This window comes from Maylandia zebra, linkage group LG19, assembly GCF_041146795.1.
Source record: "Maylandia zebra isolate NMK-2024a linkage group LG19, Mzebra_GT3a, whole genome shotgun sequence".
NCBI classification, from domain to species: domain Eukaryota; kingdom Metazoa; phylum Chordata; class Actinopteri; order Cichliformes; family Cichlidae; genus Maylandia; species Maylandia zebra.
In genome coordinates this window covers 20,288,317-20,419,570 of record NC_135185.1, presented here as the reverse complement: position 1 = coordinate 20,419,570, position 131,254 = coordinate 20,288,317, and the positions used below count along the sequence as shown (strand labels likewise).

General features: G+C 40.1%; 8 protein-coding genes and 2 long non-coding RNA genes across 18 annotated transcripts; 5 read left to right on the top strand and 5 right to left on the bottom strand.

Moving 5' to 3' along the window:
• The first annotated feature begins 9,783 nt into the window (after positions 1-9,783).
• nceh1a (neutral cholesterol ester hydrolase 1a) lies at positions 9,784-15,615 on the top strand. The gene is made up of 5 exons (XM_004540164.6): positions 9,784-10,026; positions 11,248-11,503; positions 11,691-11,760; positions 11,888-12,059; positions 13,567-15,615. The coding sequence occupies exons 1-5, from the start codon at positions 9,886-9,888 to the stop codon at positions 14,185-14,187; spliced, it is 1,260 nt and encodes a 419-aa protein (XP_004540221.3). The 5' UTR covers positions 9,784-9,885; the 3' UTR covers positions 14,188-15,615.
• Positions 15,616-19,415: 3,800 nt separating this feature from the next.
• LOC101478620 (TNF superfamily member 10) lies at positions 19,416-24,759 on the top strand. Of its 3 annotated transcripts, none has more exons than XM_004540163.3 (6): positions 19,416-19,723; positions 20,674-20,784; positions 21,085-21,121; positions 21,225-21,296; positions 22,406-22,647; positions 23,186-24,759. In XM_004540163.3, the coding sequence occupies exons 1-6, from the start codon at positions 19,610-19,612 to the stop codon at positions 23,393-23,395; spliced, it is 786 nt and encodes a 261-aa protein (XP_004540220.1). In that variant the 5' UTR covers positions 19,416-19,609; the 3' UTR covers positions 23,396-24,759. The 3 variants fall into 3 exon arrangements, with proteins under 3 accessions (XP_004540220.1, XP_004540219.1, XP_004540218.1); XM_004540162.3 differs by having other exon boundaries at positions 20,674-20,805; XM_004540161.3 differs by having other exon boundaries at positions 19,418-19,723; positions 20,674-20,805; positions 21,082-21,121.
• Positions 24,760-24,791: 32 nt separating this feature from the next.
• On the bottom strand, positions 24,792-29,867 carry msl2a (MSL complex subunit 2a). Its single transcript, XM_004540160.3, has 3 exons — positions 29,726-29,867; positions 27,108-28,513; positions 24,792-26,739 (listed from the first exon to the last, which is right to left on the bottom strand). Exons 1-3 carry the CDS (start codon positions 29,865-29,867, stop codon positions 26,437-26,439), a joined length of 1,851 nt encoding a protein of 616 aa, XP_004540217.1. The 3' UTR covers positions 24,792-26,436.
• Positions 29,868-33,539: 3,672 nt separating this feature from the next.
• On the top strand, positions 33,540-39,321 carry pccb (propionyl-CoA carboxylase subunit beta). Its single transcript, XM_004540159.4, has 15 exons — positions 33,540-33,821; positions 34,366-34,485; positions 34,578-34,646; positions 34,739-34,795; positions 34,924-35,037; positions 35,251-35,361; positions 35,545-35,653; positions 36,857-36,977; positions 37,056-37,137; positions 37,234-37,357; positions 37,444-37,551; positions 37,760-37,860; positions 38,180-38,278; positions 38,364-38,463; positions 38,574-39,321. The coding sequence occupies exons 1-15, from the start codon at positions 33,576-33,578 to the stop codon at positions 38,693-38,695; spliced, it is 1,683 nt and encodes a 560-aa protein (XP_004540216.2). The 5' UTR covers positions 33,540-33,575; the 3' UTR covers positions 38,696-39,321.
• A 1,023-nt stretch (positions 39,322-40,344) lies between these two features.
• stag1a (STAG1 cohesin complex component a) lies at positions 40,345-80,059 on the bottom strand. 2 transcript variants are annotated; one of them, XM_076877356.1, is made up of 33 exons: positions 79,878-80,059; positions 72,828-72,924; positions 53,704-53,898; positions 53,102-53,222; positions 52,740-52,895; positions 52,490-52,586; positions 52,327-52,403; positions 51,880-52,084; positions 51,384-51,535; positions 51,192-51,265; positions 50,977-51,100; positions 50,701-50,799; positions 50,458-50,537; positions 49,942-50,049; positions 49,736-49,850; positions 49,488-49,605; positions 49,148-49,251; positions 47,926-48,018; positions 47,289-47,582; positions 47,121-47,191; positions 46,676-46,844; positions 46,128-46,220; positions 45,784-45,958; positions 45,516-45,655; positions 45,070-45,171; positions 44,811-44,959; positions 44,214-44,342; positions 43,813-44,015; positions 43,520-43,688; positions 43,286-43,402; positions 43,031-43,145; positions 42,850-42,930; positions 40,345-41,864 (listed from the first exon to the last, which is right to left on the bottom strand). In XM_076877356.1, exons 3-33 carry the CDS (start codon positions 53,730-53,732, stop codon positions 41,841-41,843), a joined length of 3,783 nt encoding a protein of 1,260 aa, XP_076733471.1. In that variant the 5' UTR covers positions 53,733-53,898; positions 72,828-72,924; positions 79,878-80,059; the 3' UTR covers positions 40,345-41,840. The 2 variants fall into 2 exon arrangements, with proteins under 2 accessions (XP_076733471.1, XP_004540214.1); XM_004540157.5 differs by lacking the exon at positions 72,828-72,924.
• An 8,308-nt stretch (positions 80,060-88,367) lies between these two features.
• slc35g2a (solute carrier family 35 member G2a) lies at positions 88,368-93,456 on the top strand. Its single transcript, XM_004540156.3, has 2 exons — positions 88,368-88,654; positions 91,869-93,456. The coding sequence occupies exon 2, from the start codon at positions 91,891-91,893 to the stop codon at positions 93,250-93,252; it is 1,362 nt and encodes a 453-aa protein (XP_004540213.1). The 5' UTR covers positions 88,368-88,654; positions 91,869-91,890; the 3' UTR covers positions 93,253-93,456.
• Positions 93,457-94,925: 1,469 nt separating this feature from the next.
• Positions 94,926-98,989, bottom strand: LOC101476847 (uncharacterized). Its single transcript, XM_004540155.5, has 3 exons — positions 98,627-98,989; positions 97,169-97,348; positions 94,926-96,231 (listed from the first exon to the last, which is right to left on the bottom strand). Exons 2-3 carry the CDS (start codon positions 97,308-97,310, stop codon positions 95,627-95,629), a joined length of 747 nt encoding a protein of 248 aa, XP_004540212.3. The 5' UTR covers positions 97,311-97,348; positions 98,627-98,989; the 3' UTR covers positions 94,926-95,626.
• Positions 98,990-102,902: 3,913 nt separating this feature from the next.
• On the bottom strand, positions 102,903-109,314 carry LOC101475988 (endophilin-B1). Of its 3 annotated transcripts, none has more exons than XM_004540151.4 (11): positions 109,141-109,314; positions 108,540-108,930; positions 108,231-108,372; positions 107,111-107,239; positions 106,732-106,865; positions 106,491-106,583; positions 106,294-106,377; positions 106,164-106,187; positions 105,738-105,827; positions 105,499-105,599; positions 102,903-104,544 (listed from the first exon to the last, which is right to left on the bottom strand). In XM_004540151.4, exons 2-11 carry the CDS (start codon positions 108,594-108,596, stop codon positions 103,974-103,976), a joined length of 1,425 nt encoding a protein of 474 aa, XP_004540208.3. In that variant the 5' UTR covers positions 108,597-108,930; positions 109,141-109,314; the 3' UTR covers positions 102,903-103,973. The 3 variants fall into 3 exon arrangements, with proteins under 3 accessions (XP_004540208.3, XP_076733468.1, XP_004540210.3); XM_076877353.1 differs by having other exon boundaries at positions 108,540-108,850; XM_004540153.5 differs by lacking the exon at positions 109,141-109,314 and having other exon boundaries at positions 104,053-104,265; positions 104,355-104,544; positions 108,540-109,122.
• A 6,657-nt stretch (positions 109,315-115,971) lies between these two features.
• Positions 115,972-117,147, bottom strand: LOC143413919 (uncharacterized). 2 transcript variants are annotated; one of them, XR_013094482.1, is made up of 4 exons: positions 116,932-117,147; positions 116,723-116,834; positions 116,319-116,407; positions 115,972-116,206 (listed from the first exon to the last, which is right to left on the bottom strand). It is a non-coding gene; the product is annotated as an uncharacterized LOC143413919 (long non-coding RNA). The 2 variants fall into 2 exon arrangements; XR_013094481.1 differs by having other exon boundaries at positions 116,723-117,147.
• Positions 117,148-119,189: 2,042 nt separating this feature from the next.
• On the top strand, positions 119,190-123,126 carry LOC106675395 (uncharacterized). Of its 3 annotated transcripts, none has more exons than XR_013094602.1 (5): positions 119,190-119,688; positions 120,229-120,294; positions 120,645-120,800; positions 121,253-121,345; positions 121,644-123,126. It is a non-coding gene; the product is annotated as an uncharacterized LOC106675395 (long non-coding RNA). The 3 variants fall into 3 exon arrangements; XR_003022620.2 differs by having other exon boundaries at positions 119,191-119,532; XR_003022621.2 differs by lacking the exon at positions 120,229-120,294 and having other exon boundaries at positions 119,192-119,532.
• Positions 123,127-131,254: the final 8,128 nt, after the last annotated feature.

The following is a 131,254-nucleotide window of genomic DNA, read 5'->3' as shown; positions in this document are numbered from 1 at the left end:
TCCTTTTACAAATAGGAGTCTAAAAGGTTGGTACTCAGAGAGGGAGGCTTCACAGTGAATCCACAAAGAATTATAATCATATACTAGATTTAAAGATCCCTTTCTCTTTGTTATTCCTCACAAGTGCAGGGAAGGTAGTTTTTCCATTTTACAATATATCAGCATTATTTGTGTGTATGAGCTCTAATGTGGAGCTTTTAGGGCCCCTTTTCATGAATAATTTGGGGATAGTGTTGTTCAGCCTGAGTCTAAATGTATAAGAATGTTTTTTCTGTGGGCCTCTTTTAATAATACATTTCATTTTGAATAATTCATAAGTGATAAAACTGAAATATAGTGTTTACATAAGGCAGCAGGTATTAACCACACAATTAATTTGGTGAAGTGCAAGATTAATATGCTCAAAATCTGTGTTTCTATGGAGACCAGGTAGTCGGCTTCAATGACGAACTGCAGATTATGACTCAATTCGAGTTTATAAATGCAGACAAGAAGATTTTTTTTGTTAGTCAGATGGCTGGCAGTAACACCCATGCAGAAAATTTAAGCGGAGAACTCTCCCCACAGCCCTTCCACACTTCTTGTTTTTTTGATAACAAGTGACCCTTCCCCCAGCTCCACATATAAAAACCTCTGTTATTAGAGCCACATGGTCAAAGCAGCTGATGGGACTTCAGTGTCCTCCATTGCTGTTAAAAGAGCTGATGAGGGTGCAGACGCTAGTTGATAGTGGAAACCACAATTTTAGCAGATGACTCAAAGGGGCAAAAAATAGCAGTAATAGGATGTATTCTGTGGTTTTGCTGCTGAAGGTGTGAAGTTATGCCATTGAGACCTGCTGATGGACAAACTGGTTTAAAGGAGCTCATCTTTTTGCATACACACACAAAAACACACGCTCACACCTAAGATCTCCCAACAAGTCCTACTGGAATGTGTCTCCTGTAACAATATCAGCTATCACAAGGTTTGCATCACATGACAAGTGGAGCCACTTTGTGTGTCCATGTGTGTGTACAGCTATATATTTCCAAGTCTTTGTGTGTGTGACAGCACCTTGTTTGGCCAACAGGATACAAATAAGTACTCTCACTCAATTAGTGAAGGAGCCAGTCCAGAATTACAGCCAGAGAGACAACAGTAAGTCCCTTAAACATGTCACGAAACTTAGGCAGTAAGTCGCTGATAAAAGAATAGAGCAGAATGTAGCTTTAGCGGCAGTCTATGTTTTTTTTTTTAATGCTTTTTATTTTGTTTACTGTGTTTGGAAATCTGGGTTAACACATCTTTCATGCTCGGTGAGCAACAAAAAATAATGTGAAATATAAAAATCTCAATTCACCCAAATTACAAATAAGAAAAAGAGTAGGAAACAGCTTTTTAGCAGTATATGCAGTGCTACACAAAAGCTTCTATTTATTGAGAAATAGGTACGGCAGGTTTGTTTTTTTTTACACATGTCAAAAATGGAGGTGCAGGATAAAAGGAAAAAAACTGAATTTGTACAAATCTAATGGGGTTGAATGTTATTATTTGGTATGTCCACAATTAACTCTTACTCAGCTTTCTTGTCATTTCTTTAAGAAATCTTCAGGAAAAGTTCTCCAGGCTTCTGGAATTACATTCAAAGCTCTTCTTTGGATGTTGGCTGCCTTTTGTTCTGTTCTCTGTCAAGATGATCTCATACTGTTTCAGTAATGTGGAGGCCAGTCAGTGACTGATGGTGTTCCATTATGTGTTCTTCTAGCCAGGTATGCTTTTACTGCATTGGCAGTGTGTTTGAATTAGGCTGCTGACAATCAGATTCTTTCTAGAAGATATTTCATGGTGGATCGAAAGCTGATGATACTTGTTTTTGTTCATAATTTCATCAATTTCGACAAGATCTCCAACACCACTGGCTAGAATGCAGCCCCAAATCAGGACAGAGCCTCCACCATGTTTTACAGATGTTGAACATGTTGGGCTGGATGTGGCCCAGAGTATTGGCATCCCTGCTGTAGAGACTCACTTTAATAAAAAAAAAAAAATTCCAAATTGGATTCATCACTCCATAAGACGTCATGCTACTGATTTTCAGTCCATTTCTTGTGTAATTTCTATAGTTTGCATGTGCAGACTATTCTCTGTTTTCCATTTTTTGAAAATTTATTGCAGCTATATTCCTGTTTTGCACTGAAGGAGCCAATGGATTTGTGATAAATGAAATCATACCCATACCGTATTCCCCTGTGACTGAATGATCTGAAATGTTTGCAACGAATGAATGTGTTGCAGTTGCACTAAAAGTGTCTGAGGCATATGTGTTGCTTCAGTGATTTATAAAACTACTTTGTAAAAAAGATATTTTCTCAGGATTTGTGCATCTGTTTCATGTAGTTTGGATGCATTTACTTCAGCACCACTCCTTACCACTAAAACGAGAAAAAAGCCTTCTGTTGGCTTTTCTCAGAAATAGATAATAATAATGGATTGCATTTTTATATAACGCTTTTCGGGACCCTCAAAGCGCTTTACAATTCATTCACTCTCACATTCACACACTGGTGGAGGCAAGCTACAGTTGTAGCCACAGCTGCCCTGGGGGAGACTGACAGAAGCGAGGCTGCCATATCGCGCCATCGGCCCCTCTGGCCATCACCAGTAGGCGGCAAGGACACAACGGCTGAGACTCCGAGCCGGGGCTCGAACCGGCAACCTTCCGGTTACAAGACAAACTGCCAACTCTTTGAGCCGCGACTGCCCTTAGATGGATATAATTTATTTAATCTTATCATGTTTTCAACAATGGATCCAAAAGGGTTTCGGGTAAAGGGCATCAAAATGTTGCATTCCATCACTCACACATGAAGGAATCTGTTTTGTATGAGTGCATGTAACTTGACCATTTAGGCCTTTACCCACTTTGAAGTCTTGTGTTCTCCATGAAATTCACTCAACTCATTCTCAGTTAGCCTTCGCCTTGAAGATAGAATAACACCTTGACTAAGAAAAGAAAAAGAAATAAGTGTCATCCTTGTGAGAGCTGCAACACACATCTAAAAAAGAGTCAGGAGGGAGAGGTGTAGAGGGATAAAAAGTAGAGGCAATGAGGGTGTTGACACATCCTGACAAAATGGAACAGGGAGTGTCACTCAGCACCTCATACACCAGCATAGATAAACTACAAATACGTGCTGCACATGAGAACTTTGCCTTAAGGACAAGACACCTGGATCTGAGCTTCTGCTGAAAGCAACAGATGCCAGAAATACAGCGTCACATATAAAGCCAGGGACAGTGGGGTCACCCCAGCACATACATGCTACGTTCAGCTATTAATCATTATTACCAAGGAGAGTTTGAAAAAAAAAAAGATATTGCAGATATTTTACTCTGTGAGCCTACCTGTCTCCATATTACTTCTGGCCGTGTGTGTGTCTGTGTGTGTGTGTATGTGTGTCTGTGTGTGCTTATTATCAGCAAGCTTGCCAAACTCTCGGTCTCAGTTTGGGTCTTGTCTCCACGGGGAAACATTAGTAAAAAGGGAAGAGTTTTATTAGAGCGTTACAAGATACCAGTTGTCTAAACTGGCTCCCAGCTCTCGACCCAGACACCCCCTTCCTGTCTTTTAAGGCAGGCTCCTCAGCTTGTGTGCAGACATTCTGCAGCTTCTCAACATGTCAGGGTCTTTAGCTGCAGCTCCTGTTTCCAAATGTTCTCATCCTCGTATGTTAATTAGCTAATAGATTCCCCACAAGCCGCAACCGCAGACCTATGTGCCGATAAAAAGGCAATCGCTCACATATTTAATACCCGCATGCTGAAGGTGACCCCGGCCATATGTCTGGTTATCTGCAGGTTTATCTATGTATCTCCTCTGGTTGCTGCCTGCTGCATCACTCGCACCCTCTCACCACAACAACAGCTGCCTCTTGTCAACATCGCTCGGCAGCAGCTGAGAACGAGGGGAGGAGTGCAAAACCGCATTTAACAGCCTTGGTTCTGGCTAAGGGGAACGCAAGGCAGGGAGTGGGTGTGGGGGTTTCTTTAACAGAACATCAGGATCCCATTTAGACCAGAGACAGGCTCGTGGGAGTCTGATGGGGCGTTGGCTGGATATGGCAGGGAGGAAGTGGGAGGTCATGTGTGTGCTCATGTTGATCTGCATGTTCTAATGGCTGTTTAATCATAGATGCTATGTTAATCCCTGCTGCCTTGTTGCTCTGCTGTATTGTCTCTAATGTGGTTGCTTATATTCACCGCTGTTTCCATCAAAGAGCCATGCTGAGGTTTTTTGTTTGGTTGCACAGCTGCATTTCTCCTCTACATAACAGTACAGGGCTGTCCACGTGCAGGTCTAGGTTAAAGGTCAGGGCTGAGCCATGCAGTTGCCCACATCAGTGTGACACTTGACCCTTGACTCATCTCTGCCCAGGACAGCTGCCAGCCTGATGCTTTTTCCAAACTGTGGGAAGCATAAATCGAGGAAACTGATGTGCTGTCTCCTGCTGACTGCAGTGGAAGGACTATACCATCTGCCTTCTTCGGTGCAAGATCCCCAGGAGACCAGGGGAAAACTTGAGTCTGACAGGAACAAGAAATGAGCTGGCTATTAATGGGTGGAAAGACTTGCTTGAAAATGAAAGGAGGGGGTCTGAGAAAAAAAAATGATGAGTAATTATAAACTAGAGTGAGTATCTAATCTCTTCTCCTCCAATTTAATAAATCAACAAATGCCTACCTGGCAGGGATCAGATGAACAATCATTTACAGTTTACTAAGATTTTAATTAAATCCTTAGTTCATAATTTTTGTGTGGCCATTTAATGCAGTACATTAAACTATGACTAAGACATAAGTGAAGTAAGAAATTAGTAAGGGAAAATTTTATTTTCATACAAAAATTACTTATGTTTGTTAACTTGTTAATGTGTTTTAAATACCTTTATATATGTGTTTGGATCTTGTTTAGGTATAAAAGCATATGAAGAAAAAAGTTTTCACAGTTTGTAGAAAAACTTACTATTTTCATAGCAATTCACAAAGTAAGTAGCACCCAAATACTGCTTATCAAATGCATTTATTTCAGGGATCAACAGCAAGTGTGTGAACATATCTATTAAAGCAGACGTATTTGCAGTTTACTGGTCTGGAGCATTCAGGTCGTGTGGTAGAGCAGGCCGTCTATGAAGGTAGGCAGTAGTTCTTGAGCAACATATTAAACCCTGACTTATCTCTGATGTATCTGTTGTGTGTTCATGTTAGATAAAAGTACTTAGGTATAGGTAAAAATACTATATAAATTTGTGTTTGATTGGAAGAATGACTAAAAAGTTTGAGTAGAGAGGTTCTGTATAAGTGACAGTCTACTACAATGCCACAGTCTTCCCAGCAAATTCATCCTAAGGTTGTAAGAGCTACTTCTCCGACTCTCCAGGGCTCAGTTAGCAAGTTCATGGCAATACAATTAGAAAAAGACTAAATACATATGGCTTGTTTGGAAGAGTTGCCAGAAGAAATCCTCTTCTCTCTAAGCAGATACCAGTCGCACAGTTTAGGTTTGCAAAGTTGCATTTGAGCAAACCACAAGACTTCTGAAAGAATATCCTTTGGACAGATATGACCAAGTGTTTGACAAGATGTTCTGCCATAAAGCATAGCACCATGAGTGGCAGAAACCAAACAGCATGTCAGCACAAACACCTCATACCAACTGTCAGGCACGGTGGTGGAGGGGTGATGATTTATTTTTCAGTCAAAGGACCTGTGCAGCTTGCAGTCCTTGAGTTGACCATGAACTTCTCTGAATACCAAAATATTCTAGAGTCAAATGTGAGTCCTTTTATCTGACGGTTAAAGCTTAGTCCATGTTGGGTCATGCAACATAACGGTGATCCCAAGCACACCAGCAAATCTACAAAGGAACGGCCTAAAATGATTCAAGTTGTTGCAATGGACTCTGCCAGTGAAAACTTCAACCTAACAGCAATGCTGTAGTAGGACCTTAAAACAAATAAATAAATGCCAGCAAACCTCAATGAACTGAAGCAACGCTGTAAAAGAAAAAAAAAGAGTGGTCAAAATTCCTCCACTAATATAGTACAATACAAAAAACTTCAAGTTATACACTCTCTAAAGGTGGTTCTGATATCTATCTATCTGCAGCAGGGATTGCAGCTGTTCCACATATACTCTTAAGCTACAACAATAATACCCAAGTAGCAGAACATGTCAAGAACCACGCTACTGCTTCATGTAGCTGAAAACCCAGATAAACCCAATTTCAAGACATGTGCCGATAAGAGCAGAAGCACAGCAACAGATGAATAATTATAATAAGAGATTGAAATGATTCCAGCGTTTCATCACCAGCAGAGCAAAATAGTCAGTTATTCAGCCAATTAAGAACACTGTGTACTTGAACGCCTAATGTCAACGACAGCATGCCGCCCAACAAAAACACGAGCCTGCTGCTTCTGTTGCCATTCTTTCTGATATGACGCCTTGCTTTGGGGAAGACATAATAACAACAGATTGTTGTTTGTCATTTCAGAAATAGTCTGTGTTGCAACTGAAGCATCGCGACCACCAACTGGCCCCATGACATTCCTAAATACCATACAATGACATTGCATGTAAGTGTGTTTGCCCAGTCACACACTTCATTGTTTCCTTATGTGAGATGATTGAAATTAAAAAGTATGGAAAGTTTTTTTTTAATGACAAATTAAAATGGGTTACTGTCTAAATATTTTTGAAGTTGTTCAACATCATTTCCTTTAAACTGCTTATAAACCTTTCCACTCGTGGCAGGTTACCCTGTTTGGAAATCCTCAGTTCTTATCGATCCATCCAAATTTCAGCTTTCATAGCAGATGATCTGACTTATCTTAGCAGAAAGAGCACAGGTGTCAACAATGACAGTTTCTCAGATACATGGAATTCAGTCTTCATTCACTGTAATGTTTGTTTGTCTCAAGAGAAACTGAAATACACTCCACCCAAGTTCAATGTGAAAAGAGCTATATTCAGAGAAATTCTGGTGTATTCCCTTGCTATAAATGAACGATACAACACGACACGACACGACACGACACGATACGATACGATACGATACGATACGATACGATACGATACTTTATTGCCCGCTTGGGAAAATTTGTCATGAACTCAAGTGCTTTCACAGAAGCTGTTTATTTAGATTTTTTACCTGGATCCTGATGTTTTACTCATTACTGCAATGCACACATGCACACTCACACAGAAACAGTTTTCAAATCCTACATATGTGTGTCCACTCACTTGTGTCATCCGGGTCCCTTCAGCATCACTGCTGAACTGTTTCTCTTTCTGGCATATCAAAGGGACAACATTCCTGATTTCAAACACACAGCCACATCCTGTAAATTGCAGGAGTGCTTAAGCCTCTTTTGAATCATGAAAGAAAACAAAAGTAGTGAAGTTAAAAATATCCTGTTCAAGATAATGCATGCATCTGTGCTTCAGACAGACTGAAAATCACTGCCTGCTCACTTTCTTAATATGAGTTTCAAGTACCTGTAGCAGATTGCTTTAAAAACATCTCTGTTTTAAAACACAACTTGTTAAACAAAGCAATTCAATTTTAACTCCTACACTTTAAGTATATTAGATCCAGCGCTCAAGTACCATAATTTCTACACATATCTAAAGGCAATGTCAGACCCAGGCTGAGCAATGAGGCAGCATTGCCTGAAATGGAAAACCTCAATTTCTGCCTCGTGCATTTAGTCTTGTTATATGACCATAAGTGTAATTCCAGTCAGTGACATGAGAGAGGGGCCCTCTCTCTGCCCTCCATACCACAGACTGGTGGGAGACGCCAAGCCAACACACAGGAGGGAGGAAGGGGGCAGTAAAAGGGAATTTTAATGTACACGCTTTATACCACACACGTTTGTGTGCACGCACACACACACACACACACACATACACACACAAAAGTGCATATGTCACACATACAATTTAAGCTTTCTGCTGACACTCTCATTCAGAGGGATTTTTGAAAAGTAAGCAAGCGTGGCATCTGTGTCTGGCTTAAGTGTTCTTTTGAGTGTGAAACACTGACACCGCAGGATTTAGGATGTCAAGATGACTGCAAAAAAAGTGCATCACAAGTAACAGTAGAAGCATTTACACTTAACTAGGTGCAAAGGTATCAAATTACCATGATGTGCAAAAAAAAAATATATGCAACTGATTTTGCTGTACAATCTGCTTTCTGCTGCTCATCCATATCTTTGGCGTGATGGTTCAACGAAATCTGCATTAAAAGCATCACATTTTGTGCTCTGGCTATACCTTCCGTTAGGCAGGCTTGTAAAGCACAGATGAAGCGGTTTGCATAAGGTAGTGATTTCATTATGCACCAGTTGCTCAAATTATCATTTGGAACAAAAACATGTGTACAATGTGAGAAAGAGGTCATAATTAGCACTGTAGAATGAAAATATAGTGAGGCAATAAAACCACAACCTGTCGTTTTCTCACTTTGCTCTGACAGCGTGTTAATTAATGAGCTTTGGAGGAACAAGCAGGCTGATCTGCTGTGTCCCTGTTTACTAATCAGCTTTCCTGTATCACCTCCTGCAGCCACCTTGCCAACCCCACACTGGTCCTCCAAGAGACTAAGCTGACACGGTCAGGTGGTCTTGCTACTATGTTTTGGAAAATCAGCTCAGCGCAGAGGTTAGATCCTCATCATCATGATGTTTGTTTACATTCTCACACCGGGCCACCAGGGACAGACAGTGGCCATTTAAAATTAAACCATGGGAAGAGACAGAGTTATATAGCACAGAAAGAGAAAGTGAGACAGGAGAAGACGCTTTCCCCAATCTGCAATGAAGTCTGCGGCACTGTTGACTGTACTGGGCCTTTCTGGCAATCTGATGCAGATTTAGCTGCACCCTAGGTATTCTAAGATTCATACCAACTTAAACATAATTGCACCACTAATACCTTCCAGTGAGACTTTGGTCTAACACTGATGTCTGCAGATAAAAAGGCATCAATAATCAGCGAGAAAGGAGCTCCTAGTTTGAACAGGAACATGACTCCACCCCAAACTGCAAATCCTCCCTTTCCAAATCCAAAAGGAATTTAAAAAAAAAATTACATCTCAAGGATTAACACTGAGTTTCCTGAAGAAAAGCATTTAGTTCTTTTTGCTATTTTCTCTTTTCGGTTTCCGTCTAGTTGGTTTGATTAGGCCTAAAATACAGAAGCAATTCATATAATACCATTCTGTTTGTCATCCTTTAAAATGTGATTCCAAAATCTGCCCACACTAATCTAATGTCTAATGGACTGCAGCTCCATTGTGCCTCTCGGTGGTTACAAACACGTAATACAACTTACACACGCATACAGCTGTTCAAAACAAACCCTCCCACTTCCCAGATGCCCATTCGCTGCTGTTTTCACCCAGCTTTCAAAATAAAAGCCCTAATCCAGTCATGCAAATCGCGCAATAAAAATACTGTGATGCCTTATTTTTACTAGGGTATTTTTACCTCAATGTATTTGTTTTGTTTTGTTGTTGTTGTTTTTTTAGTTTATTTGTTTTATTTTTCATACGACCTGCCTGCATATGACCAGATGAACCACGGCTATTTCATGTTTTCCAATTTCAAAGTTATGTGACTAAAATAGATTTATTCAAAACGTTTTATTTTTAAAAGAAACGTCACTTTCAAAATGTAGGTTTATTTTGAAGATTTCCAGCGGAAGTGCTTAATTGCCCACGTATTCTGGTGCCAAGCGCCAGTGACAAATTAAGAATCAGACAGCTTGAAGCGGCGGGGTCTGTCTCAGTCTTCCGCCCAGTCAGTAACTGAAGAAACATCATCCCACAGCTGCGAGATGAGGCTGCTGTCACTCCTGCTTACTGTGTCATTAACGCTGGCACTTGCTTATTATATTTACATCCCGCTCCCTGATGCCATTCAGCAGCCGTGGAAGTTGATGATACTGGATGCCTATTTAAGGACAGCATTTCATGTGGTAAGAGAGTAGATATTTTCACTAGGAAGAAAAGCTGGTGCACGTAAGGCATCAAAAAGAGACGAATGAGAAGGATCGCATTAGACAGAATCTTGACTTTTCTATGTGCAAAGTTTTAATTAAATGTGTTATTACAGGTTGGCTGCATGCACTGTGTCTTTGAAAAGCTTGCATTATTAAAAACATGCTCTGAACAAAACATAGTCAAACACAGACTTGGACTTTGAACCTTGTGTTTATTTAGAGGGGGGAAAAAGGTACCATCTTTCTTTGCTAGAATATGACGTTTGGTGTTGATATTCAGTGTAACAGTGCAAAATGATATGCTGTTGAAATAAATACGGATGTCATGGATTCAAGGTATCTATAGTCCAGTTTTTAGTTTTACTGGATGACCAGATATCCAGAGGACTTTTCATGCTTGTGTCATGAAATCTGATTTCACAGCAGGGTTGAAATGAACCAAGTCTGTGAAAGAGCTCATTTAGTAATCCCACTGTGTGATTTCAAAAGTTATTGAGACTTTTATTTTGGGGCTGTGAGAGGATCATGAACTTTGCACCCTCACCTGTGTTCTACATTTTGAAAATGGCAGACAATAGATGGCTAGATTATTAGCACGCTGGCCGAGACTAATCCTCAGAGCGAGAGTTTACTAAAAATCTGGATTTATTGTGGGTTTTTTTGTGTTATTTTAAGATTTAAAACAGTCATTATTATCTAGTTTGAGGACACTGTTTAAGAAAACATCACTAATATTAATTTTGCATTGCTTCATTGTTTCTACAGCAGACGTTATGCACAAGAACGTGCTCAAGTGTGACTGATATTGTTAAATAGTTTTAAAACCCACTAGTGAACAGTGTGCTGATGCATAACAGAAACTGACTTTATCCTTCATTAGAGTGAAAATGTGATATCTGCACATGTGACAGTGCAACAGTGTCTTCAGCACTGCTGTTGTGACACTCTAAGTGAGGGAAAGGGCAGACATATCAGTAATGCATAGTGTAGGAGGAGAAAGGTGACTGTGAGAAATTGTGTCTCAAAATCCTGCCAAGAGATGACTACATTTTTGCCTTTTGCCAAATTCCCTATGACTTTCTGTTGTTTCCACTAATTTCCTTTCAATCTATGTATTCAATTCTTAATGTGTGTCCTGAAACAAACAAGTACCAATCAAGGGGTTTGAGCTGGAGTTTGGTTTACTCTTGTCTTCAGGCCTCTTTGAAGCAATGGCTGGGATTTGACCATCACACTAGATCTTTCAGGCAGTTCACATTTGGCTTTGAAGGGATATTAAAGGAATTTCTGAGTACTGAGTCCAGTGCAGGGGCCGTTCCAGGTGTGAAGGTCAGTGACATCTCTTTCGCTGGCATCCCAGTGCGAGTTTACGAGCCCCCGGCTGGAGGGGAGGGTCATCTGAGGAGAGGGTTGATGTATTTCCACGGAGGTGGCTGGGCCCTCGGCACCACCAGTGAGTCTCTAACTGCTTTCTCTAGTTAGAAATAAAAATAATATGCCAACTTTAAACAGAATCATAGACTTTGAGACATTACTTGTGATAATTATAGCTGTCTTTGCTTTTTAGGTGCAAAGTTTCTTAAGTGTCAATAACACAATAGGCATATATCTAACCGTCTCTCACTCTTTCAATTCCTCAGAGAAGGGGCCATATGATATTATCAACCGAATGGTGTCAGATGAGCTGAATACTGTTGTGGTCTCTGTTGAGTAAGTGTGTTTCCTCTTGCAAAACTGTAGTCTCCATTCACAACATCAGTGGAGTGTCCCTTTAATTATATACTCCAAAGCTTTCTAAACCTCTAGTAAATTACATCTGAACCCTCTGTGTGTGTAGGTATCGTCTGTATCCAGATGTGCACTTTCCAGTGCCATATTTAGACTGTATTGCTGCTGCCAAACACTTCTTGTCTCCAGAGGTTCTTGCCAAGTATTCTATTGACCCAGATCGTGTGGCTGTGGCAGGTGACAGCGCTGGAGGAAACCTTGCTGCTGCAGTTGCTCAGGAGGTAAAGGCAGAGGCTATTTTCTGCATGCATGCGACAATTCGTATATCAAGCTCAAATGCCAAATGTTTTAATTCATAAAATGCCTTCCACGACTGCTAGTATAATGCTCTGGATCATGACATATATCCTGATTTCTTTGTTTTTCCATATTTGTCATTCTTAGATGTTTTAAGTGATCAGACAGTTTTTAATACTAGACAAAAATAACCCAAGGTAATACAAAATGCAGTTTATGAATCATGATTTTAATTTATTAAGGGAAAAAGTTGCTGTGGAGGAATTTTGTCTCACTCTTCTTTGCAGCATTGTTTTTGAATGGTTTTCAAACATGAACAGCTTGGTTAAGTTCATGCCAAAGCATCTCAATTGGATTTAAGTCGACCAGGCTGATGCAAAACCCTAATTTTTTGAGCCATTCAGAGGTGAACTTGCTGGTGTGTTCAAGATCATTGTCATGCTGTAAATCTAAGTGAACTTGAGCTTCAGTACACAAACTGATCCTGGCAGAGAACAGAATTCATGGTTCCATCAGTTATGGCAGTCATCCAGGTCCTGAAGCAGCAAAGCAGCCCTTTTGCTCAGTGTTATTGTTGAATCATGAACTCTGACCTTAACTGAGACAAGTGAGGCTCGCAGGGCATTGGATGTTGTTCTGGTTATTTTGTGACCTCCTGAATGAGTTGTCGATACACTATTCGAGTAATTTTGGTAAGCTGTCCACTCCTTTTAAGGCTCACCATTAATATAATAATGGATCTCACAATGGTTTGCTGGAACACCAAAGAATTAGAAATGGCTTCAAAACCCTTCACCTCAGACAGGTTCTGTTAAAGTAATTTCGTCTGATTCAACAGGTCTGGCAGCCGAGTGTGGCTGGTGAAATTGAACTCAGCTTTCTATAAAAAGTTATCCATGATATTTAATTAATTATTTAACAAGGGAGGAGCATTGGTTTTTCACACAGAACTAGTTGAAAACAGGATGTGTGCACATGCTATTTCACAGCACTGTAAATTAGTTGCATTGCAAAGCTATCTTTACAAAGCTGTTATTTCCACACCATGTCTTGTCTTTCTCCCCTCACTGCAACCGGTCGCAGCAGATGGCCGCCCCTCTCTGAGTCTGGTTCAGCTGGAGATTCCTTTCTGTTAAAAGGGAGTTTTTCCTTCCCACTGTCGCCAAAGTGCTTGGTCATAGGGGGTCATATGATTGTTGTTTTTTTTCCTGTATGTATTATTGTAGGGTCTACCTTACAATATAAAGTGCCTTGAGGCGAATAAATAAACAAAATGAATTGAATTGAACTACCTGGCTCTAATATGCAACATGACAAAAAAAAGTCCAACACCACATTGTTGTTGGTTGTAATTTAGAGTTGAAAGAAAGAAGAAAAACACACGTTCATCTTGCTGTAAGGAAAAGGAGAGAACCAACCATTTGACATCACCACACAGTCTGCATTGCAATGTACACAGCCATTACTCATATTGTGTGTTTGTTTTTTCAGATTTCTGTAGATGACAGCATGAGTGTGAAATTCAGTGTCCAGGCTTTGATCTATCCAGTGCTCCAGGCTTTGGATTTCAATACACCCTCCTATTTGCAGAACCAATATATCCCCGTCCTTTACCGGACCAGCATGATCCAGTTCTGGCTGCAGTATCTGAACATTGACCTCTCTCTTATGCCCGAGTTTTTAGTGAACAACCACAGCGCTTTGCAACACTCTTCACTCACCCCAGAGCTGAGGTCAAGACTTGACTGGAATGTGCTACTTACTCAGAAGTACAAGAAGAACTACAAGCCTGTTATTGTGGAAAAGGGATCTGAGGGGTTTCTGAAGAGGGTGCCAGGCCTGCTTGATGTGCGAGCGGTACCACTGCTGGCTGGGCCAGAAGTGTTGGCAAAATGCCCTCGTGCATATATTCTAACATGTGAGCATGACGTGTTGAGGGATGATGGGCTGATGTATGTTCGCCGCTTACAGGATGCAGGGGTCGCTGTTACCAGCGACCACTATGAGGATGGCTTCCATGGATGTTTCAGTTTAACATCCTGGCCACTTGAATTTGACGTTGGGAAGAAGGCACTCAGGGGTTACCTCAGCTGGCTGCAGAACAACCTGTAGAAGTGTGTATGTGTGTTTTTGCAAGTGAGTAATGGTTGGAAGCCCTTGTCTTTGTGAATCACAGGCTTGGCTGAAGGCCTAGTAAATGTACTCTTTGTTTAAAAATCTGACATCTAAGCTCAGGGCCCTTGTGTACCTGCACACGCTCAATACATGTGAAGGTTTTGTGATACTTAGAACCAGTCTAATCTGCAGGCAACATCAGCATAGCTAACACTGTGACCAACTAATAAAGATACTTTATAAAGTCATTAAAGTGCTTTGACAGCCAATAGCTTTGCTTAAATGGATTCATTCATCGCCTGTTTCCAATACGAAGAATCGTGCATGTGCTGTTTTGTAGCGACACAAAAAACACATGAGTAATAAATGTCACAAGATCTTTTTAATTTATACTCCACTATTAAAACAAAAGCATCACAAGTTAGGCCCCAAAGTCGAAAACAATCATTTGAATTGTGGTGTTTTTTTCCCCTCTCACTAAAAACAGCTGAGGTCAGGTCAGCAGTTTCAGCAGTGCTCAGTATTTTACCCTGTTGGCTGGTATACAGTAGATCTGCCGCTTTTATTCATATTGCAGTTGCTCAATGACTATCAAAGTGACTGCCATGAATTTTTTAAACTGTCATGCACCCCAAAGGATAAAAATTAGTCTGGCAATTTTATGGGGTTTACTTTTTGGGTTTTGAATGAACTGTCTCCTTAAATATTAATATTTAAGGTATTTTGTATAGACGGTCATGTTCCCTCACAATACTTTATAATAACAATGCTATATTTAGATTTTGTATCATCACCATAACCAAATAAATTTGTAGAATCCTACATGTTTGGGGTCAGATACCTGCAAAGCTAACAAAATTCTAGCCTCAGTTGTATTTTATACCAAATTTGAAATCTGAGCATTTCACTGTATTCATCTGAAGAATGAATCTGATCTGATCGTGCATATTAGCCTGCTTGCATAGTATTAAGTTCAAAGCAAAGCTGTATCTAAGTAGCAAGGTATTCAGTAGGTATTCACTGCCTTTCTTGAGTTCAGCTTGCACCATAAGAACACAATGTCTAACATGTTCTGGCTCTTGACAATTGCTAACAAAATGCACATTTCCTTTTAGTCTGATGACTGTTTATTTTTACACTCATCTTCCTGTATTTTTACAGTAATTCATTGGTTTTATATAAATGACTGAAAGGTATTTTGTTTGCCTGTCAGAAGCAGTTAACCGAAAGCAGCTGCATGTATGCCAGGTGCAGGGATAGCATCACGATCCTGACCAGATTGTTGTATATAAGATGCATTTGCAGGCTTCGAGTTCCAATTTTCTCCTTCTTTTAAACCTTTTTTCTTTTTTAAATTAAAGCTCACAGCTACAGCATACATCATCAGCCTGTGATGTGCAATAAATACAGTATGATTTTGGTGCATTTTCCTTCCGTGTGTCTCATTATTCACATTTGTTGTTTTTCTGGATGACTTAATGTTCAGCTTGAGTTACATAAGTTCTGATCATTGGACTGAACTGCACTGATTATTGCAGAAAACCAAAACAAATATATATATATAATTAAAAAAAACTTCTCTGTTGAACATGGGGCATTATCAGGTTGACTAAATGTACTCATTGTGTTTCCTTTTGCCAAAACTATAAGCTGGAAATCACAAATATTATGTGAATGGTCAACCAGTCTACATACTCATATAATATTCTGTACTTTAAGAGATAGCCTCGCCCTGCCACAGACTGGCGATCTGTCCAGGGTGTACCCTGCTTCTGGGATAGACTAAGGTTCGTGGATGTCCTTTTTCCCCCTGCCTGGCAGCTGCATCTTCAGCATTCTTTGCCCCATTTATCCACTATCCCTCCTCTACATATCTCCAGACCATCTCAGCCTTGCCTCTCTTACTTTGTCTCCAGACTGAACCTCAGATGTTCCTCTGACATACTAACCTCTAATCCTGTCCCTCCAGCGAAATCTTAAAATCTCTCTGCCTCTTGCTCCATCTCTTGTCTGGATCCACGTGTCTGATTTGGGAAAGATTTTATACTAGACGCCGCTCGTGACATAGCCTCTTCATTTATCCAGACGTGCGATTAATACAAGGAGTAAGACGGCCTATGCATGCATCTTAATTAGTTTCAAGAGAACTGAGTGAATATTTTGGGTGGCCACACAAATAATTTGTTACAGCCCTAATAATCAGTGTGATCCTGCCCCCTGCTGGACTACAAGACTATCTTTCTCTTCTGTAGTAGCACCCATTTAACATGATGTTACTCATTTGTTTTGTCTGATGACAATTTTTTTTAAAAGGAAAATGGCATTGCTGAATAAATTTTGACCATAAACTGCAAAAACATTAATTGAATAAAATCATCTGGATTTGAACTTCAAATACCTCAAATGGAACCTACTAGTTAATACTGAGGGAAAAAACATCTGTCTCTCTGTGAGGAATACATGGTGTTATAAAACTGTGACAGTTATGAGAAAAATGGGGCAAAGCTCTGAAGCAAAGCTTAGACTTATAGATTTAAAGGACACTCCATCTACTCCCTTCTGCACTCTACTTGTCTTGTCCCTCCCCTGAGGCTTCTCCTCCCTGCGTTCCTCTCAGTGAAGTCATGGAATCTCCCTAAATTCCCATCTGAGGACTACAGCTGCTCAGAAAACAAAGTGTCGAACAATGCATCGAGACACCAGTGATTTAGCTGGCTTCCGTAGAAAGGTGTTTCCCCTCACAAGAACCTACTGCATCTAAATATAAGAACAAAGACACAGAGCTGATACACAGATTAACATGCAATTCACTATCACTATGACTATAAATGAGTGTAAGGGTTACGATCAAATATCTTTTAAATTTGGTTACTAAGAAAGGATATATGATAAATGCTATATGCTTTTCCATTATAGTAAATCTCTTAAATTAGCAAAACAGTAAATACAAGTAAAGTCCCTGATTTAACCTTTACCGTTGGGTAGTATATAATAAAATATACCAGTAATTAATTACATCCAAATGAGCAAATTAATTAATTATACAGCAACAAATGTCATATAAAGAACTGACTAAAAATACAATAGTTGAAGTGTAACTTATATAAATTAGGTTAGTAAGTACAAGTATATATAAATATACATCTTCCACATGATCATTAATTGTTGAGCTTTTCCGAAGTAGAAAATTAACTGACAAACATTTACATGATCAGATAAAGCAAGTTCCTTGTTCATATGCCTTGAATATTAATATAAGCATAAATATAGCATATAATACATATATAAATACACCAAATAAGCAATTAAATATACTCATTAATGAGATATAGCAGCCAAATGTCACAGTATTTCAGCTATTGTCAGTCGATTGCACAGTGATTAGTTGTTATTACTGTTTGGTTTGTGCAAACTCTACTGCTTAGTTGTCCCCACCAACAACACTAAAAGACCAGGAAGACAGCTTAAGTGGATTATTGCTGAATTCTTTCGTTGGTTAAGAAAAACTCCTTACCACAGTCTAACCAAGTCAGGATCACGCTGGAGCAAGTAGATGTATCATTGTCCAAGTCTACACTCAAGAGTTACCTTCATGAATAGAAATACAAAGAGATCACAAGAAGGTGAAACTACTGATTACACTCATTGAAGAAAACGGGCATATTTCCCACAATGTCTGACTATTCCTTTAGGCATCGAATTGCTAGAGGATTAAAGCTAGCCAAGACCTGCATGAGAAAATAGCTGACACAGGTCAAAGGTCACCAAATGTCTCAAGGTAAGGAGAAGAAATAACAATAAGACAAATGGAAAAAGGCTGATAAAAATGCATGTTTAAATGCATGTTTGCTGTTGAAGTTTTGACAGGTATGTCTCTCAGGGTGTCGTCTGGCTTGCCTGAGGCCAAATAGTCTTCAGGTATCACTCACCGTTTCCATTCATTCTCTCTGACAAGCCTGGGAATCACATTAGTCTTTACTCTGCCTTCCGCATTTTTGATATTTTAATCTCTGCTGCGATCCTCATTTAAACTTCTGAGTATATTTGAATGTACTTTGGTGCTGCCTGCTTTAGTGAACCTGCTGGGAAATATTCAGTGATGTGCAAACGTGTGAAGATTAAAGTTACATGCGTGCGGCTTTGAATGGGCTTTGCATGCTTTCCCTCAGCGTTTGATTGTTGGGAGGGTCACTCACATCCTGGAGCTGTGAACTCCTTCAGCCCCACTTTCACTTCCTGACACTGACAATAGAGCAAGGGTTAGAGGTGATGGAATGAAAGCACGGGAACTACTCAAGGTTAAATTCTCCCGATTAAATCACTCCCCTGTGACAAATACTATGTGGGTACGCAGAAGCCCTAAAAATGGCAGGTCATTCAGCACTAATCAAATAGAAGTCTCTCAGATCACCACACAATAGCAGGAAGGAGATTACTTTCAGATGCTGATGATCTGCTACCTGCGCAGTACTTCTATCCAAAACTATCTCACAGTGTTAGCCTATTGCTGCTTTGATTTGCTTTGCACAGTCTCTTACTTGCGACACATGTGACATACAGCACATGTTTTAACAATAACCGCTTTATTTCCTTCATCAAGCAACACGCAAGCAAGGCCAAGAGGATAACTGCAAACCAAGGTTCCTTAACTGACTTCACCTGCAGCTGTTTAACAGTTAGACACCAAGATAACTTATTTCTATCATAAAAGAGAGACAAAACAAAATTGCTTCATGGCTACATAAACCACAATACATGTTACGGCTGACTGTTTCCAGGGCCTTCATGTTGTCCTCGATTATCCCCACATTTGGGGAATTAAGTTGTAAAAATGCACTGATTAGTTGCTTCTTGGACACAGTGACAGATTTATTGAGTTGTGAAATATGGGTGAAGTTGAGGACACTGGGATTAAATGTCGTAAAGCTATTCTGAGTCATGCAAAGAAAGAATTTTTAGGCTCTATTTTGAACTAATTCAAGATTGCATATAGTTTTATATGGTTTAAGCATATACATACTTTTCTGTCTGTGATTGTGACCTTCTTTATTATATCATAATATAACAGTACGTGACTTTATTAGTAGCAAAAAAAAAAAATGTTTGAAGTGGGACAAAAAGGAGATTTTATTGAAAAAAGGAAGCAAGTTTTGACATTTCCGACACTGACTGAAGGCATCCTAAAGTTGCATGTGCAGCAGCTCCCTGCCCCTTTCTATCTAATAACAGTGACATCTTGAGGCTGTTGTAATGCTCCATACCTCCCTTCTGCTCCACCTACAGACGCCTGCACACTTTTCCTCCCTCCCTCTCTCTTTCTGTCCTACACAGAAGAAATGCAACAGAGCTTGATCTGCCTCACTCAAGCGCTTTCTTGATCCTTAACTTTTTTTCTTGGTGAATTCAGTCGTTGTGTGATATGGCCATGTCCATTTCTGTCCAGAGTCTGGGGCTCATCTTACTCGCAGCAGTCCTCCTCCAGACCATCGCGGTCGCCGTCAGTTTTATGTACTTCAACAAAGTCCTGAACACGGTAAGAAATGCGTTTGGTTTGCGTGGAACGCATGAGAGTGAGTGAGAGGCGTCAAACATGGTGTCCTGACATGCTTCATGGGAACAAGCTAAGCTTACTAAGAACACAGATCTTCATTGAGGCATGCGGCTCATACCTGTGGAACAAGATAAGTATGATCGAGGACAGAGGAACTGCATATTAAAACATGAACTCCAAATGACCTGTGGACCGCAGATATAGTCAGAAAAACATTAAAATTGCTTTACCACTTTGATTTAATTGCCTCATAAATAAACAAGGAATAGAAATAAATGCGCTGGGAATATCTATTTTTAAAGAGAAATTTAGAAAGGTTATTTAGGTTACTCCTAAAAGTCCCGTAATAATCCCTACGGGAATTTCTGCACCCAGCGCCGGACAATGAGAGCGAAGAAAGTTGGGGCGAGATAACATTAAACAATTGGAGGAAATGGGTTGTGACACCCTAAAGCAACGCATTTCAGAGACGGGTAGACATTGTGACGAGCTGAAAACGCCTCTAAAATATCATAATCACGGGAATCACACACACGTCTCCGCTCAGACACACCTGTGGCGCAAGGGCAGCCTGCTGACATTATGTTTTTAGTTGTAATGATGTTTCCAGCAAATTGTCAAGCACGCACATACACACGCAGTATGTCTTATGGTGATTACAGCAGACTTAAAGCTGTTAATTTTTTAAAAAGCCTTCTAAGCACTGTTGTTCACCTCATGGAGCTGCGTCCAAAACAGGTATTTTGAAGCCAATGTGCGCAGTCCATGTATATCAATGATGGTTATGCCACAGACACTTACACCGGGAGAACATGTAACCTAATACCCAGTGCCTCAACTTTTATATTTACAGATCAGTTGGTAGGTAAGAAGAATTTGCACATGTGTCTGATTAGTTTCACCCTGTTCTACTTGTTGTTTTACTCTCATAGATGCAGGAGAGTTTTTCCAGGAGCAGCATGTCCTGTCTTGTAAACCCGAATCTGAACTTCCTGGACGCGGCAGAAAAGAAGAGCGACCCCTGCTGGCAGGTCACGCAACAGGTCCACTACTACTTAAAGAAGGTTTTTATTGATCTTTGTTCAGCTGAAATTTGATAGAGTTGGTTACTTCTAATTTGACTGTTTTGATTGTTCACTTTTGGAAGTCCTTAAAAAGGACATCTGCCATCGCAGCTGGGTTAAAGCAGACTGTGTACTGAGGGGTTCACGGTGGTGACTTCCTTGCTGATTCTGATTGCGTTAGTTTAGTGATTCTGTATGTTTGTATTTTACATAACTGGTAATCTCTTTCACTTCCTCCTCTCTTATTATTCCTCTGTTTTGTTTTGTTTTTGTCAGAAGATTGCTGAAAGATTCCAGATACCTACTCCAGAGAGAAGTAAGAACCATACCATTCAATGTCAATCACACTGTCACGCATGGCTTCTTACACTGAAAATGTCCCGTGTGTATGTGTGTGTATTCTGTTTCATTTTTCACAGGGGTCTCTCTTCCCAAAGTTGGTGCACATGTGACTGGTGTTGTCTCATCAGCAGAGCCTCCAAATTCAGAGAGTGAGGATCATTTTATCAGTTACATTTGATTCTGAAATGCATAACAAACACCTGAAACACATAACACGTGTGCACACTGCTTTACCTTTTCAAGGCCATAGGTTAAGAATTTTGCTTCCAGGCTTCCGAGGCTCCTTTCAGATTTTGTTACCTCCTCACACCTACATGTCTGTCAGGGCTTGTACAACCGCTCTCTCATACCCTGGAGTTTCCTATGGTGTTTTTGAGATGAGTCATTAGTCTTTGTCTGAGAAATGAAAAAGAAAAAAAGCTCATATATTGCCCACGTAGATACTTTCCAAGCATTGTATGCAATGGACTATAGATCCAGTGTACACAGACCCGCTGAGAGGAATAGCATGTAAAAGGAAAGCTTTGAAGCATGCGAAAGGAATTCACTTTAAAGGTACTATGTGTAGAATCACATTTGTACCTTCATTGTGACTCTTCAAAAAAGCAACTTTAAAAATGGCGAGCTCATCTTCTTTTTTCAACCACAGTGGAGGGATCTGCATGTTTTTGATTTGGCGTGGACTTTTACGCCGGATGCAGCCCACCCAGGGACTTTTGCATGTTAGGTCAGCAAGGTGCATTAAAACCGGTGCGGTCTTTATGTTAATAACTGTGCTGAACAACATCTCCGCAGTAAATAAGTGGGGAGGACGGGGAAACAGGCTAGGAGCATGCATTACTTTGTCTTATTTTTTTCCATGCTACCACTAGAGGGAGCCACTCAAATGTGGTGCAGGTGTCTGACTGATGCACGACTTATTTGACAGTCTAATTTATTGAATAGTGGTTTAGTAGTTCTAGATTAGGCACCATGTTAGAGGAAAAATAATTGTTCCACAGTATGCAGCACCAATACATGGCTGAACATTATTTTAATCTATTAGAGAAGCAGTTGTGGATAGCTGCTGGTCTGTGGGCACATCTGTGAACATTACTTACCCACTGTACATGTCATGAACATTTGTTTATAATTTGGTTAGCAGTTACTGTTTTAACAGTGTTTAATAAAACTCAGTCTTGAAGCTTTAAGTGTTTTTGTATTTCAGTGCTTTTTCTATGCATATATACTATGTCTTACTTTCTGTATGTGCGTGTAGCTGTTCCAGGTTTACAGAGCAGCAAGGGGTACCTGGGAGAGCGCATCAGAGTGTGGGAAGGCCAGAGAGGCCTGTCCTTCTTGCAGAACATAGAGCTGAGAGGAGGAGAGCTGCTGGTACCCAGAGCAGGCCTCTATTACATCTACGCCCAGACCTACTTCAAACTCCCGTCCATGGGGGAGATGGACGGGGAAACAAGAGAGGAGCAAGGAGCTCAGCTTGTCCAGTATATCTACAAGAAGGTCAAAGCTTTTTTACTTATTAAAGGATAACTGGTGATGGTTAGCTATAGCTATAATTAGAAATTATACTATTAGTGTTTTAGCGAATAAATATGGTTTCATGATGTTCAAGTGAGAGATGGAATTAAAAAGGCAGCTAAACCTTTTAATCCAAGAAATCATTAACCATATTACTTAGTTTTCTTCCAATATCTATATCTCTGTCCCTCCGTTTAAGTAGTGTTGTGTCCTTTAAGGCTTCTTAAAAGTACACACTTCCTTTTTCTTTCAAATACATTAAAGAACATTTAAAGCTCACAGCCTTCAAGTGTTAAGTTACTTTATTTGCTCTTGTTTGAGATGCATATATCCTTACAGGATTTCCTTTGAGCTTGAGTTGGTTTAAATAACCTCAGTGTCAATCAGGATAAAATGAAACTAAGTCAGTATAGCCTGTAAATTTAAACCGAAAGGTAGAACGCTTACAAATCAGTGATATGTGCTGATATATAATGCCATGCTTTATTCATGTTTTCTTTCTTTTTGGTGTTGCCCACAGATGAGTTCCTACACGGCACCTATCTTACTGATGAAATCGATTAGGAGTGTCTGCTGGCCCCGGGGTCAGGAGCCTGGCCTCTTCTCTCTGCATCAGGCTGGCACTGCCTTTCTACAGCCTGCAGATCGCCTCTTCATTACTGTTAGCAATGCTAGTGTCATAGAGATGGACGGTCGGGCAAACTACTTTGGGGCCTTCCTCGTGAGCTAAAAATAAGCATCCAGGACTGAAATTTTAAAAAGGCATGAGCAGAGGTGAAGCAGAATGTTGCTTGATAACATAAGTGGCAGTCGGATGGAACAGGACTGGAAGAGAAGAAAAGACTGTAAGGATAGCAAAAGGACTTCTTCGGGACCGCGGGTCATGTATGACATTCCGGAAATAATGTCATCGAAATAAATCCATCAGTGGCCTTTTAATTGGTCGACCTAACGCAGGATATGAATTCCGTTTTCAAGCCTGAGAAACTTCATGGAAGCTTGATGTACGGCAGCAAACATGGATTATGTTTTGCATTCGGATAGATAGAGGTGCACTTGGAACCATTCAATAGATAGAGATTTAAATGTCACGCGTGAATGCCCTCTATTGAACCAATCCGTTTTGCCTGCAGGTGAAACAGTTCCCAGCTGAGTTATCAGTCACTGGAAAGGGCAGTGATGTTGGGCACATGAGAGGTCTTACATCAAAAATTCTGACAAGATTTTACATGTTGAATATTATGAATGAAACTTCCTACTCGTTTATGTCATCGCTGTGCAATCTAGCGAATCAATGTGGTATTAAAGAGATGAAGGGATTCTGAAGTTCTCAATGCCTTAACAAAAACACAGATGTATCTCAGAAAATGAGAACACCCTTTAGAATTAGTACACCCAACAATAATCATGGGAAAAACTGCTGACTTGACAGTCATGATCTGATAATCATTGATACTCTCTACAAAAGGGATAAGCCAGGATGTCATTCCTGTAAAAACTGGAGGTTCACAGAGTTTTGTAGTAAAGCCTATTGATAGAAAGTGTATTGTAAGGGAAAAAGTAGGGAAAACGGTGAAAAAACTTCAAGTGTTGGACTGAGGCTGGAATCGCATCAAGAGCCACTACATGCAGGTGTCTTCTGGAAAGATACTACAGCTTTCTCAATCCTAATATCAAATCACATCGGAATCAAAGGAACTTACCTGAGCTAAAAAGTTGCTCAGTGGTCCAAAGTTTTCAGCTAAAAGTAAAATTTGCATTTTATTTGAAAATTAAGATCCTAAAGTCTGGAAAAACTAAAAATCCAAGGTGCTCTAAGTCCACTCAAAACTTCAGCAGTGACAAAAATGAATCCCTTCATTCACTGATGCAGCAAGTTTTAGTAGCAACCCGCACTATTAAAATAAATTACCATTAAAAAGAATTTTCATGATATTCTAATATGTGAGATGTGTCAGATTATACTGTACTTTAAGTGTTTTCCAACACATTTTTACACTAAAGTGTAAAACACAAATCGTGATCCCCACATACTATATCACTACATGTATCCTGAAAACTACTGGATGGATTGCCAATAAATGTTAGTGAAGACGTTCATGGTTAATTAAATTTTAAGACAATACTGAAAAAGTAAAAAACTATCGTTTAATTCATGTTGTAGTACATGTTTCCATAATATGGCAGTGAATGTTTCAGCAATAATAGTCACTCCCCAAACAAGAGTTTTTACAGTTAAAAAAAAAAAAATCAATACCAAAAACTTAATCAGGGTTCAAGTAATGCCCAAAAGAAATACATTTTGAAACAAACACACACACACACACACACACACACACACACACACACACACAGGAAGATAGGTCATATTATAATCCGCCTTCTAATTTCTTGCCAATAAAGAACCACCAAGGTGTGTGGGTGGCCTGCAGTCTCTTTTTGGTCACTGGACTGGACTAACAAACATATTGTAGTTACAGCCGAGACAGTAAACACAAACGCGGACAACACAGCATGTTGAGTTATGGGAGGGCTTCATTGTGATTTAACCAAAAGGAAAGACAGTGGTACCAAATCTTAAACGCTTGGTATCAAAAATAGTCTCTGAGTTGGTCTCCGATCAGTCTGAACACTACAAGTGTGTGGGGGAAAAAATCCATGGACAGAGCATATTTTATCTTGTAAATGACGACCTATGGCTTCGGTTTATCTATACACACAGAGTCATGTACAATCCCATAACCAAAGCATAACAGTAACTGTTTTTGAAGACAGTCAGCTGAAGTCTAAAACGGCAATACTGTAAACAACTGTGTGTGCGTGCACTGGAGCTGGGAGCCTCCGTGTTGGTGCTCCTATTGCTATGCTAAGAACGGTTTTAGTTGTAATTTGGCCAATCAATCAGACTAAGTCCTCACAACCCAACAACCGCCTCCCCACTGACATTACAGTAAATCTCACCAGGCACATACACACAAACACTTACACACACTCACTCACACACACACTTACACTCACAAACTGTGGAACCAGCCAAGTGCTTTGACATTATCTTGCTGCCTGTACAATGCCTGCATCAGTCAAGTTCATTAAGACAAATTCGTTAACATCCGACAGTACTTGGATTGAGTGAATTAATGAGCTAGAAAAGGCATACAGTCTTGTGTGAGACATACGATCTACATATATAAGTCACAAGAGTCCTTCACAATTATGGTGTGAACACACAGAGGGTTAAAGATTAGTAAGGGCTGTCCTGACACAAATTATGTATTTCTAAAGCTTAAGGACTAATACTCAAACATGAAAAATGCTGTAACCTTGATATGATGATGATGTAGTTGTTGTTGCACCAAATGTGGGGGGTAGGGGGGATTCACAGATACTCGAATACTTGTGAGTGTACACACAAACAAAACCTGTGATAAGTTTCTATTGCCTCTTAGAGTATGTCTGGTCTATGAATGGAAAAAAAAAAAGCACCTGTGATGTACAGAACAGCCTAAGAACCGAGTTTAAGTGTTAACTAGAGACAGGCAACAATAAACACTGGCACACAGGCACAATACAGGAGGCTTTGGCACACCCATGCTAGTCGTACTACTCAGCATTTTCTGACACAGAAGGAAAGCAGATTACAGGACAGGACAGACCCATAGCTGCCTTAGATTTCCTTCCCCTCAATGGGGTAGGTACACGTTTTCTGACAGACAATGATGAGTTGTCACATTCTATCAGCACCATGCTGTCTATTTTTGGAGTCCCAGCCTCTCAGCCGATCAGCAACTCGAGGCTCTCCTCATAGTTGGGCTCTTGTGGGGGGCTGGAGGACAGGAAAGCTGTCGAAACGGGGGTCCCTGTTGCGGTGGCAACATTGAGGAGGGTGTTTGCGCGGATGCTGGTGGTTGCCGGGTTGCGGAGGGCGGCGGCTGCTGTGATGCTGGTGAGGTTGATACCAAGCGTAAGCCGCGTCTGTTCTAAGGCCTTCTCTGGCACTGCAAAGGCCTCGAGCTTTTTCTCACCATTGGCCATGTAGGAGTTCTGGCAACCTCGACAGATGCAGTCCAAGCATGCCTGCGAAAGATCAGAGAAAGCAGACAACAGCGTTACTCTAGCTACACAGGGCCAGTGTGGCACAAACGATGCAAAGCTCTCAGTTTCTGATACTGTCACAAAAGAATACAAAAACCTGCCTTTACTAAGTTTGAATATTTATATATATCATATATCATGAATATATCATCTAACAGCAGACTAATACATCATCTATTTTTTCCATTACTTGTTTTCTTTGGGTTAGAAACAAAAGTACTAAAACATCGTTGTCATATGTTTACACTAACACATAAAATAGCAGCATGAACAATCTACACAAACTCACATAATGACAGCATTAATCTTTAAGCGTATAATGTGCTCATTTAATAGATTAATGGTTTTACCTTGCGGTTTGAATAACAGGGACAACGCTGTCCCCTGCAGGTCAACACAGACGGATTCTGAGTGGCTCTTCCACATTTACAGCCCTTCTTCTCCACTGGCTTCTTATATGGAGGCCTCGCAGGTGCTGGAGGTACCAGGCAGCCTGCCATCAACCGCTGGTCTTTGCTTCTTTCCTTTGTCTTGGAAGCGCCACCAGTGCGAGCCTTGACATGTGGCTTCTTAGGGCTTGGCTCCGGATGTTTCCTGGCACCTTTATTGTGGTTCGGCGCAGGTCGACTGGGCTTAGGAGGTGCTCCGTTGGGAAGCGATGAGTATGTGTGTGCTGGTACTGTTAGGGAAGGCGTGGGTGGATGTGTGTGCAATGTGTGAGAGGGATTAGGAGTGTGTGAGTTTGAGGAAGAGCCCTGCAGGATAGAAGCAATCGGGAGAGGTTTCACTTTTTCCCTGTCACTCTCTGAATGAGATCGTTTGCGGTTAAGGCGGACTGGTGGGGGCTTGGAGGCTGAAGGAGGGTCAAAGGAAGATGTATGTGTGTGAGCACCATGGCCTGCCACTGTATTAGTCCTGCCTGTTTGAATCTGTGTGTAGTTGTGAGCTGCATCCAGCTGTATGTACATCTGAGTGTGTGCTCTGTCCATAGCTGTGTGTGTGTGAGTATGTGTCCTAACCGGCTGTGTATGAAGAGAGTCTCGACCAGGTTGAAGGGGATCCAATGTCTGTAACACCTCTTCCACACTGAGGAGCAACACCTCCCCCTCCTCCACTTCCCTGCTACTTGAATCCCCATCCCTGAGTGAGCACACAGTGCCTGGTGTTGGGGCTAAACGTCCAGTGGTCAGACTCAGTTCCAGTCCTCCACAACCGGTATTGGATACAGACAGGCCTGCCTGTGCCTGCTCCTCTACCAGCTCGCATACCTCCAGCTCAGGAGAAGAGGGATCTACATCCTCCAGCACGTCTCCATTGCATTCCTGTGGTCCGTTGAAACAGGGAGGATCAGAGGAAGAGCTCTGAGGTACAGCTGAGAGCTCTGCAGGAGCAGGTGGTGCCTCTGTGGGCGTAAGGGACTCAGGAGCTGAGGGATTCACATCTTCGTGCACTAGACTTGGGTCTTCCATCTCGTCTTTGTGCGACAATAGCACCTCTTCTAGCAAAGCCATTACCTCTGGAGACCCTCCTACATGGTTGCTGACACACAACAGCAACGGTGAATGAATTACATAGAAGCAGAGCTTCCTGTAACACTGCACCAGTAAAGAGAGCTGTTTGTTCTCCTGGAAGGAGGAGTGGTCCTTACAACGGCTGCATGATGGCCTTATCTGCATTTTCTGGCCTTTACAGCCCAAGCAGACATAATGCTGACACTCTGGATGTGTCTGAGAAATCGGATCCTGAAGCAGTTTACCTGAGAAAAAAATGAGAAAAAAAAATCCACCTGTTTAGTACCTTTGAACAAAGGCACAGTTACTATGGCACAGTATATAGCTGGCCATGAGACATTTATACTCAGCTCCACCTCACGTAATCATAGCTTTATAGAAACAGCTGTATTCTCAATTAGCTACAATAACCATTTCTTAATTATAATTCTTACAGATACATTTGTGATTTTTTAAAGCAACAACAGCTATAAACTAACAACTATAGCATAGTGGATTTTCACTTGGCAAGCAAAAGGTCCCCAGTTCAATTCCAGCTGGAAAGTCAAATCCCTTTGGGGTTGGGTCAGGAAAGGCACCGGCTTTGCCAAATTAAAAATGTGACAAGGGAGCAGCATAAGCATATATTATATCCTATAATGATATATCACTACCACAACATCACAGAGATGGAAAATATCCTGCTCTGTCTGATCAACAGTCAAGGACCCAAAAAAATGATCCAGTCAAAGTGAAATGAATCAGAGAAAGCTGCAATTCATAAAGGTGAAAAACCTGGAACAAGTGCTTAATTGATTAAGTTGGTATCAAAATATTTGATAAAAAGTTCAGTTAATGAACTTTTACCAATTTATCAACGACTTGTTCGGAATCTAGATATCAACTGAACTAGCCAGAACCATATCTGCACCAAGCAAATAAGAACCAAATGAGCTTAACAGAAATATTATTGATATTTACTGCTTACATAACCAAACATGTAATTCTGACTGAATATTTCACAGGAGAATTAAGCATAGCAAAACCACTGTCAAATAATAGGGAAAGGTCAAAAATGTTGTCGCGCATAGCTGTCAATATTGCCCGTCTCCTCAGTGCAAGCTGTGTCAGCTCATATATTCCACTAGCTAAGCGGGCTGGTAAATAAAGCATGAATAAGAAACACATGGCTCTGCAGCAGGCACAACAACGGAGCAGTCATCTGTCTTGTCAAGAGGACGGATGACTGGTGCTCCAGCCTCGGTTGCCAAGGAGACCACGGAGACAAGAGCGACAAATCGTGTCACAACTGCTGCGATCACACGCACACCCACGGACACTTCAGTCAATATTAATGGTAATTATTTTTTAATACAATTCAGCCAATGTATGGCTCAAAACTGAATACAGTGTCGCAAATAACATTAAAGCTGGACTGAAAGTGTGTTGTGTTGCTATAATATTCTCAAATCACTTACCACAGACAAGACATGCGAGGGACTTTCGGAAGAAGGGCAGTAGTTTGTACATCTCTGCGAAGGAATGAGGCTGCCGCGGGTCGCACTGCAGCACGGCCCGGCTGGCAGACACGTAGAGAGCGGTTGCATTAACCGGGTTCATGGCGATGTGCTCCGCAGCCTCAGGGAAACACGGTCCGAGGAAGGAAAAAAATCCAGCGGCTCGTCGCAACGTAAAGAGAGCCCAGCCTCAGGGTGATGGAGGGGATGCAAATTGTTCTAGCGACGCAACAATCAGTCACTCCAGTGTGTCAAAAGAGATGTTAATCATGAATCAGTAATATATACAATATGAAACAACGACCATGGTGAGGCGGTTATCGCTAAACGAGCACGTTAGCTAGCTTGGCAGGTGGCTACCTAAGGTTAGCATCACCGGTTCGCAGTCATCACATTTAACCAGCGAACTCTTTCATATCGCAGTTACAGTTCCTGTTAATTCGGACCTATTAGAGTTATAATTATACTCATCTCCAACAAAGTCTAAGGGCAAACGCTGACTCGAATGAGCAAATCACCCATAATTAAAAGGTTAGCATTACGTAGCTAACATTAGCTTACTGCATCAGCCGGACGTTTTGCACAAGAGATCATCGATGATAGCCATAGAGCCAATCTACTCTACAACCCAGTATCCTCGTCGATGTTTAACTGAACAACGGACTGGCGAGATCATGAATTCGCCGGGTCAGAAATCCGTTAACAGATTCCAGGCGCGCACTTGATGTAAACAAAGCTAACCAGCTAGCGTTAGCATGGCTAGTCGATTTAGCTAGCGAAGAGTCAACCGTATCACTAACCCCCCCTGGGTGGCTTTATACGTCGCACGTAGGAGCAAAATGCGACCGGCTAAGAAAAATTCTGCAATTTTGGTACGTTTTGCTGTAATGCTCGGAGAGAGGTGACCGAAACATAGCTAACTTGCCGTTTTGCAAATGCATCAATCATTCGATTTTCCACTTTTCCTCGCATAAACCCCTATCGACAGGCATGATCATCACGCGAGATTTCCACTAGTTACCGTGGTTACCGCAGCGCCTTTCCCGTGTCCTCCATCGCTTTATTTCCTCACTGTAACGATTATAATTGGTCATAAACTACGTAGCAACACGCTACTTAAAATGTATTTTTATTTTAATAAGAGGGTGGAAAAACTTCCTTAAGCACGGGGCTACTTTATGCATAACAATTTACATTTTTGGGAATTTTACCAGTTTTTTCATATATGTATAGAATACATTTTTAATTCGCAAATAAACGCTGATTCATAGGCATTATTATTTTATTACAAATTACATGTAAGAGGGTTAAAATTGGAGTAACCGGGTTCTCAAGTTAACATGACTGAAAGGATATATTATGTTTGTCATTACTGATACAGTTACTGGACTGTATCTTTGGACACTGGAGAAATATAATTATATAAATAAAAGAAGGAAACTAAAAAATATATATCTTCTTTTGGTAATACGGGTAACAGGGTTGCATTGGTTAGAGTGTCACACTCAGTCGAGTCAGAAAAGATATAGCTAAAAATACAAAATATGTCAAAGATGACTGACCTTTGGTACACCCGTGGTGTTAGCACAAGACTCATGTCAAATTACTTCTTCTTTGTCGTGCCATCTCACTGTTTTGTCTCCTCGTTTTACGGGAATGCGCATATACACAAGGTGCAGAGCATATGAAGATGTTAAAAAAAACGTATGTAACTGTTCGAAGAGACATGTATTAACAAAACAAAAACAGAAAAGGTGGATTTACAACTTATTTTAACTGTTATACTTGACATGCAATTTGGTGATCATGAAGTTGGGGGTAAGAGAAAAATGCCACTTTGTATTTAAATCGTATTTTGGAATCGCTTAAAAACTACGTTTAGGGCAGGTATAATTTTTATGTATTTTGTGAATTCATTATTTTCAAATTCGTGGTTGAGACATAAATAACCCTGCAATTGTAGAGTGACAGCGCTAAAGCTGGCAGGAAGGTCTGCTTTACAATATAAACTCCCTGTAACATGACATCCAAGATGGGCAGAGCTCCTGCCCACCAGCTGTTGCGAGGACTTTCTGTTTTCTGATTGGCTGCACGAGCTCGCCCCCCTTTCGCTATTGGTCAAAATTTCATCATTTGACTCCCCGCCCGCTGTTGTGCTAGAACTTGCAGAAAATAATGACCAACTACATTATTTTCCCAGGTTGAGCAAAGTGTATAAAACACGACAAAGAAAAATCAGCTCACAGCTGCAGTAGATGAAGTAAAAAATATGCACACAAATGGGGATTTAAACTGAAATAACTAAACCAAAAATCCTCAAGTCATCTGTTTTTCAAGGCAGCAGAAGATCACAAAAATTTCCCTATTTGGGGCATGGACAGCATTTGAGCAAGTATAGACATCTATGTGTCATATGATTTAATATAGTGGACTATATAAATAATCTGAGAACAAATGTCAAAATATAAAATATATACTTTATTCTGGGGTTTCAGGGATACACCTGGAAATAGGGGGGAAGCTTTTAAGAAGCCATTCTCTACTGCTCATCCAGGTCAGGATTGCAGCTGGGCTGGAGTCTATCCCAGCTGTTATCGGGCAAAGGATTTAAGGATTTATAGGGTTTTCATTGTATTTCCAGCACATGTATTCTCATGAGCTGAAATTAAAATTTGCAATCATGTCAGGTTTTCTTTTTATTATTTTAAATAGGAAATATTAAGTACAAATAAGACATAAAACAAACATGTGAAGAGGGTAGTGCAAAGACACAAGTGATTTATCACATCTGTTACCTCTGGCTGTAGCAGAGATTACAGAGCACCAGCAGAGTTTAAAAGTCTTACAGCCTCTGAGGAAAAGATCCTTCCTTAGTCTGGTGGTTCTGCTCTAGATCACAGCTTCCTGCCTGAAGGGGAGTCTTTCAAGAAAGAGGAGGCAATTTCCCTGCATCTGCTGGTGACGTCTGTGGTGGTGGTGGGGGCAGCTGCTACAAACAATAGTCTATGCAGCTTTCACCACCCTCAGCAGAGCCTTCCTCTCTACCACAGAGAAGCTCCCATGCCACACAATAATGCAGAAAAGCAGGACACTCTCTCCCACACATCTATAGCAAGAGGACATTTGTAAGTCTATTGCAGGGCTGATGCTTAGAGACAGGAAACCATTCACCTTCACATCCACAACTACACCAGCTGAGCTAGCATGCCTATTTTTGAACTGGAGTTGGAGGCTTGCAGAGTCACTCAGACATGCAAACTAAACACAAAGGCCCCTTTAAGAATCCTTTAAATTAAATGATGGAATTACTGAGTTATATTCCAGATGTTATTGTGACACATCTCAGGAGTATTTGAAGGCTTCGGCACATCTTAAGATAAAACCTCATTTGTTTGGGGTGATATAAAGGCAAAGAGCAAAAACTGTGCTATTTACAAGTATAGCTCAATGGTTTCAGTCTTTCCTGATTCTAGTGCATAGTTCAGAACTATATAGATTCTGCAGGCCTAGTGTTTTGATACTGACAGATGGCTCCTATGAATTTAGTGAAATACATAAGAACAGTGTAGCAGATCGTTTGTTAGTATGCACTATATCCCCTGACAGTTCTATTGAAGTAAACGGATATAACAAACAGCAAGTAAGATGTGAAAAAAAAACATGTTTAACTTAAAATTAAGCTCAGAAAGGGGTTTTCCTCCCTCTTTATTGATCGTCTCCCGAGCCACACTCCATTCCACTTGGTGGCGCCCCAACGCTGGCTTGTCAACAGACATTAAACACTAAAGAAGAAGAGCTTACACGAACAGCAATGATGGCGGCCATCAGTGTTGCTCGAAGCAGTTGCGGACTGATAAATGGTTTTAAGGTGTCCTTAAGGAGCGTGGCGCGAGTAAAATATGGCGCAGTATCGGTAACAGTACCGCAGACGAGTTTGCATCGGTCGTGCCGCTGGTACTCCGTCAGCCACCTGTCCGTTAAAGAGAGGATTGACCAGAAGCGAGAGGCGGCACTGCAGGGGGGAGGTCAGCAAAGGATAGAGGCACAACATAAAAGGGTAAAATCAGCTATCGCAGACCGAGGCTGTTATGTTTTATATATTAACACATATTTCTTTTAATTGTATAATATCATATGCTTCAAATGCATTGGCAGCCAGGAGGTTGGTGCTTTAAATGTCAGGCGCAGGGGCTTGTTTGTTTTGCTGGTCTCTCTCACACCTCTTAAACAAAAGTTTATTATTATCATTGTTATTATTTGTTTTAGCCCTGAAAGGGTTAATTTTATTTAAACAACAAACTTCACAATAACAAATGTTTTTAAGGTATATGTAATGATTTATTTTATGAGACTGGGATAAACCTCTGACAATTAAACAGCTCACAAACTGGTAAGGGATTAAATAATAAGACCTGACAAATTAGGGAAGTAAACTCCTATAAAGAGGCAGCTTTGCTTATGGTATGCAACACTTGAAACATTGATCTAAAGCAACCAGACATTTCAAAACCATAGCTTTTGCAGTGTGCCAGGCAAACTTTCTGATCGGTGACATATCTGATGCATGACTGTAATAAATTTACCATTGTGATGCGGTCCAGGGTAAGCTGACAGCCAGGGAGCGAGTGCAACTACTGCTTGACCCTGAATCCTTTGTAGAGACGGACATGTTTGTGGAACACCGTTGCGCCGACTTCGGCATGGAGCAGGACAGAAACAAGGTATCAGGTCGTGCACAAATACCTCTTGCAGCAGCGTGTTTCTTATTTTGCGACATTTTCAGTGAATTTTGATCATTTTTTTTCTCTCATAGTTCCCCGGTGACAGCGTTGTGACAGGCCGAGGTAGAATCAATGGCAGGCTCGTTTATGTTTTCAGTCAGGTACAGTGTTCATTCATTGTACAGAAAAACTATATGTGGCAACTCGATTTTATGTGACAATCTCTTTGTCTTGCACTCTGTGTTTTTTGCAGGACTTCACAGTTTTTGGCGGAAGTCTGTCTGGAGCTCACGCACAGAAGATATGTAAGGTATACAGATGTTTCACAGTAACATTAAACATCGTGTTTGTCAGCTGTGAGCAAGTTAGCATCTGTATGGGTGTGTTTGTCTTTGGTCATTTCCTCATTTGATGTGCCACTTTTAAATCTGTGGTCAGATCATGGACCAGGCCATGACGGTCGGGGCTCCGGTAATCGGGCTGAACGACTCTGGAGGAGCTCGGATCCAGGAAGGAGTGGAATCTCTAGCTGGATATGCAGATATATTCCTGGTATTTCATTTATATATTTTTGTGCAGACCTTTTCATGTAAATCAATTTTAAAATGTCAAGTTTTGCACCTGACGATTTTTTGAGCTCAGAAGCTTGAAGCCCTAAATTCTTTTCGGTTTAACATTCCACATAAATGGCGGGAGTCATGTCCGTAAACTCATCATCAACAGCTGGTGTCGTATTTCTGACACTGTACGTGTTCTTGTTTCCAGAGGAACGTGATGGCTTCAGGAGTCATCCCTCAGATCTCCCTCATCATGGGTCCGTGTGCAGGAGGAGCCGTGTACTCTCCTGCTCTCACAGATTTCACCTTCATGGTTAAGGTATGTAGCTGACACAGTAAAATCCACTGTAGGTAAAATATTAGTTTTATGCTATTTAAGCTGCAAGAAATATGAAAAAGTCCTGAAATATTTCCAAACTGGCACGCAAATGCTATTTTGTGTTTAGAGAAGAGATGCATTCAATTCCAATAAGCACAGAAACATTTGTGTTTGTGTGTTTAGGACACGTCATACCTGTTCATCACAGGGCCTGATGTTGTCAAGTCTGTCACCAATGAAGATGTGACTCAGGAGGAGCTTGGTGGAGCCAAAACTCATACCACCGTGTCCGGTCAGACTCTTTTTAGATGTGTGGATGTTGAAGAGTTTTGTAAACTAAGCTGTAGCAATCACTGGTGCTTTACCAGCACTGGCTTTAGGTTTGTCATATTTACCAGTGTGAGCCTGTCTTGAGCCACCCTTCATTTCCACCTTTGGGGCGATTGTGGCTCAAGAGTTGGGAGTTCGCCTTGTAATCGGAAGGTTGCCAGTTCGAGCCCCGGCTTGGACAGTCTCGGTCGTTGTGTCCTTGGGCAAGACACTTCACCCGTTGCCTACTGGCGGTGGTCAGAGGGCCCGGTGGCGCCAGTGTCCGGCAGCCTCGCCTCTGTCAGTGCGCCCCAGGGTGGCTGTGGCTACAATGTAGCTTGCCATCACCAGTGTGTGAATGTGTGTGTGAATTTTTTAAACACTTTGGCATGCATAAAATTCTATGTTTTGCACTAAGAAGTGATTTCCAAAAACTGAATAAGTGTAGAACAAAACAAGAAATAACAGGCCTAAAAACAATTTGCTGCAAATAAACTGTATGTGAAAGTCATTAAGAAATTGGAAAAAAGAGACCTGACACAGTTTACAGCCATCTGTAAAACACAGTGGAGGATCTTTCGTGGTTTGGGGATGAATTTCAGCCAGTGGTTTTGGAGATTTTGTCTGGATTGATGGAATTATGAACACAGAAAAAGAATGTAGTTCATGATCCATCGTACATGACCATCTGGAAAGCATCTGATTGGCATGAACTTCATTTTTTAGTACAACAGTGATCCCTGCCAACACACAATGGAAGCTGGACCTCAACCTTATTGAAGGAGTATGGGAGAATGTTGACAGAGAATTGAACAAAAAGCTGCCAACATCCAAAGAAGAGCTTTGAATGTCCTTCAGGAATTCTGAAGACTACTTAAAGAAACCTTACTTAAGTTCATGCTGTGTTGGAAAAATAAAGGTAGTCATACCAAATATTGACTTTCAGGCTTGTTAGAATTGTGCAAACCTGCTTTTGCTTTATGCAGTTTTCATTCTTGTTTGCATGTTTCTTTTGCCTATTTTCCCAGCACAATATACAGAAATGAGGGGTGGTTTAAGACTTTTTCACAGCATCTTTTTAAATCTGTTTAGCAAATGAAATCTAATCAAGCATTACTGCTCAAGTCAGGGTGTTTAACTCGTCTGAGAGAAACTCTCGTTAAAATGTCTTATTGCTTTTTCGTAGGTGTGGCTCACCGTGCTTTTGAGAATGATATTGAGGCTTTGCTCAACCTGCGAGAGTTTTTCAACTTCCTGCCACTTAGCAATCAGGATCCCGCACCTATCAGGGAGTCCCATGACTCTAGGTAGGCAGTAACCTTTGCCCTCATTGAACTAATCACAAATCCCATCCTTTTTTGTCTGATGTCTCATTTGTTTTTCAGCGACCGTCTGGTACCATCATTGGACAACATCGTCCCTTTAGAGTCAACTAAAGCCTACGACATGTTGGACATAATTCATGCAGTATGCGCACAAACATACACCTTCTAATATGTACCACAACATCTCATTTCCTTTTTGTGTGTGTTTAAAAAAAAAAAAGTTCTTTTTCTTAATCAGATAGTAGATGAGAGGGAATTCTTTGAGATCATGCCCAACTACGCCAAAAACATTGTGGTGGGATTTGCCCGTATGAATGGACGCACTGTGGGCATTGTGGGTAATCAGCCCAAAGTAGCTTCAGGTAAGAAAAATATGTGAATAACTAACAGTTAAAAAAAAAAAACCCTCAATCCATTCAATCCATTTTGTACTTGTCTTGTTTGTCAGGCTGTTTGGACATCAACTCCTCAGTGAAGGGAGCCCGATTTGTTCGCTTCTGTGATGCTTTCAACATTCCCATCATCACGTTTGTGGATGTGCCAGGCTTCCTGCCAGGTATTCTTGGATAATATCCTCATGCATGTACACACAGGCTGCAGTTATGTGCAGGGCATGTTTGCCATGCTGAAGTTCATGATTTAATCGGTTTAGTTTAACGACCAGTGATTCTCCGGTGAGTTGGATGAGACTGAACAGACCACCTGTAGAAAATCTGATAGTCTGAACCCCTATCCAATAGAACTGCTGTGTTTTCTCTCAACAGGCACAGCTCAGGAGTACGGAGGCATCATCCGACACGGAGCCAAACTGCTTTTTGCTTTTGCAGAGGCCACAGTCCCAAAAATAACCATCATTACCAGAAAGGTGTGTGAGGTTTCTATTGCACATCTGGCTCAGCTGTTTGTTGTATAATGCCCTGCCTACAAAAAGCACCTCCAAGTTCACTGCCACGTTGAACTGCGAGCAGTGATGATAACTCAACACCCCAGTGTTTTTTTTTTTTTTCAGAATAAAAGCCTCTGTAATAATTTCACTGGAATCTTTTGTCTGAATCGGCTACAAAAAAACAAACAGCTAACTTAGCATTTTATCAGTTTTGATTATTTTACATCTGCATTCATTTACTGTCTGAAATGCTGCTTGTTGCTGAATTAATCCTTTTATTTTGGTCTTTGCATCCCAGGCGTACGGAGGAGCCTATGATGTGATGAGCTCAAAACACTTGAGAGGAGACGTGAACTACGCCTGGCCTACAGCTGAGGTCGCCGTCATGGGTGCCAAGGTACACATTACCTCTAGGTTTTTTGTTTGTCCCTTTCTCTCTGCTTCCTTTATTTTTACAGTTTTAATTTCTTTTTTTTCCTCAGGGTGCCGTTCAGATTATCTTCAGAGGAAAGGAGAACCAGGCAGAAGCAGAGGCTGAATACGTGGAGAAGTTTGCTAACCCTTTCCCAGCTGCTGTCAGAGGTAAATCTGCTTTTTTTTTTTTTTTTTTTTGACTGTTCCTGCTCTTTATCTGCTGACAGTGTATGCGGCAACAAACCGAGTACATCTTTATCCGACTGTGCTTGTTTTAGGTTTTGTGGATGACATCATCGAGCCAGCGACAACTCGCAAAAAGATCTGCCAAGATCTAGAGGTGCTAGCCAGCAAGAAGCAGGTCAACCCCTGGAAGAAGCATGCCAACATTCCTCTGTGAAAATGTTCTCCACACTAACGCTATGGAAAGGCATTTGTATTGACTTTTACATTTCAAATGAAATTGGGGGTTTTTGCAGACAGCAGATCAGCAAACTCAGTTTTCACTGTTTTCTCTCACCCACCTTTAACGGTACCCCGTGATATTGGGAGCCTGTCTATTAGATTTAGTTTACCACTCCACTGAAAGCAGCAAGTGAAGATCACTCCTGATTTCTGTTAAGTATAATTGATTTTGTATTTGGAGCACTTGCAACAAAATCAGAATGTGTATCTTTACTACTTTATAGTTTATATTAAATCCCTAAAAACATCTGAAATAAATGACCCCGTAGTCACACACAGTGGTCATATTGGCAACTACTGTTGATATGGCTATCTAAGAGGCCAGAGATTTAGTGTTAGCAGCAAATGCAAACAAACTAAAGTTTGTTATCATGTGCAATGTTTTCAGAGTTGTTCATATACTATATATCAGTTTTTTTACAGTTGGTGCTTTCAAAAGGCACCTAAAGCATTTGATGTCCTCCATTTAGGTCAAGGAGACGTCCTTACCAACAGGAACTGTGCCTTTTCTCTGTGGCAGGCTCTGTACTGTCATCTGTAAAATAAATCATGGCCTCAATATTCTGCGTGTTTATTCATTTTCTTTGTTTTAAAAGTCATTATTGCCAGAGACGCTGGATCATATCTAGTGGAATCTCAGCCATTCTTTTAAGTGTGCATGATCAGATCCAGCTCCCACAACAGACACACAATGGGATGGAGCTGGTGTAGTCTCATAGTTTAAGGGTAAATGGTCATAGCTGAACCGGTCACAGTTTTCAACGACTTAAAGGGCATAAAGTCTGAGGGCCAGCCTGTGTACAAAATTGATGAACTACACTTAATCGATACATTTTGACTCTGTTTTTTATTTAATTTAGTTTCAGTTTCCATAGTCAACTTTGTGTCCATCAATACCTCATCAGGCAAACTATAACATTTTTACTAAACTATCAAATACTAAAATTAAGGATATGGGTTAGCTAAAATATTTTAAATCTAATTTTAGTTAACTATAATAACCTTGCTCTTGGTCACCGTTTTGGCTTTGGCCTCTATGTTCCAGTGAATCTTAGCGTTTCAGCTTGCCAAGGCATTATGGACAATTGTATCCTTCCAACTTTGTGTAGACAGTTTGAGGAGACACATTTTCTATTGTAGCATGACTGTAACCTACTAAACAAAGCAGGGTCCATAAAGGCATAGTTGGATGAGTCTGATGTGAAGGAACCGGACTGACCCATGCAGAGCTCTGACCTCAACCCCCATCAAACACCTTCAGCTTGAACTAGAATGGATACCGTCAGCCAGGACGTCTCGTCTAACATCCAGGTCCGACCTCGGAAATGCTCTTCTAGATGAATGGGCAAAAAAGTCATGCTCAGGTGGCTTAAGACTTGTCTATATATTGTACCTTCGGTTAATGTGTGCCTATTCAGAAGACCTATAAGATATAAAACTAGGACTCTGACAAAGGCCTAATATATTCAATAATCTAAAAAAAAGAAATCCATATTGTGGTTTTAAGGAAGGTTAACTGTTCATTCTTCACATTAAACACACAAGTGGAAAGCTGTATCTGACAACAACAGACACCAGCCCATGAATTGATTACAGATTTTATTTTATTAAAAAGAATTTAAGTTCACAGAAAAAAAACAAACAAACAGGCTTTTACAGTATTTTGGGGCAAATGATGTCAACTGCACTGCAGAAAAGATCCAATTGTCTTTGATTTTTACAGGACTGCAAACCAGCCAGTGAATAAAGGTTGTAAATATTGAACTGGGGTGGTGGCGGCATGGCTGAACACATTCAAAACACATTCAAACAAATCTGTCATACATAAAGATCCATCACTGCACTGGATATGAACAACAAGTTTTCCATCTTCTGAGTCTGTTAACACTGATTGCAGGTAGCAAAATGTTTTCACCTGTAAAATGAACAAACTGAAGAGTGAACTGCGAAACGATTGCAATCAGACCTACAGCGCTTGGAAGCTGGTATCATCGGTATCCGTTGGATATGACTTACAGGTGTGGAGGGGAGGGGCTAGAATATACTTTTTAGTATGTAGGCCACAATTTGGCAACAAACAAGGTACATATTCAAGAAAGAGCTGTACAAACATCAGACAAAAACAAAAACACACTTGATTTAAAACTTTAGTACTAAAGCTACAGAATTGAAAATATGTCTTTTTTTTTTTTAACTTTTTTAAAATTAGTTCAAAAAGCCGCTATTTAGGGGTTGGAGGGTTGTGTGTGCAGAAGATTTAAGGTGTGGATTCTCTCCGTGGTCGGTCAGATGTGCATCTTCACTGTTAAATAACACAACTCTCTCTTTGCTTTGACACCACATGCACACACGGCAGCTGCATCACGTCCTCCAGGTCGGTGTACAGCTGTCGACCTCTGTGTGCACATCCCACTGCCTAACCGAGGTCACCACCAACACTTCACACGCATATCACGCACCAGCACCAACACATACGACGACTCAGAGATGGCAGAGAGAGGAGACGGGGCAGTGGGTGGTATTAAGAGCAAAGATATAGAACATTTAGTTGGATTTAAGATGGGGTGAAGTGCAACACCAAAAGAGGGGGGTGGGGGCTGTACAGAGTGTTACGCTGCAGACTGGGAGCCGAAGCAAACAACTGTACATGTGTGTAACGGGGGGAGGCGAGGGGGGAGGGCTGTAAAAACTGCGAGTACTTGTCGGCCGGCTGCAGGATTATGCAGCCAGAGCGCCATCAGAGGTACTGCTAACAAATGCTAAACCAACAGGCTGAAGAGGAAGAGGAGGAAGAATACAAGCAGGACAAGGCTCTTGAATAGTTCAGACTACACTGTGGATCCTCCGATCCGCCTGACTGAAGAGGGCGGATCCTTGCCTCCAGGTGAGATCCTGCAGTTTCAGAAGATCCTCTTGAAAAGCATCCTTCCATCATGTCTTACAGAGAAAGAAAAGTACTTCAAAAATGATTTTTTTCTTCATCTTACGAGTCTTGATTGGCAGGTGATCTGGGCTAAACCTTCCTCTTCCGTTTACTCCTGATTAGCATCCTGATCTTAGGATCTTTTCCAGTTTCCAGATCAGAACATGGGCATGCTGAATCCCTGGAACAATGAAGAGGAGAAAGTCAGAAAACCTTCCCCCCCAAAAAAAGAAGAAGAAGAAAAAGTACATGCTCTATATAAAAAGTGCGGCAGTGTTTGCTCTTTTGCTACTGAAGTTCACTTTATATGCAGGGACTTTAAAATCTCACCTTTATGTCTGTACTGTGAAAAAGCCAAAATGCTTTCAGAATAACTTAATTAATTTTTAATCAGTGAAACTGATTTTGATGCTTAAAATTGTTGGTTTGCTTAGCCATTTCTAAGATCAAAAGTTCTTAATTACCACGAGAATTAACTAAAATACACTTTGATGCCAGAATTTTGGTAAAAATATTCCAAATGTTAACAGGTGTTATTGTTCCAATGGCAACTTTTCAGAAACTATCCATCCAACAATTGTGCTGATTGATGAAATGCATCTATTTGACCTCTACTCTGGCTTTGGATTTGACCTTCTTAGAAGCAGGAACTGAAATCCGCTGGTGCAAATTTACAGTACTTATTTTTTAAAAATACTAATATAATACTTTTCATCATTAAATAGTCTGTTTGTGGAACATCTATAAGTGAAACCTGCATGTCTATATGTCATAATATTGTGTGTGCATTGTTAGATTGAAAGCCCTTGTTTGAATTAATAAAACTACATAAAAAACTTTAAGTGCTCAGCTGAAGTAAAAAAAAACAAAAAACAAGTAACCATAAACAGATGACATAGAAGACATAAGCTTATAATCTGTGATTAATGCACATGAGTGTAACGTATGAAAAAATTATATATCTTGGAAATGTTAGCCAATCAGATATATTTTAAACAGAAGCTGAAATTTGTTAGAGAAAGGACTTCTTTAAATCAGTTTTTCTGTGCTTTTGAATGCTTAATTTCTCCTCTTATCCTTCATTACCTATAGTCTAACTTATTACTATTTTATTTTTATTTTGTTCAGTTTTCTTTTCGATATTTAGTTGGCAAATCATAACTTACCGACTCGTCTTCAATCATCGCTGCAGAGTCAAAGAAGTCCGGTCTTAATTCCGCTCTTTCACGTCTGTTCCTTGAAGGTGGCTGTAAAAGGTCAAATATTTTGTAAGAAGCCATGTCACAACCAGAACGAGAAAAACCCCCTGAAACCTCGTATCAACTAAATGAATAGTTTATAACTGACCAGGTCGATCACCATGGTGTCTTCAAACTCCTCGTTCATGTCCTCCAGCTGGCCCCGCGATGACATCATCACATCTTCAAAGATTGGCTCCGCGTCATCCTCCATCAGCCCACGCCTGAAAGGGAATGCCAGGTTACGATATTTTGGTTACTGTGACTTTTAGGGTGGATAAAGGTTTGGACAGAATTTGTGTTTCCACTTTTACCCAACATCTTCACAGTACGCTTACGGTTTATGAGCAAAATACACACTTACACAGTCTGCCGGACACCCTGATTGCTGCGAGACTTGATGTAGTTCATGCCTGTTCGGTCCTTCCTATTCACCTCTTCTATCTTCTGCTGGCCGAGCCATGACATCTGCATCTGAGGACTGAGGACAAACGAAGACACATGTCCATTAGTTCTGCTGCTGTCTTGTAACTTTAAAAAACTGGGCTAACGTTTCTATGTGCATGTGCACCTACGGACAACATGTGCATGAACCCACTTGTGTACGTAATCGTTCTCTGATCCTGGCTCTGAGTCTGGGTCAGGCATGTGCTCTGCTGGTCTGTTCTCTCTGAGGACTGTTGAGGTGAGCTGAGGAGTCTGAAGTGCCCCGGGTGTCTGCAGGGTGTCATTGCGCATCATCCACGAGCCCTCTACGCTACTCTCCTCTGAATATGAAGCAAACAGAGTAATTTCAGTTTCAGCAGCAGGAGTAAGTGTCTCATCTCCTTTAAGAGATCAAGTTCAGTTAGGCCACCCCAATAAAATGGGCAATCCTTCATCTCTGCTCACCCTCAATACGTTTCTTGTGGAGTGGCGGTCGACCCTTCTTGCTGCGGACTGAGCCGGTCTTGCTGCTTGAGCCTGACGTAACAGACATGTGGTCCTCGTCTCCTCCTGTCAGCAGGCTGTTTCTGTAGGAAATCAGCGGCAGCCACACGTCCTCCCGACGCTCTGACATCGACTCTGACATGAACTTCTCCAGGTACGAGTGGCTGTGGAGGCAGCAGCATTTTATAGCATTATCCTTTTTCTTTGACACAAATCCCGTTGGGGTTTTGTCAGGAAGGCCATCCAACATAAAAACTGTGCCGAATTAAACATGTGGAGCTACCAGCTGTGGTGGAGCAGGGGAACATAGGTATATAAAAGCTGGAGTATTAGCTGATGATAAATTGGATTGAAGTACTTACACTGTCTTTTTGTCCTGGCGGATTAATTTCGAGGAGAATTCACTCAGGACTTCCAGGAAGGCCAAGTTTATAGGAGGAAACTCTGGTCCTCGAGGATTCTGGTACTTAAATGCAAACTCTATTCCATCCCTGACACAATGGAAAGACAACAGAGAGGAGAAACAATGAGAGATGACAATAAAGAAAGCAACACAAAGTTACACGAGTACTACAACTTTACAAACAGTTGGTGTATATAACAAAGACTCTTTTAACCTCAATCTACCCTGATTAATTATTAACGGTGTATTTTTTGTACTAACTTAATTCATGTAACTTTAAAAGCAAATAAAAACTTGTGTCTGCTTTATGCTTCCTATGTGATTCTAAAACTGGTCGGTAAAAGTTTACTTAACGTTTTGCTCGCAGGCTTGAATAAGTTGTTAAAATTATTTAATTTCACATCCCGAACATGCAAGAATGAACCAAAATCCTGCATCAATTATTGGTATTTCAATGTAAAGACAAATTGGAATCACTCATACTCTTTTAATTTATGCTACAAGTATCAATCTACAGCTTCCGTTTACAGAGACACCACAGCGCTCGTGATCTCACTTGTGTAGCGTGGCGACAGCCTCTCTGGTCTTGATCTGATCCAGGCCAAAGGTGAGGGCAAAGCGCCGGGCGAGCTCCTTGATGCCGCTCACGTGAGAAGACGTTCGGTCCAGGTTGGGACCCTGATCCTGCAGCAGCTCATTGAACAGCTGCAACACACATATGAGTGCATAGGAGTTAGTGGGTATGCACAGGAGAGCACTTGTAACACAGAAGTACACAGAAGGAAGCTGTGTAAAAAGCACCATCACTGTCTCACCTGCTGCAGACTGAGGATGAGTGTCTTGGCACAGAGGATTTTGTCCGTCTGTCTGGTTTTACTGAGAGTCTCCTTGATGATGTCGCCATAGTCATTATAATACTGAGGCAGAGAAACGAAACTGTTAATTCGCCCAAGTTGTCTGAATTAATGCACTGAATCTCATATCACACTCAGATTTGCATCAAAGGTAAATTTAGGTGAATTAAAACCATTTTTTTTTCAATTCCACAGTAAATCAGCTCCATTGTTGTCTCAGAAGTAGCCACATTTATATCATAATGCTAACATTAACATAAGTGTCAGAGCGAAACAAAGATATTGTTACTAGTACTGAAATTGTTGTGATGGCTTTTTATCTCACCATATTTGTTTTTTTCCAAAGTTTTCTCTCTTTTAAACTATCAGCTGGTTATTATTTTTCAGCATGCATGCTACACACAAACCTTCATATAGTGTTTGAAGATGTCAGCAGCAGCAGGCATGTCTACAATGTCGTAGATGATGAGTTTACAGAAAGCTGCAAGCAGGTTTCTCCTCTTATGGAGAGCCTCGATCTTGTTGGCTTCATCCTCCTCATCTCCCTCTGCAGGCACAAAGACAGTAGTGGACAACAATGACAAAGCTCCCTACCTTCTCTCAACCTTAACAGTTAAAATCTTCTTGGATCTGAAACAGAAACCACAACATGATCCGATCTAACTTCTCTCTCACCCATGCTCTGACTCTCATCATCCTGGTCGATGAAGACGTGGTCTAAGACGAAGTTTAGCAGCTCGTTTTGCAGAGTGCTGTCTGGGTTAAACACCAGTGGCTGGAGGCCTTCTCTGCCACCAGAAATCAGCTGGTGACTGAAGATCATCAACAGGTCACAGAGAAGCATGAATGCCTAAACAAGAAACAGCAATATTGTCACAGCTTGACCAAAGAGTCAATATTTCAAAAAACAAAATAATGATATGTAGAGATAACAGAAAACATGCATCCTTTACATAAATCGAGAGACAACGTTGATTTCAAAGCTCTTCTGTTACTCGTGACACAATAGCATCTGTTACCTGCTCTTTAACCGGTGTGTTGACATTGGACAGGCACTGCTGACACACTGCCAGGAAAGACTTGACCACTCTCCTGAGAGCCACCAGGTCATCCTGCACACAGGGAACATCACACAGACATTGATAATCAGCCAAAATAATGAGTACTTTAGCAAGAGTCGCTAATGAACAGCTGTGACAGTCAGGCTAGCTGTCTTTGTCATCCTATCAGTATGAATGAAGGAATATTATGAATAATAATTCAGCAACACTTTTGATGTTTTCAACAATGTTCCAGATAAGTTATATCCTATAATGGGAGCTGAAGTCTTGGTAAGGTGTTTAAGTGTTAAATGAGACAGATTTGGGGTGAGTCCCAGACTGAGGACTGGGGCTGTCTGACAGTGAGATGGATTTCTACACTAAGCCACCCTGCTCTGCAGAAATACAGATAAGCTCTTGTCCCTCTGGGCCACTGATGCTTAGACATGGCAGCATTCACTCTGAGCCACTGACCAATGATAAAGCTAAACTCTGAGTGCGGTCTGTTAGTGAGGCCGGTTGAGCACCTTGCTGGGAACCCCCTCTGTGATCTTGACCAGCTGCCACAGGATGGAGTAGTGGGAGCACTGCAGGGCTTGGACAGCTATCTGCTCTGGCATGGAGCCCTGCTCGATGCCTGCTTTCAGCAGCCGGTAGCAATTCCCAAACAAGTCCCATCGTGTCAAATCATGGGCACTGAAGGAGAAAACGAGAAGAGCACACACTGAAATGATCACATTTATTTGGTGGAAAATTTCTTCCAAAACACTGAATGAATGAATGAATGAATGAATGAATGAATGAATAATAATTCTTACAATACAAAAATGCGAACTAAATGTCTCCCTACAGATTTACACAAACCTTATCTGGTATGCTAAGCTAATAATCTCAGATTCTGTAATGATTGTCAGCCAAAGTAACCAATGATAATAATCCATATTTTTATCTTGAAACAGCTGCAGATCATACTTGTGGAAGGCTGTGAGTCGCTTGAGTGTAGATAACACATTGTAGATATCGTCATCGTCTGCCTCCTCAGCCTGCAATAACCAACATCTGTTAGTATACAAGACTCAAATGGGCACAAATAGTGCCCGGTTTCTAATAGTCTACCCAGCCAGCTACTTTGCCCGATACCTCTTGCAGCAGCTCTTCGACCGAGTGTGCAAAACGATCGGTCATCTCGTCAATAAGCTGTGATCGGGCAATGTCCACACGGTTCATGATGGTGTACTCTTCAGAGCAGAGGATGCTATATGTCTTGCTGCAGGCCTCAAGCACATCGGCCTCTATGTGCTTCTCCACAACCAGACGGATCTGCTTTAATAAGGCGTCCAAGTGCTTCTCCATACGCCCAGCGCTGTACACGTCCAGGTCAAAGTACTGGGGGATTTGCAGCAGGTTGGCTACCTTCTCTGAGTCTGCCTGGTACTTTGGGCAAAGTAACGGAGAGATGAGAATTAAATAAAGATGACAAAAAAAAAAAAATAGTGTATGAGGGAAAAAAAAGTTACAAAACTAGCACAGAAGGATTAAAACGGGAAAGAAAGACCCATCAATCAGCATGCAACGCTTGGCTTCTGTTTCTCAGTGAAATAGTGAGTGACATTTTACACATATAGCCAGCAGACTTAAGAGATTGAGGGCGCAAAGTATTCAGCAGCAATTCTCACAAGCAGATCATTTATTTTGACAAACTGATCGGTCTTCTAGCCAGGTCATTTATCACTGGTCTCTCCCTTGATGGCCATGGGCAAGCTAAGAAAAGCCTTACCTTGGACAACAGCATGGGTAAAGCCATGATGAAGTGCTCTGTCAGTTTGTTCTTATCATCTATCTGGGTCTTCCTCTCCTTTGCTGTCAGCACCTGGACAAAAAAAAAAAAAAAAAAAAAAAATATATATATATATATATATATATATATATATATATATATATATATATATATATATATATATATATATATATATATATACACACACACAAACACACCCACACACATCAATGATTCTTTTGTTGGGACCAAAAACTGAATTATTTTCCCCTCTTCATATGACCAAAAAAGGTACTAATGAGTAGGAAAATTCTTACTATTTCTGTGTTTAACAACATAACATATTCACATAACGTCTTGCTAAAATTATTTGCTGTAGTTTTATGCACATAATTACATATTTTAAAAAAAAATCTGAAAAAGTGGAGAACAACAAAAGTTCAATACAACAGAATCAAAAGTACAGATGAGCACATTAACACAGACTCTGGTAAATAAGGTGGCTGCTTTTACACTTAAGTATAATACATCATCACATTTCAGATCACAGTGAATTCCTCTTCAACATGCCCACTTGGCAGGTACAGTCATGTGAAAAAGCAGGTTTTTACTGGACTCCATACAGTCCTGTGAAACCCTAAGTTCACTTTGTGATACAAAAGCTTGTAGAAACACTTTTAGCAGCTGTAATTTGAAGCAATCATTTTCCGTGTGGGAATTTTGCCCCACGTGTCTTTACGATCTTTATTCAGTTCATTAACGTTTGCGGGTATTTCTTTATGCACAGCTTTCTTGAGATCCTGCCACAGGATTTCATTCAAGTTGAGGTGTAGACGTCTTTACATATTGTGTTGTCGATTTTTGCCTGTGATGTACTTCTAGAGTTGCAATTTTTGAAATCTCTCTGAGATTTGAATGCTGTGACCTTGGGATGAATTTTCTGGAATGCCCAATCCTGGGAGGACTGCAGCAGCGTTAACACACACCTCATATTCTCCAGACCCGCAAACTACCAGATGTTCAGCTTTTATAGATGTGCTCAAACTTGCTGATGACCCATTAATCAAGTGGATCTGATTAATAGCACCTGGCTCGTACTCTCCCCGTTAACTCATATGGAAGCAGTAAAGGTTATCACATGACTGTATAAGGTTTCATCTGCAACATTCAAAGTGAATACTCTGAGTGTTTCTGGAGTATGATATGTGTATACTTTACACACCCGTTTGCCAGTGCCTCTGCCAACAGGTGGGTGTGCCTCTGCTGCCTGTCGGATGGTGCACACCATCAGCTCGATCAGCGCACTCTCCTGCCTGTCAGACAACACTACAGGGAAAAACAGAAGACGTTTGAGCAGAGGAGAGACAAAGACACAGGAAACAAAAGAGAAACCGAATGACAGCAAAGGTCGGAAACAGAGAAAAGGATTAAGGGAGCGAAGAGTTTCAGGGAACAAGATTTTATTACATCATCTCGTCTCTCTGGTTCTCAGCGGTTGTATTTTATTTGATTCAGCTTCTCCCAAAGGAAATAAGATCAGTGTGAAATACTGTGTGCCTTACTCTCTTCTCCCTGCACGGGCTCCTCCAGCAGCAGTTCAGTCATACACTCCCAGTCTTTCAGCAACTCTTGAGAGCTTTCCCACAGAGAGTCAACAAGGTAAGCTGCATGCTCGTGGAGCTACACACAAAATCACATTGAAAGAGACTTCAATCTGCAGGCATCATTCTGGAACTACTTTGTGTTTGTGAGTGCCCAACATCTAAAACACACAGTATGCTGATAAGATGTGTGTTTTCATGAGCGTTACCTCACTCTCCAAAAAGAACAGCACTAGCATACGGATGAGATTCCCATTGGGACTGCTCCTCCCTCTGCGTTTAGCCAGCGCTTCTTCTGCTTGCGGGTCATGGCGACTGAATAATCTGTCAGCGAGTGAGAAACAGACAGAATAAGAGTTTTACAAATTGAAAACTAACAATGTTATTACACCATAAATGCCCTAATTAGACTCACTTTCTGTGAAGAAACTCTCCAGCAGCAACAGCGACCGGCCGGTGAGCAGAGTACACCAGGTGGTACACATTCTCACAGTCCTCGTTGGACAAAGCATCTTCACTGCCCCTGCAGCAGACAATTTGCACACAGGTTAATCAAGTTTAAATCAATCAGAGCTGGTTGTGAGAACAATATTAAACACGGGAAATAACTGAAAACGCCCAGAGGATGAAAGCAATAATTAAAAATTAACAAAATATTGCATATAAAAAGAAGTCAAAGGAAATAGCAATCAAAAACTATTAAACTAGTTCACAGTAAACTACCAAATCTATTTGTGAGTGTGACTGAGATCCTCTCCTCAGCTAAAGTAACCCAGGAACTGAGTGTTCAGTACATGATAATCCTCGTCTTAAGCATATGATGATAGCCAAAATATAATCTTATGCTAAAATGCTGACCAGAATCTAAAAAGAAAAAAAGAGTTTCATATGTAGGCATGCAAAAATACAGAGAAAGATCAAAGCTACTCACTGCAGAATGAGTGTGACCAATCTAATGGCCTCTACAGCCACGTCATACTCCTTATCCAGTGTCATTGATACTATTCGGTCCTGCCAAAACAGATAAAGTTGAGCAGAGAAACAACTGCAGAGAACTAGAATAAATAAGGAGAAACAAAAGAGAATTCAGAAAACTAAAAAAAAAATCTAAACACTGCCCATGTCTACTGTGGAGCTATAAGAAAGCAGCCTCAGTTCTCGCTGCTAGCGTTACCTTGAAGCGGTTAGTGAAAAGCTCTAGTTTGGGGAACAGTTCTCGGTTTGTGTACAGGTTCTGCAGAGCCTTCAGGCACTTCAGACGCACTTCTCCTTGCTAGAAAAAAAAACAAATAAATTGGTTCAAGCAGGCCAAACATCTTAAATAAAATCCTGCTGTGGTGGACTACACATCTACCATTCTGTATCTGTGAAAATATCATTCATCCCCTTACATTAAATCCAGTGGTAAATATCAGCCAAGGGTTGTACAAAAACTCCTAAATTTGCTTACTCTATCATGTAGAGTCCAACCAACATATTTTAGGTAACTATCATTAAGAAATGCGTCGCTGTACATCTTCATCCACACGCCGATTTCCTCAATACAGATGGCCCGAATTTCAGCGATCGCATCCCTACAAAGTAAGAAAAACAGAATCACCAAAATACTTTCAATATTGCTCTTAAATCCTCATCACTAAGGAAGGGAACATTTAGAGTGTGTACCTGTAACGATGCACAAAGATGCCCTTGAAGATGGAGTTCATCATGTTCTCTATTTCATCTTGGTTTTCCTGGAGCTGTACAAGAAAGACTAAGTTAAACACTCGGATTTACAGCTAAGTAGTACCACACAACCACCTATGATAATCTGAGACACTTAAAAAGTAAATCCTGTGATATCGAACCCAAACGCACCTCCTTCCTCTTCTGTAGCAGCAGTTCCAGCTTCTCGTTGGCACGTTTGCCAGCTATCTTGTTCCTCTCAGCCTCGTACTGTCTCTGGGTGTTGTCCTGGTGAATGCTCAGGTTCAGCGCTACATTTACCAGTGCTGTCATCAGCTTCATTGCTATGGAGAGATAACAGCATTCAAAACCTTTAGACATTTCGTCCTAGGAAATACACTTTCAATCTACCTAACAAAAGTGTGCACAAGTCCAGATTAAGCTGTGCAATGTCAAGCAGCAGAAAGTTAATAAATAACTGTTAGTACAAGACACAAAACAGACCTCGACGCAGCAAATTATTAGTTGTTTTTCTGTCTTTATCACCACAACGAGCTTATTTTGATCGGTGTTAAGCAAACGTAATTATTATCTCCCACTGTAATATTACTTGTGTTATCAGCCCATGTGGAGGTATTTTTGGAACAATTACTGCTTGCAGTTCAAACAAATATCATGTTGTTGGTACCCGCCAACGTGGAGGTGTGCCTGAAGGCTCGCACTTGAGAGTCAGACAGTCCAGTGAGGAGGGAGATCACAGTGTCCATCATGTACTCGTCATAGATGATGCTATACTGACACTGGCGGATCAAAACGCTGATAAATTCGCAGAAGTTGTAACGGAACTTTTTCCACATAGGTCCTGGCATGGTGAGAGGATAATCCCCACTATCCTGTTGAAAAAAGACAAAAACAAATAACAGACAGATTACAGTTATTTTAACTTCTTGTTCTTTATTTTTTTTGCTCAACTGAAACACGATACAACAATAAACTGATTTGAGCTGTCAGTTCGATGTCATCAAATTTGTCCACACGTCTTCAACAGAGTGTAATATATGTGCATAACTAAATAATAGCACGCTCACAACTATTTAAATCATGTTAATTTCTGCTTATTTTAGCAGACAATTACCTCATCAAACTCCTCGGTCATCTTACGGATGATCTCTGCATTCTGCATGTTCCTGAACATCTCAATCCTCACGGTGCCTGGTTACAACAAAAAACAGCAGATTTGGTAGTCTTGTCTATAATGCATGCACACAGGATGACAGATTTAAGTAAAACACGCCTACCTTTGCAACCTGAGCACTGGATGAAAAAATTGATCAGGTCTAGCAGCGCCAAGTCTCTGTCCTGTTTATATGACTCAATCCACTCATCCACTACTGACTGTATACAGAAAATAATAATCAAATGACAAAGACAGTGAGAAACATAAATTTACAAAGCTTCAAACAGATATAATACATTATAATATCTGATTACATACTTAAATATTTTATTTAAACTGGTGCTTATGAAATCAAACCTGTGTTCACTGACCTGCATGGCACTCTTTCCCAATTTGACCACTTCAAATAGAGTGACTGGGTCTCCCCCATCTCCGTTATGTTGAGCCACACCGTTGGCTTTCCCTCGCCCTCTGGCCACACTCATAGTCTTGTCTGTTGGCGACTTCCGTGGCTTCTTATTGGATGTCTGAAATCAGGGAAATGTCAGTTAAAGAAACCGTTGTATGTACACCCATCCCCAAACACAGACTTGCACACAATGGGAAATATAACAGCTTCTTCCTACACCACCCATCACACACTTCAAAACCACCAGACAAAATCAGAGACATGCATTGTCTGTTAACCAGATTTTTTTCCACAAGTTTCCCCTTTCTTAACAAACTCTTGTACCGGTGCTTGTTTGCCAGGTCTCCCTCTCTTCTTTTTTCCTTTCATCTCTGGATCTTCCATCTCACTTATGCTCATACTTATTCCCACAGTGTCTGTTGCCCCAGACTCATTGGATGAGTCCCTGAAAGAGCAAATCACAAATGCATTTCATTCATTAGCGTTTAATGATTGTATTCATTAGTCAAATTAAATATTCAATTCCACTGACAGGCAAACAAATGAATTGGGTGAGTTAAAAACAAACAAAAAAACCCCACTAATGCACTTGTCACTTTGAGTTTAGAACACTATAAAGGTCAATCAAAAACATGTCTTCCCAAAGATCGTTTTAAAGTAGCATCCAATCCTACAAATATCTTTCATCAGCTACAGGAAACAAACCTTTAAGGCCAAATGTGATAAAACATGGAATCTAAAAGAAATCATTATTCACTTCCAGGCCAGGTAGCCTAAAAAAAAATCTAAAACAATTACTCTTGTATTCTTTTAAATTAGCCTGATTCTGGATGAGTGGATGATGAATGGATAAAATAACCAATTAAAAAAACAAATTTAATGCTGGATTGTTGCCAAACTGACAGTTGCCCTTTATAAAAACTCACTGCAGGACAGGGAGCTCTGAGGTGATCATCCTGGTCAGTAGGGGGACTGATGACCCGTGCAATTCTTCTTATGGGTCTCTTCAGGTGTGACGGAGGTGGTACAATATGACAAAACTGGTTGGAGGGAAGGGGGGTGATCTGGAAGGTCAGAGAGGAGAGGCTCCAGGACGGACTGAAGTTAACTTTCTTCAGCTCCTGAAAAGAAAGAGAAAGAGAGATTTATTATGGTTATAGTTATAATACAGATTTGATAACCTGTTAACCAGTAACCGCTATTAATGACAGACATTCTGGTGTAGATATAGAAATACATATATGCAACATTCAGGCATTATTCAAGGGTAGCTCTCACAATACTGATGAGGTCCTAAAGTGATTGCTTCATTCAGTTATGATTCATTAAATAGAACCGGGATCTAAATGGTTTGAATATTAAATCACTGAATACTTTTATACGATGTCTAAGTGTTCATTGTCCAAAGAGAGTCAACTATAAAATGTCACTGAATCCTGAGAGAGGCTGTTCAATCACTTGCTGTGGAAAATGAGCTGTCAGTGTGGAAACGGGGAGAGGAAGACACCAACTGGTCAACTTGAGAACAACAACAGCAAAATCTCAAGTTGGGTGGAAAAGATTTGTACACAGTGCTGTTGTCAAACAATTTAACCACAACCCACTGACACTTAAAGAATGAGCATTTCATTAATTTAGTGGACATCTTCTACTGACTTAAGAAAAGCTCAGCTCAAAACTTTATAAACTCCTAAATTCTGTGAGTTATGTTAAAAACACTGCAGAAACATGATGTATTACCCTCTAGTTAAAGAAAAATGGTCTTTTGACAAAAGCTGGGGAAAGTATGATGTCAAATAAAATATGGCAGAAATTGGAAAAAAAAAAACCTCTGGGATTCAGTGAATGATGGAGATAAACAAATAATCCAAAAATGCTTTTCATTTCATTTTCATGAGCTGACAGCTAAGCTAGATCCTCATTCAGAAGAAAGGCAGCTAAGTGAATTATAACATTATTTGTTGACCTGTTCATATGCTAATGAGAGCAAAGAGCAGAGGGTGAGCAATACCACTGTCAACCTGAAGAGGCAGTATGATCCACAAAGTCCTCTGCCCAGCATCTATCTCCAGACTGCCTGACTGTGTTTAAACTGGGAAAAGTGGGTTGAGAAAAATCAACTGACACTCATTTAAGTCACAGCTCAGTTCCAATCTAGTTCAGTTAATCTACAGAGTGTTTTAGTGATCTATTTTCCTTAGAGTGTGTGTGAACGCATACATGTGTGTTTGAAAGTAGGTCTGGGCAACAGTAGGGGGCAGGCTAAGAGAGTGTGTATTTAAATACTGTCTTCCACACAGTGTTTGTACTGTGGAATAGCATGGGCAGGAGAGCCCCCTTTTTCCCCATGATGAACTACACACGCATACACACACACACTGATCTGAACAAACTGTACAATTGCAAGAAACAGACCAGCTGATTTAGATCAGCCAAATAAGGATTTTAATAACTAAATAAGGATAATGTGTAACCCTCCAAGTAGCTTAATTAGCTGCAAAATATAATACACATAGTAACACTTCAAAAGACAGCAGTGAGCAAAGCCTTTTAACAGCTGGGAATTTACATGCACATTTGCATGCACATAAGCTTTTAATTGATTCTGGCCTTCTGCGTTCCTGCTGCACAGGCGCAGAACAGCAAAACAAAAGAAGCCTAATTCTGTTCATATCATTGTGCATATAAATTACCTGAACGTTTTTTTGCACGCAAACGCTGAAAAAAATCTAGATAAGCAAATCCTGTAAAAGTAAATTTATAATTAATGTGCAAAAGTCAGATGCTGCATGCAAATACAAAAAAGGAGTACTTATAAACTTACAAAATAGTAAATGTTTCCTCTCCATAGATTTAAATAGCATAAAATGATTTAAATTAATATGTATTCGATATACTTGCATGCACATAAGCTTTCAACTGATAGAATGGAATAGTATAAAATGATCTGTATTCATGTGTACGCGCTGTAATGGGGCAGCTGTACCTCAGAAGGTAGCGCAGGTCATCTACTGAACGGAAGGTCAGTGGTTCAATCCCTGTCCAGTCTGCAAATATCCTTGGACTAGATACTAAACCCAGTTGTTCTCCCATGCAGCCAATGAATGTGTGTGAATGAGGTATGTTGTGTAAAGTACTTTAAGTGCTCTGGGAGAGTAGAAAAGCACTACATAAGGATCAATACACTTACCATGTGAATTTCTGTCTATGCGGACAGCAACAGATATGTGATTTTCAATGTTTTAACAGTTAATTGCTGAATTTTCAGAAACAGATTGCACGTAATTGCCAACTTGACCCTATTCAATTGCTGATGTCATACTAACTCCATCTTATGGCAACATTTATGACAGTGTTGGTATGTACGACAACTCAACATCAAAAAAGAACTTAAGAGTACGACTTTATCTTGTTATATACTTTGCAGGTGAAAATAAATACATGTTATATGAATACTCAGCATATCACTAAATGTTAAAAATCACATTATATTGTGAGTATTGTAAGTATTGTGATAACCTCATGTCATGGGCTGTCTGGCGATCTCCACCTATAATCTTTAGCATTAGGTATGAAGTGCTTGAAGGTTTCAAGTGGAATAATGCAAAAAATAAGCTGTGAGCAAAATAAAAACGGAACCCCACCATTTATGGGCATGTGTGAGGTGTATGACAGTAAATCTGACGGTAATTGACAGGGCACTCACCAAAGACGGCGGCGTTAATGAGTTGTTATTTAATTTAGCGCAATCATCTTGAGTGACTTTAATTTGCAGATTAATCTCAATACAACACTTCACATCATTCAGAGTGCCAGCTGAAGCTGAAAATAATCAAAACGCTGATGTGCACCGCAAAGGCTATTTTTCACTTGAGACTTGTAATCAGTGGAACTAAATATAGCTTATTATTACTAAGGGATCACAAAATGTAGCGAGGTAACAGCTCTGCAGCCACATCCAGACTGACAGAGCATAGAAGAAAGAAGGCAGGACTGCTCTTATGTAACTTCACCGCTGCCCCACCCAACAACTCTCCCCTCTAGAGTCGGAGACGCCAACCCCACCTCCACCTCAGTCCCTCTGAATTTCACAGACTGTTATGTCTCAGCTGTTAGTTCTTCTTCTTCTTTTTTTTTTCCAAACCCCAACATGCTTTTCCTTCCCTTTCATCATCAGATTATCTTCCTCCGAAGGGACAGAAGCCAACTTCATTTGAATCAATCCTCTGGTCATGTTTTTTCTCAGTGAGCTATACAGTCAGGAAGAGGAAAAGGGTGTGTGTGTGTGTGTGTGTGTGTGTGTGTGTGTTACTGAGAGCCTGCCTGACCCACTATCGACCAACAACTAAATAATCCTCAATGCACATTTGCTCCTCAATTTCTCTGCACTCTGTCTCTCACACCCGCACAAACACAGATGCACCCAAGAGTGCAGACACTTCAACAGTAGACTATGAATAATTTGCAGCGAGTCTCCTCAACTACTCTGTTTTGGAGGACGCGAAAGAAGCTGCCAACAGCATCCTGCCCTCTCTCTCTCCTGAAATCCACTTAGACAATAAATGTATAAATGTACGCAGCATGAACTGTTATGAGTATTTTTTCCATTGCAGGCTAACTACAGGGAGATAGTGGCACTGATTAGTCCCATGACGCTTGGTGTTCTGCAAACACCACTTAGCCACCACATTATAACCAGCTGCCTGATAAGGTCCTCTGTGGGGGTGTTGCAAACCATATGAAGATGTTGCCAAGGGGATTTTTTTTTTTTTTGAGGTGAAGCTTAAACGGATTTAAGTCATTTACTCATTAAATGATTGTCCTTGCTTGGAATAGACTTGGTAGTTACTAGCCACTTCAAATCGACCTGCAATTCTGACCCAGCCATAACAGCCATGCAAGATAACAGTGACGTCTCCTTTCAAAATGCATTACGTATGAACAGCTTTGTTTTGATCTGTTGAGCATATATTAAACAGCTTCCAAAAATGGGGAAACTAGACATTTACAAATTTTCTAGGAGACCTTAAGTATTAGTGGTAAACTGGAAGATCATAGAATGGAAAAGTGGCCAGATTTCCATTGCAGGACATCAGGACAGGTGAGAGGTGGTGCAAGGTCTACAGGACTGGACAGTACACATGACAATGAAAACCTTAAATTGTAACCCCCCAACAACTGGGAACAAATTGTTGCCAATTTTTTACTGTTCTTTTTTTGCAATAAACATAGTTCTTGTAATGAACTTTTGTAAGTATTTCCACACAATAACTTAAATATTACAATGTCTGACAATACTTTTGTTGAGGTTTTCAAAGTTGCTGCTTAGAAGTACCGAACAACCCTTACAGAGCTCCTGGACAAGGTGGTGGTCACCCTATAAGAATATGCTAGTTTAAAAACAATAAAAATTGATGTCATGGCAAACATGAACATCACGTATAATTATCGTAGAAGGAAAATAATAACAAAAACAAACAAAACAAAACTACACACATGTAACATATTCAGGATGTAAGTAAAGCCGCTAAAACCATAAAGTAAAGACTTCTACTCCAGAGACAATTATGGTCTGTTAAGTGACTTTATCCTCAGTGTGCGCGCAACACTGTGTGTGTGTGTGCGCGCAACACTGTGTGTGTGTGTGTGTGTGTGTGTGTGTGTGTGTGTGTGTGTGTGTGTGTGAACTTATGAGTGAGTGTGAGACAGAAAGACAACGAGCGAGCATCTGAGAACCACTTAACATGCATGACATGTTCTCTAGGAGGCAGGCCGGCGTTGCTATAGCAACTAGTGTGGGTCATAAGCCCGGCGGTGATGGCATATTTGATTGGCTGCGTGGAGACAGGAGGGACCATAGTTAAGAGGGGAGAGCAGAATAGAACGGGACCAGTTACATATCCAGTGAGTGCTCCATGAAATCTGATTTAAAGACTATTTCAGCACTCTTCCAGTGTTGGTTAAAGTTGTTCTGATATTAGCCTCTCCCTCCCTGGGACATCTACTTTGAAGTACCCTCGCACACATAAAATAAGCTTGACGTCTCCTTCCTCATGGGCAGCTTTCAGTCTCATTCATAATGCAGCAAAGACTTGGGCAAACGATTAAAAGTTTATTTTTGCACAGAGCAGACCACGCTGTAAATATGTGGATGTGGAAACCACAGCATGGCCTTACAATTCCTTATTAATAAAACTTTTAGGTTGATTTGGTGAGACTGCAATTTAAATGATTGGAAAAAATGCATGTGAAAAAAAACAATACAGCATATTTCTGACATCTAACTGGGTTTTTTGTATGATCTCGGTGCCTGAAGCCATACACCCTCTCCGAAGCACTCATGCATGTAAACGGCTCAAGTTGAGCCGTTTTCTCTGATAAGGCGCAGATAAACTGGCTTTCTACTCTGTCCAAACTGCTTGTAAGGATGTCCCTTCCACCTTACCAATATGAGATTAGCAGGATCTGTGTCCCACTGTTTCTGTAACTTACAAAAACAGACGATTTGCACAAAAAAAAGAACATAAAACACAACTACACCAAGTATAACAGATGCACAATTTAACCAGAAAACGTACAGCCCATCTAGCGAGTGATGGGCTGAAATCATATTAGTATAATTTATAGAGTAATAAATCAATTCCAGTGCCAGAGACTACTACAGCGAGGAAAACCTTGACAGAGAAGCATCAATAAAGCTTCACAAAGCAGTTTTCTCCAAACTAATGTTTTTCGAGGTCACTTTTTACCTGCCTGTTGGGAAAGATTTTTATTTTTAATTAACACTTTTACTATGACCAATGTTACATAACATCAGAAGAGTGTCTTATGAAATACCATGACAACAGAAAACTTATTATGTTCTTTGAAGAATTAACCTTTACATATTTTTCAGGTGAAATGTGGTTCAGTTCGACATCTGACAGCAGTAAAAATATCATAAATGTCATTCTTTTAGAATGAAATTCGATTACCTTTCCCCCAAATACACAAAAACGGAAAAGATTAAAACATTTTATACTGTCGTAAAAGGTGCTACAAATTTTTGTACAGTCAGCCTGTTCCAGGCTAAATTTGTATCTACTCAGACGGACTTTAAAGTTACTAGTTTGGGTCAAATCAAGAACAATCCTGAAACTGTACAGGTCATGCCTGTGTGTCTTTTTTAATGGGACCGTGTTGCTAGAGTTCAACTGACTGTGTCTCCACATCTGGCCAGGTTTCTACGGGGACAGGGACCAATTGGTCTTTGGGAATCTTTAAACAATAAAATGGTAAAACAACATAGGAGTGATCATACATGATGCACACAAGGAACAGATGGTGTTCTCACACATACTCTCTGTATTAGGGTGGCACAGTGGTGCAGGGGTTGGCAGCGTTAACTCACTGTAAGAAGTTTCCTGGTTTAAATCCTGACTGGCTGTTTTTAGGTAAACTCTGCATGTTCTCTCGATGCCCGCGAGGGTTTATGAATCCATTGTTAACACTTTGAGAGCTTAGAAAGACCAGAAAAGTGCTAAACAAATGCAAGAACTGTTAGCGCCTGCAGTGGATAACCAAATAAGCAAATAAGAATCTATTTATTCTGAGATCACTGACATTAAAACAGGATTTATAAAGAGGTTTTTGGGTGGGTGTCATAATATAATAAAGGCACTACAGCTGCCATTACACTGAGTGCGAGAAACACGTGTCCAGGACATACACGCACAGAAATTTTCCAACCACTGCTATGATTGCATAGATCACTTTTTAATGAATTGTTTTTAAGTGTGTTTTGTGTTTTCAGTGTCAATTAATGTTAGCTAATGCTAGTATTGCTCATTACAGATAATCAAAATGAGGATTTTTATATGAGGCAGAAGTGAGAGTAGTGTTTAACAGTTGTAATCATTACATAATAAACCCAGGCAGCTTGCCATTTTCACTTACAATATATGAATCATTATGGCGGTTATGTTTTCATGTCTTGGGTCATATTATTACACATCAGTAGAAGATTTTCTCTAAAAACGAGTTTTGTGCGGCCTAAAACAAAGCCAAACAAAGCACTCTACCTGCTCTCTGAAGTGTTTTTAAGGGTTAATCATCCATGTATTAATGTTAGATGTGCTATTTATATATTCTAAATACATCTGTAGTTTAAAATTTGGTATAGACAGTTATGAGGGAACAGTTGGCCCATGCCCAAACTGGTAAAGGCCATAACGTGAAAGCATGACATATGAACAGCATGTAAGGGTTGAGAGAGAGAGAAAACTTGTCCTTCCATTTAACTGTTTTCTCCACAGCAACATAAAAGAGTGCAAGGCCAGTCTCTGTGTAGCTGGTAATGATTTGTAATAACTTGTTACAATGATCACTCAGCAGTGTGGATGTCAGCACTTTTACCACCTGCGTATAAAATTTCCACACAAATGAAATGTAAATGTTAAATAAGTTCACATAAAATAGCTAAAAGAAAAAGTGCTTCCACTTATCACACAGATAAACATCTGGTAGGAATCCTCCAGGGCTTAAAAGTAAAGGAAGCCAATGATGTGTCAGAAAATGCAGTTCCTCAAAAGGCCACTTGAGGCTTCAATGCGAGTCAACCCAGATGTTACAACAGAAATATGGCACTATTTTGCTCCATATATTAATTTGAGAAGCACTCACACTAGGGCTGCTCAATTAATCGAATTTTAATCACGATTACGATCTGGGCTTTCAACGATCATTAAAAATGACTGAGCCGATTATTAGCCCCTCCCTAATTTATCCGCGACACCTTAAAGGCCGGTCCGTGAAAATATTGAGACCGCTGATTAAGAGGACCCGAGGGAAGCTCGGAAAGCTAAGCAGAAGTTATTTGGAGAGTGACTGCCGTTGGTTGAAAAGAGAGTTTAAAAAAAAAAAAACTTCAGTGGTGTTGCACACTATTTTATATTATTTTTTTAAAGTCATTGTTAACCCTTTAAAGCCGGTCAGAGCTGCATGCTCCGTTTTGCGTAACTATTTTTAAATCCCTGTAGAACCTGGACCGTGTAAGCTAGCGCAATAATTTGTTTTGCATATGAAACCGGAGGAGTTGTACTTACATCTGATGCCATCAGCTTGTCCTCGGTCACGGTTTCCTTCCACATATAGCTTTGCAAAAATTGCATAAAAAGCGCTTGCAGGAACAAAAACATAATATTCCAGAAACACGCTTTGCCGTTCCTATCAGCTGTTCGTAACACTTCCCACAGTGAAATGATGCACATGCTGTTTTCTTTGCAAATCTGCATCATAGGATTGTTTTTTGTTTTTCCTGCAGTATATAAAAATTGCTGTATCTCCAAAATAAAACTATGAAGACACTCAAAATAAATTTCCTGTGGTGGGAAACTATTTTTTGCAACTTTATTGTATTTAAAGTTTTGAGGGATAAGCCTCTTAAATTTCTCCAAGTAGAAATATATGTAAACAAAACAAAAGCGATTTTCAATTTTTTTTGTAGTTTATTGCACTTTTTTACAATTTATGTAATTACTATGGACTTAATGCATACATATTATTAAAATATGGGCTATAACAGTTGTATTGATGTATAGCAACTTGAAATGCTCCCACAAATGGCACTACAGCATGTAAAAAAAAAAATATAAGCTCTGGTGGACTTGGTTCTATAGTAGGTCTTAAAGGGTTAAATAAATATCGTCAAATAATCGTGATCTCAATTTCAGTGAAAATAATCGTGATTATCATTTTTGCCATAATCGAGCAGCCCTAACTCACACTTCTCTAAATACAAAGGTTCTTTTCTGTTATGCACCAACTGTTCTATGATAATGATTTTCTCCGTTGCTCCTTTAAAGTATTTTCATAGAACCAAAAAAAAAAAAAGTTTTTCTTTACACTTTTAATTGTTTATGGGCCTTTAAAACCGTTTTTAACAGTTGGGTTCATCATTGCTTTTACCTCAACTGAGAGAGTCTAAATATTTCTCCAAAAACTTAAAGAAGCGTTACATACACCTTACTGCCACGGTGGTCCCTGCTGGGAGATTCTTCTGGCAGCTAAAACCTGCACTGTGTCTGCTATAATTGGCCATTATCTCCAGAGACATAATGTGACAAGTTTCCAACACTCTAGGCTACAATGAGACTTAAAAAGCAAGACTGGATTCCTACTACTAACATCAGGATGAAAGAAATAAAGGCTGGCTTGTCAGGCACTGCTCACTGCTCGTGAGCTGTGAGCAGTGCCTGAATATATAATATAACCAATATAATATAGCCAATATAACCAATCCAGCCTTGCATGCTATTTCTGTCTCTATGCTCAAAAATAAATAAATAAATAAATATATATATGTTCATGAGACTAGTCCACAAATGAATGTCCTGGAGGATTCACATACTGCTTTAATGTGGCATGGAGAACAACTTGTTGAGTGAGCGGCGGAGGTCAATATTACAATTTCTGAGATATTTCAGGGATTGAGGTGCAGGTTATTAACACATCTCGCATCTCGCTGGGCCCACTGATGAGAGAAATATGTCAATTTCACAAATAGGATTAGCATCACTAGCAAACAAAGAAAGAACAGGTAATTTGTAGAATAGAACAGAATTTAAGTTAATTCAGTGATTAGAACAGAAAGCGATTCAAGGCATTTTGCAAGTCAATGGGGTTTAAATCTCACCTTAATTAAGATAAAACCTATAATACCCCCCCCCCCCCCTTTTTTTTTTTTTTTAAATCTTGGTTCTGTCACTTTAAATATACAGCTGGAAGAAACAAAACAAAGTAAGTGGCTTGTCAAAGTACGAAGACATCCACAGGATTGCAGCAATGGAAAAAGTACTGTTACAGTTTATATTTTGGAGATGAGGTGAATGTTTGAATGAAGATTAGGCTGAAATTACTTTAAGGCACTGGAGCTCAACAAAATGCATTTTAAAATGGTTGTTGAGCTGACTGATTGCAATCACAATGTTTACGTTTTATGTTGACATGTGTTCACAGATTAAGCCCGGGCCATTAAATGATGTCAAACAACAATTTGAAAGGTACAGAGTATGAAGTTAAGAGTTCCTCTCTGGTTACTTCCCAGCTCATGCCATTTGAATCAGTTCATAATGGCTTAATTTCTCCTGACATAATCGGTATTCCTCGTGCTTCCAAAACTACACCTGGCTGACCAACAAGTAGAAAGCTCTGCAAAAGCTTAGACATTTCTTATAACCTGTTTGTCCTTACTGATTAAAAAAATCCATTCATACTTGTACTTTCAAAAATGTACTTTCATGTACTTTTCAGTCATCTTTTAACATTTCAACAGCTATACTATTTATGAGTTAAATGTAAAACAGTTAATATGAACTATTATCAGGGCACCAGAACCTGAGTAAAATGCCTCTGCTATGGCTGTAAGAGAGCAGCGAAGGCAAGAGCATTAAAACAGAATCTTTGTGTCATTAAGCAATTTCATCCACTAATATTAGAAACAATGATATATATATATAATTCCAGCTCCATGAAATAAAAAAGCCGGACAAATGATGACCACAGACACTTCTAGATCAATTTTTAGACTCTCTTATGATGACAAGAGTGGACCAAGCCAATTAAAAAGACTCTTTTATTACCTCCGTTTTTGACCGTGGCCTTCAACGAATCAAACTCACATCTACTTCTAAACAAACAAAAGTAAAAAGGTGCATTTAACATCACTTTAATAAACAATTTAGGCGTATTTTAAGCCATAATTTCTATTAAAATAGAAACTGCTCTTCTTGAATCAATAAATGCTGTATACAAGACAAAGCCAAGACAAGACTGTCAACTATCTTGTTTAAGCCTTACAGTAGAAAATCCAGCTGAAGGAAGCAGGAGAGGAGTTTTTCTCTGTTTATATTACAGCCAAATGCTCAGCGAACACACCACTATGCAACAGGCTGACAAACAGCTTAACTTGGTTTCTTCAGTATACTATAGCAACTGATCTTCTGAGCAACCGTTACACAGAGCTCGGATTGAAATGGATTTGCTTTTACACTTCTTTCTGTTACTATGTTCAAAACTGGTCTGTACAATAATGTGGGGCATGCTGCCTTATTAAAACTGAATGGACTGTTATGTATATGCAAATTGTCAACGACTGCAAAGCACTGATCTCTACATGGCTTTCGGAATAGAGTAATTTTCTGCTCAACGACCGTTTAGCAGTTTAATTATTTTGTAAAAAAAAAAAAAAAAAGGATTCAATTTGGGCAAGAATGTGGCCTATAAATTCACCTCAGCGGTGATCTCTAACTGTAAACCATCATCAGTGTCTCCTCTCTGCGTGAATGTGGTCTCTACAATATACATTTGACACCACTTTTTATGACAGCAGACGCTATAAAGAGAAAGTGGCACAGTGAGGTATCTCTGCTCTTTAGTCATACGTGATTTATCCCTGAAGAGTCCTACAGCAGTGTCAAGGGTGAATGCTGGCTGCTCAAGGATATTGGTCTACTTTAGTCAGGCAGGGTTTAAATGGATTCAATTAACTTCAATCTTGGTGGACCTAGTGGCCTGAGGGATCATCCAATGATGGGAAAATGAGAGGGATCAATCCCCCAGACGGCACACCAAAGTAACACAAGCGTCCTAACATACTGAGAGCTAAGGAAATGTGATTCACAAGCTTGGCTGTATGTGTGTACACTTTTGCTAAATTAAGCAAAATGTGCATACAGCACTACGAACTGATGAAATGCTGATTTTACCAAAGGGCTATAACAAATTCCTGATGTCTGTTGAGCTGATTAAGCTGTTGCCTACAAGCACCTGAAAATATACAAGGTAGACAAATTGCCTAGATGATCTGGGACGGTGTCATAAAGCACTGCAAACATCTACAGTATGCACGTGTCAAGTATACTGCAGCAGGTGAATGTAAGACAAATAGCCTGCATCAAGTCAGACAGCTTCATTCTAAGTTGGAGAAGAGAATGAGGAAGTGCCCGTTTTCTCACAGCTGTCAGTTGCTTAATCTTGTTATTATCTTCTTATTTTTTGCTCTTTCTGATCTTTCATTCTTCTGCATCAAGTAAGACATTATCATGGAGCTGAAGTCTTTATTTTTAATCAGAAACACTAAGCAAAAACCATAATGGAAAATTTCATAAATCCTAGAGGAGAGATGACATGTGGGTAAATGAAAAACCCATTAAAATAACATTAGCGCAGATCTAGCTCACTTTGCTTCAAAGTCCACTGGACTTCGCTGAGGATACGTATATAATCATTCCAAAAACAAGCATTTTTTGAAGTGCAGATTCACTGTACAAGTAGCTGCAGTGACGAAAATCATTAATTGGCTAAGGTCATAAGACTAATGCATGCAACGATCAGTGAGAAGCTTTGAGACACAGCCCAAATGTAATTAAGAGAGAAGCACTTACAGGAACGACTTGCGTCATCTGTGAATGGCAACAAGCGGTTGTAACTGACGTACTGTATGATGGATAATTAAACAGAACGTCATATTGCCTGCAATTACAAACCACTGGAGGAAATCTGGTAAATACGAGGTGTTTTCTGTTGTACAAAACATTTTGGCGAGTGGCCAACACCCAGTCAACAGTTCAACTCTGAATAAGCTCCTCAGTTTTAAGACTTTGCAGCTGCAGGGCCAGTGAGCCCATGCAACATTATGATTAGGAAAACATGTCAGCTTTAAATATTTTAGTTAGCCCAGACCTCTTCTACTTGTCAGACCCAGCAATAGTTATTTTTTGTTACTGAAAATGCTTCAGTGAGCATCAGATAGAGGAGTCCTTCTATACCCTGGTACCTCATCGCAATAGAGCAGCTCACTGTTCATTTCTGCAAACATCCGTTACAAAGTTGGGGTTTGGGTTTGCTCAAATACTTTTGGGAAATTATAAACATCTTTTATTTCTCTTGGTATTTTCTAAATTTATGATATTATCAGATTTCAAATGAGATCTTTTTTGTGTGAGGTGCAAGTTTCTGTGATAAATACAGACCTTAAAGCCATCATCGCCTTGTAATAAGTAAAGCTAAGTCTTAATTTAATCCAGTCTGCCAGCTTCTCACACTTAAGGTGTGAAATACAAGATGAAAGTCAAGAAACAATTATGACAGAAGAAGGAGAAAGCAGATTAATACTTTATTAGCAACAGAAAGACGTGCTACTCTGCAGCAACTGTTATGTTAATAATAAAACATGAGATGAAAAATATAAAGAGAGCCAGGTTTATGTATTTTTATTGTGATTAAAAGTAGCAGTTACCACCACTAAAAATAGAACTGTGGAAGCACTGAAGTAACTGTGGCTACTTTACAACAGCTATTACTTTTCGTTTATTTCCCTTGGTATTTTCTAAATTAATCTGGCCTCAAATAGGAACCAAAAGCAGAAAACATCTATCTGTGTGAGGTGCAAAGAGAAACAAAGTTCATCTTTTAAAAAGTAATGCTGCGCCTTGATTTAATATGCCAATTTGCTGGCTTTCTACAATTTAAATTACTACCTTGCACGGCATTCAAGACAACACCAGAGCGAAAGTCGAGAAACAATTATGATAGATGGAAAATAAAACAGAGAGCCACTCTTCTGGAAGTACGCTGGCAGACCAGACACAACTATGCTTGTAAAAGAAAAACAAGGAAGATAAACAAAGGATGACAACAGCAGGCAGTAACCTGCATGATCCGTACGTGCCGTACCCAATAACCAACAACAAATGTGTAGTTTCAGCAAAGCAAAAGCCGACACCATGTACAACGCGTACAAGCAACACTTTTAATTCATGTGAGCTGGCACCTAAACAGTGTGTCCTCACTAACACTCAACAGTATGCTATGAGTTTGCATTTTGAAATCAATAAATGACACCAATTTATGACTTCTCTGAGTTTAGGTACAAACAGTTAAAAACACATTTTTGTCATATTTCTGACAACATGTGTTTTCTTATTTTCATGACAGATGGTCAAATAAATTTGACAAGCACAGCACATCCTAATTTTAAAAACATTAGGCTGATGTTTGAGCCATTACTATTATCAAACAATTGTTAACAGAGGTGGGTGTGCTTGAGGTAAAACTAGTAGATTAATCAAATTTAATGAAATTTTAACCAATTTTGTAGCATTTTTGTTTTGTCCCATATGACTATACTGTTCCACAGTGTCACCAGAGGATTGGTAATCATATCTGTTATACTGTAGGACAGGTAGTGTACATTGGATTTAGAAAACTATCTTCTTCTTTTTTTTTTTTTTAAACAAATACAGCTACCTTGAGATTCTTTTGATTTACAGTGATGAATAGAAGTGTGTTTCTCACCTACTGATTTTTCTCTGCTTTTGTTCTCTCAAGGATTGTGGGAATAAGGCCCAGCATATAATCACAGTGTCAAAGAAGTAAACAAAAAGTGATTTTTTTTTATTGCTCTCAGCTACAATAAAGACAAAAGCAGCAGCTCCCAAGCCTTTAAAACTTCTCCAGTGATGGCCAAACAGCCCCGGACTTTTAAGCTTAAACCAAAATTGGTCCCCATGGGCCACGTCTACAAGCTGAAACGCCAGGACAATAACTGCACTTTATCATGCTGCCAGGCTCCATACATACTGAGAGCAAGGAGCCATGGCCTTATAATGCGGAACAGCCTTGAGGCCAACTGTGGCTGTCTGGTTTAACCAGATTATGATTATGTCACACGGGAGATTACCAGACATTATCCAACATAGAAAGTCATGGTCATGTTCCTGCACACACACAGAGACACAGTCACCAAGCACACACATGCACAGCCATCTGTTATTGCCACAAACTACTGTATGCTCGTTTTCTGCAGCACACAAAGATTAAACCTAGCAAAGAGGAGGGGAGGGGAAGGATGCTGTGTGAACAGCACTCGCTGATAAGATCTCTGCTGAAAAATAGATTTTCTTTCCCAATCTCCTGAGAACTACCTCTGTGAATAAAGGATAAACAGATCATAAGAAAAGAAAAAAAAAGAGGGGGGAGGGTGCATGGCAGTGGAACAGCTTAAGAGAGACAGATGAAGCAGAGAAGAGGCAATAAATGTTTCTCCCTCTGTGCGTGCAATGGCTGCCTGCTCGGTTGTAGCGGACGCAAAATGGAGCCACGAAACTGAGGACAGAGGGTGGGGGAGATCAGGGGGCAAACAGGAGGAGGGGGTAAGGTGGGAAAAAAAGGAGACAGTGTGACAGCAGTGCTGAGGGGGGAGAGGGAGGGGAGCACAGTGTCTAATTTGTTCTTCTCTCATCTGTCTGGGCACCCTCTCTCACCTTGGCCCAGATTTACAGTCTATACTTCATATTCTGATGGAGTGGGAAAGAAAAGCAGGACAGGCGCAGGACACACACACATGCACACACATGCACACACACACAACCTATGGAAGCTATTAGTTCTGATAACTATTATTACTTCCTAATCATCCTAGTGGCATGTTGAACACTTCACAGGAGTGAGAAGCTTGCTAATCTAAGCAGGCAGGTGTGTCAAAGCAAATAAAAAAATAAGAAGAAAAAGAAAAAAAAAAAAGGAAGAAAAAAAATGCTGTAATGTTGCAATAACGTGCAGGCAGCTGAGGAGAAAATGACTGCCCAGATACAGACTGCAGCTAAGTGATTCAGAAGAAGAGGCTAGCGAGCTTTGACTGAAGCAGATGGCCGATTTAAAAGAGAGCTTCAAGGAGGTAGAGTATGTAAATCTCAGCCAGGTGTCTGACACAAATGTCAAGACATAGACATTTAAAACAAAAACACAAAGAAAAGAGCAGCTAGCTGGATTCGTACTCAGTGGTATATTCAATAATGTTTTTAGACTAGCTGAGAAAAGAACAGAAGCTTTCTCTCTACTAGCGGTGGAGTGTTTTAGAAAACACATAATAAAGAGATCATTACTTTATATCTGTGCTGCCACCAAGTCCATTAGGCAGCAAGTCAAACTGCAGACACGCGTTACTGACAACATTTGGACAATAGCTCGTTTATATGACTGCTAAGAGCAGAACTAATGATTTTTCATTTTGTGCCATTGGTATTTGTGGCAATCATCGACAAACTATTTAAAGAAACAGTGTGCAGGCTTTCAGTTGATGTTTTTTCAGTGGTTTTGAAAACGATTAGGTAGATAATAATGCATTCAGAGAGCCCTTGGATTTAGAGCTGAAAAGCTTTAAAGTCTCTCTCTCTCTCATTCATATATATATATATATATATATATATATATATATATATATATATATATATATATATATATATATATGATATTTTCCTGTTCTTTATCTAATGACCACAATTATAGTAGATATAGTGATTTGTGAATGAATTTATAAAATAACTGTGTCAATAACTGTATGAACATTTATTAAAAGCATTTGCTAGTTGTGTTCTCGCTTCAGGAAAAGCTGCATTTCTCCTCAGGACACTGCTCTTCCCATACAACGTATTGCTGTTAGTAGTGGTTGGCAGCTCTGATTGGGCTCTGAGCACAAAGCCAAGTAAGGGAGACCGCCCAGTAAATCCTGTTCAAGAAGCCCAGGATGAAAATCAAAGTGTACTGAAAAACACATGCTGGTAAATCAGAACTAGAGCTCAGGGTTGTGAACCTCTGGATAAATCACATTCTGCAATATTTTTGAAAGGTTACATGCTTAAACAAGCAAAGCTGGCAAATACTGTCCTCAAATGTGAAGATTTGCTGTTCAGAACTTAAAACAGCCACGTTTTCTTATCTGTGGTTTTTAAATAAGGATAGATTAAGAATTCAAACACCACCAAGTTACCAACAAAGAAATGAATAACTCAGAAATATACTGTCATTGTATTTACATGCAAAGATTAAAAACTAGATTTTATACTCAAAAATCTTTGTTATTGTTGTTTTTTTGGGCTCACTGACATTGAGTTTTGAGCTAAACACTGACCATACCTGGACATTTTGGCTGATACAAAGTAATCGAAGCATGTCCAAGTACAAATTTGAAAAGTTTAAGGAAACAGTTCATGAAATGTTTGTCTGAGCCTGAACTGGATGGTTTGGTTTGTATGTGGACAGCACTGGGAAGACAATGTGCAGGGAAATTTATAAAAAAAAAAAGAAAAAAAAAAAGAGGTTTACAGGTAAATAATCTGTAAATAATCAGCTAGATTGGGCAGGGCAGCTCCTAATCCAGAGCACACAGAGCAGATGGGAATCCAATATTATGAGTGCAGAGTTAAGAACAAAACCAAACAAACGTCTATTAGTAGATCTTCTGTCACATCTCGATTCTTTATAGGCCTCAGTTGAGTTTAAAGCAGGGATGAATCCATAACTTTTTTACTTTTAAGTTCTAAAATACTTTTCATGGTTTTAAAACTAGTTTTAGCTTCCAACCCTGCAGGGAAGCTCCCTCTATTAGTTCACGTTGCTGCAATTCTTGTCTTGTAGTGACCATTTAATTTCCCCCTCTACAGTCAGAGAATTGACTTGGCACAAGCCAGGGAATCAATATTAAGTAAGACTGTGTACAAATAGCACTGACCGCTGAGACAAACACTTCCGCAGCTGATACTGAGGAGGTGGTGTTTGCTCTCGCTTGAAGCTGGTTGTTAACCTCGGTCGTATAAATGACACCTTAAGGATTTGCAGGTCTGGTCTGGTGTCAAATTTAGATCGGACTGCTCTGAATGTAAATAACAAATCAAATACCCCCCCGGGCCGAGGCGGGAATTTACTCATGTCCCGGACAGCAAGGAAGCAAAACAGAGGTTAGACTAAATGCCTCAAAACGAGTCAATAATGCATCATAATCTCTCTTTTCATTTTATGGACTCCTGGAGGAGCCGCAGATACATTTCACACCTCTCAATCAATGTTTATGCACATCCAGGACTTTCTCTTTATTATACTGCTGGCTATTGCTTTAAAAGAAATTTTTCACACAGGGATTAGGGAACTGAGAAACGCAGACTATTCGGTGCAGCAAGCTTTTCTTCTTTTTTATTTTTGTTTTTTATGCCCTGAGCTGTGGAAACAGCTGCCTGGGGGATACGAACATAGCTTAACCTGGTGATGTTTTTTAAGATAAAATTGGAAGCTAATTTTTAAAAAGTTGATTTATTTATTATTCATACATGCATCATTTATTTTTACAGCCTAATTATCACTAGCCAGTCACTTATAAAGCAATTTGATTACCAGCAACTTGTGTGAAAACAATCTATGCCTCTTTTGAAGAAAAAGAAGCACAAAATAAATGTTCTTAAAAAATATATTCCAATTATATGCAGCTTGTTACAAATATATTAACCTAGAATTTACTATGAACTGTGATGTTTTCTATATCGTTTTTCTCCATTACATAACAGTGTTGCCCTACTTTTTTAGTAGACCAGCAAACATACGCTTGTTTGTGCATCGGTAGGTCACGCAAATGTTTACAACTTTTCTTTATTACATATTATTAGTTATTTATTATAATTTTGGGGAATTTACTCATAAGATAGCCACCATATAGAAATCACTGCTTGCACTACTTTTTAATGCCACCTTGAACTCTCTGCTGCATTCAGAGAGAGAAGAAGTGCTGTGGGCAGGCATTTCTTCAAGCTGGCTGTCAGAGGCTTGGTTTTTAATAAGGTGTTCCAGTCCACAAAGCTCGACTTTACATTGCTGATGTAAAATGAACTGCTGTCAGTTCCAGCAGAGCAAGAAATCCAATCAGACAGGAACAAAATCGTCTGCCCTAACAGCAGAAGACAGATGACGCACGCCAAAACATCTACTTAAACAATGTGTAATTCTAGGTGATAGAGTGGGAAATTAGATGATGTTTTAAACTGATTTCCTCTTTACTCCTCCTGCACAATATGGCCCGTATTGAAAATGTCATCTAGCTGTTTAATGTTTATGAACTTTTAATATTTAACAGCCCCCACAGAAATAATCTCAAACTATTACTGCAGATGTGCAAAAGGTGACAAAAACACCCCCACTTTGTTGCTGGATATTTTTTTTAAATGATGGAAATAAAACAATGTTTCACCTGTTATGCCTCCAGCAAGAGGAAACTTCGGGGGCACATTGTTATGCTGTTGTTGTCTCATGTTTCTATGGATTTTCACATCACTGATAGAGCTTGACTGAAAAATAAGGAAGCAAGCAATCATGCAGTTGATATTTGTGATCTACTACAATCTTCTATGTATCAAAAGTAAAAGGTTATTCATATTTTACAGTTTATTTACCAATTTAAATTTTATTAAATCCATTAGGTAAGTAGAAGTAGCAAGCATAATTACACTTTAATGCAAAAATACACTTAAGAGTGAAGGGCAGAAACTGAAAAACAAAAAGGCTACAACTGTAACAAGCTATGTGAACACAGGTTAAATGAATAAGGTTGGGGAGACCAAGCACAAAAGTCTGGAAGGAAACAGAATGGAAAATCTGAGGTGATTTAAAATGTCAAATTAAAACAGGAAATACAAAGAACAACCAACGTCCGGCACTGTAAAACCTTTATCGACAATAGACCAAGTGTCATAGAATACAAATATATTTGAGTCACCTGCAAAAGATACAGATGAGTATTAAAATGTGACCTATTTGAGAAAATAATACATTCCACTATTCACTAAGAGTGGAAAATTGAGTCTATCAGAAGCCTTAGCCCTGTTAGAACATTAGCAGAGTCACAGCTGCTAACAGCTGAATAGCTTATTCATAAAAAATTTAAAAAAATAAAAAATCAGAAAAACTGACTTGAAGCTCAAAAAACAGCCGTCAAGTCGCAGGCAGGTAGTGCCAGTAAAATGGAAACTATTACTCAGCCTGTCGTTCCATCACTTAAGCTGTGACATCGATGACGGTAAAACACAGCTGAAAAACCTTTGATGTAGAAACACTGTCAGGGTAACTATAATAGTCCCATATCAGGGAGTCAAAATAGCCTAAATATATGTTATATGAAACACTGCAAAGAAAACCTTTCAGATCCAGGATGGAATACAATTTTTCTTCCTGAAAAGAAAAATTAAGATCTTGACTCTTGGAAATAAATGGTTTATACTATTTTCTGTGCTCTTGACTCTTGACAGCCAGTGCCAGCCAAACAGCTGAGCTGTGTCAGCAAACACGCTTGCATGTCAGGAGGTAAAATCAGCTTGTTCGGGCTAGCAAGCACTGAGCCACTATATAGTAATACCAGTGAGAGATCACAACCCTCCAAAAACACACACAAACACTCTCTCTCACGCATACACAGAGCAAAGCACATCTCCTCTCATTAGTGCTCACCCTGACAACCGAGGAGCTTTTAACAGATAGATTCTGAATACAGATTTTGCTGCCTTATGGTAAAGACCTCATGAGTTGACATCATCTCATTAAACCCATCATTATGTCAAGATTGCATTACTATATTATTTATAAAACATGCCATTTTCCTTTTCAAACAGTCTAGCAATGATACTCAGCCTAGTATTCCTTTGTACGCACTATATCAGGGAATAGATAATACTGAAAAATACTGGGTTAATATACATATACATCGACTGGTATTGTAACATCTTGGTTTAATGTGAGCTAGGATAGTTAAAAATCAAACAAACAAAAGCAACAGTTCTTCAAAAAAAATCTCTTGTTTCTTGTTGATAGTGCAAACACATACTTTACATATTTCTGTGCTTTGACTTGTAATTTTTTTTTCCAGATTTCCTCACTTGTAGTGTGGGCTTTGATATCTCTACAGCTCCCTGAATATTGAAACGACTAATGGCCTTCTATATCTTTATTTAAAATGCCATCAGCATGCCCAAGCACACACTTCTATGTTAATAAAGCTTACTCCTAGCCAGCAGCTCAATTCTTTGTTATTTCATTCAAGAAGAAAACACTATGCAATGCAAGACCCTTTCAAAACATTTTTCCTTGTGCATGTGTAATGGGTAATCAAACCGGCAATCGATGCAGTGCCATTCCATGTCCATGTATATTGCATTACATAACCCATAACAAAAGATGTACAGTTGTTCTTTATGATCATGCTCTAGCCTATTTAGACTCCTCACTGTTACTTCCAGACTCCAGTAAGTAATTTTATAACAAAAAACAAAACCCACTGTGCCATTTGACATATTAAGTCCAGTTGGTATATTCAAATATTAACATGATTTCACTTTGTTTACTTATCTATCTTATGTCCAGAGCCACGCTGAAATTAGACTTGGACATTACAGACATTTTATTGCTCACATAAACTTTACTAGGGTGGGAGACTTTGTATATTAACAGACAATCAAATACAATTATTTTATTCCCCTCTGGATTGTTTTCTAATCATAATCTCTTCCCTCAAAGTTCAGTTGCTGCTAACCAGCCAACCCGGTCGTTGCAGTCTTGAACTTCCCCACTGGCTGGGTGTGCAGGTCGCGTTGTGGCCGTCATTGAGGGTCATTCCGCTGCCTTACCGAAAACTCTTTCATCCCTTGGTTGGACAGATTCAATTGCCACAGTCTTGAACTGCAACTCGTGACATCACTCCTTTTCCTGTTCTCAATGTTAAGGGCTCAGCAGGCAGAGAGCCAGTTCATGTGTTGCCACCATGAACTCAGTGATGCTAAGCCAAGACACTAGTGTAGGGTTGGATCAGGTTAAACTAGAAACTTCCCTAAGAGACCTTGGTTGTTAAGTATTTCCAGACGAGCACTTTATAAACTATATTACATAATAAATCTTTGAAGGAAAATTGATGTGTCAAAGTTTGTGAATAAATGCATATACCCCCCACCTCTACAAATGTCCACAAACACACAGCAGTTCCTCTATAAAGCCATGCCAGTTTTTAAATCTCTCCCCTTTCGCACTCTGCATGACCCCGCCTACTCTCGCCGCCTGTGACAGTGGCAATTATATTCTGTTGTGGATATGAACAGCTGGAAACTTCAGAGCCAACTAGTCATTCCTGTTATACTCATTTAAAGTCTGGCTGATGGGTGCAAGCAGAGTTGGTGCACTGAAGTCTGTATGGACAAGTCCATGTGGCATGACAGAAAACTGACAGGCATGCATTTTTCCAACCAAATGGACCCCACCCTTTAACTTACTAACTTTAGTTAATTTTGCAATTTTTTAGAGTTAGTCATAGAGTTAAAAAGGGCCAACTAATATATCTAGTGTATACTGTTAGGTGCATGCTAAGCTAAAAGGGAGTCACCTGTGCTGCTCTGCAAGCCTAAGTGTTTTTAATACAGGTAATCCTATGTGTGTACTCTGCTCTGTCTGCATCTCATTTTGTTACTTTTACTTAGAAATTGAACATTTATCATCTTTTTACTTACTTACTTTTTAGAAAATACAGATATGCATTGTCTATTGCCAACCAGTCAAAAGGCCCACATTGCCTGCACCCTTGTGCCATAACGCTATAAATTCAGCTTGGCTTTGAAAGAACATCATTCTACTTGACAGTCAACAGGTCTGACAACAGCAATGAGGCTAATTACAATCCAGCAAACCGCAAAAGGAACGCCTGCAACGAACCAGCAGTGACAAAACTATTTCAAAAGCTTTCCAAAGGTTTATTCCATATTGACAGGAGCAAGCTGCAGGGCTTATAGTGCACAACCACAGTGACACAACTTACGCTTCAAAAAATAAGGTGTAACGTGTGCACAGTGGAATTCTACTACAGTAAATATGTCAACTATCACCATAGCAATAAAAGTAATAAAACAAAGACTTCTGCGATTGCTGATAGGATGAATTCATTCAGAACTTTGAACCAAATACACCTATAAAAGATCTTCCATTATCTTCAGTAAAACATCGTTGTGAATGTGAAACGATAAATCAGTGCTGTTCTCACTTCTCAGGTGTTACATGGCTAATCGCTGAGAGTTTGCACATATGACAATACTACTTGTTTTTCTTCTTCTTTTTTTTGACTCTTGCAAACCACTGAAAGCTGGTTTTCAATGATAGTGCCATTTTTTTCCAGCATCTTAAATCAAGGTCACCATTTAATAAGCTCTGACAAATGTCAAAGCCATTAAATAATCCCCTGAGCTGTAACATTATAGGAATATGGCTCTAACAAAAAGCACGCTGCACTTGAGTGGTGAAAGCCTCTGGCTAAGAAATGATCAAGCGCTCATAACATAAATCAAGGTCTGCTCTTTACAATTTGATTCAAGGTCTAAAACAAAACTCTGATATGCTTGAATTATTACAGTATCTTATCGTCAAGATCAGTGTAGACGTAAAATCGTTCTGCAACACATTTGCCATAATTTAAAAATTACAACAAGCAGCATTATGTGTTCATAATACTAATTACAACTAATATCCAAGTCCTTTTTATTTTGGCTTTCTAGCTAGGGCAAAGAGCCAAGCGATTTCGAGGAACAGAGGAAGGATTATTCACCATTTCCCTTAATCTTCTGTTATTTAAAGGTTTAAACAATGACATGCTCAAGAAATGTCACCCAGTGTCAGCTTTGAATTGCTGTATTCTGAAGCCAAAGGGAAGGATATATATTTTAGCACTCACTGAATTCCGCAAATAGAAATGACAATTTTATGGACATTAAAATTTTACTTTTTATTAAACAGAGCACCTCTGTGTCTAGTATTACACCATTTAAACACATTCCATTAAGGTGGATACAAGTTAACCAGTAATTTGGGATCAAATAAGAACAGTTTTTCCTATTTACGTTCTAGGAACACTCTTGTACTACTACTACAGCTACAATGTGTTTTAGTGTGTTAGGATAGTACAGGAACAGGCAACAGCCTATATGGGTTCTTCTGCTGGAAAAGTAAACAAACTCTGTAGTGCAAATACCACTGAAACATGTTTTGTCTGTGAGGCCTTACAGGGAAGTGTGATTGTGTGTGGTTATGCGTGTGCATGTGTGTTTAATTTTGGCAAACAGGTTTGGGCCTCACTCTGAAGGAAAATCTCTAGGATTGTAATAGAAATATGTGTAACCATTTTTAAGTTCATTTTTTTAATGATAAAAGACATTTTTGTTTATTAAATAGCCATAAATCACAGGAAAATCCTTCAACTTATGTTAGGTAAGGTATCGCACATTCATTAAAAACAACAACAAGAAACCCAAAACTGTCCTGACCAATTCACCTTACACACAAAATCACACCCCAATGGACCTTTCTTAAACAGGAAAAACCCTGGTATGTGCATTTCACTAAAAGAAAATTGCTCCCAATGTACATTACCACAAAACTGCAACCTAATAATGTAATCAAGAGGTAATTTGTGAGGACATTCATTGGGAATGTACTCAGGATTTCACAAACAGAGCTGGGACAGATTTTCAGTCAGGCAGATATAGTCATAGCACAGAGTCAAATAAATGCAGCCGTCAGCTGCATTTCCCCACAAAATTTCAAGTAGTACATTTGTATAAATTGCCTAAATACATTTTTACAGAAGTGGTAGTTTCCCTATTCCACTTGTCTGGTGGCAGCATGAAAATGATAAAGAACACCCACCGCCACAAATAAAAATCTAGTTTAATATCAATCTAATAATATTTGTAAGACTGCTTGAAGGCTAACTCTCCAAACATAGTAGATTAACAATGATTCAAATCAATGGAAGAAGCACTTACAGAAATATTTTTGCATTAATGCTATGATATACACAATCTCCCAGGTACTCACTTGTTGGTTAGTCCTAAAAAAAAGATTTATAAGATATTTTAGCGACTGATTATTATAACTATACAGCACGATATGCATGACAATTTTATGAAATACACATATATAGACAATATTATGGAGTTTTGCTATTAAAATGTCTACCCAGAATGTGCTTGGATTTTAGACAAATAAATAAAACTAGCCTAACATCTGCAGATGACAACAGACCATGATATACTTGTTACACTGGTTTATTGTGAAAAATGAGTCAAGAGCCTAACAGCTAAAACCCTTTCCAGGTCCCATCATGTTTTATTTGTTCGTAGTGTATATTTCTGCAGTGTGATAATGGAAGGCAAGCAGGCTGCAGATAGCAAACCAACACAGCCTGCATGAGAAATCACATGGTTGACTGTAAACAAAGCAGTTATGCAACAATCTGAGATTCATGCAAACTGCCAGCAGGCACTCTGACCCACTATAACCGATCGCCTAACTAGACTGCACTGGGTGAGCTGCACAGGGGTCAGTGTTGGAGGGAAGCTAGGACCGAAGCCTGTTTAAACCTGTAGGGGTAGCTGGTGGAGCCCATCCCCCCCCCTTATGTGACTCATGTTTCCCCGCTCAATGTTGCCTGCTTCCCGCACAGAAGGGGGCAGGAAAGGGGGGAAGAAGCGCCATAATAATTATGTAAAACATGCAGGAGTCCGTCCTGCATGTTTGCACTGAAAAGCATGCATGTGCTGTCACTGACTAATAAAGCAACATGTTTATTTTGCTGCTTGGAAAGTCACCACGACTCCCAGGAACTTGAAGGCATGCTGATGTTGACACAAGGGGGTGGGAAAGAAAAAGAAAAAAGTAGAAACTGGGATATCTCACGTTGTGTATCTTGTGCGTATGCAAAAGGAAAAACTGCCAATTGGTTGATAACAACAATGTCAACAACAACGTGGCAAGTAGCGTTTGAGCTGGTGACAAACCAAAGCAAAGAAAGCAGCGCACGGCAGGAGGGCAATACTGTACAATCATAATACGGCTCTGCAAATGAGAGATGGTGATGCTCTGAATCCTGCCTTGCAAAGACCATGAAAACACGTCACACCGCATGGCTCTTTATTTGTTGACAAGCCAAACTCCTCCGCCGGGTGGAAATCGGTGGCAAAACAGGCCGGTGCTGCGGCACACACTTGCCCTTCCATCAAGTTGTCTTGCCGAAAATTTTTGGGGCTAGCTCGCAAGCTAACGGCTCCGCTAGGCTACAATGTAAGTGAGGAAGAGAGAGAAAGCACATTCACCTCCGTTAGCCGCTAGCGCCCATCCCCCAACCAACCAGTGTTCCCTGTCTGTGTCCACCATCTTTAATCTGTGTTCCGTCTCACTTCCCACCGCACAAAACACGACAAAAACACAAGACACTCACCTTTAACGACCATCGCCAAATCGATTATCACCTTCCGAACTAAAAAATCGATTTTCGTTTTAATATCGTGCGTATTTTAATATTGAAAGTTGGCCGAGCGAGCGGAACCGCGCCTTGAGAGAAGAGCAGCAATCCTAAACCGCCATCTGGTGGTATTTTCCTCTCTGTGATGCAGCGGGAGCGGCGCAGCCTCAGACCGAGACACAGCTGCCCCCTGGCGGACACACCGAGCTGCGGCGGACACGAGCCTCCGGGGGCGAGCGGGGAGAAGGGAGGGACCCCGCCAACACATCGCTGACGGGGACGCGCACAGGAGCAGCGAGACTCCCCGCTTCTTTCCCAGTTGAGTTACTACTTTGAAGGGCTTGTCTGGCGAGAATTGCATATAAGAAGCCATTTAAAATTCTACAAACTACAAGCACTTACTGGTTGTCATCTGGAATATTACAGCTATACATTACACCTTTCTGTGTTCAAATAGGCTACATCACAAAACCCTTATGTAGTTCCTTTCTTCCTTATAATTATTTTTAATAAATATGAGTTATTCAGTACACCTAAGTAAAAGTGAGTGACAGGCATTTTTTCTTCAGAGCCCAGAGTAGCCTTTTTTCTATCCTTTTTTTTGGCTGACAAGCAGTCTGATAAACTCTAGGGTGTATTCTCTATAGATAAGGGACTACGATACTTCTTAGTTTCTAAAGTTGACAAAGTGTGACAAGGCCACACATGCATAAATCTTCTACATTAATGACCTTTGGCTTGTAGATTTTTTTTATGCTTTTCAGACTCACATCCTAGATGGAGAGTGACAAAAATAAGAGTGTGCATGTGCACATGGCCGAACTCCTACAGCAGGTCCTTGGGCTGAAATTGGATGTGCATAAACCCAATTACAGTCTGGATGTACTCACATTACTCACTCCAGCTCAACATGGCGTGATATTGCCAGAAAGGGAGGGTGATAGAGACACACAGACAGAAAAAGAAATTACTTCAGTTAATTATATTATTCCCACATCAGTGTCTTTAAGTGGATATCAAACACCAGCAGTGCATACTGCATGTGTGTGAGAGTTAGAGAGTGAGTGCATAAATCAAAAAGAAAGGCTGCTTAACCTTTATTACATCTTTTAAGATAGGGCAGTGATGCGTCTGCAAATGCACAGATAGACGCAAGAGCACACGCACAAACAGACCAACTGGTTATTCATTTGACGGATGCACTGTTTGCCATAGCAACGCCACATCTTGCCCATAAAAGCTGTAGCAAGATCCTCCCCTCAGGGCTATTTGACACACACATACAAACACATACACACACTCATGATTGTGTGGCTCATTCACTGACATAATACATTCCCTAACCTTAACCAACCCAAAAGGCCTCAGTTTTTCTTTCAGACCTTAACAACACTTGGGATGCATTGGGAAGGGTGTCTTTTGTTTCAGAATTACTGCAGCACTTTATGGAGCTTCTTATCATCAGAGGCCTACAATCTAACCCTGGCCAGCAGGTAATGCAAGAAAGCTCTGCATATGTGGCTCACCAAACTCAACAAACAGACTAAAAAAAGAGCGTTCTGTAGATTTTGTGCAACAGCATGCTACATTTATATCTCGTATTCGCTCTATGTTTTAATGCATTTATATATTTTTTCATTCTAGGCTTCCAAATTTAAATCAGTTCCATTTTCATGTAACCACACATAAATTTAATACCATTTTTCTTTTGTGTATTTATTTAAAAAATAACCTAAATCAGTTATAGGCTGACCCAAATGAAAATGGTGATGGTAAGGCGCATGACTTTAATCTTTCACTTAACTGCTTTCAGGAAAAATAACTGCATCTACCTTGTTCTCTCTAAATCAAGCTCACTGTTTTTTCAGTCTTGCTTATTCACGTATTTGTTTTTTTAATGAATTATGTCTGTTTTCATCACAGGCTTTATGGTTTTTGATAGACCTGTCACTGATTGTTTTTACATTACTTTTTATGATAGGAATGAATACACAAATTAGGTATGGTTGGGAAAGATGAGACAGAATACCTTTGAACACTCGTGTGCATCAGGATAAACAAACACCAGCCTTTATAAAGCTATTGTTAGCCTTATGATAGACTGGCAACCTCTCCAGGGTATATGCCATCTTTTGTGCAATCCATGGATGGATAGAAGCTAATTCTAACAACTGAAGGAGTGTGAAAACTAAGGAAGAAGCTAAAAGATGTTTATTTTTCCAAAAACTCTCCACTCCAAAACTTTGCTCCTAAAGACAGATAAAGAACACAAGTACACCCACACAAACATCCCATCATAGTTATTGTTATTATTCTTAATTTGAGGAATTTCATGGGTGCAGTGTGTACAACGATACAGGCCAATGCAATCATAAAGCTGCTCTGGGGTACAATGAGTACAAAGATAAAGGCCAATGCAAATAATCAAACTATTGCTTTTCAGATTTTTCAAAATAAAACTCATAAATGTGTAGATGTTGAAATATGTGCACATATTTTGAGAAAAAAATGCAAGAAAGTATATCTAATAACCCCAAGCATGCATTAAACACCAATCAAAGGTCACAAGTACAATATTCACTATTGCTGTGTATGACTCTTTGCTTACAAAGGCTCAGACTCTCAGATCAGGGGCAGTCATTATCCAGATTTCCTTCAGTTGCTTCTGAGATGCGAAGCAGCATACTGTCATATTTTTGCTAACTTCAGATTTTCAGTGGATGCCCACAAAGAAAACAAATTTATGTTCTCACTGTGTTGTTTATTTTGAGTTTGCATATAATCTACATATGATCAGTACAATTGTTTCAACTGATGTGTGTTTAATTTTGGGAGGTTTCAGGACCATCATTGCCTTTTGACCTGCTTATTTTTCTCAGCACTGGCTCAATGTGAATGAACACAGGAAGTGATGAATGACAGTCTTCCACATTCAAAATCTAATTATTTGATATTCAATGTCTTACTTATGTTTTTTTCCTGCATTATCTTAGGCCAGGCAGCAAGCACACACATATAAACACACTATAACACCACAAATGAGATACTGTCTGGCTGATTTGCCCTGAGTATTAAGCCTTTTCTTTTTTTTTCAGAAAAAACTCACATTATATCTGTATGAGAAGGGTGTTGCACCGTATTGCATTTCTTTTCGTTGGCTTTTCAAGTTTTTTTTCCTCCTCTGGGCCGCCCAAATCCTCAACATTAGAAATCTCAACATATTGTGCAGACGTTTGCCAGGGTTATTCCAGTTCAAATCTTTGCCATATTTAAGCTGTGTCATTGAGAAAAACCTTTGTATGCATGGCGCAGTGTTGTGTTACATAACCAACGGACGTCTGGTAACTAGTATCTATACGCGCACACGACATGGATGCACACTCATAACACACCCGACAACAGCATCCGTCATAATCTATAAACTTTTTCTGGGGCTGTAACCATGGAAACAGAGGCTGTGTGGTGCAGCATCGGTTGAGAAAACCCTTTTAGACTGTCAAGGTAATCTCAGGTTATGACACCAGTATCCAATAGCAGTGACAAGCATCTCTATCTGTTTGGAAATCCGAGCGCTTCAAGGGTGAATGTTTTTTAGACCGAGACGTAATCATTTGACGTATTGAGTTATGCAAAGACATTTTTTTACTCTTAGCTCTGTCTCATCTCATCTCTAGGGCGGCTGACTAACAGAAAAGCTTTATATGGCTGTTCTTTGCCTGTACGCCTGTCCTATTTTTAATTTCCTCTGACCTTGCTTGTAGCGTTCTCACTCCTGAAGCTATTTTATTTAACTCACTGCCTCTCTGACATCCATTTCCAGACTCTCCAAACGCCTCTCATCCTTTGCCCCTTATCTCATCATGTTCATGTCATCCCCACCCTCCCTTACTCTTTTCTTTCTATCGCCACTGTGGTAATGCAAAATGTATGAGAGGCTGAGTGCTATATTTGCTGAGTAGAAAAAGCAAACATTTGAGTCTATCACAACAGCGCTTGTGAATCAGGCCGTCATCGTCCGTCGCATCCACCTCCGTCGCTGGAACACACACACAGATGGTAGTGGACACAGCCAAGGTTTTTTGCTGCAGCCTGTGTGTCATACACCAACAGCCCAGGCTCCCAGTTTCTTGCATCTTATCCCCATCTGAATCTCAGTTGAAGATTTTTTCCCATTTTTCTTTTTAATTACCCCATTTGTCCTCTCTACACCAGGGGTCTGCTGATGAATGTGTCCTGTCTGGTGATGTGCTTCACTTATTAGCCCAGGGTTTAATACGAAGCTGTCAAACATCGAAGAAACCTAGCTTTGAATAATGACATGCCGATTAACAGCCAAGGCTAAAAAAAAAGAGCCCTAGTCTACAGAGAAAGAGGAAGAAGGATTAATGCTGAAGTATTTTTTGTTTGTTTACTGTGGATGCGAGTTGTGGATTAAACTGTTACAAAGTGGAACTGTAATGTCTGTGGAATAACCAAGGAGAATAACTGACTGAGAATCAAACTGTGAAATTGGCAGACATGTGGCATAATGTGCAAATGTGTGTGTGAGAGTGCGTATGAGCCTAATAAAGAAGCAGAGGGAGAGAATATGTGTTCAAAAGGGAGACTGAGAAAAAAGACACTCTCACAGGAAAATACATAGAAGGAAGCAGCAGACAGACTGCTTCCAGAATGCAAAACCCAAGTTTAGTGCACTCAAAGTGAGCTTTCCGTCCTCTGCTGCCACTCCTTCCCTGTACTCTATAATTAATTTTTTCTTGTCCAGAGATGGAGCAAGAGAGACAGACAGTGCAGAGCTCCTATATATATGTATATATATAGGCAGCAGAAACCCAAGAAAGAGGAGGGAGACGAGGAACCATCATGGAAGGACAGGCCCCTGCACGGTATGTACCACCGGCAGATAGAGGAGGTGGCTGATATCCAGAAATCCTACCAGTGGCTGGACAAAGCTGGACTGAAAGACAGCACAGAGGCACTAATCATGGCAGCACAAGAACAAGCTCTGAGCACAAGATCCATAGAGGCTGGGGTCTATCACACCAGGCAAGACCCCAGGTGCAGGCTGTGTAAAGATGCCCCAGAGACAATCCAGCACATAACAGCAGGGTGCAAGATGCTAGCAGGCAAGGCATACATGGAACGCCATAACCAAGTGGCCGGCATAGTGTACAGGAACATCTGTGCCGAGTATAACCTGGAAGTCCCGAGGTCAAAATGGGAGATGCCCCCAAGGGTGGTGGAGAATGACCGAGCTAAGATCCCGTGGGACTTCCAGATACAGACGGACAAAATGGTGGTGGCTAACCAACCGGACATAGTGGTGGTAGACAAACAGAAGAAGACGGCCGTAGTGATCGATGTAGCGGTTCCGAATGACAGCAATATCAGGAAGAAGGAACACGAGAAGCTGGAGAAATACCAAGGGCTCAGAGAAGAGCTCGAGAGGATGTGGAGGGTGAAGGTAACGGTGGTCCCCGTGGTAATCGGAGCACTAGGTGCGGTGACTCCCAAGCTAGGCGAGTGGCTCCAGCAGATCCCAGGAACAACATCGGAGATCTCTGTCCAGAAGAGCGCAGTCCTGGGAACAGCTAAGATACTGCGCAGGACCCTCAAGCTCCCAGGCCTCTGGTAGAGGACCCGAGCTTGAAGGATAAACCGCCCGCAGGGGCGTGCTGGGTGTTTTATATATATATATATATATATATATATATATATATATATATATATATATATATATATATATATATATATATATATATATAAGATAAGATAAGATAACCTTTATTAGTCCCACACGTGGGAAATTTGTTTTGTCACAGCAGGAAGTGGACAGTGCAAAAGTTATGACGCAAAAATTAGAATACAATAAGAATAAATACAGTACACAGCTGTACAGAATAGAATAAAATAATATACTATATACAGTAGAATAAAATAGAATAAAAATATACAATAAGATAAAAATAGAATACGAATGCTATATACAACTGAGTAAAAATACAACGATGCCAGAAAAGATTATTGCACTTAGTGTTATTGCACATGTGTGGATGTGTGTGTTTGTTCAGTTAAAGTCTTTGTTGTGGAGTCTGACAGCAGTGGGGAGGAAAGACCTGCGAAATCTCTCCGTCCCACACCGTGGGTGCCGCAGTCTCCCACTGAAGGAGCTGCTCAGTGCTGTCACAGTCTGCTGCATGGGGTGGGAGACGTTGTCCAACAGGGATGACAGCTTAGCCGCCATTCTCCTGTCACTCACCACCTCCACTGGGTCCAGAGGGCATCCTAGAACAGAGCTGGCCCTTCGGATCACCCTGTTCAGTCTCTTCCTGTCCCCAGCAGAGATGCTGCCGCCCCAGCAGACCACACCATAAAAGATAGCAGAAGCCACCACAGAGTCATAGAAGGTCTTCAGGAGTGGGCCCTCCACCCCAAACGACCTGAGTCTCCGCAGCAGGTACAACCTGCTGGTACAACCAATATATATATATATATATATATATATATATATATATATATATATATATATATATATATATATATATATATATATATATATATATATCTCCATATCCTTTCCTGTACTTTCCATCCTTCTATCATCCCCAAATTTTTCTCTCTGCTTCACTGCTCCCACCAAACCCAGCTACCCCTCACCCATTATGCTCTCCCTGCTGTCAGCTCAGCTCTTCTTCTCTTAGCATATTCTCATCTCATCACACCAACTCCTCCCTGGAGGGCAGGTCTTTGGATATCATGAACCTTTTCCCAAAACCTGCAGTCCTTTGGATTCAAACAGTGCCCCAAATAGCTGCGTCCGATCCACTCTTATTCACTGTAACCATGGAAACACTAGATAGTCCTCCTCATCCTCAGTGAAACAGCCTAAACCAGATGCATAGAGGAGTGAGGAGAAAGAGAGGGTCAAAGAAAGAAAGAAAGTAGAAAAGAGGTCACTATAAAAACAGTTACAGAGACATTTCAAAATTTAAAAAACAGTAAAAAAAAATTAACTTTTAGAACCACGGCTCAATTTGGCTTTGTTATTTTCATTTTAATGAGCTATCTGGGCATAATTTTTGTTTTTTTTTTAATGAATAAACATTACAAATTTGCAGTCTGAATGATTAGATTTTCATGGAGCTGTTTATGACTTTTAATGTGAGCAGGGCCAGTGAGACCAAGCTAAAATTTTGTGTGCGGTCCAGCTTGTTCCAGCTAGACATGATGTTTAAAAATGAATTATTACATGGCAAAATATTGCGCTGGTAATTGGCTTTTCACATGGGCGGGTGCATTAAATTAAAAACAAAAACATTCTTTGAGGAGAAAGAAATCAAAGCTCTTACAGCCAGTTTCCAAGACATTGGCTAAACCTAGTGCTAAACTAAAAGACAAATATAATGACTAGGTCCAGTGAAATTTCTTTTTACATTAAATCCACGTCTGAGAAACTGAACCTTAACTTTCAGTGCAATCAAATACATACACACTCAGTGAATCGCAACAAAAACTGTCCTTGAGTCAGTGAATAGTAGAGAATAATCTGCATCACAGTTTAACAGATTTTTGCAGCTATCCAATAGCACCATACAGACTAGTGTTTAAGTCTTCGCACACATCCTCATCACAAAGTAAAGGAACAAAATGAGGCAAGTAGAAAAGAGACCAATTTTGGGCTGCGTCATGTCCATAATCTAAAAATTTGAGTCAATTAGTGAACATGGAGATAGGGTACACAGTGTATTTGACCTTAATATTGACCCTAGAGTCCCAGTGGATCCTCCTTGCGTGTAACGAAACAGCAGCTGGAGGCTTTTTTCTTAAACAATACGAAGATCCAATACAACATCAGCTACATTTGCTAAAGGTTAATATAGCTCAAAAGAAAACAGAGCACACAAGTGTTTCTGCAGCAAAATGTCAAAGCAATTACTGTCAGGTTGCAGAAAGATGAAAATGTGCGAGGTTGTGCAACGTTTGAATTAAAAAGGCGGGGAGGAAAACTGTGCTGACCTTCTTTAATCTTTTTTTCTTCATTACCATCATCATTACTTTAAATTTTAAAATGCGTGACAAGACCTTAAAAATGTGGTCAGACACCCATCTATAAATGTTGACATACTATTCCAAAATCCATTAATATGCTAAAAGTCTAGGCTTGTCTGTGAAGGCTTTAATGGAGCTCCGGGGAATAACTCTCATCCAGCCAGAAAAGATGGGTGAAGCTGATGATAATTTCTCTGTATTATTGAAGGGTCTTCACCTTACAATGTAAATAGCCTTGAATAATCGATTAATCGATCATTAGCATAATCGTAACTTTATAATAATTGTGCTCGATGAAATTATTTTCCTGCCAGTCTCTATCTCTCACGGGTAACAGATTGATCAGATGTGCGGTGAATGTCACGCATGCTCAGACGTTATGATTAGACCTTTCTCTCTCTCCCTCGCTCTCTCTTTGAACAAGCCGAGGAGGAGCATCTGTATCAGTGTAGAGAGTGATGGAGGGCAGCAGGTTGTTATAAAACACGCGTTTTCCGCTTGCAGAGTGAGGTGAAGGGACCGCAGGTGCCCTTGCGGAAAATTCCGTTTGCTCCAAGGGAAAGAAGAGGAGAGGTGAGGGAGGAAGAAACAGATGAACAAATGGCCAAGACGAGGTGATGGAGTGTTGGAGGTGCTCAGTAAATGACTGAGATTGCCCGAGAGTGAAGTTCAACCTGGTGGTCAGCTGGTTTGAGGGAAAGCAGGTGAGTCGAGGTGTTTCTAAAGCTTTAAAATACGCATAACCCACCTGGTGGTTACTAATTATAGCCCATTATTACCGGGAATAGAGTAAACCGCTAATTGGGAAGTCGACATCGATTCGGTTGTGTTGTGCCAATCCTCGAGCGCACGCAGAGTGTGTAAGCGAGCGCGCGCTTCTCCCCATTCAAGAATTGGCCGTGGGTCACTGGTCGGGCTGTCATTGTAAGGTAGACTGAGATTTTTGATGCATGTAGGCCAAAATATCTCCTTGCGTCAGGTCCAAGAATCGAGCAGTCGTCCCTGGAGCTGCTGACAGCAGCTTATGATGTCGGAACAAGCAGGGACATAGTGTTTCATAGTGTGAAAGGAATTGGTTAAGTGGCTTTAAATGCGGTAGCACAAACCCTCTGCTTTTCGCTATGACTCTGTGTACATGTGTGTGTGAGTGTGTGCGCGCCCGTGGTTTTTTTTTTTTTTTCAACCTTCTGGCGTCACAGGGGCGCATCATCGATGAGCCTAACCTTGAGAAAAGCATAGGTTACAGAGAGTCCAGCATTCATGAACCCTTAAGAAAATAACACAAAGCCATTTATTCCCTCCTCTATAATATTAAGCAGCCTATCAGTCATACTTTAACTGTATTACCTTTGACAGCTGCATATGCTTTCCAGTCTGTTTAGTTACAGTATAAGAGTGCCATCCATTAAGTGATTGTTCTATAAATAGTCAGTTTCAAAGATACTATTGATTTTAAGCCCTTAGAAGATGATGATGTCAAATGAAATACACAAGATGCACAGAGAGGACTGTGCACGATTTATCTTTTCCGTCAGACTGAATCAGAAGGGCTCTCTCTCTCTCTCTGGAAATGCAAGCTTAATTGCTTCCTTTCTCAGATTTTGCAGGTCTTTCAGCGAACCACTTTAATGGTTGTGTAAGGTGTAAAACAAGGTTTTGGGAGTAGCAGCAGCAGGAGCAGCAGCAGCATTGCAGTGGCTGGCTGCATCATCCAGCAGAGTATATTTAACTGACTGAAAAGAGAAAAGGCAGACAGGAATATATCCGGATCTCTTTTTGCTCTTTGTGTTTTCACAGAGGAGCTGATCAGGTTACCGATAACCTTCAGTTAGCATACATGATAAGAGAGCTTCTAAAATATCAGCAGAACAACTTTACATATGTGGCTTTTTGCCTGATTCAGCAAACTGTGAAGTACATAGGGAAATCATGAAATCATTCATTTCAGTCTATATTCTCGCCATATTCCTGGGACTTGTCTAAAGTATAGTTTACTTATGTTATACAAGCTCCAAAGCTCATCTTTAAAAAAAAGGTATATGCAAAGCACTTTATATTAAATTATTTATGGGCAATTGCTATTAACCAGAGAGATGCAAACAGCTAAAAAAAACAGCCCTTACTTAACCCCCCAGCTGTTTTTAAAACACACCAATTCATGTTAGGTGCTGTGGAATAATCTGTATACATGAAGAGAGAGTGCACGAAGGGCACATAACCACAAATTAACAAATTCCCCCTGCTACTACCAAATTGAAATGACTGCATCACTGATGATGAGAGAAACAACAGCGAGCTGCCAAAACGACTGGCTTTGAGTCCGTCTGCTAGTAGGAAATTATAATAATAGTGAAATGCTGTTTTTTATAGTCTGAGCTCAGGACGTTTGTCATGCAGAAATGTAGTTTGTGTTGGTCTGAAGAGATGTTCTTTTGTCATGTGGTTTACCCGATGGTAGTTTTCCTCTTGACATCTCCTGGTGAATTATGTCATCTGCTGCAGGACTGTTTGGTGCCAGAGTCAGAGGGTTAAAATCGGCTTGATTTGGGAGAAATTACCAGAATAACCAAAAACCAAACACAATTATCTTAAGTTAATTTATCAATAAATGGCCTTTTTTGTTTCATTCCGACACATCATTATTGTAATATAGTGATATAAAATGACATTTAACATAATGAAGAAAAAATAATCATATATATATATGTCCATATATAGTTCATTTCTTTAAAAGAAACTGCTTATTTTTTGCCATAAAAAATAACAAAACAAACAACTGTTTAAATCAGAGTTTTGATAATATTTCACATCCAAGCAATCAGATGCTGTAGAAACCTGTGAATCGTGCGCCAACTTCAATTTTATGTGCAATTTGCAGGGAAAATGTCATTTGTGAAATGTGATTCTCCTACAGTCTGTGTCAACAGTGCTCACAAGTCATTTTTGTTAGATGAGCTGGTTGAGGCTGAATGAGCGGGTACAGTAATACTTAGTAATACTTGTCTGATGCTTTATTCATAAAATACACCAAAATAAAGAGTCATTTTACTACTGTAAACTTACTTGGGGACAATTGCCTCATATCTCTTGGGAAATAACTGAGCCATATGCTCTCTATGCTTTTGCACTTGCATAGCAATATTGTTCCACAGTAATCACAACACTTAAGAGGCTGTGGAGCTTACCATAACGCTCAGGCAGGCCTGGGTTCAAATCCACCCCGAGGGCATTTACTGCATGTCTGCCCCCTGTTTTCTTTTCTCAGTCCTGTCTTCTCTCCACTGTCCTAACACAATAAATGCCAAAAAGCCCTAAAAAAATATGTGTAGCCTGGAGAGAGAGTTAAAGAGAGAGGGAGAAATAAAAAGGTGGCGAAGCGGGTGGTTAAATGATGTTATGAACAAGGAAATAAACAAACATTATTTAAATGCCAGCGTAATATTTTTCACAAATTGACAAACGAGAGTGAGTGAGGGAGGACAATGGGAAGCGACAGAATGAGGCAAAAGTCATTAGAGAGAGAAAGACTGAAGACAAATGAGGCAGGAAGCACTTGCTTATGTAACTGTCATTGCCATAACACTCTCTGAGCCCCCACGAAGGTCGAGCTATCCATGAGGATGTAGAAGTGCTGCAAGGACATAATTGTTCTATATAATTCAAAGTATCACCACACAGAAAACAATAAAGTCATGATTGGTCACATGGGTAGAGCTTACGTACATTCCCTGCCAAACACGCAGGCACACGGGAAGATGTGAGTCACTGCTATTATTATCTCGGATATTAAAGATATATGAGATATCAAGCAGAATCTCACAGCGGGATGTTGTGAGAGGGGAAAGAGGAGAGAGGATTTGTGCACGTGTGAATTATATATTATGTGCTGAGCTAAAAGTATTTTGTTTTTCCTTACAGGTGTCTTCTCTAAAGTTTCAAAATGGAGTCCACTCACCTCTTGGGTGGCTCTAAGAAGAGAGTAAAGATCCACCCTCACACTGTTACAGCCAAATATGCCACCCACACACCCTATGCCCCCCAGCCAGGAGTACACACACACTTTCCCCAACCTGGGGATGATGGCTATGACGATGCTCCGTCTTTTGAGGACTTTGGCTCATTCGTGGAGGAGACGTCAGATAAGAAACAACTAACAGAGAGCAGGAAGTGGCCCCTGACTCTTTTTGGCTCAAGACACAACGACAAAGATACAGCCCACAAACTTCAAACCGTGGGGGGAGGAGAAGGGAGTGAGGGTAGTGCCAAAGCAGCAAAGGGGTCTGGGAAAGGGGTTGGGGAACAGCTAGCCAGTTTCGGTGAGGCTTCTGTGTCTGCATCTCGACTCACCTGGGTGGGCCTGCTCGGTGCGGCGCTGGCACATGGCAGCTTGATTGTTCTGACTCGAGTGGCCTCCGAACGCTTCAGCCTCGGCCCCCTGTTTCTACTCTTGGTTCGGTCCATCGTACAGCTCCTGTCTCTGGCTGTACCACTGCACAGGGGGGAGAACCCTTTTGGGCCAGAGGGCTATCGACTACGTCTACTCTGTTACGGCATCGCCTACTCCCTCTCCCTTTGTTGCGCCTACTCTTCCTTAACATTCGTCTCTCCTGGAAATGCTACAACAACCTGGCGTCTGGCGACCACAGCACTATCAGCGACCCTTGCCTTCCTGCTCTTAGAAGAGAGGCTGGGATTGGCTGATGGGATCACCATAGCTGCAGGGCTGTGTGGCTTGGGGCTTGTGTTACTTCCTGCAGTAGATGAGACCAATTCAGATTCGCCAACTGATCCGGCTGTGTTCTGGAGGGGTGCATTTGGATGGTCTCTTTCAGCGCTTGCAGGGCTGTGGATGGCACTAGCGTTGGTTGGGTATCGTTCCCTGAAGGAGAGGGTGGGAGTTGGGACTGCTTTGTTCACAGTAAGCTGGACAGGCTGCTTACTTGCCCCAGCCTCTCTGGCCCTGCTACAAGAGGGCTGGTCCTGGCCAATGAGTGTTGAAGCCTGGTTATTGGTCTTGGGCCTCGCAGCCTGCTCGGTCGTAGCCTTCCTGGGAATGACGCACGCTCTCACCCGACTCCACCCGGCTCTGGTTTCCGCCTCTCAGAGCTTGGAGATACCCATCGCCATGCTCCTGCATCTGGCTGTACTGCCACTGGCTCCCACTGCACCAGAGGTCGTGGGGAGCGTGATGGTCATCCTGAGTGTCGGTTGGCTGGTAGCAATGAAGCTGCTCCCCTCTCGAGTTGGTGGGCGTCGGCAGAGGGAGGAGTATGAGGAGATTCTGGACTCTCCCATCAAATAGACACCTCCTCTCACCTTGCAGCACTGTCACTCTTATCGTTCACTTGCTCCTTCATGAGATTGTTTCCAGTGTACACGAGAGACTTCTAAGTGTTTATTGAAGCTTTTTTTGGTATCATCCTCTTTGCTTTTGGAAAAGTGCCAACATGGTGTTGTCTGTTACAGTGACCAAGTGATGTGATATTAAAATCTCTGATGAACACAACACATTTCTGTAGCCACTTGTAATCACTATCACCCTCTTTTCCCCCCACCCCACGTGTGTGTGTGTGTACTGAGTACATTTAACAATCAATGTGATGTCAGTCACTTTTTGCTGCCAACTGAGATTCGGCCAAGGACTGCTGCCATCTATTTGCCTCTTGGCTGCCAGCAAGACTTAGAGAAAAGAACAGAAAAAAACCCTGGAAGATTGGAGGCTCGGGAGAGGGGCAAGACACACAATCAGAGGAAAACAAATGGGGACAGAGGGAGAGAAGATGATGGGATTGGCATACAGATAAGGAGCGGGTGGGTGGGCGGTGGAGGGGTGATGGCCGATGACAAAGCAGAGATGAAAGGGAAGCAGCAGAATGAGAGGATGTCAGGATAGCAAGCAGGGCTGATGGTGGTTGGTTATTGTGGCGTGTCTGGCCAGCTGGCTGATAAAAACACTGTTTCGTGTGTTGGGGAACGGTTATTATGTCTAATAACGATCTGCATGACACATAAGCACCATCACTACATTTCTGTGTCGTTCCTCGTCTATTTTCCTCATCATTAACCTCCTGCTTTCCTCTTTGTTGCTCTTTTTCTCTCGATATAACTTCCATTCACCAAACTCCCCCATCACACATCGCACAGATGGAGACTTTTAATTAAAACAGGTGCCTCCACACTGAACAGACCAGCGTGTCTCTGTGCGTATGCCAGGTACCGCTGTGAAACAGGTGTAAAAGAATTGATAGGAGATATAACTTCTACACTCCTCTCCATCTTGTTAGTTGTATCCAAGGACACGCCCCCCAAAAACAGTCTAATCCTGCATTTAGTTCTCGAGGCAGCTGTAGATTTAAAAAGAAGCTTTCATGCCCACAAACACTTGGGAACGGGAGTAGGCATCTGAAGACATTCATGAGTGTTTCACTAGTGAAATGTTTCTGTGATGTCAGTGTGTTGGCCTCATTAAAATACTCTGTTGCTGCACTTTGCTCAGTGCTTTAGTATGAGTAAGCACTGTGTAAAGGACAAACTTAACGTATGTTTACATTCTTCTTCTGCCTTTTAATTCTACACTAGTAAATACCATAGAAAAACAAAGTGCTTCATGTTCTGCTAAATTTATTTGCTAGCTTTAATTTTTACTTGACTGACTGTGATTTTATATACAAATATCATATTAAGAGGACTGTGAAACAAGTTAGTTTTGCCCTACTACTGATCCATCGATGGATGGTGGATTTCAAGCTCAATGATCACCTACAAATTTAAATGCTGCTGTTATCACCTAGGAGTGCTTTTGAACCACACCGACTATAAATTAAATATAAATTTAGCTAACAATAAAACGTATTTGGTTAGTATGACTTTAATTTGCACTGATGTACCTTTTGCCTAATTTCCTCTTTCATCTTAACAAAACATCCAAACAGAAGTGCAAGTACATTAAAAAAATGAATGAAAATAGGATTTAAGACCAAAAACGGATACACAGACACTGTAAAGTATACAGAAACTCCCTTTAGCCATAACAACAGTCAGTCTTTGTGGTTTTTAATAATGAGCACGCATTCACATGTGTGTATGAAGCTGTAGGAGGCACTGGTGGCAGTGTAATACTTCTGGCAGGGTTTCACAAATCATAAACACTCCGAGCATCGTAAGTCGTGGCCTCTTTCTATTCAGACACTTTTAAAGCAGTTAATGAGTGGGAGAGACCTGCTATGAATTAAATAAAAATCCCAAATCACTGACACACCTTCTTGTGGGTTTGGGGATTTGCAGACCACACCACAACTACACAAACACCAAGGCAAGTGGTGCAAACTTTGGCACTTGTAGATAAAGCACATGTAGTAACCTAGACTAATGAAAGAGTGGGCATGGACGTGAACATAAATACACAGTTTAAAATTAAGTGACACTGTGTGGGAGGAGGGAGGAAACCTTTCCACGAGGCTGACTCAGTTGTTTAGTTAATTTTTATTCATTATAGCAAACCCATGACATTTATGGTACATTGAAACTCATTGTCACCAGACAAAAACGATCTCATGTGTAACAGAGGCTTTATAAAAAGGCAGAGCGGTAGAAATACAAACAACATGTGCAAAATCATCATCTGCAATAGGAGTTTTCCAGTCAAGCTTTTACTATTTATTTTTCCTTTGGGCAATTCATGTGTCTCCTCTGCCCTTTCCCAGCGTGCCTACCTGCTCTATCACTTTGTTCAGCTGCTTATGAATCCTCTGAAGCTCTGTTGCTATGGCAGCCAGAGCACTTTCCATGGTGACTATGTTCACCGGCGAGGTCACTTCCTGCTCCTTCAGGCCAGATGTGAAGAGCTTCATTCCCAAACCGTCAGGTGTTGGTGTTGGCTGGTCTCTCATGCTGCTGTCAGCAGATGCAGATGAAATGATTTCTTCTAGCCTCTTCAGCCAAGCATCGTCCTGGTGCCTACCATGTAGGAGCATCCGCAAGGTTGCATTTAATCTTCTTTCCCTCTCTTCCTCCTCATCCCTGAGATCCACCAAACTCTTTTGCAGCCTAAGACTTGCCTGCTCTGCATGTACCCTGCAAGCTGCTTCCAAGCTGGGTGCACACTGCTGACACATCCCCTTCGTCAGCTTCTCCAGTTGGGTCTTAAGAGACGCCGTTCCCCCGCAGCACTGCTCCACAGATTCCAGCAGCATGTTTTGTCTCATGTTGGAGTCCTCTAGAGCGATAAAAAGTTTATCCCAGCGGGAGAAATCTGTTTGGCATGCTGCAGTTGGAGACTCACCTGCACACAACCACATAGATGCATCGATTATTCATTCCAAAAGGCAATTTAAGCATTACATAGAATTAACACATGCCATATATAACCCCAAAAAAGGAGATTTACTTTATTGTCATAATTTGACTGGACTTTATCAGTGAAACGAGTACACGGAAAGAAGGCAAGAAGGTGTTAAAACTGAGCTTCTGCTAAACATACAGCAGTAATTAGAGTTGGATGTATTTCACAGATATGATGCCAGTTTAAGTTTGGACACACTGTGAAGTATGAAAATGGCTTTGGGGAGTTATTCAACACAGATGTAAAGGTCATGAAGAACACATAAAATACACGTGCTACAATCCCAAAATGACATCAGGGGACCTCATTAATTTAGGGGTACAGCAACGAAGTCTTTGAGATTGGACGCTCGAAGAAAACCGATGCAAAAGGGACCTGACAAACATCAGAGGGGGCTTAAACTGTGAAATGTCCACCTTCTGTAGGTATTTGAGGCTACCAGTTTGCATTCTTTACGTGGACTCAAATCACAGAGGTTGCTTATTGCCTGTGCTCTGTGTTCACGGTATGAGGTATGTGTTCCAGTTATTGGTAAGTCTGTTTCATTAAGTCTGATGCTCACCTGATAAAACTGTGAAAGCCAAAGATGGTATCATCTGAGTAAAAATATACTTTACAACATCAAATATTTAAATATGGTGCATTATAGTAAACTGGACCAAGAAATACTCTAGACCAAATTTAATAAACACAACTGCTGACCTTTAGACATATCTAAATCAGTGTGTTATTAAAAATTTAATTAAACAGTAAAAATTTTAATTAGCTCGGTTTAGTAAAGCGTAGTAAAACTGAAGAGAAATTCATCACAATATCTATCTGTTCAAACAAGCAGGGAGCAGAAAAGAGAAAAAAAAGAGAAAGAAATAAAACTCACCCTCCTGCTGGTCCAGGGGGATCTCATTGTCATAGCTGTCTTCATAGATTCTTTCATACTCGATGTCATTTATACACAACGATGGACCCGTACACAGCACCAGGCAGATCCAAAACACATGCATGATGGAGTTCTTATGCATGTTTTTTCTTAAGATTTGTTGGGTTGCAGCGCATATATCTGAAAACATCAGAATCCTCTATCAGCAAGTTTTCCTGCTCCTGCACACTCCAGCTGCTCTGTCTTTACTTAGTCACCTACTTCACTATATGTAGAGCACCTCTGAGTTAGCCAACTATTGGAGCTGCTGGGTTATAAACCCTGAGAGAAGGAAGGAGGGGGGACCAAGCTGGGGAGGGGTGGGGCAGAGCTGGTTCTGTGGAGATGGACAGGCTATGTGCGCTTGTTAAAGTTAAGCCATCTCTAGACTCTGAGTCAGTCTGCTGATGTAATGACACGTTTACACTGTTGCAGTAGCTTTGACATTTAACATAACTCCAATTACGCCATTTGGCAGATGTTGTGTCATTTTAAAATTTGTCTCCCAACTCAGTTTATTATTTATTATATTATTATTATATCATATTATTTGTTTAATCAAAGTCTGATATGGAAGATATCTTTACTGATATCTATAGATAAGATATATCTATAGATAGAGAAGATATCTTACTGATATATATTTTTTCTATATAACAGACCAGTAGTATAATAAAATATCTAAGTGTATAAATGTCCAAGTTCAGTGTAATTATTGCCAGATAAATGCATAGCCTTCAACTTCTTATTCATTAACAACGACATTACATCATCACGGCTATATTTAAATTGATTTGAAGAGATATTTGTATGCTCTTCTAATTTAATTCACTTTTATATGTGTAGCACCATGACTTTTGCTCATATTATATAAAGACCTTCAGTGGTCCTCACTGAGCAAACTCCCAGTGACAACAATGAAGCAGAAATCAGAGAGGTGAATTATCTGCCTCAGCAGAAGATATATTTTATATCTCCCAGAGTTAGGCAGCTGTCATATTGTTATATTTACAACAAAAATATAACAAGTTAAGCAGAAGCAGAATGCCATATGTGTACATATGACATAATAACTACCTAATAAGGAAAAACTCATCTGAAGTCAAAATAAATACAATAAAATCAAATAAGTATAAATTGAAATAAAAATATTACATGCATAATATTTTTAAATATTTCTAAACTAGCAAAACAAAATTTAAATGGCTTAAATGTAGTAAACACAGCATGGTAAATATCAGGTACAATCAGAGAGAAAGCATAGAGATGAAAGTGTGCAGTAGTGAGACATAAATGCAAAGCAGAGCAGAGGGAAGGTGCTCAGCGCAGGTATCCAGATGCCTGAACATCTATAGCAGCACGACTAAGGGGGAATTCAGGGTCAACTAAGATAAGCCTAAAGTTTTAATCTTAAATTACCTCCAATAGCTATCTTCTGAACACAGATTGAAAACCGATTTCACTGAAGAGGATTCTGCCTCCCTTATTGCCCTTGGTGCTTTAACAGGTTCATAGATCAGGGTAATGTACTATGATGTCTCTGAAATACAGAGTTTTGTCAATAAGAGTTTTGTATGTAAGACCACAAATTGCAAATTCTATTTTGCTTTTCAGGCAACTGGTGAAGAGACACTACTACTGGACAAACATGATCTCTTTGTGATCGGTCAGTATTCCAACATTGCAGCATTTTGGAGCTCATCAGGGACCTATAAGGACATCCTATTAACAATGAATACATAAACATATGTATTAAATTTTAATCTCACAATAACAACTGTCCAGATAAGCATATACAACATGTCTACAACAGCAGCTGGGCTGTAGAACAGGTCATTTTAGCCAACAAGGCTCCACAGAGACTAACCTTTTTCAGTGCCTCACCAGTTAAATGAGTTAACCCCCCCAGGGACCTTGAGCAAGTGGAAGAAGGCATTCCTAGAAACTTGCTTCTCTGTGTTTTTTAGTAAAACGTACCTTTTTTATGGATAGACTGAGTCCCCATGTACAGTTTGCACAACCATCAGACCTCTTAACGTGGAAAAGTTGCAACACTGAATGGTCTGGATTTCATTATATGCTTGTGAAATAGCATTATTGCATTCTTAGTAAAACCAGCTGCATGTTCAGGTCTCTGATCAACAGGTGTTGTGGCTAAACAGCAGAAGTAGGACAGGTCAAGGTCAAAGGAAAAACCCTGACTCTTCTCCCTGCAGACCTCCAGAGTGACCGCTTTACTGCACATGTCAGCACGTCTGCCGGTCTCTATTCCTGATAGTCTCTGTCTGGGCGGCTATAATTGTAGCAGTGGGAGCAACAACTGTGAAGCTGGCACATTTATTTCAGGAAAACAGAGAACCTGCAGGAAAAGATGGATTGAAGATTTAGAAAAAGATGAAAGACTTTGAGTTGTGGGCGAGGAAACGTACAGAAGGTCAGGTTTGTCTTTCGTCATTATTGCGTATGCAATTCCTTGTCCCATTTCTGTAAAACAGAACTGAATAAGCTCCCTGGAAGAGTTACATGTTAGAACTAACAACTGAGCTTTATGAAACCGATAGTGTCGCTATTTTCATCTTCCTTCTTCGATCCCATCTAAAGGATTTCCACTTCTTTTTTCCTCTTTATAGGTCATCTTTCCATGTAAGCCATCACATGAATCATCAGAAAGGAGTTACATTTATCAGCAACTGCCAGATGCTGTTTACCACCCCAACATGCGTATCACACTGACAGTTTAGCTGTCATGTAAAACACTCCCAGCTGGCAACGGGGGAGGGGGGGTGATGAGAGATGAAGGGAGGACAAAAAATACAGAGATGTGGGAAAAGATGGAAAGGAAGGGAGAGAGTGAGAGAAAGATGGTGATGAGTTAGATTTCTAAAGCATTTTCCCCCCATTTTTTTGCTTTTCTCACTCTAATTTTCCTGACTCTAATTTTCAGAGCCGGGAAATTAGAAGAAAACAGATCCTGTGATTTGGCTCATTCTGACGAAACAGGGCTGTTAGGGAAAATGGGACAATGGGTGTTGTCAGCTAAGCTTGCATTAAACAGGCAATGTAAAACAGCAACAGGACTTCACTGTTGCGCAAACCACATGGTAACAGTGCAAAATCACACAGACCATTTTATGAGAACTGAGTGTTATTATTGGGTGTACACGCTTTTTGTTACCAATATGTGGGACAGGGAGGGAAGGAAAACATGCAAATATGGCGCTATTATTAAAATAGAGCATGCCGTAAAACAGTAGAGTCCTTGAAATCATATAGCAGACTTATAATAGTGTCTAATCATTTAAAATGATTGCATTAGTCATCATTGCATGATTTAATAAAACACCGCACAGGATACAGTGATGCTAAAAATAAACTAGATCCAAGGGTTTACATATCAGGACATAATAAAAAAATATCTGGTCCTTAGCGGGTTTTAAAATTAGGTAAATACAATTTTGCGTGAACAAAAATATGCGACATATTACACCATGTTAATATTTACTAAGCCAAAATACAGAAGCATTGAATGAAAAAGAAAGCACGCTCAGCATTCCTTCCTGCTCTACCATGATAGAGCATTTATATGTGCTGTGTTTGCTTTTGTACATTATGACCTCTTTGGTCCCGTCTGTCCAAAGATCATTGTTACAGAAGTCTTTTTTCAGATGCAACTTTGGAGACTTCAGATGTTCTGCTGCTTCTTTTTAAAAAGAGAAGAGGTTTTCTCTTGACAGCCATCCTTGTTTGGTCTTTATCTAATTGTACTGTCATGAACTTTAATATTTAACATGCTACCCGAGGCCAGTAGAGTCTGAGATGTTACTCTTATTTCATTTTTTTATTTTATTTCTTTGAGCATTACATGGTCTGGCTTCAGGGTGAATTTGCTCTGAGGTCGACTCCAAGGAATGGTGGCAATTGTGTTGAATGTTTTCCACTTGTGAATAATCTTTGTTACTATAGAATGATGGACTTCAAATAACTCTTCCAGAATAACGGGCAAAAAATGTCTAAGATCACTGCTCATGTCTTTCCTCAGGGCACCGTGTTGACACAGACCTTAATGTTTCAGACATGCAAGCTGCCAAAACGTCTGCGTTTCTAGAGCGGCTAATGATCAATAATCAAGTGCATTTTATTAACAGCACCTGGCTGCTGTTTACGGTCTTAATTGCTGTGTAAGCTTTAAGGCTGTACTTAGTTTCTCCACACACTGCTTCTGCATTTTGGCTTATTTTTTGGATAAACAATGGCTGAACAATATGTCATGTTTTGTAGTTCACCTGAAGGTGTAGTTATCTAAATGTAAAACAAGGTAGATGGGGTTTCATTAGAATTTGTTTTAAAAGGTTTTTTTTTAATGTATAGGTTATCTAACAATCTTCTTTATAGCTAAGATAGTTTAAAAATAATATCAAAGTAATTAGAGCACCTTACTGTACTTGGGTGAGTAGTTCCAGGTTATGAGCTCAGTCCACTTAGATTTTCTTACTGCACAGATGACATGATGCTTTGAATATCAGTACATCTTCTAATAAACATCAGTCCACCTTCATTATTTTTCTCTGCTTGGTCTCGCAATCAAACTCGTGGTGAATGTAGATAAGGAGGGCTCTTACAGACACTGGGGACATTTATATTTTTAAGGGAAGACAAATCATGTGATAGAAATAACAAGATAATAAATGTATTATGCAGATTGTTTTCTTTTTATTGTTATTTTATTAAGCATGGGTAGGAAAATCTGGCCTTTATCTTTAGTGAATTTCAATTATATTTTTGAATAACAATGCATTAGCATGAGGCCTTTACAGACTAAACTATGAGGGTTTGCACCCATCTGTAACATGTGCCCCTCAGGTAGCATCAGAAGAAACCAAATAAGCTAAAAAAAAAAAAAAAAAAAAATCAAAATTTCCTTTATCCATTTCCCCAACTCACTCATCATGAACAAAGCGTCCCTTTCCTTCCTGTATCAAACAAAAGATTCATACCAAGACTTATGAGAGATCTGCTCAAGGACAAAGTGCGAACCGGAAATATAAAAATATGCTGGAATTGTGACAGGGACTTGTTTTGTCGGTGCAGAGGAAGAACGCTCATGAACATTTAGGGACAGATTTATTTTTCCTTGCTGAGTTGTAGGGGAAAAAATAGCAAGAACTGAATCTGCATTCAGCGATGGCTGCACCTCAGCCCCTGTAAAGACGTAAGATATAACTGTTTATAGTGTTAATGAACCGCAGGCTCTGCTTTGATCAGTATCACACCAACTGCTCTTAATTGATCTAATCTATTTGGACAGCTCTAGACAGGAAAAAGGTTAAGTGGGAGTGAAAAACAGACACACATATGCACACTTTTGTCAGCAATTCTGGGTAACTATTACAGCTTGTGTGCATGTGTTGAAAGGCTGTGATTCATGTAAAACAAAAGGAGATCTCACTCTTGTGTAAAAAAGAAAAAGTGAAGCGAATCCAGCTTAACTGCAAGCTTGGCAGTGAGTCAGAAACAGTGAAACAAACAGAATTTTTTGGAGGCTTGATCAAGACCTCAGTCTGAAAATATTGTCACTGCGTGTAAATCTAAGACAGATGGCTGGTATGATGGGAAAGTGAGCTATATGAACTGTGGTTTTAACAAGGAAATTACAGAAACACCTTGACTGGAGAACAAAGATAGACGCCACACTTGATTTAGACCGGCATGACATCACTGTTTGCATATTTATTTCCACATCTTCACATGAATCACGCGCAAACTCAAACCCACACTGATGTCAGCTCAACGACTCGTGGCTGAATCATGACTGCGTGCGTGTAGTTTGAAACTGGCAGCAGCTCTGATATGAAGACTACACAAACCCACACACATCTTTACATACTGGGACAAAAGCATTGAGCTTGTAGGCAATTATTTCAGTACAGCCAGTGCTACATTAATATTTGTTTCCATCCAGAGTCCCTCCAGAGTAGACCCACGTTAGGCAGGTCTGCCCTCATGAAGAAAATTAACAACATCTGGACGTGGAAATTTCCACCCATTTGACCAAATGGGGGCTTTAAGAAGGTAAAGGGTGAAAAATGAGTGTATGCGTGGGAAAACACCCAGCGCGCGTATGAAGAAGCACAAAGGTCCAGTCACCTCTGGGTTCCCCAATGCAAATGCGCTCAGACAGAAGTGAAACTGTGTTTCGTATGGAAAATGACCTCATGTTTAACAAACAAGAGTCAGAAGGTGGCAGTCACATATATGCACATACACTTCTTTCTAAAGGTGTCACATGTTTGGGCCAAAGTATTACCACAAGTTCACACGGTCACTGAGACACAGTAAAATTCATGTATTCACACCAACACATACACTTGGCACAGAGCTTGATTAGTTCTCACTGACCAGAACGTAAAAAAAAGAAAGAAAAAAAGATCAGTTTCACAGACACTAACTGAAAACAACTTTACACTGCAAAATGATAACAGTCTGTTAGCTTCGTCTTCCAGCCTGAAACCAAGAAATGTTACACACAGAACAGACTTTACATCTACCATCATCATGTTCACACAGCATGAATAATACATGGATAAAGCTCAAGTCTAAAATGATTGTGGCACTATATTACGCTTTTAAAAAATAAGCAACTTCAACAACTTCACATTATAATCCCTAAGGGATTAATTAAACTGGAACATGATATAATCACTGTGTATATTCCTAAAGTCAAAGCTGAAATACTCTGGGTTGATGCCATGTTCCCAACCTGCCGTCTCTACTGGCCCACATCCTGATGGCCTGACGAAGACTCCTGGACATCTCCTTCATTGATGCTACAGGTTGCACTGGGTTGTAAAGGCGGGGAGGCTGCTGTTGCTGCACCATTGCTTATTGAAGATGTTGTATTGAATGTTAGTACCTGGGTAGAAGCAGGAGAAGCATCAGACATCCTGGCCGTCCTGCCGGGTGCTTGGAGCTGATCCGTTTGGTTTGGTGTAGAGACACAATCAATCGCTCGAACAGTTGTTGACTGGCTGTAGATTGGTGCATGGTTGCTGGGTGTTTGTCTGGTGGTGGAGATGATGATGTTGTTATTGTTGTTATTTGTCTGGTGAGTCAGAAGTGCACTGAAAGATGAATCTGCTGTGGTTTTCACAGTTTGGGGTGGTGAGTTTAAAGTCCACGAGTCCTGGTCGAAATCTGGAAGCTGGTGGACAAGCACAGGTAACGGAGTGACGTGATTTGCACTGATGGGTTCATTCGCCTCGTGGTTGCTTGTTGATGGCTGACCAACGGGATTACTAATTGCAGACTGCCAGTTATTGGAACAGAAGACAGCTGAAATGCTGCAGAGAAATAAAACCATAAATATAATCCACTCATGTTCAAATCATAAAGTATTCTTTGTAGTCCTGGTTTCTTTAGAAGACCAAATGTCCTGAATATTTTCTACTTTGTACTGAAGTTATATAATCTGCTCGTTAAAACTTCTAATTTATTCAGTTTCAATTAAAAGAAAAACGATACAAAAATATAATGGATTTGACCCAAATCTCACTACAAACTGTATTTTTTTAAAGAAATTTTGCAAATAACCTGTTTTATTCACACTGTAGTTATAAAATAACTGTTAAACACCAAAACTGAAAATACATGTTTTCTTAGACAGCCATGATTTGGAGATTCATTGTGCTGTATGAAAAATTACAAACCTAAACAGCTCAAGGTATAAATATAATAAAAACAGAAATTTAATCTCACACCAGAAGGCTCATCCAATCTTTTTTCTAGGAAACACTGCAAAAATGAAATCTTGAAACCTTTTATGCAACCTTTCTGCTTTCCTTCACTGGCTTCTAGTGAAATAAATAACATACAGAGCCCTACGTGGCCAGGCTCCTGTATATACAGCTCAGCTACCAAGAGCTTATAACCTTAGTTGGCCTCTCTAATCATCTTATCAATGTATCTTAACTGCTCCTTGCTCTTATTTTAAATCCAGAGGGGACCACACTTCTGATGTTGGAGAGCCTAAATTTTGGAACAGTCTTCCTCGCCCTGTCAGGTCAGGCAAAAGAGTCATTTGTTTTAAAAAACTGCTTTTTCTTAAGCTTTCTCCCATTATTTTTGGCCAGTTGGGCATAAGACTGTATGCCTGACTGTGTGTCTGTATGCTGAAACATGTACATGTATGGTTTAATTCGAACTGTGAAGTACTTTGGAACTGTGTGTTAAAAAGCGCTATACAAATGAAGCTATTCTTCTTCCTCTTCTGAAGATGGAAATGAGACTACACAGACCTGGCCAGCTGTTTTTGCAGCTCCTGAGCATGTTGGTTGCATTGAGCATAGTAGCTAGCCTGAGCATCCACAAAGTCAGTGAGGCTCCGCATATGGTTGGTCTGTAGAGGTAGATAGCAGGAAAACATATCCAACAAGGTAAAGAGCCACAAGCATTAAATATAAAAAGCAACAGTTCCTTTAAGAAACAGATAGTAAAAAAAAACAAACACAAATTTGAACTCGTTAAGTGTACGTACATGTGTGTTGCTGAGTCCTTCCACAACAGCTCTTGTGAGTTCTGACTGTCGATTGTAAAGACTCTGACAAATCCTCAGCTCCATCTCTGCCTACACATACAAACCCACACACACACACACACACACACACACACACACACACACACACACACACACACACACACACACACACACACACACACACACACACAAACACACACACACACATCTGTATGGTTTTTCTCTTATTTTTCTAAAAATGGCTGCCGAAATAATACAACATTTAAAATGAGCTCAAGTCTAAACAAACAGAAAACTACAGAAAGGAAATATTGTCTGTGCTAACAGCAGCTCCATATTCATATCAATTACTGCTGAGAGCCTCACTGATATACTGTATGAAGACCATTTCAGATCCTGTGTTCTTTAAACTGATAAGGAACTCACCTGTGAGATTTCCTGAGCCCAGATCTGTTTGCATGAAAGAGACATAAGAAGACCAATGCCTTATTTGAAGATTGAACAACAATTTCATCTGCGTCTGTTAATATGCACGTTCCTACACAGAACTGCTGACCTTTAGCCATTTAACACGCAGGAAGCTGAACATGTAGGAGACATGAGACAAGTAGTCATCTTCCAGTGGGTTGGCATTTAGGTTCTGACAAAAAGACAGACGATACAAGAACTGTAATGTCAAATATCAACATGTTTAGCTTTTAGTCAGAGTATGACTAACTGAAAAGTATGTAATAATGTAAAGGTGTAACTCACTCTGGCCTCTTGCTCAGCCTCGTGGGCTTTTCTCAGCCTGGCCTTAGTGATATCCAAGTCCAAACGTTTATTCACCAACATCTTGCGTTCATTCTAGGAACAAGCGATCTTGTTTACTTTACAAATAACCTATAAACTAAATATTATTTTGGGTGACAGCGTAAAATAACCTAATCACTGCTGTGATAATCACAATAAAGGTGCGAGTTTGTGTGCATGTGATACAGAGGCATGTGTTTACCTGTATGGCTTTGTATTCCCCCTCAGTGAAACTCCGCAGGGGAGTGAGAAAGTGAACGTTAGTGCTTTGGACAAACTTCCTCTCTGCCTCGCTGAGCTGCTTCTGAGCCTCTCCACACCTTATCAATCCAGTACCTGAGCAGAGAAACATAAAAATACAACACAGTGACAACTTTTCAATATATACTCATAACACAAAAAAGACAAGAATAAGCAAAGAAATGAACATGTGAAAATAGTTGAGATCCTTCTCGCAGATCAATAAAATGCACGTACTCATTAGCCACTTTATTAGGTATTCCTGCTCAACTGCTTGGTAACCAACCCTGTATTGGCAAACTGCATGTACCTAATAAAATGGCTGGTGAGTGTGTACTCACCATAAGGTGTGTTTGATCCAATCTCCAGCCCGGCCTGAGTCATCTGATCTCCCAGTAACTCAACGGCACGAGGCCGGGGTGGGACGCTCCACTCCAGATGCTGATACAGCCGGTCCTCTAACCGCACTCCTGTGTATCAGAGGTCAAAGGTCACATCAAAATTCAGTGGCTACATTTTCTATACACCATGTGACAATTTTTATCATGTACATTTGTTAAAGGATGCACCTGTGACAATACAATTAATAAAAATGGTAATAAACAATACACACACAACACCTCTCAAAACATAGTTCATCCCTGTGATTTAAACTGTAATGCATTGGTTTCATAGTTTCTTCCACAAGGAGAAGGTCCTAAAATATTGTTTCATATAATAAATATCATTGTAAAAATGATTTTACAAGAAGACTATAAACCCTTGGAAGATAAATTCAGCGAGACATGACCTGAAAATGTATCCTGGATGCATCTGGCAGCTGAATGTACCTTTTATTTGATAGATTGCAGACCACATCCACTCATAACTCCATTAGAAAACGTAATTGGATTCAAACAGGCTAAAGAATAAGCATCTCTATTCATCCGAACAGGCCAATTGCTACCAAAGTAAACAAGAGACATCAAGGAAGATGTATGCATGTACTGTGGGAGGACAAAGAGAGCTGAAACGATTGGTCCCAGAGGTAAAGACTCTCAGCTAACTCAGGACCACAACAGTAAGTTGATGGGATTTGATGACTCTGCTTTTATCTGTATGTTGGCAGCTGGAAATTGCTTGATATCATCCCAGATGCATTTTCTTCATAAATATTTACAGGTCATCTAAATATTTCTCATCTTCATTGTAAATGTCTTTAAAAATACTCCATAGAATACCTTCCTCGGAAGAGGGAAACCATCTCCATTACTCTTAATGAGATGATGTTTTATGATGCTCAGATCTTTTTTCTCACCTTTTATATATTTGGATACAGTGAACAGGTTAGAGTTCAGGATCATAAAAACAGGGCTAATTGTGGCAAAAACAGGACCAACTGTTAGTGAAGTGGGTATGTATACATCTGTAACTGCTCAATGAATCAGGGCAGCTTCATTAAATCAATTCATGTTCTCCTACCGAGGCTTGGCTGCAGTAAAGCCTCAGTCTGGGAGATTATCTGGTCCGTCCACGTCTTGGTGGCGTCCGCCCGTGATAAAAGCTCCTCCAGTCCGGGATCCAACTCAGTCCTCTCGGCCTGTCCTAGACTCTCTCCAGTGTACTGGAGCGAATTTCAGGGTAACATTGATTAACAAACTGCTTAACTGCGCACTTTTCTTTTAGTAAGGGCAGTCGCTGATTTGGGGTTGAGATTAAAGCCCAGGAAAAACACATAATAGTTTCCTTTATTATTATTATTATTATTATTATTATTATTATTATTATTACCTGAACAGCGCGGTTGATGAACTGACCAGCATCCACGGCCAACCGAGTCAAATCCATGACAGCGTCCCCAAGGTCGCGTCGTCTCCGGCGGACCAACTGACAATCAGCGGCCAAGCAGGACCGGGGTAACCACGCTATGAAAAGACAGCTAACCAACAACAAGAGGAAGACCTCGCCATAGCCTCCCGGCTAACCGCCCCACTTTCTGCTGGCAAGATTACGGTCCGTTAACACCGAGCAGCCGAGCCCAAGAGGACAAAGCAAGTGCGTATGTTGACCGTTTAGCCTCCTCCGCATCCTGAGCGCGTCTTCTGTCGAGTTGGATGTCTTTAACATGTGTTTCAGAACCGTGGAAAATAACAGCATCGCATCGGCTATCCAAAACGGTCGGCTTTGACAACAGCAACAGATTCACAGTGATATTAAATATTAGCTAGCGTTTTTGATTTTTTTTTTCAAAGCTTCACTACAACGATAAAACGGATTATTTTGAATACCGACAGGTTTAAATAATATTAAGCTTTTACATAAATTAAACTGGACATTTATAGGTGTCGAAAATTCAGTAAAATTATTATATTAAAAAAAAGAAAAGATTTACCTGATAAGAGAGCGCCTTTATCCACACTTCCGGTTCAGATCATTCAAAATAAAAGCATATTCCTATGTATGTATCTTGCTTTCCCACTATAAATATGTAAATACATAAATACAACCAAGCTCATCCTGATCTATCCCAAAGCCAGCTGAAACAACAGCCAAGCATTAACAAAAAGAAGAAAAGTAATAATTACAAATACAGTGATTTTCTGACTGCCTGAACTCATTACTAGATAAGAAAAATATTGCTAACTGAAAAGGAAACTACTGCTATACTCACGCCTTCACCCAGCCTTTTAAGCAGACATTTCTTACTGGCGATTTCTTTTTATGTAAAAAGTTGAACCAGTTGGCTGTAATCAGGAGTGAAGAAGCAGCGGGAGACGGGATTAAAACAATCAGCTGACAAGCCTGTCTAGCTCTGTGAGTCTAAGGAGGGTTAAGAGATTAGAAGATACACACTACGGCACGTTTACCAACTAAATGGCTTTATTACAAGGGAATGTACAACAGTGCTGCGTTTTTCAATGTTTTTCTAGATAACTCAAATTCAAGAAACATGCCCACTTTTTTATTAACAATCTCTCCTGTCTCATTGGCACAGTGTGAGGTGTTAGTACTGCCATCGGCCCTCTCAGTCTGGACCACCAGCGCCCTTCTTTGAAGCATTTATGTACAGGCCAGGCTAATAAAAGCTCCTTTTCCCCATTCTTCTCTAGATGTGTTTCTCAAAGCTTTTTGAGCCCTAAGCTTATTTATTTTGGTCTGGCTGACCTCCATGTGATGTGTGCTTCAGGTGGAGTACCGTTGCCATACTGCTCGCTGGGCTCGCCGTTTTTTTTCACTCTGTAACCAGAGACTGCAGCAGTTGGTGCCGCGCCTCTTTGCCATAGTTGCTGAATAGCAAAGGAAGCAGCTGGTAGATGCAGCTCAGAGGTAAGGTAACAGACGATAATCACAAGCATCAGATAGCAGGATCACATCAAAATTCACATAATTTACATCCTTGTTTCCCCAAAAAACTGCAAATAAAAACAGAAGGTGATGATTTCGAAAGTATTTACAAAAAACTACATTTCAGAAAAGTCCAGTGAGGGACAACAAAAATTGGAAAAGTTGTTTAATGCTCAAAAGCATTAAATAAATACATCTGATGGAACATCACAACACAAATAAGATTTAGTAGCATGATGAAAGATGAGCATCTCAAAAAGTCCCAGTGTTTAATGTTGTTTAAATGCAGATTTAAGTGATTTGCAGTCTTGCTTTTAGTTTTACTTAATACAGCTTTCATAGAAACAGGGTTGCACATTATCAAACGATACTTAGCACTTACTGTACATGTCTGCAATATTTATAGATCACATTTCCATGATGATCCCTTATTTGTCCGGCCAGAGAATGGCCTCAGCAACCGCATCCGTGGACTTTTTGAAAATGCCATGGCAACAGAAACCGGGGCTCTTTGCTCTTTACTTTGGAGGATGTACACCTTCTAGTTGAGACCGGTCATACAAACTCACGTTGATGCTGTTTTCTGCTCTGGAGCACTAAACCTGTTAGGAAGAAAGTAGAGACCTGATCTTGCTTAAATAAGAAAAAGAAATGATGCCTCTGAAAGCGTCAGTATCATTAAAAAAGAAGGAGAATATTAATATGTGCATTTCAGGAATAACGACTGAATTGTCCGCAGTTTACAAATATTGAACATGGAGACAGAAGTGTAGAACAGCTTCTGTGGCTGTGGATACACAAATATCACAGTGATTACATTGTATATGTAAAGTGTGTAAGTTTGAATTTGTAGGTGTCTGAAGGAAAAGTGGATAAAGCCACAGTAATCTTCTACAAGGCCTTACAGAATATCCCCTGGTCCCCTGGTGAGGCACACACATACTGTGAAAGTGATATTTCCCAAAACTCAATTTATAGTTATAGTCCCTGCAGACTCATTAGGTGCGGTTATACGAGAGAAACTGAGCTAATTAATAACGAACAACAGCTCGTTTTACCAACCAACTGACTTTATACAGGGGTGCTCAGATTTGTAAAAAAGAGGAAATGGCTTTGAAACCTTAACATTAGTGTTTTGAGGACTATGATTTTACTTTTAAGAAAACAGAAGTGGTCATGTTACATATACCAGTAACCGTTAAGGGTGCAACCATTGAATGTGTATATGTATAAATCTCAACAGTGTTAGAGAGGATCCCTAGTGAGTAGCACTTGGCGACTGTTGAGAGGAAGAAACCTGTGAAAGGACTAAGCTTAGGGACGGACAACTGAGAGAGGTGAAGAGAAAACAGGAGCATAACAAGAATCAGTAGCTGATAGCCACTCCTCCTTATCTTTTTTTTGGTTACAATTCAGTAAAAAGATAACCTGTATATAAAAGATGAACAGACTATAGATGAGACAGGGTTTAAACTTTTACTGAAACGCACTTCTTTGATGGTACATTAGAACAAATAATCACACAGTAGGCGACACTATTTGTTAGATGATTTCATTAAATGTCTCCCTTGAAAAATAGGTTTTTAATCTCATTGGAATCTTCCTGGTTAAATAAAAGAAATAAAAAATAAAGATGGTGCCACTTGATCAATATCCTGCCTTGCTCAGCACATATTTACCAAATTGACCAATTACACTTATCACCCTGCTGTAGTTACCGCTTCTGCAAACTAAATCAGTATGTATGTATACTGGTACATACAATTCAGCTGTTTCCCGATCAGCTGAGGGGTTTGTAGACCTGTTGACAGAGAAAGAAGTGAGTGTGCGACTGCCTTTAGAAGAACTGGACATACTGCTAGAAGACTGAGCACACACCATCTTAAATCAAGTGTGTGTGTGTGTTCGTATTGGCAAACTTGATGGAAAGAAAAGGACAAGCACAAAGGCATACTCGACAAACTCAACACATGTACAGCTGCGGTACTGAACTGCTGCAGTAATTTGAGCAAAGGACTGCATTTTGTTTGGTTTTCTGTATACAGTGACAAAAATGTTTTAATTTCCACAGCAAACCACTAAAGCTGTGTTTTATTACTTGATGTTGTCAATAAATACAAATAAAGATTGATTTATGTGACATTACTTTTCTTATAGATAAAATTGGCAGTGGTTATTCTGGAAGTTGTTACAGTCCTAACTTATTAAGAAAAACTGTGGAAGTGATGAAGGAAAAAGCTGCCACTCAGCATATTGCCACGTTACAAAAATGTGAAATTTGTGTCACCTCTTAAAGAATTTTTAACATAGTTTTTTAAATATATATAATATTTAAAGTAAGGGTTATAGTCTATTGTGTTTGTTAACACAGCAAAACATCTGCTGCACTCCGGAGTAAATAAGGAAAAGACTTGCAGGATTAAAAAAAAAAAAAAAAAAAAAAAAACGACCTCTGCTGTGTTTCATACATACGGGGCCCCGCAGGGGACATGGGAGAAAAAAAAATTAAGACGGACTTTTGCGAGATCTCGCAAAACAAACTCGGGATCTCGCAAAAGTCCGTCTTAATTTTTTTTCTCCCATGTCCCCTGCGGAGCTCCGTAGTTTCAGAGTAACTCGCATACCGTATTAAGGAAAAGAAAAATTCAACAAAATCCAAAGTGCGGCTGGCTTGAGAGCTCACTGCACCATAGTTTCTCATTCTCAGAAAATGGACTTCATTGTCAGTTGCAGATTTATTTGCGCGATGATCTGCCGAGATTGCGCACCCTTTATGACGTGTCTGGAACTCGGGTGCTTTTGCGCATGCGTGAATATTCGTGCATTCGAACAAGTGCCGTCACAGAAGAAGTCTGATCTGCCTTTGATAAGAAAAAAGTATATTTCACTTCCTCTTTCCCCTAAAGCAAAAGAGGTTCACTTTAAAATCATTAATGAGGTTTATCCAACCAATGAATTCTTAAGACGGAAATTTAATTTAGATGTGAACGCCTGCACATTTTGTGAAAATGATATTGAAAGTCTGGATCACTTGTTTTTCAACTGTGAATCAGTGCACTCCTTCTGGACTGACATGTGGAGCTGGCTACAGTCCAGGAGAATTCAGTTACCACATTTGACGGTGACAGTAATAAAATTTGGAATACTTGCTGAGAATGCAGATTTTGACCTGTTGATTAGGACGATTTTGTTAATGGGAAAATTTTTTATTCACAAATGCAGATACTTTAAAGCTAAACCATGTATAAACAGATGGCTGAATGACTTTAGACTCTGGGCTAAATCGCTGAAACTTGTGAATAACAAGAAAGCCCATAAACTTGTTGTTTTATTTAAAGAGTTTAACCTATGTTAAAAAAAACAAAAAACTCCCTATTTTATAATCACGACTGCCCTTTTTTTGCACGTTAGTTTTTGCCTTTGGTTCGAATCCTTCAATGACTGTTCTTTATTTTTGTGCTAACTCTTTTAACTTTGTGCTTATTGTTGTCGTTTTTTTTTTTTTTTGTTCGTTTTGTTTGTTTTGCTATAATGCTCAACCGAGGATGTAACATAATCGGATTAATGATGGTGCCTTGTATGTTAAACTGTTGTTTGTAAATAAAGTTTAATTTAAAAAAAAAAAAAAAAAAAGTCTGATCTGCCTTTGATCCGGGACAGTCCTCAAATAGGACCCAAGCTAAGTCAAAAGGTTACAGCTTCCAGAGTTCGCCTGGCAGTTTATACACGTGAAACGTTCCCCAGTCTTTCAAATCAGAAAGTTTAGCATTTCAGGAAGATTTTAACAGAGGGAATCCCTGTGGAACAACAATGTCTCAAACACCGGATTCTAATTTTCATATTCCTCTGGTCCTATCACCAGATGAGCTGTTACTGTCACGGTCCGGGGCAGCGGCCGTGTGGAGAGTGGAAGGAGGACTCAAAACGCAGCACTTATTCAGGTGTGAGGGTGATTTATTGATAATATCAAATATAAAGTGATGGTAAAACAGAACTAAGGATGAACTAACTGGGAGAAACTACACAAAGAAATAGCAAACCTGAGCATGAAGGGAGAACAGCAGGGAGAGCACGCAGGGGATTACACCAGGTATGAACACAGACGACGCGACGAGGAGCAGAGGAAATCACACACTATAAGTACACAAAGAGACACTGGGAAATCACACACAGGTGGGGGAAACAGCTGGACCTGATTAACCTGACGAGACAGGGGAACACTAACACCAGGGACCAACAGAGGGAGCACAAACCCAGAACCCAGTATCTAAAATCCCAAAACACAAACCATCCCAAAACAGCCCATGAATAATAAAGAGAATAATAACAATAAGGGACACAAACACAAAGTCACTCAGTCATGGCCGCAGGACCATGACAGTTACCGACTATCAATAATGCCTTCAACAAGCTCTCTGACGAACAGTGGATCTTAATAGAAAATGGACTTTTGGATTCTGATGTTCAAGCAGTTTTGGCCGACATGATTTCTGAAATCATACAGATCGCCACAGCCAAAATCTTGATACTTGCGCTTCCCGCCATTCAGCGTGGTGCATCTACGGATTTAGAAAAAAATCCATTTCTTGGTGACTCCATCTCAGTCACTTTTGCTAAAGCGCTCAGCATCCCTGAGCAGTACTGTGTGAGTGTTACACAGCTGACAATGATGATTGAGAGGGAGATTTCAGATAAGGTAAAGTCGATTGCCACCGTGGTCAGGCAGAGCAATTTACCGCTAAACCCTGCTGTTTACATCAGCGGAAAAATTCCGAATATTGGAAGACTCCGTGTCATGGTTTCTCTTGCTCTCTCATGCTTGAAATTATACGCAATAAAACGGCGAAGCTCACGCATTATATCGGTAAGCGATTCAAGTCAATCTGAATCCAGCACAGACAGCAGTGAGTCCGGCATCTCACGCGAATTCGCCATCAGGGAGGTTAGTGATATTCTGACCAGATATAGTCGAGAATCATATTCTGCAGATGATGAATTATCAGATGACGACGAAGATATAGAAACTGAGTCACCTGCTAAAATAGAGCAACTTTCAGAAAAGAAAGAAAGTTCAGAAAGTGGGGAATGTGCAGAAGCTGAAAGGCAGGCACGTTTGGAACCTGATGCCACAGTAGAAAAATTTGCAGCTGACATTGTCAATATTATATTTGACAATCTCCTTTCTTCTGACACTGATTCTTCTTCCCACAGTGAGAAATGTATCTCACCCAAATCTGGATTTATGGGAGCCATAAAAAAAGTGAATTAGAGCACATGAATAAGCTCTCGTTAACTGTCTTCAGCGGGGAGAAAGTATGTAAACTCCTAGGCTGATAAATATGAAAGTCACCAGGCGTAAATCTGCAAACTGCCGCATTTGATTCCCAAAGAGCTATGAGCGGAAAAAGTGATAAGTCTTAGCATGGTGTGCCGTGTATCCTTTAAAACAAAATAAACATGGGGTCCTCGGGCTGTACAAACTACAACCCGAGGACTAAACAAGCCAAAGACCAAAGACTCCATCTCCAGATTAACCGGACATGAAAGTCTTGTTATTAAGAAAGACAAAGTAATATAGCAAAAAAACAGTAAAACTTACCAAATATGCATTTGCAGAGCGCTGTATCTTTAAATGCCATTTTTTGCTTTGTCTGGTCCTTGGTTTTTTTCCCTGCCCAGTTTAGTACCGAGGCCAGCTCGTTTGTAATGGCATAAGCCATTACACGGCGGACTCGCACCTCCAGTGTGGTCCTTCCAATCAAGGCAAAGCATCTCACCTATAGACACATTTTAAGAGATGGAATTAGCATGTCTCATGTCTTAAATGTGTATGCAAGAGCTTGTGTGTTTAATCAACAAGCCGTTGTTATGTATTTAAATCACATCTGACAGCTATTACACTTTATAGTTACAAAGTGTACATAACCTTTATATACTTACCATTGCCTTATTTGCCTCTTGTGATTGAAGAGCTGGCTCTGCATTGTTTAGCTCCTCAATGTTGTGCAAGGGCAAATCCAGAGGCAGTATCCCAGCATCTACCGATTCATTGCAGCCGGTATTGCGGATGGCTCTGACCTCCTCACGGAGTTCGTTAACAGCTCTCGTCAGGTCTGACAGAAAAAGATAATTTTTTTTAAGTATTTAAGAATACAGACAACTTGTCAAAAGTTTCCTTGTGTCACACACAGATATGTACAAAGACACTAGACAGTATTTTATTACCTGGTATTTTCACTCGAGGGGCCCGGGGAAACCATTTTTTTGTGGGCTGCTCATCCTCTGAGTCACTATATGTGTACAGGGGATTTGGTCTAAAGAAAAAAAGTTGAAAACGGTCATAAGTAATTACAAATGTGCTTTTGGAATATTTTTTCCTAAAGTTACAGTTTGATTTATAACAACACACACAGGAAACGGAGATGTGCAAGAAGGTACAGTATACAAGGGATTTTTGAAGTGCACAAGTGTACACGGCTTTGCATTTATAAAAAGTTTACAAGCTTCCACTTTTTGGACTATATTATGTGGTGATATTGCAGTATGCAAGCACCACAGATATGTACAAAAGACAAGATCATAAATTCTTAGCAATCAAAGATATGTTTGTGAAATAAAAAAAGTTTTACTTGTGCTTTCTTTTATGACTGGTCTGAGTTTCAGCTTCGGACTGAAGGTCAGACGTATCACAGTGTTCACTTAGATATTTCTGAAGACTGCGTTCTGCTTCGTGAAATGTGTCTGGAAGTACAAACACAATGTATGGCCAGACATAAATTAGGACACGAAAAACTTGTTATTGTTACATTTATACAACACCAATCCAGATGATACCCACCATGGCTTATTAGAAGTCGGACTGGTGCATAGGTGAGCCATGTTGCACCAGGATGAACTCTCCTCTTTACTGCATCGTGGATCCTGAATGTGTCTCATGGAGGATATGGAGGCCATGACAATTTCTCCCCATTTATCCTTGATCTAGGGACTATTTCTGTACCACCAGTGCTAAACTGCACAATGCACCAGTCTTTCATTTTTATCTTTTTTTTAATTTGGAGTCCTTTTTTGCCCTGGCTAGGATAAACAGGAAACAGATAATTACAATATATTTCATAGTCACTACAAAACTTGATCTATTGATTGAACTAAATAATAAATAATAGCTTAAAATGTATATAGGCAACAATTACAAGCAAACCCGTATATGTAAGCATTCAAACACTGAAGATAATAACATTAACAGTATTTTGTCTAAGTCTGCCATTGTAGGAATTCATGGCACCGAGACAAAAACTTGGCGCACAGTGTGGCGTCAAAATAGGCGCACACCTTTGACGCTGCGTTTTCTCCGTCTTCCTCGTCCACACGTAAATGCTAAACGCAGTTTACGTGTGGACAAAGGGTGCAAACGCAAGTTAGGTGAGCGTGCAGCGTAAAGTTTGAATTGAGTGCGAATCGAAGCGGGTGCTCTCCAATCATTAAAAGTAACAAAGTCATTGAACACATTTATACAGTTACCTTTACGTTTATCAATCATATATCACAGATTTACAATTTTTTGTAGTACTATGCTAAAAAGCAACCACAGAGCGAAAGTCTGGGTCAAGCGCCGAGGCGACGGCAAGAACAAAGGAACCCTCGAAGCGTTAAAGCTAGCTTTGTAAGGGAATATAACAGAAAAGTATGAAACGAAAATGTTTTCTTTGTTGATAGACTTTGTTTGCAGTGCAATTTATTTGTTGCCGGATTGTAAGAAGAAAGTAGACACAATTTCGGGCTCCCACATTTTATCCGAAACTTTACATTAACAAGTTTTTTTTTTTTTTTTTTTTACTGTTATTCAAATGCAACCGTGGAAATAACGAATAGAACAAAAGTCATTCATTCTTACCTTATACTAATCGTGGTGCAGGCCAGTGCAGTGCATGAACTGATGCCTTCTCCGGTCAATTCCGCTGAGAGTAAATCTAATGTCCCACTCTACTGTACAAGACAATGGTTACCTGGAGGGATGTACCAATGTGATAGGGGTGCTGCGGAATAGTCCAAGCAGCTTTAATTTCCCGCTCAACCATAAATCGATGGTTTTTCAACGTGATTGTTGTCACCTTGTCAACTATAAATAGATCAACAATCAACGATGACAGAACAACAGTGAATCGATGTTATTTCAATGTCAGTGTAAGGTTTCATCAGTATTTCAATGTTGTTTCAACATTGGTTTTGTGTTGACATTTCAATCCTGACGATTCTGATGGTTCAGATGGAAAATCAACATCTGTTCAATGTCTCCTTGCTATCTGGGATCTTCGATAAAGTGAGAGAGTTTTTCAACTCACGTGCTCCTTGCGCACCAGAAAAATCCCGCAAACACCATTTTTTGAAGTTCGCACAAAAACATTATGAAAAGATGAAAGAGGGGCTGAAAAACACAGTGGAGGAGAGCAAAAGACATTTGATTAGTCTGTTAAACCTAAGCCACTCCCCTGAAACTGAGGGAATGGGTTCCCCTTCAAGAAGCTCATTTACTCTGGAAACCATGGTAAAATGTTCTACTCCAGCTAACTTTAATGTCATCAGATCTGAAATTATTGACATATACAAGTTCACAAAAGAGGAAGAACATTATATTATCCAAAAAACCTTTGAGAACATTAGAATAAGCGAGGACATCAAAAATTTCTCAAGGGAATTAACAGAGAAAATGTACGACCATTTAATGACAAGTCGTATATACCAAATTCCCAATACTTTTATGGGTAGAAGTCTATCAGACTCTGTTATCTCCAGTACACCACTGACAGCAGCTGAATCAAGAGTTTCCTTTTCTCCCGAAGTCCTCTATGTAATCATAGAAGACGCAGTTGCAAAGTTTTTGCAAAAGATTCTGCTCTTGGTTGATGATGAAGCAATTGATGTAATTATTCAGAGCGAAAAAGTGTCCGATGCTATTAAAGATATCCAAAACTTCCTTGCAACAGCACAGACACGGGCAAAAGATACAGAGTCAGACTCTTCTCAAAAAAGTGGCAGAGAATCTAGAACACCCTGTCATTCTAGACCAGCATCTCCAGAAAGACACACTCAAAAAAATGAATGAGGTGGATTGTTCAGTGTATATTAATTATTTATTTTCATTTTACTTAAAATATATGTTTTTGTTAAGTTAACATATGTTTTTCTAATCAAGTCTACGTAATTGTGTCTATTATTCAACGTACATAATACTAATGTGTTACTTGATCGCATAACATTTAAGTTAAGTCAATGAGGATCGATATACCTTGTATATCCACAAGGTGGCAGTAATGCAAAAACAGTTGTAATGAAACCGCGCAGAACAAGAAGGTTTCACGGCTTGTGCCTGCTCATGCGCAAGACTTCAAATTTAACTGAAAAAGGCTGTTTTGGCGCCAAGCTGCTGTTTCTTTGAGAGGTAAGACCACTTTTTTCTTTGACTATGTTGTGTAGTATCTATATGTCCAGCATGGTTATATTTTGCGTTTGTCTTACAAGACATGTTATATCGTTTGCGTGTGCTTGTTTTACATTAGTTTTACTGGGTCCTGGACATGCTTATTTTGTGGACTGTGTAAGAAACATTTTTATTGTTTTTTGTTTTATTAAGGGATTAGCTACAGGGGTTCATGGGGTTATTCTTTCAAGGGGTTATTTTTCCATTTGCTTTCTTGGGATTCCTTTTCTGTAATCCGAGAGTCGGAAATATCGAATAGGATAGCAAGGATAGCATAAAGTGACATTTAAAATCCAAAAAGTCAAGGGCGAAAGCCACTGTGACACCATTGTTCTGCTCTATCAGTAATCTGTATTATGTAAAAATGGTCTGTAAATACAGCATGTTTCCTAGCGGAGTTATACATATCAATGTAGTTATAAATTACAGTTTGTGAAAGTACACACTTAATTTTTTTAATAAAATTATTCAAGACATATGAGTGGACAGACAATGGAGGACGACAGACCTGGTGATAATTGCTTCTATAGAAAGTTAGCACATGGCAGTGTCAATCTCTTGCTTTTCTTCTGAGTAGTATTTTATTTAGTTGTAATTCAAACAATTTGCTTCTTGAAATTAAGTAATGAATTTCTTGTTTTACTTTATAAATCTCAGATCCTGCCTTTACCTGCTCCCTCCTATACTGATGTGGTGTATGTGGTACTGCTGAGCTTGTATGTGGTATGTGAACTGTTATACTTTTAAAAACAAAACTGTTTTATAAGTTAAGTTTTCTTTTGTGACCCATCCTATGCCCCTGTTATTTCGTCTCCACATCTGAACCATGGTAAAGGTTGCAGTTCAAGGGCCTGAGGCATGAAATTCTTTTCAGATCAGCTGTGATCAATATTTTTTGGAACTTGATAAATAACAATAAAAGCTGTAATGGCTCCATTAGCATTTTGTGTAAATGTTTGTGTTAAAATTATAGCTTTAATGAGGTCTTTCTACATTAGTTTTAGTTTGTATATGTGTACATATAGTATGTATATTTACAGTACAGTATGTTGTGTTTGTTGACATATTTTCAGGTGGAAGCAGAATATGTGAGGATTACTACTGCTGCACATGTTCCAAGGCTTTTTACACAACTTGACCAATACACTGACCAGCTCATAAAAGTCTTCAAGAAAAAAGGAGGCGTTGCAGGGAAGAAAATTAGACAAACTTTGGCCCCAGCCACACAGGTGCGTTATTCTGTTGGTAGCAAAATATTATGGCTAATAAGATCATTTTCAAATTTAAACAGCTAGTGTATGGTAGCTGCACAGTGCACTTACATTTATATTAAGCAAGACAAAGTTTGGTACTCAAAACGTTGGAAAATTTAAATTACCTAAACATATGTAAAATCTGATCCCTTGATTTAGGTTAAACCAGAAGTGAATGTTTTTATGTTATGTTTTGAATGCAAAAAAGATGATGTATTAGTTTGTCTTTACCTCCATTATGGACATATATAATGTGGTGGAAACCCTTCCCAACAGGTTAACTATTCATGTCCATGTGATGATTAGTTGGTCTTGTGTACATGTCTATCTGTGCAGTGGCTATGTCATTCATTTTGCGTATAATGTGAGTTTCTGTCATCCTAAAGTATTTCTGTTTTCTCTTCCTGTATCTCTGCCACTCTCTACAGAAGGAAACCATTGAAAAGGGGAGGGAGTGTGTCCTCAGGGCACTACCTTTTTACCTGAATGAAGACCCAAGCATCCTCTTCAAAGAATAATTGGTTGGTAATTTTAGTTTTGGTTTAATACAGATAAAAAACTAATTTTGAATAACTAATGTTGTTGCATGTTGTAATGTTGTTGTTGTTGTAATTTGCATGGAACCTGTTTAAATGTTTTGGGAAATCTTCTTGTATACCCAAACTATTTATATTTATCGTTGAATCTGTAGTCTGAAATAGTGGCGCACTGGGGTGCATGTTCCTAATATTGTGTTTACGTCATTAAAGGGTAGCTTTGGCCCTTTTTCTTTCTTTTTTTTAAAACTGGATGCCATTTTTCTATGTTTTTGTGTCTAAGCTACAGCTGTTCAGAGGGAGCTGGAACAAATTACCCTTGCTATCTTTACCATCGAAAGAGCTGATGCCAGCACTCCTCCAGCCGATGTGGGTATAACCATCTAGTGTGTCCTGCATGACCTGGAAGACCTGGCCTCTGCATGTGCACTCTTAATGGGTGGGATATATGCACTGAATCTCAGTTAACCTCAAGACTGAAAGCTAAGAGACAATCAAAAGTATTGAGATTTAAAGGATTTAATTGAGAGATGATACTGCACCAGAAATGTTGAAGGGTGGTGTGTATATTAGCGTTCAAGGCATATTGTTATGAGGTGGAAATATGTTCATATTCAGTTTGTGTTACATTGTGTGCATTGTAAAGGTAATTGCAATACATACTAAAAATAAGGGTAAGTTAGGAGGTTGATCTGATATCCCCGTGTTGGTGTTGTTCACAGATCATCATACTAAATGTTGTTCCAGGATCAACATTGCAAGTGACCAATCAGAATGTTGTGACGTCATACTTTTGCGACTTCGGGAAAAACCGGCGTAAAACAAAAAACTGTACTTAAGCTGCGTGAAACCGCCTCTGTCCGCCGATCAACTGACCCTAACCCTAACCCTTTAATAAACAGTAAGCAGAATTGATATTGTCCTTGCAACATTGGAATTTCATAAATGCACAAATGGCTTGGAATAGAATAACGTCACAACAATGTGATTGGTCACTTGCAATGTTGAACCTGGAACAACATTTTCATGATGGTCTGGGAACAACACCAACACGAGGATATCAGATCATCCAAGTTGGGAATGCAGGATGAATGTATATTTTGTGGACTTTTAAAGACGAACAATTGTTTCCATGTTAAAATGTTTACATCTGAAGTTTTTTGCCCAAACACTGGTAAAATAAATGTTGACAGTGGCAAGTGTTAAATGGTTACTGCTGTGCTGTTGCAAAAAAACTGAACGCTGACAAGCTGTTTTATTGTTAGACCATAATCTTGGCATGTTTTGTTAAAGTTTTATTTGGGATGGTGATGTAATTTTCTTTGATTGCTAATATCAGTGGACTATTTATTATTATTATTATTATTGTTGTTGTTGTTGTTACATAATTTTTTTTTTTTTTTAAATTGTGGCTGTTGAGGTGGACACTTCACTTTGCATTGTTAAAGGAAAGCACTTCATTGGCATTGTGTTACTGGACTGACCCTAAGCAATCATTGCAAATAGCAACTTTGCTATCCATTTTAGACACTAAAAGAAAAAAAACACTCACAGACCTTACTAGCATCACATGTGCCTAACTCAAGTGTCATCTTATCAATGTGTTATGTAATCTTCAATGTGTTTTTTTTTTTTTTTCTTCTATTTCTGGTAGATACAGACATTTAATTTAAAGTCTTGATGTTGCATCTGTCTACATACTGTTAATTACTAACCCTAATGAGCTGTTGTGTTTTATTTTGGACTGGATTTACACAAATGCTCACTGAATGTGTTGGCAATAAAATAAATTTTAAAAAATAAGTTGGATGTACTTAATTCATTTGTGTGAAACCTGTTGACAAAATAGATTTATGTAAAACTAATTAATAAAGCACAAGGTGGCTGAAAATATAATATTTGAATTAATCTAACTTAAATTTAACATTTCACTGCCACAAATAAGAAATGTGTTGAAGTAACTAATCTAAACTATCTAACCTGAAAATATATCATCTATGTTCATACAACATAACTTGATTTAGTTAGTCTTAAATATGTCTTGTTAATCTTAAGTAGTTTTTTTTAAATTAGATGAACTAAAGATTTTTGCTTTAAACTAACATAATTCAATTTCGTGGAACCTGTTGACAAAATAATTTTAATTAAAGTCAACGTTTCATTTTTTTGAGTGTACCTACTTCTTTGTTCATTGTAAACAATTGTACTTTCTGTAAAGTGGTTTGAATTAAAGAGAAAAGAAAAGTATGTTTTGTTTTGTTTTTTTTCTTCAAGATCTGTTCACATGTACTTAGCAAGAGTGAGTACACAGCGTTAAAAAATGGTACTTAGTGTAGTGAGGAAGGCGAAAAGCAAAGAGAGCATATGAAGGTAATATTGAAGTAGGCGCAGTTTTGAAGTGGTGAAAGGCAAAGGCATGAGTGCAAGCCTAATAAAAGGTAATAGGAGAGATGTGGAGCAGGCGGAGGACTTGGCTGGAGCAGGAAAAGGCAAAATGGGAAACGCGAATGCGCATCCCCGCCCCCCAAGCTAGGGCCGTGGCAGCGAGATCGTGGGGGTTCGAACTGGCGGCGCTCTGTACCAGAGTGCTCTGCCACACATCATACGCCAAACGGCCGGCCGAGAGAATGGTTAAAAAAAAGGACATTTATCATTTCTTCTCCAGCCAGCCAGCCAGCCAGCCAGCCAGCCCGCCCTTCTCATGGTTTTTACAAAGTACACAGCACAGCAGATTCTGCAATATTCTTACACACTAATTAAGCATTGGAAACCTACCTACTTCTTTGTTCATTGTAAACAATTGTACTTTCTGTAAAGTGGTTTGAATTAAAGAGAAAAGAAAAGTATGTTTTGTTTTGTTTTTTTTCTTCAAGATCTGTTCACATGTACTTAGCAAGAGTGAGTACACAGCGTTAAAAAATGGTACTTAGTGTAGTGAGGAAGGCGAAAAGCAAAGAGAGCATATGAAGGTAATATTGAAGTAGGCGCAGTTTTGAAGTGGTGAAAGGCAAAGGCATGAGTGCAAGCCTAATAAAAGGTAATAGGAGAGATGTGGAGCAGGCGGAGGACTTGGCTGGAGCAGGAAAAGGCAAAAGGGAAAGGCGAGTGCACGTCTCCCCGCCCCCCAAGCCAGGCCGAGAGAAGGCTTGAAAAAATAAGGACATTTATCATTTCTTCTTCAGCCAGCCCTTCTCATGGTTTTTACAAAGTACACAGCACAGCAGATTCTGCAATATTCTTACACACTAATTAAGCATTGGAAACCTACCTACTTCTTTGTTCATTGTAAACAATTGTACTTTCTGTAAAGTGGTTTGAATTAAAGAGAAAAGAAAAGTATGTTTTGTTTTGTTTTTTTTCTTCAAGATCTGTTCACATGTACTTAGCAAGAGTGAGTACACAGCGTTAAAAAATGGTACTTAGTGTAGTGAGGAAGGCGAAAAGCAAAGAGAGCATATGAAGGTAATATTGAAGTAGGCGCAGTTTTGAAGTGGTGAAAGGCAAAGGCATGAGTGCAAGCCTAATAAAAGGTAATAGGAGAGATGTGGAGCAGGCGGAGGACTTGGCTGGAGCAGGAAAAGGCAAAAGGGGAAACGCGAATGCGCATCCCCGCCCCCCAAGCTAGGGCCGTGGCAGCGAGATCGTGGGGGTTCGAACTGGCGGCGCTCTGTACCAGAGTGCTCTGCCACACATCATACGCCAAACGGCCGGCCGAGAGAACGGTTAAAAAAAAGGACATTTATCATTTCTTCTCCAGCCAGCCAGCCAGCCAGCCAGCCAGCCCGCCCTTCTCATGGTTTTTACAAAGTACACAGCACAGCAGATTCTGCAATATTCTTACACACTAATTAAGCATTGGAAACCTACCTACTTCTTTGTTCATTGTAAACAATTGTACTTTCTGTAAAGTGGTTTGAATTAAAGAGAAAAGAAAAGTATGTTTTGTTTTGTTTTTTTTCTTCAAGATCTGTTCACATGTACTTAGCAAGAGTGAGTACACAGCGTTAAAAAATGGTACTTAGTGTAGTGAGGAAGGCGAAAAGCAAAGAGAGCATATGAAGGTAATATTGAAGTAGGCGCAGTTTTGAAGTGGTGAAAGGCAAAGGCATGAGTGCAAGCCTAATAAAAGGTAATAGGAGAGATGTGGAGCAGGCGGAGGACTTGGCTGGAGCAGGAAAAGGCAAAAGGGAAAGGCGAGTGCACGTCTCCCCGCCCCCCAAGCCAGGCCGAGAGAAGGCTTGAAAAAAAAAGGACATTTATCATTTCTTCTTCAGCCAGCCCTTCTCATGGTTTTTACAAAGTACACAGCACAGCAGATTCTGCAATATTCTTACACACTAATTAAGCATTGGAAACCTACCTACTTCTTTGTTCATTGTAAACAATTGTACTTTCTGTAAAGTGGTTTGAATTAAAGAGAAAAGAAAAGTATGTTTTGTTTTGTTTTTTTTCTTCAAGATCTGTTCACATGTACTTAGCAAGAGTGAGTACACAGCGTTAAAAAATGGTACTTAGTGTAGTGAGGAAGGCGAAAAGCAAAGAGAGCATATGAAGGTAATATTGAAGTAGGCGCAGTTTTGAAGTGGTGAAAGGCAAAGGCATGAGTGCAAGCCTAATAAAAGGTAATAGGAGAGATGTGGAGCAGGCGGAGGACTTGGCTGGAGCAGGAAAAGGCAAAATGGGAAACGCGAATGCGCATCCCCGCCCCCCAAGCTAGGGCCGTGGCAGCGAGATCGTGGGGGTTCGAACTGGCGGCGCTCTGTACCAGAGTGCTCTGCCACACATCATACGCCAAACGGCCGGCCGAGAGAATGGTTAAAAAAAAGGACATTTATCATTTCTTCTCCAGCCAGCCAGCCAGCCAGCCAGCCAGCCCGCCCTTCTCATGGTTTTTACAAAGTACACAGCACAGCAGATTCTGCAATATTCTTACACACTAATTAAGCATTGGAAACCTACCTACTTCTTTGTTCATTGTAAACAATTGTACTTTCTGTAAAGTGGTTTGAATTAAAGAGAAAAGAAAAGTATGTTTTGTTTTGTTTTTTTTCTTCAAGATCTGTTCACATGTACTTAGCAAGAGTGAGTACACAGCGTTAAAAAATGGTACTTAGTGTAGTGAGGAAGGCGAAAAGCAAAGAGAGCATATGAAGGTAATATTGAAGTAGGCGCAGTTTTGAAGTGGTGAAAGGCAAAGGCATGAGTGCAAGCCTAATAAAAGGTAATAGGAGAGATGTGGAGCAGGCGGAGGACTTGGCTGGAGCAGGAAAAGGCAAAAGGGAAAGGCGAGTGCACGTCTCCCCGCCCCCCAAGCCAGGCCGAGAGAAGGCTTGAAAAAATAAGGACATTTATCATTTCTTCTTCAGCCAGCCCTTCTCATGGTTTTTACAAAGTACACAGCACAGCAGATTCTGCAATATTCTTACACACTAATTAAGCATTGGAAACCTACCTACTTCTTTGTTCATTGTAAACAATTGTACTTTCTGTAAAGTGGTTTGAATTAAAGAGAAAAGAAAAGTATGTTTTGTTTTGTTTTTTTTCTTCAAGATCTGTTCACATGTACTTAGCAAGAGTGAGTACACAGCGTTAAAAAATGGTACTTAGTGTAGTGAGGAAGGCGAAAAGCAAAGAGAGCATATGAAGGTAATATTGAAGTAGGCGCAGTTTTGAAGTGGTGAAAGGCAAAGGCATGAGTGCAAGCCTAATAAAAGGTAATAGGAGAGATGTGGAGCAGGCGGAGGACTTGGCTGGAGCAGGAAAAGGCAAAAGGGGAAACGCGAATGCGCATCCCCGCCCCCCAAGCTAGGGCCGTGGCAGCGAGATCGTGGGGGTTCGAACTGGCGGCGCTCTGTACCAGAGTGCTCTGCCACACATCATACGCCAAACGGCCGGCCGAGAGAACGGTTAAAAAAAAGGACATTTATCATTTCTTCTCCAGCCAGCCAGCCAGCCAGCCAGCCAGCCCGCCCTTCTCATGGTTTTTACAAAGTACACAGCACAGCAGATTCTGCAATATTCTTACACACTAATTAAGCATTGGAAACCTACCTACTTCTTTGTTCATTGTAAACAATTGTACTTTCTGTAAAGTGGTTTGAATTAAAGAGAAAAGAAAAGTATGTTTTGTTTTGTTTTTTTTCTTCAAGATCTGTTCACATGTACTTAGCAAGAGTGAGTACACAGCGTTAAAAAATGGTACTTAGTGTAGTGAGGAAGGCGAAAAGCAAAGAGAGCATATGAAGGTAATATTGAAGTAGGCGCAGTTTTGAAGTGGTGAAAGGCAAAGGCATGAGTGCAAGCCTAATAAAAGGTAATAGGAGAGATGTGGAGCAGGCGGAGGACTTGGCTGGAGCAGGAAAAGGCAAAAGGGAAAGGCGAGTGCACGTCTCCCCGCCCCCCAAGCCAGGCCGAGAGAAGGCTTGAAAAAATAAGGACATTTATCATTTCTTCTTCAGCCAGCCCTTCTCATGGTTTTTACAAAGTACACAGCACAGCAGATTCTGCAATATTCTTACACACTAATTAAGCATTGGAAACCTACCTACTTCTTTGTTCATTGTAAACAATTGTACTTTCTGTAAAGTGGTTTGAATTAAAGAGAAAAGAAAAGTATGTTTTGTTTTGTTTTTTTTCTTCAAGATCTGTTCACATGTACTTAGCAAGAGTGAGTACACAGCGTTAAAAAATGGTACTTAGTGTAGTGAGGAAGGCGAAAAGCAAAGAGAGCATATGAAGGTAATATTGAAGTAGGCGCAGTTTTGAAGTGGTGAAAGGCAAAGGCATGAGTGCAAGCCTAATAAAAGGTAATAGGAGAGATGTGGAGCAGGCGGAGGACTTGGCTGGAGCAGGAAAAGGCAAAAGGGAAAGGCGAGTGCACGTCTCCCCGCCCCCCAAGCCAGGCCGAGAGAAGGCTTGAAAAAAAAAGGACATTTATCATTTCTTCTTCAGCCAGCCCTTCTCATGGTTTTTACAAAGTACACAGCACAGCAGATTCTGCAATATTCTTACACACTAATTAAGCATTGGAAACCTACCTACTTCTTTGTTCATTGTAAACAATTGTACTTTCTGTAAAGTGGTTTGAATTAAAGAGAAAAGAAAAGTATGTTTTGTTTTGTTTTTTTTCTTCAAGATCTGTTCACATGTACTTAGCAAGAGTGAGTACACAGCGTTAAAAAATGGTACTTAGTGTAGTGAGGAAGGCGAAAAGCAAAGAGAGCATATGAAGGTAATATTGAAGTAGGCGCAGTTTTGAAGTGGTGAAAGGCAAAGGCATGAGTGCAAGCCTAATAAAAGGTAATAGGAGAGATGTGGAGCAGGCGGAGGACTTGGCTGGAGCAGGAAAAGGCAAAAGGGAAAGGCGAGTGCACGTCTCCCCGCCCCCCAAGCCAGGCCGAGAGAAGGCTTGAAAAAAAAAGGACATTTATCATTTCTTCTTCAGCCAGCCCTTCTCATGGTTTTTACAAAGTACACAGCACAGCAGATTCTGCAATATTCTTACACACTAATTAAGCATTGGAAACCTACCTACTTCTTTGTTCATTGTAAACAATTGTACTTTCTGTAAAGTGGTTTGAATTAAAGAGAAAAGAAAAGTATGTTTTGTTTTGTTTTTTTTCTTCAAGATCTGTTCACATGTACTTAGCAAGAGTGAGTACACAGCGTTAAAAAATGGTACTTAGTGTAGTGAGGAAGGCGAAAAGCAAAGAGAGCATATGAAGGTAATATTGAAGTAGGCGCAGTTTTGAAGTGGTGAAAGGCAAAGGCATGAGTGCAAGCCTAATAAAAGGTAATAGGAGAGATGTGGAGCAGGCGGAGGACTTGGCTGGAGCAGGAAAAGGCAAAATGGGAAACGCGAATGCGCATCCCCGCCCCCCAAGCTAGGGCCGTGGCAGCGAGATCGTGGGGGTTCGAACTGGCGGCGCTCTGTACCAGAGTGCTCTGCCACACATCATACGCCAAACGGCCGGCCGAGAGAATGGTTAAAAAAAAGGACATTTATCATTTCTTCTCCAGCCAGCCAGCCAGCCAGCCAGCCAGCCCGCCCTTCTCATGGTTTTTACAAAGTACACAGCACAGCAGATTCTGCAATATTCTTACACACTAATTAAGCATTGGAAACCTACCTACTTCTTTGTTCATTGTAAACAATTGTACTTTCTGTAAAGTGGTTTGAATTAAAGAGAAAAGAAAAGTATGTTTTGTTTTGTTTTTTTTCTTCAAGATCTGTTCACATGTACTTAGCAAGAGTGAGTACACAGCGTTAAAAAATGGTACTTAGTGTAGTGAGGAAGGCGAAAAGCAAAGAGAGCATATGAAGGTAATATTGAAGTAGGCGCAGTTTTGAAGTGGTGAAAGGCAAAGGCATGAGTGCAAGCCTAATAAAAGGTAATAGGAGAGATGTGGAGCAGGCGGAGGACTTGGCTGGAGCAGGAAAAGGCAAAAGGGGAAACGCGAATGCGCATCCCCGCCCCCCAAGCTAGGGCCGTGGCAGCGAGATCGTGGGGGTTCGAACTGGCGGCGCTCTGTACCAGAGTGCTCTGCCACACATCATACGCCAAACGGCCGGCCGAGAGAACGGTTAAAAAAAAGGACATTTATCATTTCTTCTCCAGCCAGCCAGCCAGCCAGCCAGCCAGCCCGCCCTTCTCATGGTTTTTACAAAGTACACAGCACAGCAGATTCTGCAATATTCTTACACACTAATTAAGCATTGGAAACCTACCTACTTCTTTGTTCATTGTAAACAATTGTACTTTCTGTAAAGTGGTTTGAATTAAAGAGAAAAGAAAAGTATGTTTTGTTTTGTTTTTTTTCTTCAAGATCTGTTCACATGTACTTAGCAAGAGTGAGTACACAGCGTTAAAAAATGGTACTTAGTGTAGTGAGGAAGGCGAAAAGCAAAGAGAGCATATGAAGGTAATATTGAAGTAGGCGCAGTTTTGAAGTGGTGAAAGGCAAAGGCATGAGTGCAAGCCTAATAAAAGGTAATAGGAGAGATGTGGAGCAGGCGGAGGACTTGGCTGGAGCAGGAAAAGGCAAAAGGGAAAGGCGAGTGCACGTCTCCCCGCCCCCCAAGCCAGGCCGAGAGAAGGCTTGAAAAAAAAAGGACATTTATCATTTCTTCTTCAGCCAGCCCTTCTCATGGTTTTTACAAAGTACACAGCACAGCAGATTCTGCAATATTCTTACACACTAATTAAGCATTGGAAACCTACCTACTTCTTTGTTCATTGTAAACAATTGTACTTTCTGTAAAGTGGTTTGAATTAAAGAGAAAAGAAAAGTATGTTTTGTTTTGTTTTTTTTCTTCAAGATCTGTTCACATGTACTTAGCAAGAGTGAGTACACAGCGTTAAAAAATGGTACTTAGTGTAGTGAGGAAGGCGAAAAGCAAAGAGAGCATATGAAGGTAATATTGAAGTAGGCGCAGTTTTGAAGTGGTGAAAGGCAAAGGCATGAGTGCAAGCCTAATAAAAGGTAATAGGAGAGATGTGGAGCAGGCGGAGGACTTGGCTGGAGCAGGAAAAGGCAAAAGGGGAAACGCGAATGCGCATCCCCGCCCCCCAAGCTAGGGCCGTGGCAGCGAGATCGTGGGGGTTCGAACTGGCGGCGCTCTGTACCAGAGTGCTCTGCCACACATCATACGCCAAACGGCCGGCCGAGAGAACGGTTAAAAAAAAGGACATTTATCATTTCTTCTCCAGCCAGCCAGCCAGCCAGCCCGCCCTTCTCATGGTTTTTACAAAGTACACAGCACAGCAGATTCTGCAATATTCTTACACACTAATTAAGCATTGGAAACCTACCTACTTCTTTGTTCATTGTAAACAATTGTACTTTCTGTAAAGTGGTTTGAATTAAAGAGAAAAGAAAAGTATGTTTTGTTTT

Bases quoted from the DNA above. Each gene is read 5' to 3' on its own strand.
- nceh1a (XM_004540164.6), top strand. From the start codon at position 9,886: ATGAGGCTGCTGTCACTCCTGCTTACTGTGTCATTAACGCTGGCACTT. The intron at 11,761-11,887 runs GTAAGTGTGTTT...CTGTGTGTGTAG, and splicing joins ACTGTTGTGGTCTCTGTTGA to GTATCGTCTGTATCCAGATG. The intron at 12,060-13,566 runs GTAAAGGCAGAG...TTGTTTTTTCAG, and splicing joins CTGCTGCAGTTGCTCAGGAG to ATTTCTGTAGATGACAGCAT.
- LOC101478620 (XM_004540161.3), top strand. From the start codon at position 19,610: ATGGCCATGTCCATTTCTGTCCAGAGTCTGGGGCTCATCTTACTCGCA. The intron at 20,806-21,081 runs GTTTTTATTGAT...TGTTTTTGTCAG, and splicing joins TCCACTACTACTTAAAGAAG to AAGATTGCTGAAAGATTCCA. The intron at 22,648-23,185 runs GTCAAAGCTTTT...TGTTGCCCACAG, and splicing joins TCCAGTATATCTACAAGAAG to ATGAGTTCCTACACGGCACC.
- msl2a (XM_004540160.3), bottom strand. From the start codon at position 29,867: ATGAACCCGGTTAATGCAACCGCTCTCTACGTGTCTGCCAGCCGGGCC. The intron at 28,514-29,725 runs GTAAGTGATTTG...TTTTTTTCTCAG, and splicing joins CCTCGCATGTCTTGTCTGTG to GTAAACTGCTTCAGGATCCG. The intron at 26,740-27,107 runs GTAAAACCATTA...GATCTTTCGCAG, and splicing joins CCTGTTATTCAAACCGCAAG to GCATGCTTGGACTGCATCTG.
- pccb (XM_004540159.4), top strand. From the start codon at position 33,576: ATGATGGCGGCCATCAGTGTTGCTCGAAGCAGTTGCGGACTGATAAAT. The intron at 33,822-34,365 runs GTAAAATCAGCT...GATGCGGTCCAG, and splicing joins TAGAGGCACAACATAAAAGG to GGTAAGCTGACAGCCAGGGA. The intron at 38,464-38,573 runs GTAAATCTGCTT...TGCTTGTTTTAG, and splicing joins TTTCCCAGCTGCTGTCAGAG to GTTTTGTGGATGACATCATC.
- stag1a (XM_076877356.1), bottom strand. From the start codon at position 53,732: ATGATCACCTCAGAGCTCCCTGTCCTGCA. The intron at 50,538-50,700 runs GTAACGCTAGCA...CTGTTTTGGCAG, and splicing joins TTTTCACTAACCGCTTCAAG to GACCGAATAGTATCAATGAC. The intron at 45,959-46,127 runs GTAACAGATGCT...TTTCTTGTTTAG, and splicing joins ACACACCGGTTAAAGAGCAG to GCATTCATGCTTCTCTGTGA.
- slc35g2a (XM_004540156.3), top strand. From the start codon at position 91,891: ATGGAGTCCACTCACCTCTTGGGTGGCTCTAAGAAGAGAGTAAAGATC.
- LOC101476847 (XM_004540155.5), bottom strand. From the start codon at position 97,310: ATGCATAAGAACTCCATCATGCATGTGTTTTGGATCTGCCTGGTGCTG. The intron at 96,232-97,168 runs GTGAGTTTTATT...GGTTGTGTGCAG, and splicing joins CCCCCTGGACCAGCAGGAGG to GTGAGTCTCCAACTGCAGCA.
- LOC101475988 (XM_004540151.4), bottom strand. From the start codon at position 108,596: ATGGATTTGACTCGGTTGGCCGTGGATGCTGGTCAGTTCATCAACCGC. The intron at 108,373-108,539 runs GTAATAATAATA...AATTCGCTCCAG, and splicing joins TCATCAACCGCGCTGTTCAG to TACACTGGAGAGAGTCTAGG. The intron at 106,188-106,293 runs GTCAGCAGTTCT...TCATGCAAACAG, and splicing joins TGCGTGTTAAATGGCTAAAG to ATCTGGGCTCAGGAAATCTC.